Source organism: Bombina bombina, chromosome 2 (assembly GCF_027579735.1).
Source record: "Bombina bombina isolate aBomBom1 chromosome 2, aBomBom1.pri, whole genome shotgun sequence".
In the NCBI taxonomy this organism is placed as follows: Eukaryota; Metazoa; Chordata; class Amphibia; order Anura; family Bombinatoridae; genus Bombina; species Bombina bombina.
The window spans coordinates 802695267-802839445 of record NC_069500.1 but is presented as its reverse complement, the minus strand read 5'-3'; positions in this window follow the sequence as shown (position 1 = coordinate 802839445).

Genomic DNA, 144179 nt, shown 5'->3' with positions numbered 1-144179 from the left:
AAATTTAAAAATAAGAATAAACAAACAAATTTTGGATTACATTGTAATACTAATCTGAAATTTGGACGATTTTAAGATATCCCATCTATTCTTGATATCTTCATTTTACTGTAAGATTCTTTGAATGGCCAATTTATATTCTTCCCCTGTGTATTGCTTGATATTATTGGGATACATTTTGACCACATTCACACAGTTTTGCATATGTTTTGAATTTTAAAATATACATTTCATATTTTTAATTTATCGAGTCATTTAAGGGACATGACAACTAAATTTTACATTGAATGATTTTGACACGTGATTTTCTTGTTTTGTATAAACATTTGATTAGCTAAATTGGTTCAGTCTATTGTTTTCGTTATTCTAAAAACATATCGAGTTCAGTTTAGGTTAAGCAATGCATTACTGGGATTAACCGGCTGTTTTTTTATGCAGAAATTGGCCTATTTTCATATGTTCAAATCATGTGTTCAGATAACAGTAGTACATAGTTGCAAAAAGTATCCAATTACACATTTCGAGCTTCATGTCCCTTTAAGAGAGGATAATTAAAGATTCTTGAGGATATCCTTAACTAACATATTAGATTAAAATTGCATGCTCCATCCCATTCATTACATCAACATATGGACTAGAGAATTAATTAACAGCGACATTGTCAAATCAATATATTTTTCAATAAAGGGACACTGAGCAAAAATTATTACTGTTGTCATTCAGATAGAGCATGCAATATTAATCAAATTTTAAATTTAATACTATAATCATATTTACAATATTCTCTTGATAAATGTATTTTAAAATCAAGAATGTAAGTTTATCTGCAGCTCCATTTTTGTTGACCAACCTGGGTTGTTATTGATGATTGGTGGATACCTTCAACAAAAAATATTTCTTGATTAAAAAATTGATTATCTGCCTTTAAGATTAAAATGTTGCAAAATAAATATTATAATAGGAGTCAATGTAAAATAATTTGTAACAGTTTGAACAGTGAAATCACTGATTGAAAAAAATCATGTCAGTGTCCCTTTAATAAACAATAGATTAATTAATCCTTACATTCTTTGGATTAAACAATATTGATATATAATTCACATATTCACTGTTGGAGTTACTTTATAGATAAAAGCATACTCTAACAGCACCATGATTACATATTTGTACAAATCAATTTGGTTTGGTATTGTGATCAATATGTGTTGTGTCCTAAACAAGATTACTGTACATTGCACAAATGGCTCGATGTGCCACATGTCTTTGTTTATATTTGTCAACAGCTGTTATTCCAAATGTGGTTTGTGTGTATTCTTTGAAGAACATTGATCAATGGGTATATTTAGATATGCAATAGCATCATATGAGATGAATTTGATGTCTAATATAGTCAGAAATTAAACATATGTTAAATACATCATTTTATTCATAATCCCCTTGATTCAATCAAGCATTTTTTCTTCTAATGACTGCTCTATTCTTCACATTTCGAAGTTGATTATTCTTATAAATCGATACAGATGTGATTTAGTGATATCCAAACTGTTTTCACTAATATATATCTATATCATTCATAGAGAGAGTTCTTGTGGGGATCTAGAGGGATCCAGCACTGACACTGAGCTGCCTTTGCAGTCTTCTGGTAAGTCCATTGACTCATTTATATGTCATTGAAGGTGTATTGGTAATCAAAATTATGAGCATGATTCTGATGAAGCATTACATTTGAATCAAACATATAATTTACTCCTCTGATTATATATCAATTTTATTTTAATATTGAAAGATTAAGATCTCAAAGTTTCTTAGTCTACATCTTTGTTATTCTGAAGATGGATAGCATATGTTTGTTTATATTTTCAATTTTGACAACAATCATCAAGTGAGACACACATGAGAAATCTTAAATGTTCAATGTACTCTGCTTTTATTATTTGTAAAATAATACAGACAATAAATAGAAAATCGGAATCATTGAGAATAACAAATCTAATGTCATTTGTATGCTCCATCAAAATGATGTAAATCATAACTTTGCGTGTGTATTTGATGTGTGTCTTTGAGCAACAGTAACATATGTTATAATATCTGATCTTAACGTGTACACAACATGTTATGTTTTACAGAGATTGATTTAACATGTGGGACGGAGGAGGAAGAGGCTCCCTTGGAGTCTGATGGTATGTGAAATATATCTAACATGTATCCAACATGTTTTTTTATTGTAAAACATTTTATTGAAGACATTCAAAGTCTACAGCTTTTGCACTTTAAAAAGGAATATTCTTTTTCTTTTCGAATACACTACTGCCCCCTTTCTATATCAGGCAGCATGAACATATGCTTTGATTATTCTTTCATTTTTGTCTGATTTGTAATTCATGCCATCATGATGTCACATGCATATTCCAGGCCAAACCACAATAATCATTTTCGAATTGTACAGACAGTCATTGCTATTCATCTGAGTGCCTATATGCATACCATATCCTTATGTCATCATTGTTTAGAAATTCAAACACACTTCTAAGTATATTGAAAACACAATCAAGTTGAAATGCCTTGATTTGATTTCATGATGTATGAGATATTAATATAATTTTATTATTTATTTCAGATGGATCCTCCACTTCTGGGCATCATTTTTCCGCCCCTGCCCAGTCCGCTGCCCCTTCACAGGCCCCTGCCCAGTCCCCTGCCCCTTCACAGGCCCCTGCCTTGTCCCAGGCCCCTGCCCCTTCCCAGGCCCCTCCACAGACCCAAGACCCTCCCGGCCCTTCACATTTTGCCTGTCCTGTCCCTCCCAAAAAACGCCCCTTAGCCCCCCTTCGCCACTCTCCATGTATTTTGGCCCGTACAGCTACCCCACCTGCCCAGCCCCCAACTCACCACTCCCCAGCTGTACGGGCTACCCCAGAGCGGCAGCCCATCCCTCCCCAACCCAGTCCCATCCCTCCCCAACACAATCCCATCCCTTCCCCCTGTCTCAACCTTCATTGTCCTGGGTGTCAGATTGTCCTTCCCAGGCACAGCTGTAAGTATCATTCCAAATCAACATTATAAGATATTTAAAGGTACACTGAAGGCAAATTGTTTCTATTGTGATTCAAATAGAGCATGCAATGTTAATCAAATTTATAATTTACTACTCTTATCAATTCTTCTTCGTTCTCTTGCTATCTTTATTTAAACAAAGAAATGCATATAATTTTTTTTTTAAAAAAAAAAGAAGTCTGGATATAATTTCTTTATTGTTGGATGAATGTATCCATCAATCAGCAGGGACAATCAAGGTTGATCACCAAAAATGGCCTGCCCTATAAACTTACATTCTTGCATTTAAAATATAGCTATAGAATTATAACATTTCAAGAATAGGAGTAAATTAAAAAGTTGATTTAAATGTCATGCTCTATCTGAATCACAAAATAAAATATTTTGGTTCAGTGTCCCTTTAATTTGATATCACTACATATACCAATCCCCAATACTTGGATCCAAAAAATTCTGTAAAAATGTTCATACATTATCTCTTGTATAACCCAGTGGGAATGTAATTTCTTCTGGTTGCTATGTTTACACAGCTTGGCATCAATGCCAAAATGTTTAAGGATAGGTGTGGATACCACAGTATAACTAAAATCTTAAAATTGCCAATGTAAGTACAATGGAAATCCTTTTACAAGATTTTATACACTCAAGCTGTAAAATTGGATCATAGAAAACCAATTAAAGGGGACAACATGTTTGAGTAAACTGTCCCTTTAATGGTTTATGTCTGTCTGAATAACATATTTAATGTGTAAATAATCAATTTCAACAAATTAATTTAAAGAATGATTTGTCTTTATGATGACTGTATCTTTGCTTATTTTTTATTATGTTGTGTAATTATCATTAATATTTTATTTATTCTTTATTTTAGGCTGTGACTCAACATGGCTCACGCTAGAAGCTCTAGCACGTGTAGAGCAGGCCGTGTTGAGGAACGCAGTTGGCCTGAGAGGGATTAACGACACCATGCATGCCCAGCTACAGGTTCAGCGTTTGACTCTACAACGTATGATGCGTTTTGAGTCAATGCTTGAATCTGTAGCTGGACAGGCACAGGACGATGAAGGGGATGCCCAATAAGTGGAGGATCTGGAGATGCTCCAAGGGTGCAGATAAGAATCTTCCGTCCACATGTTGATGTTCTGTTTTTTATTGTTGCCATTTGGCCTTTTTTTAATTGTTGTGCCTTTTGCACTCTTTTACCTTGTCAAATGGCTCCAATGGGGCTGTGCTGGCCCTTGCCAACTCTCTTCATGGACTGTGATGCACTCTTTTACCTTGTCAAATGGCTCCAATGGGGCTGTGCTGGCCCTTGCCAACTCTCTTCATGGACTGTGATGCACTCTTTTACCTTGTCAAATGGCTCCAATTTTCCTGATCTTTAAAAAATTATTTAGAAACATTGTTGATGTTTTCTGATATACTAATAAAAGACATGTCATTCCACGATTCTTTGTCCTCTTTATTCATGTCATTGATTGAAATCTCTAGTTTATGTGGTTAATCCTTAAAGGGACCTTAAACAAAATAATGGTCTTTCCTGAATCATATATGTAATACAATTGTAAATGACTTTAATATTTACATCTCCAATTTAATTTGATTCATTTTCTTTATATAGTTTTCGTAAAGCTTTATCATTGCATGATTATGATTAGCATAGTAATTATTTTATGTATATATATATATATATATATATATATATATATATATCTCTTTATGTTTGTATATATATGTATATTTTAAATTTCACATCCATGTGTTCATTTGTAAACTCTGCGTGAATTGATGCACCTTTAACAAATGATCCCAGGATTGATACAATGAGATAATCTCTGTAAAGTGTTATTTTTATGGAAATAGTATTCTCTCTGTTGATCCTCTTTTTTTATTTGGTATTTCATGTCCCTTTAAGTGATGCTGACCACAATTGTTAATGAATGGATTTCCATTTCTAAAGCGTTTTGGTCCTTTTTACATGAACAAGGACATATAATCTTATTAACAAATAATCTTATTGTAATGTTGACAGCACATGTATTTCAATTTCAATTCTATCTTATTGCAGTAGTGTAACCAAATCAATCACTGTGTGTAATGCGCATATTTTAGATGAGGAATATCTTTATATAAATATTTTAAAAAAATACTTCTCCTCCCATATATGGCTATAGGTAGGCTGACCATATTTCAACTTGAATAAGTGACACGTTTGATCAATACATGTGTCATTATTGTTATTCCAAAACAATCTTAACATATATGAAAACATCAATGCCATATGTATTTCTCATGTGTATCTTTTAAATGTTAAAGATGTACACCATAGCTATAGTTAAAGGGACAGTCAAGTCCAAAAAGATGATTCATGATTTAAATAGGGCATGCGAGTTTAACCAACTTCCTAATTTGCTTTTATTCACCATTTAGCTTTGTTCTCTTGTTATTCTTATTTGAAAGGTAAACAGAGGAGGTTCATATGCTAAGTTCTTCGACCTTGAAGACTGCCTCTAATGTTAAAAAAAATATTGATTACTATAAGGCATTAGTTCACATGTTTCATATAGATAACATTGAGCTCATGCACGTAAAGTGACCTAGGAGTGAGCATTGATTGGCTAAACTGCATGTCTGTCAAAATAACAGAAATAATGGGGCAGTCAGCAGAAGCTTAGATACAAGATAATAACAGAAGTAAAAAAGTATATTAATATATAACTGTGTTTGTTGTTCAAAAATGAGTAATGTGTAATAAAGGGATTAGCTATATTTTCGAAAATAAGATTTCTGGGGTTGACTGTCCCTTTAACATATAATATCTAACACATCCCTATTTTACTAATGCATCTCCTAGCATTAATTTTAAGTTAAAGGGACATGAAACACAATAATCCAAAGAGTTTCATGTATTGTTACAATGTATTTCAAATTGCAATGTCGTACATAATCGTGTAACCTTAAAATATTGATTTCATGTCTACTTAAAACATGCTGCTTGCTAAATAGTTTAGTTATACATCCTCTGCTTCTAATGAAATATCTCGTTATTTTCTATAATGTATTCTATTTTATAGATCACAGTATTTTGTTATCTATCGTGACATTCCTAGATAGCAATATAGACACATACTAGTTACTAAAATCTAAATACGTTTCTTATTGATATGCCAAGCTATCAACTGAGTCCTTGTATTGGCTGAGGTTTTTCATCGATCTTGGATGCGCCATTTTGCTTAAGACATCACCTGCAAGGCTGTCCAATGATTCCTTGTATTGGCTGACGTTTTTACGTGATCAAGGATGCGCCTTTTATTGGATGGCATATTTACGTGATCAAGGATGCGCCATGTTAATTAAGATGTCACATGCAAAGGTGTAAAAAACGTCTGATTGTATTACGTAGTCCCGCAATATTTGATTTTGCACGTAACACACGTTTGTGAATGAGAAGATAAGTTTAAAACCATGGCGAGTATGGATTGTGTGCATCATGTAACATTGTTGACCCATAGCTGATAAAGAACACAACATTCTCTTTTGCTGGCTGTCAGATTGAATAAATGAATGAAAGCAAAATGTTTTCATGCATAAGATATTTCGAGGCAAGTGCAAATCCCTAAATATAGTCCATCTTGTTTAATATGTTTGTCAACAATATGTTCCTTTTTATGAAAAATTACTGTGTTGTGTTTAATTTTCAAGATATCGAATTCATAAATATGCGCTATTGTATTAGAATCAAGTAATCAATATGCATGTATCTTTATCATATGCTAAATATATGAGATGCCAAACTTCTTCTAAATGTTATTTTGTCGTATATTTTATTAAAGGTTCATTATACACTCACATTAAAAACCAAATATGTGTTTTTTTTCTCTAGTTATATAGTCCATTGTTTACCAAATACATGTCTACTTTTGCTTATGTTAAAATAACATTTAAGTAATTTTCAGACTCCTCGCCAAGCCTCAAAGTTTGATGTGAGTACCATCTCCAGCTTGCTCCTGTTTGTGTAAAGGGTCTTTTCATATGTTAATGAAGGGGTATTGTCTTGTTTTACACTTGGAATGGGGTTTACATCTATCTTTTCAATAGAGATAACCCGATTTTCTTTGAAAGTGTTTAAAGCTTTTTCATATTGATTTTGATATCAGTATATGTTAATCTTGTTGTTTCTAGTAGTATCTATTACATGCAGTTCTGTTAAAAAGATTGTATACTGTCCCTTTAATGCAAATGTTGATTGTTGTATCATGTATGAGTTCCACATTGGTTAATCTCCAAATATATTATTGTGAGCATATATTTGTTTATTCACTCCTAAAAGGACTTTAAACCATATTCCTTGTTAAAACAAATGTCTTTCTAAAATAAATCAAACACAATAATGTCTCTTTAAGAAAATAGACTTTATTTAACACGTCAATAGAAATCTTTTTCCAATATTTCTTGTTTGAACAAGTACATGTAGATATACCAACAATCACCAAATATTAGTATATGTTAGCATGTGTAATTTTTTTAAGGGACAGTCTAGAAAACAAATAATGATTTGCATTATTAAAAAAGCAATTTTTGAAATAAAAATGATATCAAAGGTTTCTCACCAATTAATCATTTTTCTCTGGTTATTTTTATTTGCTAGCTAAACCTATGAGGTTTGTGTGCTCATTTCTTAGAGCTTGAAGAGTGCATGTAATCAGAATGCAATTTGATCACTAGAGGGCATTTTGATAGCATTTGTATCTTGAAAACCTTGAGCTCATACAGCATATTTACCATGTATTGATCATTGATTGTCTAAAATGTTGTTATGTCAGAACAACAAATAAGTGGTCATTTTTCATAGGCATAGATACAAGGGTAAGCACATAAGTCACACGTATTTCTCTATGTTTTTGTTTCCAACTTGATAATGCGTAATACAGTGTTTTCTTTGTATACAATAATGTTCTGACTGTCCCTTTAAGCTGTGTTATTGTCATTCAAACAGTAATATGCCATCATGTATAATTGTAATGGTCATTTTGTTTGAGATTAGGGAAACAGTTTGGACATCACATCACAGAAACCAATCAATATCATGAACAAGGATAGGTATGTGATGATGTGGTGTCCACACACTTATAAACCACACTCTGCAAACAATCTGCCTCCATGGACCCGGACCCATAGAAGCAGATTATATACAGAGTGTGGTCCACAAGTGTATGAAAACCACATCATCACATACCTATCCATTACACATTAAATAAATACGAAATAAACATCTCAAAAAATACTTACTTCCTCTTCCTTCCCCTCTTCCCACGAGGCTGAGGCTCTGGGAGGGGCAACTGCCCCCTCCGACGAGTTCTCATCGGAGACGTTGTGGGAAGTGTGGAAGGAGGAGTACTGGGATGACCAAGGTGAGGAGATGGAGGAGATGGCCCAGGAGGAGATGGCCCAGGAGGAGATGGCCCAGGAGGAGATGGCCCAGGAGGAGATGACCCAGCAGATGGCTTTGCAGATGGCCCAGCAGATGGCCCAGCAGGAGGTCCAGCAGATGGCCCAGTAGGAGGCCCAGCAGGAGGCCCAGCAGCAGATAGACCAGCAGCAGATAGACCAGCAGCAGATAGACCAGCATGCGCCTCCCGGAAGAAATTTAACATATCTTGTTGTAGCTGTAAACTCCTGTTTTGTCCTTGTTCTATTCTTGTAAGGATCTCTATGATTTGTGTTTGTCCTTCTCGAATGCCACTAAGCTCTTCGATAATATGACTTCTGCCTTGTATATTTTCCGTCCGTGAGGTACGCATCTGCTCAATGTAGTCGAGTAACACCCGCACCTCAGCTATCTCCTCCTGTTGTGCACGGCGGGCTGCCCGTGCACGGCGGCCTGCTGGTGCACGGCGGCCTGCTGGTGCTTGAGGGGCCTCTTCCTCTGCTTCCGGGGCCTCTTCCTCTGCTTCAAGGGGGGCCTCTTCCTCTGCTTCAGGGGGGGCCTCTTCCTCTGCTTCAGGGGGGGCTCTTCCTCTGCTTCAGGGGGGGCCTCTGCTTCAGGGGGGGCCTCTGCTCTCCGAGGTGGCGATTCATCCCCACCACTCTCATACCTGGTAAAAGGAGGAGCCTGTAGTTGCTGTGCTGCCTCCTCCCCAGACTCTGTATATTGCAAAAAGAAAGAAATGTATATATTAGCATATTTCAAAATAAAGATGTAAATTATTTTGCTTATGATACAATTACAAATGCAGCCTCATTAATCCACTTTGAAATCTAACAATCAATACGATTTCCGCATTTTCCAAACCGTGTTTGTGATATCTCTCTGGTCAATCTGAATGTTTTCGCGTTTGTTTTCAGTCTGTTTAAATGCACACCTAACCTATAGCCTAGATTCTAATGTAATCGCAAAGTAATTGTGAATGCGTTTACGTAATAATGTGTTAAACAGCGTAATAGCATTAATCTTATCCTTAAATACATTCGGATGTTAATTTATTCTTAAATGAGCTTACCGTCAGATGAGAGTGGCAGGTTCCCAGATGCTGGGACGCAACATTTCCTCCCATCGGGAGTACTCAACTATCAGTGCAGGCCCGCCACCGGTTCCTGTGGCATGTTGGTACTCCCTGCTTATTTTCTTTTTAAGCTCCATCATGCAGTAGCGATGTTTAATAGAGTCCATATCTCTTTTTCGGCCCCCCACTGCATTAACTGCATCCCTTATCTCCTGCCAGAGCTTCCTCTTCTCACTCGGGGTGGTCTTCTGAGCCTGCAGCCTCCTATACCTGCCCATATAGGCTTCTACGAGGGCCTCCTTCTCCTCCATAGTAAACCTCGCCTCCCTAGTCGCCTTGGCCTTCCCCTGTGATGATGCCCTCTGTTTCCCAGACTGTGAAGCCCTACTCTGTCCGCCACTGGGCCCAGCCACTTGGTTATCTTGAACAAAGTGGCTGGGTCCACCCACCGCTTCCACCCCCGCTTCCTGTCCTGTTCCTCTCCTCCCCCCTCTACCTCTCCCCTGACTAATCTCCTGACTAATATCCTGCCTGCCCTCCTCCTCCTCCATCTCTTCCCTAAAAAAAAACCCCAACTAAGCAAACAAAAAGTGAGTGTGATCAAATGAAAGGGGGTCAAAATAAAGAACTAAAAAGACCAAAAAAAGTGCTGAAAGTGTGAAAGGGATATAAATAAAAGAGGGTAAGGAGTATTTAAGCAAACAAAATGTATAAGAAGACTAAAAGGAGGATATGCAAACTAAATGTAACTAGGGGATGGGGATGGGATGGGGTATGGGATAAGAGTAAATGGGATGAAAGGGAATGGGACTACAGGGAATGGGGTATGGAGTGTAGTATGAGAGGGTATGGGGTATATGTAGTGTTATTGATAAGTGTATGTATGTATTGAATGTGTTTGCGTGTAAATGTGTTAAGTATACAGAAAAAGCACTCGCACACTCACCCAAACCAACTGTCGCTCACTAACGCTCCCACTAACTCACACTACCACTAACTCACACTACCACTAACTCACGCTCCCACTAACTCACGCTCCCACTAACTCACGCTCCCACTAGCTCACTCACAATAACACTAACTGACTCTCTCACACTACCACTAACTCGCAATAACTCACACTACCACTAACTCCCACTAACTCACTCACGATAACACTAACTGACTCTCTCACACTAACACGAACTAACTCACAATAAGGCACTAAATCTCTCTGTAATCTCCAAAAACCCACCAGCAACACAGTCAAAGCAGCCATGCTTGTGTGGTGCTTATATACCTTGTGTAAATGTTTAATGATATACCGGTTTGCGTTGTAAATTGTGTTCAGGTGTGCTTTGTTAGTAATTAGTATTTGTTCAATGTGTATTAGTAGTGTGAATTTGCGCATGCTCATTTCGAGTTAGTATTTGTGGAATGTGTAGAATGCGATGATGTCATAGTGCTCGTTTTCTATAACATTGTCCCAAAGTATTATGTGTAAATGTTAATTTGCAATGGTGTCGTATTAGTGAAGTGTTGTATATGTATGTTTGTCCTAATATATAGTAATATTGAATGCGAGTATTTTGCTTGTGTATGAGTGTGCATTTATTTTTCCTTTTTGTTATTTTCCGTATTTCCGCATCTTAAAGTATATGCGTATTCCCTTTATTTTATTTTATTAATTTCCCCCCGCTTCTGAATGTGTAATGCTTATGTGCTTTGTTTTGTGATTGTTGTTCTGAAATTTGCGGTGTGTTATTGTTGTGCATTATGTGGTATACGTCATATGACCGAGCAGTGCGTATTTCTCGCGAGATTGAGTGTTAGGTGAAAAAAGCGTCTTTGTTTGCTTTTCCATTGATCTCTATGGGAGACTGTCTAACGCGGGCGTGATTCCGCGTCTGAAATACACGCGTTAGGAGTAGCGTTAGAAGGTTGTTTAAAAACTCTAAATACCCGCGTTTAAAAACTCTGTGCGTTAGAAATAAACCACGCGTAGCTAACGCACCCCCTCTAACGCCAAACTCTAAATCTAGGCGTTTGTTTCTAATTATATAATCATATTGTTAATACCACCTGTGGTAATTTTATAAATTGCATTGTCCAATAAATTTGATATTGAATTTTAACAGAAGTGTTTTTAATATTTATACCACTTTTAGTTATTCATATCTTTTGTATATATTTGAATAACTTTATAAAGAGTGAATTGCATTGTTATTTCAGCATAGCAATTTAGTCTGTTTAAATATCTTCATTTTATAGCAGACCTTTTTTAACATTTATAAGGTCCAGGGAAGCACTGCATGGGACATGGTCCAGCCTGTGAGGAAAAGTTTGGGGTACTCTCTTCCACTGTTCAGGAGGAATCATCAATGTCTGTATCGATTAGGTGCCAGAGCTATCTTCAGAGGGCTACAGATCCTTGGTTAAGAAGGAACGGTGTTGGTGGTGACCCTCATTCTAGAGCACAGCAGATTAATACATGGAGAACTAGACACATTGACATAAGAACAGATAGCTTGTAGGAATGAGCAGAGGGCAGCAGCATTGTCAATGGCAGTGGTTTCAAGAGCTGGCTCCAGAAGCAAAGGTGACTGGGGAGTGCCTGTGGAGTTTTAGCATGGGAGACTTGCTTATTTTTAAGGGCCTCCTTAGTCCCAGGTAATCCAAGATGGCGTCCCTTAGATTCCGATTGGCTGATAGAATTATATTAGCCAATCGGAATTAAGGTAGAAAAAATCCTATTGGCTGATGCAATCAGCCAATAGGATTTAACTTCAATCCTATTGGCTGATCCAATCAGCCAATATGATTGAGCTTGCATTCTATTGGCTGTTTCAATCCAGCCAATAGATCCAATCAGCCAATAGGATTTTTTCAACCTTAATTACGATTGGCTGATAGAATTCTATCAGCCAATCAGAATCTAGGGACATCATCTTGGATGACGTCACTTAAAGGTACCTTCATTCAGCAAAAAGACGTCATTGGAAGAGGATGCTCCGCGCTGGATGTCTTGAATATGGAGCTGTTCTGCATCAGAAGGCTGAAGATAGAAGATTCCGTTTGGGTGAAGACTTCTGCCCATCTGGAGGACCATTTCTGCCCGTCTGGAGGACCACTTCTGCCGGCTTCGTTGAAGACATCTTGCCGCTTGGATGAAGACTTCTCCCGGTAAGTAAATCTTCTGGGGTTAATGTTAGGATTTTTTAAGGGTGTATTGGGTGGGTTTTATTTTTAGGTTAGGGCTTTGGGCAGCAATAGAGCTAAATGCCCTTTTAAGGGCAATGCCCATCCAAATGCCCTTTTCAGGGCAATGGGGAGCTTAGGTTTTTTTAGTTAGGGTTTTATTTGGGGGGTTGGTTGTGTGGGTGGTGGGTTTTACTGTTGGGGGGTTGTTTGTATTTTTTTTTCAGGTAAAAGTGCTGATTTCTTTTGGGCAATGCCCCGCAAATGGCCCTTTTAAGTGCTATTGATAGTTTAGTTTAGGCTAGGGTTTTTTTTTATTTTGGGGGGGGGGTTATTTTGATAGGGCTCTTAGATTAGGTGTAATTATTTTAAATATCTTGAAATTTGTTTTTTATTTTCTGTAATTTAGTGTTTGTTTATTGTGTAATTAAGCTAATTGTATTTAATTTATTTAATTGTATTTAATTTATATAAGTTATTTAATTGTAGTGTACTGTTAGGTGTTAGTGTAACTAAGGTTAGGTTTTATTTTACAGGTAAATTTGTATTTATTTTAGCTAGGTAGCTATTAAATAGTTAATAACTATTTAGTAACTATTCTACCTAGTTAAAATAAATACAAACTTGCCTGTAAAATAAAAATAAACCCTAAGCTAGATACAATGTAACTATTAGTTATATTGTAGCTAGCTTAGGGTTTATTTTATAGGTAAGTATTTAGTTTTAAATAGGAATAATTTAGGTAATGAATTTTATTTAGTAATATCACGGATGGCAGCACCTTCCAACAGATATAAAGTCTTTATTTTGTCATACCAGGGTTACAAAAATTGTGACGTTTCGGGTACAAAACACTTAATCATACATTTATTTAGATTTATTTTAATTATATTTAAGTTAGGGGGTGTTAGGATTCGGGTTACGTTTCGGGTACAAAACACTTAATCATACATTTTTTTAGATTTATTTTAATTATATTTAAGTTAGGGGGTGTTAGGGTTAGACTTAGGTTTAAAGGGTTAATAAATTTAGAATAGTGGCGGCGACATTTGGGGACGGCAGATTAGGGGTTAATAAGTATAATGTAGGTGGTGGCGATGTTAGGGGCCGCAGATTAGGGGTTAATAATATTTAACTAGTGTTTGCGAGGCGGGAGTGCGGCGGTTTAGTGGTTAATATATTTATTCTAGAGTGGCAGATTAGGGGTAAATAATTGTATTTTAGTGTTTGCGATGCGGGAGGGCCTCGTTTAGGGGTTAATAGGTAGTTTATGGGTGTTAGTGTACTTTTTAGCACTTTAGTTATGAGTTTTATGCTACAGCTTTGTAGCGTAAAACTCATAACTACTGACTTTAAAATGTGTTAGGAATCTTGGCGATAGAGGGTGTACCGCTCACTTTTTGGCCTCCCAGGCAGACTTGTAATACCGGCGCTATGGAAGTCCAATAGGAAAAAGCCTTTACAAAATTTATGCAAGTTGGTTTGTGGTAAGGCCAAAAAAGTGTGCGGTACACCTATACCTGCAAGACTCGTAATAGCAGTGGGCGTAAAAAAGCAGAGTTAGTACCTGTTAACACAGCTTTTTCACCTTACCTTAAAACTCGTAATCTAGGCCAGTGTTTTTGATGGCGGTGAATTAGTCCAGTCAAAGCTGCTAGCAATGACTTGGGGATTTCTTACCACAAAAAGAATTGGCCAGAATAAAAAAGAGGATTTTGAGTAGGTTGGTAGTCCTGTTTCCTTCATTTGTTATTGTATGGTCTGACGTGGTTCCACAGATGGTCTGGCATGTAGCATAGGATCATGCTAGCTAAGACAGAAGTAGAAAGAAGGTAAATATATTAGGGGGATCTTTTAAAATAAGGATTAAATGTGTTGTGATTCATGACCCTAATTTGGAGGATGTAGGTGAAGGGGAGTTTTATTAATAGGCGGGGTGCATTTAAATGATTTTGGGTTGAAGATTTTATTCCAGAGATCTAAGAAGGGTTGTCAAGTGTGGCAGGTTTGGTGAGACTGGACTGATGGGGTCAATCCAGTCTTTGGCACGGGTGCTAATCAGTTATAGTAATTCCTTTATAAAAGGGTTCCTTGCAGTGGTACTGTTTAACATGAAGGATAATAGGCATATTTCGTTATTGCTATGTCCAGGTGATTATGCTAGCACTACTGGGTTGTCTAAAGATTTACAATTATGCTGTTTTAAAGTTTTATTATATTTATTTTTGTTTGTAAAAAAATGATATATTCAGTAACATGTTGTGGCCAGACTTCTCTTACCAATAAAGGTTTCTTTGTATTTCTTTACTTAGGGGGGAATGGTTTATGGTGACACGGGCTGGGGAACTTGTAGACTTGGGCGGTCCTGTGTACCTTATAGCAGCTCACTTTCAGGTAATGTTTAATTATATATTTTGCCGCAAGATGAGATAACGTACTAAAAGCATAGAAACTTATCACTTTCTCTCTCTTTTCCCCCCAATATGTAAATAAAGGAAATAACAGCTATATTTCAATAGTATGTGAAAAAATAAAACACTTTTCAAGTGAACTAATGCCAAAGTACATTTATGAACACTCTTTGCGTTCAGTGGTTCCTTAATGCCTTTTATTTTGTTGTTCAAGGTAGAAAAAAAAATTCTGCATAATTTGCTATTTTTTATGATTTGTTTTTTACTTCTGCTTCCTGTTTTAATTTAATTTACTTGAGGGTTTTTGTCAGTCTCTGTATCACTGTGGTAGCCATTAATGCTGGCATACCATTTTACACAGTAATAGAGAGCTGTGTCTGCAATCTGTGTATCTTTAATAATCAGCTGATATTCAGTTCCAGCACTGTTTATTGTGCCAGTGAAATGAGCTGATGACATCCCAGGTCCATAGCTGGGAGATGTGTATGAGTGATGGTTTCTAAATATAAGTTTAGGAGGCTCCCCAGGTGAATATTTAAGAAAAGCCACCCAGCCACCATCCTTAACTCCTACATTGCAGTTAAATGTAAAACTTTGTCCAGGATTAACTGACCCACCCTGAGGTGTCAGCACCGGTGTCTGTGATTGAGCATCTGGAAAAATAAAATAGAAAGTTAATCTGCATCTAAAACCAAATGCCCAGAATATGAAACAAGTTCCCTTGGTAACTTACATGAAATCCCACAGTGAGATGCAGCATAACAGTGTATGTAACATTCTTATTTTAAAATGAATGTTTGCTCTGATCAGAGTTTAGAGATATGATTAGGTATATGCTGATGGTATAAATAGAGACAGCTGCAGCAAACGGAACCACCTATTATTGTATGCAAATATAAGACTGGAAAATATACATAAATCAAGAGCAGCTGCTTGTGTTTAAAATGATTTTAAAAAATATGGAGAAAAAAAATTAAGCAAAAACACTGTTTACATTAAAGGGACAGTCGAGTCCAAAAAAACCTTTCATGATTCAAATAGGGCATGTAATTTTAAACAACTTTCCAATTTTCTTTTTATCACTAATTTTGCTTTGTTCTCTTGGTATTCTTAGAAGCTCAACCTAGGAGGTTAAACATGCTTATTTCTTAGACCTTAAAGGGACACTGAACCCAAATTTTTTCTTTCAATGATTCAGATAGAGCATGCAATTTTAAGCCACTTTCTAATTTTATTCCTATTATCATTTTTTTTCTTCGTTCTCTTGCTATCTTTATTTTAAAAAGAAGACATCTAAGCTTTTTTTTTTTAATTCAGAACTATGGACAGCACTTTTTTATTGGTGGATGAGTGTATCCACCAATCAGCAAGAACAACCCAGGTTGATCACCAAAAGGGGCCCGCTTCTAACTTACTTTCTTGCATTTCAAATAAAGATACCAAGAGAATGAAGAAAATTTGATAATAGGAGTAAATTAGAAAGTTGCTTAAAATGTCATGCTCTATCTGAATCATGAAAGAAAAAATTTGGGTACAGTGTCCCTTTAAATGCCACCTCTAATCAAAAAGCATTTTGACAGTTTTTCACCACTAGAGGGCATTACTTTATGTGTTTCATATAGATAATATTGAGCTCATGCACTTTGTATTTACGAGGAGTTAGCACTGATTGGCTAAAATGGATGTCTGTCAAAAAGAAATAAATAAGGGGGCAGTCTGCAGAGGCTTAGATACAAGGTAATTACAGAGGTAAAACGTGTATTATTATAACTGTGTTGGTTATGCAAAACTGAGGAATGGGTAATTAAAGGACAGTCAACACCAGAATTGTTGTTGTTTTAAAAGATAGATAATCCCCTTTATTACCCATTCCCCCAGTTTTGCATAACAACACAGTTATAATAATACACGTTTTACCTCTGTAATGACCTTGGGGTCAAATTATCAAGCTCCAATAGACCGCTGCTATATTACTTGTCTGCCTGCTCTGAGGCGGCGGACAGAAATCAACCCAATCGATTACAATCAGGTTGATTGACACCCCCTGCTAGCGGTCTGTCAAACTGCATTTAGATTAGAGGCGGCCTTCAAGGTCTAAGAAATTAGCATATGAACCTCCTAGGTTTAGCTTTCAACTAAGAATACCAAAAGAACAAAGCAAAATTGGTGAAAAAAGTAAAATGGAAAGTTGTTTAGAATTACATGCCCTATTTGAATTATGAAAGGTTTTTTACTTTGGTATTGACTGTCCCTTTAAGGATTATCTATCTTTTAACACGACAAAAATTCTGGTGTTGACTATCCCTTTAAATTTCTATAGATCACAGCATGAGTTTTACTGTTTTTTTATTTAAATAGATATGAAACCCAACATGTTTTGTTCATGATTCAGATAGTGCATGCTATTTTTAATAACTTTCTAATTTACTTTTATTATTAATTTGTCTTTGTTCTCTTGGTATCTTTTGTTGGAAATTAAAGATGTTTATTTAGGAGCCAGTCCATATCTGGAGCATAAATAGCAGCCTTAGTTTTGCAAGAATGTTATTCAATTTATAAGAGCACTAGATGGGCAGCACTATATCTTGTCAATGTAGTGCTCCAGATATCTACCTAGGTATCTCTTCAACAACAGAATATCATGCGTAACGAAGCAAATTAGATAATATAAGTAAACTGGAAATGTTTTTTAAAATGGTATGCACTGTCTGAATCACAAAATAATTTTTCTTGCTGTCATATCCCTTTAATGTCTCATCTTTAGTTTATTGATAATTAAATAACAGCTAGATTACAAGTTAAAAAAAAATATAACGGATAAAAAATACGAGATCTCGGGTTATTAGAAAGAAATTGCACAAAAAACCCATTTTACATTGACTTACATAGACATACGTGAAGGGGAGTTTTTATTAATAGGCGGGGTGCATTTTAAATGATTTTGGGTAGAAGATTTTATTCCAGAGATCTAAGAAGGGTTGTCAAGTGTGGCAGGTTTGGTGTGACTGGACTGATGGGGTCAATCCAGTCTTTGGCAACGGGTGCTAATCAGTTATAGTAATTCCTTTTTTAAAAGGGTTCCTTGCACTGGTACTGTTTAAACCCCTTAACGACCGGAGGACGTGCAGGGTACGTCCTCTAAAAAACGTACCCTACACGTCCTTGGTTTGGAAAGCAGCTGGAAGCGATCCTGCTCGCTTCCAACTGCTTTCCGGTTTATTGCAGTGATGCCTCGATATAGAGGCATCCTGCAATAACCTTTTTAAGCCATCCGGTGCAGAGAGGGCCACTCTGTGGCCCCTCTTTGCACCGGAGATTGTTTGGCTTACCGCGTTGGTGGGTGGGAGCCGGTGTGGGAGGCGGGTGGTGGCCATCGATGGCCCTTGGTGACGTGCAGGGGGGGGGCGGGATCGTGGGCAGTGGATGACGGGGGCATGCACTGACGCGCACGCTGTGCACGGGAGGGGCGGGCGCTGTGCACAGGGAGGGAGCGGGTGGGAACCGCTACACTACAGAAAAAGTTAAACAAAAAATACATAAAAAACGGGAATAAAAGTTTTTTATATAAATCAATTAATGTGTTGGGGTTTGTCTGTGGGGGGGGGGGAAGCTACACTAAAGAATTTTTATATTTTTTTTAAAAAACGTTTTTTTTCTTGAAACTGGGTACTGGCAGACAGCTGCCAGTACCCAAGATGGCCCCCCAATAATGAAGAGGGGGAGGGTTAGAGAGCTGTTTTGGGGGATCAGGAGGTTGGGGGCTAAGGGGGGGATTCTACAAAGCAGCATATGTAAATATGCTGGAAAAATGAAAAAAAAAACTTATTTTAATACTGGCAGACTTTCAGCCAGTACTTAAGATGGCTGAGGGACAATTTGTGCAGTGGGGGAGGGAAGGAGCTGTTTTGGGAGGGATCAAGGGGTGGGATGTGTCAGGTGGGAGGCTGATCTCTACACTAAAGCTAAAATTAACCCTGTAAGCTCCCTACAAACTACCAAATTAACCCCTTCACTGCTAGCCATAATACACGTGTGATGCGCATCAGCATTTAGAGCCTTCTAATTACCAAAAAGCAACGCCGAAGTCATATATGTCTGCTATTTCTGAACAAAGGGATCCCAGAGAAGCATTTAAAACCATTTGTGCCATAAATTGCACAAGCTGTTTGTAAATAATTTCAGTGAGAAACCTAAAATTGTGAAAAATTTAACGTTTTTTTTTTTTTTTAAATTTGATCGCCTATGGCGGTGAAATGGTGGCATGAAATATACCAAAATGGGCCTAGATCAATACTTGGGGTTGTCTACTACACTACACTAAAGCTAAAATTAACCATACAAGCTCCCCTACATGCTCCCTAATTAACCCCTTCACTGCTGGGCATAAAACAGTTGTGGTGCACAGTGGCATTTAGCAGCCTTTTAATTACTAAAAATGGAATGCCAAAGCCATATATGTCTGGTATTTATGAACAAAGGGGATCCCAGAGAAGAATTTACAACCATTTATGCTATAATTGCACTAACTGTTTGTAAATGATTTCAGTGAGAAACCTAAAGTTTGTGAAAAAAATTGTGAAAAAGTGAACAATTTTTTTTATTTGATCGCATTTGGCAGTGAAATGGTGGCATGAAATATACCAAAATGGGCCTAGATCAATACTTTGGGATGTCTTCTAAAAAAAAATATATAGAAATGTAGGAAGAAGAAATGGATATACCTGAGCACTCAAAATAAGCTAATAGAAATTAATTCACAATGTGAGTAGATGTGTAGGACTGGGTTATTTATGATAAAACATAACTTTTATTTATTGTCAGGTAAAAAAATAATAAATGAAAGTGATAAACATTCACTCCGTGTAGTGTGTATTAAAATCAATTAAAAAGATGAATGCTGCGAGTGCCAAACATTGGCCATACTAAGTATGTCAAGTGGGTGATTAACAATCTCATAGCACTATAGAGTGCTTAGCAATAGCAACAATACCAATTCAATACAAAAAAAGGGAAGATACACTTCCACAAATTCAGATGCTGAGTACAGTGCTCAGCCAATGTTAGCTTAAATTCACACACTCTATGTGTAGTTACAAAACAGGGTTGAACTATCAATGAGTATACCTGTGTAATGAGTCAAGAAGAGACCCAATTAGCAAGTGAGAGGTGTGAGTGCAAGAGGCTATACCGCTAGCTGTTATATGTTGCTATAACCAATTATACCCACAAGAAGTTGTGTGCGTTGGAGGGTAAGTCTGGCAGGGGTGTACCACAATATGCTCACGGATTGCAGAAAAGACTAATCTAAAAAGAGGATTGACCTCGCACAAATTATCTAGCTAGTGCAATACTGGAGCGGTACTACGCCTTGTCAGACTCCCATATTATATATCATATTGCTAAGAAGTACTAGTGACCTGAGTCAAGTCAGATACACTAAGCCAAGGAAATGGCTAATGAATGAAGGGATACTTCGTAGTAAGTAAATGACAATGCGTCTAAGTATTTCACAGATAAACACACACACACACTATATCACTGTCAGCATTCAAAAGGAGCGCCTGATGTGCATTTCGCCACCTCCGTGGCTTTCCTCAAAGGCTAACCTGTCCTGCCTCAACTCGAGCGGTTAAATATCGCTCAAAGCCAATCACCGGGTGAGCAATACATACACACCCATTACCGGCTGGCCAATCACTTGTCATCTACCGATTGGGTAGAAGTCTGTCACATGACTTATAATGCTGATGCAGATGGGCGTGATTCATCACGCAACTATACACCAGCAATAGCGGATAATATTTAGAGATATAGAATTGTTAGATATTTACTCAGATTCATTTATATGTATTAGTCACATGTTACCAGAGCAATCAGGCATTATAACTTGGCTCCAAATCACGCCATCAATATTTGTTAACCTATGGTGGACAAAGAGGATACTAAATCATAGATCAGAGTATCACCACGGGTATCACGTTACATCTATTGCTATGATAGTAACGAAACTAGAATAATGACATAAGACAGTAGATTTCTTATAAGTTATAATACCAAAAGTAGAGTAGTTGCGTTTATGGAAAACACTATCTATATACATTTAAGGCAATTAGTTTCTGATGTTATGCCCCCAGATATAATTTGATAGAGTCTGTTACAATCATATCCAGATAAAGAGTTATACATTGAGTTAGTTTAATATTTAATCGCAGCACGAGCTCATAATACATGGACTTATAACGGTGTGTAGATACAAAGTATATAGTTAACCACTAAATCAAAAGTACAACCATTACCAAAGCAGTACTAAGTTGACTAAGGAATACATGACATATACTAATAAAAGCTTTCTTATGTGAATCCTATATACTAGTAGTAATGGTGTATATAGGGCTAACGATTCAGCCTACACCACTTCAATTTGAAGGTGTTGCATAGTGTTCGACCTGATTATGGAGCCTGAATAAGGATGATAACACACATGTCTGTTACTATATGCAATCATTGTATATTTTATGATTTCACTCAATTTGTATATTCAAAAATTCTTTAGTATTATGTTCACATTTTATTAAATTAGGGGGGGGATAGATATCGTACAAAACTTATCGCTAGCCTTAATTCTAAAGCATAGTACTCTTATGGATATCATAATATACAATTTACAGGAAAGAATTATAACCATCTTGTTCATTGATACCCAATGGGGCTAAAGTGTTTAGCCAGAATATATAATATCTGCTTCAGTATTGAACTAGCTAGATAATTTTTCGAGGTCAATCCTCTTTTTAGATTAGTCTTTTGTGCAATCCGTGAGCATATTGTGGTACACCCCTGCCAGACTTACCCTCCACGCACACACTTCTTGTGGGTATAATTGGTTATAGCAACATATACACGCTAGCGGTATAGCCTCTGCACTCACACCTCTCACTTGCTTATTGGGTCTCTTCTTGACTCATTATCACAGGTATATCACTGATAGTTCAACCCTGTTTTGTAACTACACATAGAGTGTGTGAATTTAAGCTAACATTGGCTGAGCACTGTACTCAGCATACTGAATTTGTGGAAGTGTATCTTCCTTTTTTGTATTGAATTGGTATTGTTGCTATTGCTAAGCACTCTATAGTGCTTGAGATTGTTAATCACCCACTTGAATACTTAGTATGGCCAATGTTTGGCACTGCAGCATTCATCTTTTTAATTGATTTTAATACACACTAACGGAGTGAATGTTTATCACTTTCATTTATTATTTTTTTACCCGACAATAATAAAAAGTTATGTTTTATTCATAAATAACCCAGGTCCTACACATCTACTCACATTGTGAATTAATTTCTATTAGCTTATTTTGAGTGCTCAGGTATATCCATTTCTTCTTCCTACATTTCTATGTTAATACAGGATATTGAGCACCCCCCCTTCTTTATTATTTTGACGAAGGAAATACTATTTTCCTCCCTAAAGATAGGGTTTAATTATGTTGGGAACTTATAAGTATTATAATACAGTAATATTCCTCTCCCTTAATTTCTTAAACTATTCATATCTATCTGCTGTTTAGGACAGCATTCTGAGGAACAACTTAACTAACATAAGTATTTACCCAGGGAGGTAATTGACTGGCCAAGTCACTAAGATACATACCAAAAATGACACACAGTCTGTCACAAGACTTTAAAAATAGACAAGATCAGAGACTGAGAGATATAGACAAAACTTTTTCTCTGGCATGTGACACTGAAACTACCCCTGACACAATAATAGACAAATTGGGAAGATGGTCTAAAATCCTTGAATTACTTGATTAAAAAACATACGCGCTCTTTTTGAATAAGAGCGCGTATGATAAATACCTGGCGAAACATATCATACCCAGAGGCCTTAGAGTACGCCTTTTTTTCCCACTTTCTCCTTTCATATTGATAGTTATAAGGACAGATGGGGAGCAGGCACTGATCAACTGCTCGAATTTTGGTTCCCGATTTATCCGACTATGAAACTGAAGTCATGTCAGAGTTGGACAAAGAAATCAGTGAATATAATGTAAAATTACAAAAATTTGAAACATTAGATAAATTTAAGCAATCATACAAAGAAATGAGAGAGGAGCTAGATAAGAGAGAGAAAGAGATATACAGACTAAGTGCTCTAAGATGAAGAGAGACATGATAGATTTTGAAAAAGGAAGGATATTCACATGGGATGATAAGCAACCCAGACGAAGACCACTCAATAGTCTGCCCCCCACCTAAGACGACACACCAATCAGATTGTGAGTCGTCGGCGGTGGAGGACAGTGATTCTGAAAGTAACACTAACAGACTCAGTACGAGTAGTTTTTTAGGAAGGGATACGACACACCTAGACAAAGATACGAGAGACCAACCAGAAGGGGCAAAAAAAGAAAACAGGACCCTACGAGATCGAGCACGGTGGGGGTACAGATCAGACAACGGGTACAGGAGAAGGGAAGATTGGGGGAAGCGCCTGAGGTGGTAAATGGGGATGTTCTATCTAGAGGCTTATCATTCTCCCCATCCCCACCTTTGGACAAATTTGATTTAATTAAGGATCTACATCTTTACTGTAGAAAACTAGTATTAAAGAAAATGTACAGTACCCGTGATGATAGCACGACTTCTGATCTCCAAACATTAGACATTCTGATTGAATTGTTAAATGAGAATGAAGGAACTGAAATGAGTATAAATGATAAGTTTCTTGACAAACAAATTAGACTTAAATCTCAATATATGCCACCAACCTCTAAAGTGCCACAAATTGAGGTTTTTTTGAGAATGGTCATGAATGACTTCCTAGAATTACAGACAGAAAAGTAAGAAACATCACTAAAAAAGAAGAGGAGGCATTAAAAGAAATTAGTTCATGGGATGATGTAATCATCAAACCCTCGGACAAAGGAGGCAACATTGTAATTTGGGGGAAGGATAAATACATTGTCGAAGCCAATAGACAACTAAAAGATCGTAAATGCTATAAGCACCTATTTTCCAATCCGACATCCCAATTCTTGAATGACTATCTTAAATTGATTAATGAGGCAAAGGCGGATAATCTAATTAGTACTAAGGAACACTCGTTCCTACAAGTTAAAAATCCAAGGATTGCTACTATCTACTTTTTACCTAAAATTCACAAAAATAAGGAATCCACCCGCCAGGTAGATCCTATTGTTTTCTAGCATAAACAGCTTATGCGAACAAGGGAGCAAATTCTTGGAATTTATATTTGAGAGAGATAGTATGGGCACTACCATCTTATACAAGGGACACTATGGATGTATTGAGTAAAATAAATGACTTAATACTTGACCAAGATTCATTCTTAGTCACCTGTGATGTTGAATCGCTCTATACTTCTATCAAACATGAATTGGGTTGGAAAGCGGTTGAATTCTTCCTAAGCATGCAATCAAATGATAGATCTGAGAGAAATAAGTTTATGATCAAACTATTGCAATTTGTACTCACACACAACTACTTTGTGTTTAATGATAATTTCTACTTACAAATCCAGGGCACCGCCATGGGGTCATCTTGCGCCCCCACCTATGCCAACATCTATCTAGGGTGGGTGGGAGAGTGAATATGTTTTCACTGACAGCATGTCTGAATACACTGACCATATAAATATGTGGTGTCGATACATAGATGATCTCTTCATAATATGGACGGCTAGTGAAGAGATGTTTAAAAGAATTTATTACCAACCTTAATCAGAATGACATCAACCTGAAACTGACATACTGCATAAACAGAAACAAAGTACAATTTCTGGACATCAATATTTACAGAGATGAGAATAATTACATAAAAACCGATCTCTTTAGGAAGGAAACAGCAACTAATTCAATTCTCCAATACGATAGTTGCCACACTAGAGGAACTAAAAATGCTATCCCTACGGGAGAATTCCTCAGAATAAGGAGAAATTGTACGGACCTTGAAGTGTTTAATGAGAGAGCAAGAGAACTGAAACTACGACTTAAGGATAGAGGATATAGTCGCAAAATAATACGCAAAGCTTACCAGAGAGCGAAAAGAACACCAAGGAAACACTTTTGATTCCTAAGAAGAAGATACAAACTGCTGAAAAGGAAGTCAGATTTGTAACTACCTATAACAACAATCATGACAAAATTACAAATATTTTGAACAGACATAGTGGAATCCTTAAATCTGATAAAGATTTATCACCATATGTAGGTGAGAGAATAAAGACAAGCTGGAGAAGAGCTCCAACGATAGGTAACCTGTTGGTCAAAAGCCACTTTACAAAAAGGAGAACGAGCAAATATATATGCGGAACATACGCATGTGGCACATGCAGTTTTTGTCAATATCTCTAATGAAAGAGAATATAAGACACGAACAGGAAACATAAAACGGATGCTGGGATTCCAAATTGCAAAACCAAAAATGTTGTCTACTGCCTGCTATGCAAATGTGGCAAAAGATATATTGGAATTACTACTAGGGAGCTACGCACACGATTGGGTGAGCACATCAGTAGTATAAAAAACTGCCTTAAAGACCAAGAGAAAGGCAAGAACCTAACCCCAGTAGCGAAACACTACTTAAGAAATCATAGTACAAAACCAGAACTGAAGATATCAGTATTACAAGTAATTAAACCTGGGATTAGAGCAGGAAAATGTAGAAACTATTGCTGCTACAAGCAGAGTGCCGCTGGATATTCTGGCTAAACACTTTAGCCCCATTGGGTATCAATGAACAAGATGGTTATAATTCTTTCTGTAAATTGTATATTATGATATCCATAAGAGTACTATGCTTTAGAATTAAGGCTAGCGATACGTTTTGTACGATATCTATCCCCCCCCTAATTTAATAAAATGTGAACATAATACTAAAGAATTTTTGAATATACAAATTGAGTGAAATCATAAAATATACAATGATTGCATATAGTAACAGACATGTGTGTTATCATCCTTATTCAGGCTCCATAATAAGGTTCGAACACTATGCAAACACCTTCAAATTGAAGTGGTGTAGGCTGAATCGTTGGCCCTATATACACCATTACTACTAGTATATAGGATTCACATAAGAAAGCTTTTATTAGTATATGTCCATGTATCCTTAGTCAACTTAGTACTGCTTTGGTAATGGTTGTACTTTTGATTTAGTGTTAACTATATACTTTGTATCTACACCGTTATAAGTCCATGTATATGAGTCGTGCTGCGATTAAATATTAAATATGAGCTATCTTGGGCTTTTTCACTACAGCTAAAATTTGGATAGCTAACTCAATGTATAACTCTTTATCTGGATATGATTGTAACAGACTCTATCAAATTATATCTGGGGGCATAACATCAGAAACAAATTGCCTAAATGTATATAGATAGTGTTTTCCATAAACGCAACTACTCTACTTTTGGTATTATAACTTATAAGAAATCTACTGTCTTATGTCATTATTCTAGTTTCGTTACTATCATAGCAATAGATGTAACGTGATACCCGTGGTGATACTCTGATCTATGATTTAGTATCCTCTTTGTCCACCATAGGTTAACAAAATATTGATGGCGTGATTTGGAGCCAAGTTATAATGCCGGATTGCTATGGTAACATAGTGACTAATACATATAAATGAATCTGAGTAATATCTATCCATTCTATATCTCTAAATATTATCCGCTATTGCTGGTGTATAGTTGCGTGATGAATCATGCCCATCTGCACCAGCATTATAAGTCATGTGACAGACTTCTACCCAATCGGGTAGATGACAAGTGATTGGCCAGCCGGTAATGGGTGTGTATGATTGCTCACCCGTGATTGGCTTTGAGCGATATTTAACCGCTCGAGTTGAGGCAGGACAGGTTAGCCTTTGAGAAAGCCACGGAGGTGGCGAAATGCGCATCAGGCGCTCCTTTTGAATGCTGACAGTGATATAGTGTGTGTGTGTGTGTTTATCTGTGAAATACTTAGACGCATTGTCATTTACTTACTATGAAGTATCCCTTTCATTTCATTAGCCATTTCCTTGGCTTATGTATCTGACTTGACTCAGGTCACTAGTACTTCTTAGCAATATGATATATAATATGGGAGTCTGACAAGGCGTAGTACCGCTCCAGTATTGCACTAGCTAGATAATTTGTGCGAGGTCAATCCTCTTTTTAGATTAGTCTTTTGTGCAATCCGTGAGCATATTGTGGTACACCCCTGCCAGACTTACCCTCCACGCACACACTTCTTGTGGGTATAATTGGTTATAGCAACATATACACGCTAGCGGTATAGCCTCTGCACTCACACCTCTCACTTGCTAATTGGGTCTCTTCTTGACTCATTACACAGGTATACTCATTGATAGTTCAACCCTGTTTTGTAACTACACATAGAGTGTGTGAATTTAAGCTAACATTGGCTGAGCACTGTACTCAGCATCTGAATTTGTGGAAGTGTATCTTCCTTTTTTTGTATTGAATTGGTATTGTTGCTATTGCTAAGCACTCTATAGTGCTTGAGATTGTTAATCACCCACTTGACATACTTAGTATGGCCAATGTTTGGCACTGCAGCATTCATCTTTTTAATTGATTTTAATACACACTACACGGAGTGAATATTTATCACTTTCATTTATTATTTTTTTACCTGACAATAATAAAAGTTATGTTTTATTCATAAATAACCCAGTCCTACACATCTACTCACATTGTGAATTAATTTCTATTAGCTTATTTTGAGTGCTCAGGTATATCCATTTTCTTCTTCCTACATTTCTATGTTAATACAGGATATTGAGCACCCCCCCCTTCTTTATTATTTTGACGAAGGAAATACTATTTTCCTCCCTAAAGATAGGGTTTAATTATGTTGGGGAACTTATAAGTATTATAAATACAGTAATATTCCTCTCCCTTAATTTCTTAAAAAAAAATATATACATGTAAATGGATATTCTGGGATTCCTGAAAGATATTAGTGTTCCAATGTAACTAGCGCTAATTTTGAAAAAAAGTGGTTTGGAAATAGTAAAGTGCTACTTGTATTTATGGACCTATAACTTGCAAAAAAAGCAAAGAACATGTAAACATTGGGTATTTCTAAACTCAGGACAAAATTAGAAACTATTTAGCATGGGATTTTTTTGGTGGTTGTAGATGTGTAACAGATTTTGGGGGTCCCAAGTTAGAAAAAAGTGTGGTTTTTTCCATTTTTTCCTCATATTTTATAAAAAAATTAGAGTAAATTATAAGATATGATAAAAATAATGGTATCTTTAGAAAGTCCATTTAATGGCGAGAAAAACGGTATATAATATGTGTGGGTACAGTAAATGAGTAAGAGGAAAATTACAGCTAAACACAAACACTGCAAAAATGTAAAAATAGCCTTGGTCCCAAACGGACAGAAAATGGAAAAGTGCTGCGGTCATTAAGGGGTTAACCTGCGGTCACTAAGGGGTTAACATGAGATAATAGGGATATTTCATTATTGCTATGTCCAGGTGATTATGCTAGCACTACTGGGTTGTCTAAAGATTTACATTATGCTTGTTTTAAAGTTTTATTATATATATTTTTGTTTGTAAAAAATTATATATTCAGTAAACATGTTGTGGCCAGACTTCTCTTACCAATAAAAGGTTTCTTTGTATTTCTTTACTTAGGGGGGGAATGTTTATGGTTACACGGGCTGGGGAACTTGTAGACTTGGGCGGTCCCTGTGTACCTTATAGCAGCTCATTTTCAGGTAATGTTTAATATATATTTTGCCGCAAGATGAGATAACGTACTAAAAGCATAGAAACATAGCACTTTCTCTCTCTTTTTTTCCTAATATTTCAATAAGGGAATGACAGCTATATTTTTAATAGTATGTAAAACACTTTGCTCTTTGGGGGAAGGATAAATACATTGTCGAAGCCAATAGACAACTAAAAGATCGTAACTGCTATAAGCACCTATTTTCCAATCCGACATCCCAATTCTTGAATGACTATCTTAAATTGATTAATGAGGCAAAGGCGGATAATCTAATTAGTACTAAGGAACACTCGTTCCTACAAGTTAAAAATCCAAGGATTGCTACTATCTACTTTTTACCTAAAATTCACAAAAATAAGGAATCACCGCCAGGTAGACCTATTGTTTCTAGCATAAACAGCTTATGCGAACAAGGGAGCAAATTCTTGGATTTATATTTGAGAGAGATAGTATGGGCACTACCATCTTATACAAGGGACACTATGGATGTATTGAGTAAAATAAATGACTTAATACTTGACCAAGATTCATTCTTAGTCACCTGTGATGTTGAATCGCTCTATACTTCTATCAAACATGAATTTGGGTTGAAAGCGGTTGAATTCTTCCTAAGCATGCAATCAAATGATAGATCTGAGAGAAATAAGTTTATGATCAAACTATTGCAATTTGTACTCACACACAACTACTTTGTGTTTAATGATAATTTCTACTTACAAATCCAGGGCACCGCCATGGGGTCATCTTGCGCCCCCACCTATGCCAACATCTATCTAGGGTGGTGGTAGAGTGAATATGTTTTCACTGACAGCATGTCTGAATACACTGACCATATAAATATGTGGTGTCGATACATAGATGATCTCTTCATAATATGGACGGCTAGTGAAGAGATGTTTAAAGAATTTATTACCAACCTTAATCAGAATGACATCAACCTGAAACTGACATACTGCATAAACAGAAACAAAGTACAATTTCTGGACATCAATATTTACAGAGATGAGAATAATTACATAAAAACCGATCTCTTTAGGAAGGAAACAGCAACTAATTCAATTCTCCAATACGATAGTTGCCACACTAGAGGAACTAAAAATGCTATCCCTACGGGAGAATTCCTCAGAATAAGGAGAAATTGTACGGACCTTGAAGTGTTTAATGAGAGAGCAAGAGAACTGAAACTACGACTTAAGGATAGAGGATATAGTCGCAAAATAATACGCAAAGCTTACCAGAGAGCGAAAAGAACACCAAGGGAAACACTTTTGATTCCTAAGAAGAAGATACAAACTGCTGAAAAGGAAGTCAGATTTGTAACTACCTATAACAACAATCATGACAAAATTACAAATATTTTGAACAGACATAGTGGAATCCTTAAATCTGATAAAGATCTATCACCATATGTAGGTGAGAGAATAAAGACAAGCTGGAGAAGAGCTCCAACGATAGGTAACCTGTTGGTCAAAAGCCACTTTACAAAAAGGAGAACGAGCAAATATATATGCGGAACATACGCATGTGGCACATGCAGTTTTTGTCAATATATCTCTAATGAAAGAGAATATAAGACATGAACAGGAAACATAAAACGGATGCTGGGATTTCCAAATTGCAAAACCAAAAATGTTGTCTACTGCCTGCTATGCAAATGTGGCAAAAGATATATTGGAATTACTACTAGGGAGCTACGCACACGATTGGGTGAGCACATCAGTAGTATAAAAAACTGCCTTAAAGACCAAGAGAAAGGCAAGAACCTAACCCCAGTAGCGAAACACTACTTAAGAAATCATAGTACAAAACCAGAACTGAAGATATCAGTATTACAAGTAATTAAACCTGGGATTAGAGCAGGAAATGTAGAAACTATGCTGCTACAAGCAGAGTGCCGCTTGATATTCTGGCTAAACACTTTAGCCCCATTGGGTATCAATGAACAAGATGGTTATAATTCTTTCCTGTAAATTGTATATTATGATATCCATAAGAGTACTATGCTTTAGAATTAAGGCTAGCGATACGTTTTGTACGATATCTATCCCCCCCCTAATTTAATAAAATGTGAACATAATACTAAAGAATTTTTGAATATACAAATTGAGTGAAATCATAAAATATACAATGATTGCATATAGTAACAGACATGTGTGTTATCATCCTTATTCAGGCTCCATAATAAGGTCGAACACTATGCAACACCTTCAAATTGAAGTGGTATAGGCTGAATCGTTGGCCCTATATACACCATTACTACTAGTATATAGGATTCACAAAAGAAAGCTTTTATTAGTATATGTCATGTATCCTTAGTCAACTTAGTACTGCTTTGGTAATGGTTGTACTTTTGATTTAGTGTTAACTATATACTTTGTATCTACACCGTTATAAGTCCATGTATATGAGTCGTGCTGCGATTAAATATTAAATATGAGCTATCTTGGGCTTTTTCACTACAGCTAAAATTTGGATAGCTAACTCAATGTATAACTCTTTATCTGGATATGATTGTAACAGACTCTATCAAATTATATCTGGGGGGCATAACATCAGAAACAAATTGCCTAAATGTATATAGATAGTGTTTTCCATAAACGCAACTACTTTACTTTTGGTATTATAACTTATAAGAAATCTACTGTCTTATGTCATTATTCTAGTTTCGTTACTATCATAGCAATAGATGTAACGTGATACCCGTGGTGATACTCTGATCTATGATTTAGTATCCTCTTTGTCCACCATAGGTTAACAAAATATTGATGGCGTGATTTGGAGCCAAGTTATAATGCCGGATTGCTATGGTAACATAGTGACTAATACATATAAATGAATCTGAGTAATATCTATCCATTCTATATCTCTAAATATTATCCGCTATTGCTGGTGTATAGTTGCGTGATGAATCACGCCCATCTGCATCAGCATTATAAGTCATGTGACAGACTTCTACCCAATCGGGTAGATGACAAGTGATTGGCCAGCCGGTAATGGGTGTGTATGATTGCTCACCCGTGATTGGCTTTGAGCGATATTTAAACCGCTCGAGTTGAGGCAGGACAGGTTAGCCTTTTGAGAAAGCCACGGAGGTGGCGAAATGCGCATCAGGCGCTCCTTTTGAATGCTGACAGTGATATAGTGTGTGTGTGTGTGTTTATCTGTGAAATACTTAGACGCATTGTCATTTACTTACTATGAAGTATCCATTTCATTTCATTAGCCATATCATTGGCTTATGTATCTGACTTGACTCAGGTCACTAGTACTTCTTAGCAATATGATATATAATATGGGAGTCTGACAAGGCGTAGTACCGCTCCAGTATTGCACTAGCTAGATAATTTGTGCGAAGTCAATCCTCTTTTTAGATTAGTCTTTTGTGCAATCCTTGAGCATATTGTGGTACACCCCTGCCAGACTTACCCTCCACGCACACACTTCTTGTGGGTATAATTGGTTATAGCAACATATACACGCTAGCGGTATAGCCTCTGCAACTCACACCTCTCACTTGCTAATTGGGTCTCTTCTTGACTCATTACACAGGTATACTCATTGATAGTTTCAACCCTGTTTTGTAACTACACATAGAGTGTGTGAATTTAAGCTAACATTGGCTGAGCACTGTACTCAGCATCTGAATTTGTGGGAAGTGTATCTCTCCCTTTTTTGTATTGAATTGGTATTGTTGCTATTGCTAAGCACTCTATAGTGCTTGAGAATGTTAATCACCCACTTGACATACTTAGTATGGCCAATGTTTGGCACTGCAGCATTCATCTTTTTAATTGATTTTAATACACACTACACGGAGTGAATATTTATCACTTTCATTTATTATTTTTTACCTGACAATAATAAAAGTTATGTTTTATTCATAAATAACCCAGTCCTACACATCTACTCACATTGTGAATTAATTCTATTAGCTTATTTTGAGTGCCTCAGGTATATCCATTTCTTCTTCCTACATTTCTATGTTAATACAGGATATTGAGCACCCCCCCTTCTTTATTATTTTGACGAAGGAAATACTATTTTCCTCCCTAAAGATAGGGTTTAATTATGTTGGGGAACTTATAAGTATTATAAATACAGTAATATTCCTCTCCCTTAATTTCTTAAAAAAAATATATACATGTCAATGGATATTCTGGGATTCCTGAAAGATATTAGTGTTCCAATGTAACTAGCGCTAATTTTGAAAAAAAGTGTTTGGAAATAGTAAAGTGCTACTTGTATTTATGGATCTATAACTTGCAAAAAAAAGCAAAGAACATGTAAACATTGGGTAATTTCTAAACTCAGGACAAAATTTAGAAACTATTTAGCATGGGATTTTTTTGGTGGTTGTAGATGTGTAACAGATTTTGGGGGTCCAAGTTAGAAAAAGTGTGGTTTTTTCCATTTTTTTCCTCATATTTTATAAAAAAATTAGAGTAAATTATAAGATATGATAAAAATAATGGTATCTTTAGAAAGTCCATTTAATGGCGAGAAAAACGGTATATAATATGTGTGGGTACAGTAAATGAGTAAGAGGAAAATTACAGCTAAACACAAACACCGCAAAATGTAAAAATAGCCTTGGTCCCCAAACGGACAGGAAAATGGAAAAGTGCTGCGGTCATTAAGGGGTTAACCTGCGGTCACTAAGGGGTTAACATGAGATAATAGGGATATTTCATTATTGCTATGTCCAGGTGATTATGCTAGCACTACTGGGTTGTCTAAAGATTTACATTATGCTTGTTTTAAAGTTTTATTATATATATTTTTGTTTGTAAAAAATTATATATTCAGTAAACATGTTGTGGCCAGACTTCTCTTACCAATAAAAGGTTTCTTTGTATTTCTTTACTTAGGGGGGAATGTTTATGGTTACACGGGCTGGGGAACTTGTAGACTTGGGCGCGGTCCTGTGTACCTTATAGCAGCTCACTTTCAGGTAATGTTTAATATATATTTTGCCGCAAGATGAGATAACGTACTAAAAGCATAGAAACATAGCACTTTCTCTCTCTTTTTTTCCCAATATTTCAATAAGGAAATGACAGCTATATTTTTAATAGTATGTAAAACACTTTGCTCTTTTGTTTTAAAAAAAAAAAGAAGAAATAAAAAACACTTTTCAAGTGAACTAATGCCAAAGTACATTTATGAACACTCTTTGGCCTAGATTTAGAGTTCGGCGTTAGCCGTGAAAACCAGCGTTAGAGGCTCCTAACGCTGGTTTTAGGCTACCGCCGGTAATTTGGAGTCACTCAAAATAGGGTCTAAACGCTCACTTTTCACGCCGCGACTTTTCCATACCGCAGATCCCCTTACGTCAATTGCATATCCTACTCTTTTTCAATGGGATCTTCCTAACGCCGGTATTTAGAGTCGTTTCTGAAGTGAGCGTTAGAGCTCTAACGACAAAACTCCAGCCGCAGGTAAAATAGCAGGAGTTTAAGAGCTTTCTGGGCTAACGCACGGTTCATAAAGCTCTTAACTACTGTACCCTAAAGTACACTAACACCCATAAACTACCTATGCACCCCTAAACCGAGGTCCCCCCACATCGCTGCAACTCGATTAATTTTTTTTAAACCCCTAATCTGCCGACCGCACACCTACGTTATACTTATGTACCCCTAATCTGCTGCCCCTAACCCCGCCGACCCCTGTATTATATTTATTAACCCCTAACCTGCCCCCCACAACGTCCGCCGCAAGCTACTTACAATAATTAACCCCTAATCTGCCCTCCCTAACATCGCCGACACCTAACTTCAATTATTAACCCCTAATCTGACGACCGGAGATCATCGCTACTATAATAAATGGATTAACCCCTAAAGCTAAGTCTAACCCCTAACACTAACATAATTTAAATCTAACGAAATTAATTAACTCTTATTAAATAAATTATTCCTATTTAAAGCTAAATACTTACCTGTAAAATACATTCCTAATATAGCTACAATATAAAATTATAATTATATTGTAGCTATTTAGGATTAATATTTATTTTACAGGTAACTTTGTATTTATTTTAACCAGGTACAATAGCTATTAAATAGTTAATAACTATTTAATAGTTACCTAGTTAAAATAATAACAAAATTACCTGTAAAATAAATCCTAACCTAACTTATAATTAAACCTAACACTACCCTATCAATAAATTAATTAAATAAAATACCTACAATTACCTACAATTAACCTAACACTACACTATCAATAAATAAATTAAATACATTTGCTACAAATAACTACAATTACATAAACTAACTAAAGTACAAAAAATAAAAAAGAACTAAGTTACAAAAAATAAAAAAATATTTACAAACATAAGAAAAATATTACAAACAATTTTAAACTAATTACACCTACTCTAAGCCCCCTAATAAAATAACAAAGACCCCCAAAATAAAAAAATGCCCTACCCTATTCTAAATTAATATAGTTAAAAGCTCTTTTACCTTACCAGCCCTGAACAGGGCCCCTTTTGCGGGGCATGCCCCAAGAAGTTCAGCTCTTTTGCCTGTAAAAAAAAAAACATACAATACCCCCCTTAAATAAACCTAACACTAAGCCCCTGAAGATCTTCCTACCTTGTCTTCACCATCCAGGTATCACCGATCCGTCCTGGCATCCGGTGCTGAAGAGGTCCAGAAGAGGCTCCAAAGTCTTCCTCCTATCCGGCAAGAAGAGGACATCCGGACCGGCAAACATCTTCTCCAAGCGGCATCTTCAATCTTCTTCCATCTGGTGCGGAGCGGGTCCATCTTGAAGCAGCCGACGCGGATCCATCCTCTTCTTCCGGCGTCTCCCGACGAATGACGGTTCCTTTAAGGGACGTCATCCAAGATGGCGTCCCTCGAATTCCAATTGGCTGATAGGATTCTATCAGCCAATCGGAATTAAGGTAGGAATATTCTGATTGGCTGATGGAATCAGCCAATCAGAATCATGTTCAATCCGATTGGCTGATCCAATCAGCCAATCAGATTGAGCTCGCATTCTATTGGCTGTTCCGATCAGTCAATAGAATGCGAGCTCAATCTGATTGGCTGATTGGATCAGCCAATAGGATTGAACTTGATTCTGATTGGCTGATTCCATCAGCCAATCAGAATATTCCTACCTTAATTCCGATTGGCTGATAGGATTCTATCAGCCAATCGGAATTCGAGGGACGCCATCTTGGATGACGTACCTTAAAGGAACCGTCATCGTCGGGAGACGCCGGAAGAAGAGGATGGATCCGCGTCGGCTGCTTCAAGATGGACCTGCTCCGCACCGGATGGAAGAAGATCGAAAGATGCCACTTGGAGAAGATGTTTGCCGGTCCGGATGTCCTCTTCTTGCCGGATAGGAGGAAGACTTTGGAGCCTCTTCTGGACCTCTTCAGCACCGGATGCCAGGACGGATCGGTGCTACCTGGATGGTGAAGACAAGGTAGGAAGATCTTCAGGGGGCGTAGTGTTAGGTTTATTTAAGGGGGGTTTGGGTTAGATTAGGGGTATGTGGGTGGTGGGTTGTAATGTTGGGGGGGGGTATTGTATGTTTTTTTTTACAGGCAAAAGAGCTGATTTTCTTGGGGCATGCCCTGCAAAGGGCCCTGTTCAGGGCTGGTAAAGTAAAAGAGCTTTTAACTCTATTAATTTAGAATAGGGTAGGGCATATTTTTATTTTGGGGTCTTTGTTATTTTATTAGGGGGCTTAGAGTAGGTGTAATTAGATTAAAATTGTTGTAATATTTTTCTTATGTTTGTAAATATTTTTTTATTTTTTGTAACTTAGTTCTTTTTTATTTTTTGTACTTTAGTTAGTTTATGTAATTGTAGTTATTTGTAGCAATTGTATTTAATTTATTTATTGATAGTGTAGTGTTAGGTTAATTGTAGGTAATTGTAGGTATTTTATTTAATTAATTTATTGATAGGGTAGTGTTAGGTTAATTATAACTTAGGTTAGGATTTATTTACAGGTAATTTTGTTATTATTTTAACTAGGTAACTATTAAATAGTTATTAACTATTTAATAGCTATTGTACCTGGTTAAAATAAATACAAAGTTACCTGTAAAATAAATATTAATCCTAAAATAGCTACAATATAATAATAATTTATATTTGTAGCTATATTAGGATGTATTTTACAGGTAAGTATTTAGCTTTAAATTGGAATCATTTATTTAATAAGAGTTAATTAATTTCCGTTAGATTTAAATTATATTTAAGTTAGGGGGTGTTAGTGTTAGGGTTAGACTTAGCTTTAGGGGTTAATCCATTTATTATAGTAGCGATGTCTCCGGTCGTCAGATTAGGGGTTAATAATTGAAGTTAGGTGTCGGCGATGTTAGGGAGGGCAGATTAGGGGTTAATACTATTTATGATAGGGTTAGTGAGGCGGATTAGGGGTTAATAACTTTATTATAGTAGCGCTCAGGTCCGCTCGGCAGATTAGGGGTTAATTATTGTAAGTAGCTGGCGGCGACGTTGTGGGGGGCAGGTTAGGGGTTAATAAATATAATATAGGGGTCGGCGGTGTTAGGGGCAGCAGATTAGGGGTACATAGGGATAATTGTAAATTGCGGCGGTTTACGGAGCGGAAGATTAGGGGGTTAATAATATAATGCAGGGGTCAGCGATAGTGGGGGCGGCAGATTAGGGGTTAATAAGTGTAAGGTTAGGGGTGTTTAGACTCGGGGTACATGTTAGAGTGTTAGGTGCAGACGTAGGAAGTGTTTCCCCCATAGGAAACAATGGGGCTGCGTTAGGAGCTGAACGCTGCTTTTTGCAGGTGTTAGGTTTTTTTTCAGCTCAAACAGCCCCATTGTTTCCTATGGGAGAATCGTGCACGAGCACGTTTTTGAGGCTGGCCGCGTCCGTAAGCAACTCTGGTATCGAGAGTTGCATTTGCTAATAAAAATGCTCTATGCTCTTTTTTTGGAGCCTAACGCAAGCATTTTTTTGAACTCTCAATACCAGAGTTAATTTTATGGTGCGGCCAGAAAAAAGCCTGCGGAGCGTTAACAGCACATCTACCGCCAAACTCCAAATCTAGGCCTTTGTGTTCAGTGGTTCCTTAATGCCTTTTATTTTATTGTTCAAGGTAGAAAAAAAATTCTGTATAATCTGCTATTTTTTATGATTTGTTTTTTACTTCTGCTTCCTGTTTTAATTTTATTTACTGGAGGGTTTTTGTCAGTCTCTGTATCACTGTGGTAGCCATTAATGCTGGCATACCATTTTACACAGTAATAGAGAGCTGTGTCTGCAATCTGTGTATCTTTAATAATCAGCCTGATATTCAGTTCAGCGCTTGTTTATTGTGCCAGTGAAATGAGCTGATGACATCCCAGGTCCATAGCCGGGAGATGAGAATGAGGGATGGTTGCTAAATATAAGTTTAGGAGTCTCCCCAGGTGACTGTTTAATAAAACACATGCCACCATCCTTAACTCCTACATTGCAGTTAAATGTAAAACTTTGTCCAGGATTAACTGACCCACCCTGAGGTGTCAGCACCGACCGGTGTCTGTGATTGAGCATCTGTAAAAATAAAATAGAAAGTTAATCTGCATCTAAACCAAATGCCCAGAATATGAAACAAGTTCCCTTGATAACTTACGTGAAATCCATAGTGAGATGCAGCATAACAGTGTATGTAACATTCTTATTTTAAAATGAATGTTTGCTCTGATCAGAGTTTTAGAGATATGATTAGGTATATGCTGATGGTATAAATAGAGACAGCTGCAGCAAACGGAACCACCTATTATTGTATGCAAATATAATGACTGGAAAATATACAGACTGTAAATCAAGAGCAACTTGCTTGTGAGCTAGGAAGTGTTTAAATTATTTTTTAAAATAATGGATAAAAAAATTAAGCAAAAACACTGTTTACATTAAAGGGACAGTCAAGTAAAAAAAAAAAAAAAACGTTCATGGTTTAAATAGGGTATGTAATTTTAAACATCTTTCCAATTACTTTTATCACTAATTTTGCTTTGTTTCTCTTGGTATTCTTAGTTGAATGCCACCTCTAATCTAATGCATTTTGACAGTTTTTCACCACTAGAGGGAATTAGTTCATGTGTTTCATATAGATAACATTGAGCTCATGGGCCTCCATTTAACAAGCTCCGTACGGAGCTTGAAGGCCTCTGTTTCTGGCGAGTCCTTCAGACTCGCCAGGACAGCAGTTATGAAGCAGCGGTCACAAAGACAGCTGCTCCATAACGCTGTCCGCCTGCTCTGAGCAGGGTGGACAGACATCGCCGGAAATCAACTCGATACGATCGGGTTGATTGACACCTCCCTGCTGGCGGCCGATTGGCCGCGAGTCTGCAGGGGGCGGCGTTGCACCAGCAGCTCTTGGAAGCTGCTGGTGCAATGGTAAATGTGGGAGAGCGTATTGCTCTCCGCATTCAGCGAGGTCTGGCGGACCTGATCCGCACTGTCGGATCAGGTCCGCCAGACCTTGTTAAATATGGGCCATGCACTTGAATTTATCCGAGGAGTTAGAATTGATTGGTTAAATGCAAGTCTGTCAAAAGAACTTAAATAAGGGGGAAGTCTATTAAAAAAAAGGTAAAACTTGTATTATTATAACTGTGTTGGTTATGCAAAACTGGGGAATGGGTACTTAAAGGGACAGTCAACACCAGAATTGTTGTTGTTTTAAAAGATAGATAATCCCTTTATTACCCATTCCCCAGTTTTGCATAAGCAACACAGTTATAATAATACACTTTTTACCTCTGTAATGACCTTGGGGCCGAATTATCAAGTTCTGAAAGACCGCTGCTCCATAACCTGTCCTCCTGCTCTGAGGTGGCAGACAGAAATCCACAGAAATCAACCAGATCGAATACGATCGGGGTTGATTGCCCCCCCCTGCTAGTGGCAGATTGGCCGCAAATCTGCAGGGGGGCCGTATTGCACAAGCAGTTCTGGTGAACTGCTTGTGCAGAGTATGCTGTCGGTATTTACACACTCCAGATGTGTCGAACGCAAGTGCGGCACAATCTGACTACTTTTGCTAGTTATCAAAAAACTAGCAGGTACGCTCGGCACTTTTCCGGCCCAGCGTACCAGGTTTTCAATCCGCCGCCCTGGAGGTGGCGGATCCCATAGGAATCAATGGGAGTCAGACCATAGCGAAAGTTCATGTTCGCTGCTGCCTGACATCCCATTGATTCCTATGGGAAGAGTCTGCACCTAACACCCTAACATGTACCCCGAGTCTAAGCACCCTAATCTGCCCCCCTACACCGGGCGCCACCTATATTAAAAATGTTAACCCCTAAACCATGTGGTTGGTGGGTTGTAATGTTGGGGGGGTGTTGTATTTTTTTTTTACAGGCAAAAGAGCTGTTTACTTGGGGGCAATGCCCTGCAAAAAGCCCTTTTAAGGGCTGGTAAAAGAGCTAATTCCTTTTTAATTTAGAATAGGGTAGGGCTTTTTTATTTTGGGGGCTTTGTTATTTTATTAAGGGGCTTAGATTAGGTGTAAGTAGCTTAAAATTGTTGTAATATTTTTTTAATGTTTGTAACTTATTTTTTTATTTTTTGTAACTTAGTTTTTTTTTATTTTTTGTAACTTAGTTTATTTAATTGTATTTAATTGTAGGTATTTGTAAGTAATTTATTTAATTTATTTAATGATAGTGTAGTGTTAGGTTTAATTGTAACTTAGGTTAGGATTTATTTTACAGGTCAATTTGTATTTCTTTTAGCTAGGTAGTTATTAAATAGTTAATAACTATTTAATAACTATTGTACTTAGTTAAAATAAATACAAAGTTACCTGTAAAATAAATATAAATCCTAAAAAAGCTACAATGTAATTATTAATTACATTGTAGCTATCTTAGGGTTTATTTTACAGGTAAGTATTTAGTTTTAATTAGGAATAATTAATTTATTGATAGTGTAGTGTTAGGTGTAATTGTAACTTAGGTTAGTTTTTATTTTACAGGTATATTTCTCTTTATTTTAGCTAGGTAGCTATTAAATAGTTAATAACTATTTAATAGCTATTGTACCTAGTTAAAATAAATTGATATTTGCCTGTAAAATAAAAATAAATCCTAAAATAGCTACAATATAATTATTATTTATATAGCAGCTATATTAGGGTTTATTTTAAAAGTAAGTATTTAGTTTTAAATAGGATTAATATAGTTAATAAGAGTTAGATTTATTTAATTAATATTTAAGTTAGTTTGGTTCTTAGGGTTAGGGTTAGACAGGGGGTTAATAAGTTTATTATAGTGGCGGTGGTGTAGGGGGGGCAGGATAGGGGTTAATACATTTATTATAGGTGGTGACGGTGTATGGGGGCAGATTAGCGTTAATAAATGTAATGTAGGTGGCGGCGGGGGTCCGGGAGCGGCGGTTTAGGGGTTAAAACTATTTATTTAGTTGCGTTGGGGTCCGGGATTGGCAGGATAGGGGTTAATAACTTTATTATAGGTGGCGGCGGTGTAGGGGGGCAGGATAGGGGTTACTAGGTATATGTAGGTGGCGGCGGGATCCGGGAGGCGGCGGTTAGGGGTTAATACATTTCTTATAGTTGCGGCGGGGTCCGGGAGCGGTGGATTAGGGGTTAACATTTTTAATATAGGTGGCGCCGGTGTAGGGGGGCAGATTAGGGGTGCTTAGACTCGGGTACATGTTAGGGTGTTAGGTGCAGACACTTCCTATAGGAATCAATGGGATGTCAGGCAGCAGCGAACATGAACTTTCACTATGGTCTGACTCCCATTGATTCCTATGGGATCCGCCACCTCCAGGGCGGAGGATTGAAAACCAGGTACGCTGGGTTTGAAAAGTGCAGAGCGTACCTGCTAGTTTTTTGATAACTAGCAAAAAGTAGTGAGATTGTGCCGAACTTGCGTTCGACACATCTGGAGTGGCGTAAGAATCGATCTATGTCGGATTGAGTACGGCGGATCGATGCTTACGTCACTAGATTCTACTTTTGCTGGTGTGTAGGGCTTCATAACTAAGGCCAATCAGCCTTGCCACAAATACGCTGCGGAATTCCAGCGTTTTTGAGGTTGACGGCTTGATAACTAGAGGCCAAAGGCTGGTGCTGTGTGATCAGAGGGAGGACTAAAGCAGTTATTAGCGAGATCTGTCAAACAGGTCCTAGGAACCTGTATTTGTAAAATATAAATTAATAAAAAATGGACATTGCAGTGTCTGTGACTTCTGTAGAATTTTAACAAACTATTTTGAATACCCGACAGCCCAATTCAGTATCATCTGGCAACCCTATGGCTTTGGGTAATAGATGATTTTGCTTCTGGTTTATATCCTGTTGCCATTGCACCAGCTATTCTGCCTATTATTCCACCCCTGATAATGTAGCATGGTGTTTCTATATATCTGAAAAGAGAAATTTAACACAGGAAAACACATTGGGCTCCATTTATTAAGCAGCGGATACTGCTTCAAAGCCCCATCATTTCAGGTTTGCCTGAAACGGAAGTTAAGACCACTGCTCCTTACCTTCACCGCCACCTTTTAAATCAATCATCCCGATCTTATCAGATCAGGATGATTGATGGCCCCTACTAGTGGCTGATTGGCCACGAGTGAGCAGGGGACGGCATTGCACAAGCATTTTACCAGATAATGATAAATGCAGAAAGCATATGCTGTTGGCATTTAGTGAGATCGAGCGAACATGATTCGCTACAGCGAATCATGTCCCCTCACCCTTTAATAAATCTACCCCATAGAGTCTTGTAGAATATAGACAGCATTACAGCAACCTTTTGATATTGACTGCCAATGTATTCTGATAGGCCAAGTTACTAGATAGAACAGATTGAGCAGTAACCCTTTGGACCAACCCCAGTAATATGGTGAAAAATATGGTGGACCAACCTATGGACTGGTTTTCTAGTGTTTTTTATTTTTATTTTTATTGTTATTACACTAACTTTTGAACATGAACTTTGGAAACTTTACATGCAGGTGTCTTCTTTAAAGGATTAAAACAATTTGGAACTCAATATTAAACTTTGATGGTTCAGATACATTGTGCAATAAAAAAATAAATAAAAAATAAAATAATTATTTATGTTGTCAAATTTACTTTCTTCACATATTTTGTTGTTATTTAGACATTTTCCACAAGAGCATACTGAAGTAGGCTCAGAGGTGTGCATGTGTTTTCAGGACTCTGACAGCAATGTTTGCCAAGAGAATAAAGTATATTTGGTAGTACAAGACATTTTTAAGATTTTTTTTTCTTAAATTCTGAAACATAAAAGTTTAAGATTAACTTACATGTCCCTCTAAATGAAAACATATATTTACTTTTATATATATATATATATATATATATATATATATATATATATATATATATATATATATATATATATATATATATATATATATATATATATATATATATATATATATATAATATGAGCCAAGGTAAAACCTCACCCCACAGTGCAGTCGGCTTTATTCTGAAACAAAATCAAACAAGATTTTCTGCTACTTTGCAGTCAAACCTAAAGACATCAATATTTTTTTTCAAGTGAAACCTTGAACAGTTTATCACTGTGTGTACATTTTTTTACGTTTAGTAAAATAACCATATGTATACATTTATTATACCGATATCTATTAAAACTATTAAATAAGCAATATGTTAGACAATGCCAGTTTAACACTAGAATGAAATTGTTGATAAATAGTAAGAAACTTGTAAACAAAATTGTTTAAAATTTGGACAAATCCACATACAAATGTATGGGGCGCGATCCGATATAGATCGCAGTTTGCGGCGCAAGCGAGGGAACCGGCGCCGCCCGCAGTTTCAGCTCGCAACTCGAGCTATCCCATATAAGTCGCCGTCAGATGCTAACGTGCCGTAAGTCTGACAAACCAGCGATGTCCAGAAATCTGCGCAAGTACACATTTCTGGCGTCGCCAGTGACTTGCGGCACGTTAGAAACTGCCGGCGCCTATAAAACCTGACTAAAGTCTAAAACACCCGCACTGTCTAACACGCCTCCCTAACATAGCCCGACAAGTCTAACACGCCTCCCTAACATAGCCCGACAAGTCTAACATGCCTCCCTAACAAAGCCCGACACGTCTAACCCTCTATCCGCTATCCCCCCTCACTATCCTAACAATAAAAAAGCTATTAACCCCTAAACCGTCGCTCCCGTACCCCGCCGCCAGCTATATTATATCTATAACCCCCTAAAGTGAGCCCCTAACACCGCCGCCATCTATATTAAAATTATTAACCCCTAATGTAAGCCCCTTACACCGCCGCCATCTCTATTAAAATGATTAACCCCTTATTTAATCTACCTACCCCGCCGCCAGCTATATTATCTATATTAACCCTAAGTATATTATAGTTAATATAGGTATTACATTATATATATATTAACTATATTAACCCTAATTATATTAGGGTTAATATAGTTAATATAGTTACTATAGTATTTATATTAACTATATTAACTCTATCTAACCCTAACACCCCTAACTAAATTTATATTAAATTAATCTAATTCATTTATAAACTAAAATATTCCTATTTAAATCTAAATACTTACCTATAAAATAAACCTTAAGATAGCTACAATATAATTAATAATTACATTGTAGCTATGTTAGGGTTAATATTTATTTTACAGGTAAATTGTTAATTATTTTAAGTAGGTATAATAGCTATTAAATAGTTATTAACTATTTAATATCTACCTAGTTAAAATAATTACCCAATTACCTGTAAAATAAATCCTAACCTAAGTTACAAATACACCTACACTATCAATAAATTAAATAAACTACAAACATCTATCTAAAAATACAATTAAATTAACTAAACTAAATTACAAAAAAAAACAAACACTAAATTACAAAAAATAAAAAAAGATTACAAGATTTTTAAGCTAATTACACCTATTCTAAGCCCCCTAATAAAATAATAAACCCCCAAAATAAAAAAATTCCCTGCCCTATTCTAAATTAAACAAATTTCAAAGCTCTTTACCTTACCAGCCCTTAAAAGGGCCTTTTGTGGGGCATGCCCCAAAGAATTCAGCTCTTTTGCATACAAATACAATACCCCCCCCCCATTACAACCCACCACCCACATACCCCTATTCTAAAACCACCCAAACCCCCCTTAAAAAAGCCTAACACTACCCCCCTGAAGATCTCCCTACCTTGTCTTCACCACACCGGGCCCGAACTCCTGATCCGATCCGAGCGATGTCTTCCTCCAAGCGGCAAAGAAGAATTCTTCCTCCGGCGACGTCTTCCTCCAAGCGGCAGCAAAGTCTTCATTCTTCCGGCGGCATCTTCAATCTTCTTTCTTCGCTCCACCGCCGCGGAGCATCCATTCCGGACGACTACTGAACTTGGAATGAGGTACCTTTAAATGACGTCATCCAAGATGGCGTCCGCCGAATTCCGATTGGCTGATAGGATTCTATCAGCCAATCGGAATTAAGCTAGAAAAATCTGATTGGCTGATTGAATCAGCCAATCAGATTCAAGTTCAATCCGATTGGCTGATCCAATCAGCCAATCAGATTGAGCTCCGCATTCTATTGGCTGATCGGAACAGCCAATAGAATGCGAGCTCAATCTGATTGGCTGATTGGATCAGCCAATCGGATTGAACTTTAATCTGATTGGCTGATTCAATCAGCCAATCAGATTTTTCTAACTTAATTCCGATTGGCTGATAGAATCCTATCAGCCAATCGGAATTCGGCGGACGCCATCTTGGATGACATCATTTAAAGGTACCTCATTCCAAGTTCAGTAGTCGCCCGGGATGGATGCTCCGCGGCGGCGGAGCGAAGAAAGAAGATTGAAGATGCCGCCGGAAGAATGAAGACTTTGCTGCCGCTTGGAGGAAGACGTCGCCGGAGGAAGAATTCTTCTTTGCCGCTTGGAGGAAGACATCGCCCGGATCGGATCAGGAGTTCGGCCCGGTGTGGTGAAGACAAGGTAGGGAGATCTTCAGGGGGGTAGTGTTAGGCTTTTTTAAGGGGGGTTTGGGTGGTTTTAGAATAGGGGTATGTGGGTGGTGGGTTGTAATGGGGGGGGTATTGTATTTGTATGCAAAGAGCTGAATTCTTTGGGGCATGCCCCACAAAAGGCCCTTTTAAGGGCTGGTAAGGTAAAGAGCTTTGAAATTTGTTTAATTTAGAATAGGGCAGGGAATTTTTTTATTTTGGGGGTTTATTATTTTATTAGGGGCTTAGAATAGGTGTAATTAGCTTAAAAATCTTGTAATCTTTTTTTATTTTTGTAATTTAGTGTTTGTTTTTTTTTGTAATTTAGTTTAGTTAATTTAATTGTATTTTTAGATAGATGTTTGTAGTTTATTTAATTTATTGATAGTGTAGGTGTATTTGTAACTTAGGTTAGGATTTATTTTACAGGTAATTGGGTAATTATTTTAACTAGGTAGATATTAAATAGTTAATAACTATTTTAATAGCTATTATACCTACTTAAAATAATTAACAATTTACCTGTTAAAATAAATATTAACCCTAACATAGCTACAATGTAATTATTAATTATATTGTAGCTATCTTAAGGTTTATTTTATAGGTAAGTATTTAGATTTAAATAGGAATATTTTAGTTTATAAATGAATTAGATTAATTTAATATAAATTTAGTTAGGGGTGTTAGGGTTAGATAGAGTTAATATAGTTAATATAAATACTATAGTAACTATATTAACTATATTAACCCTAATATAATTAGGGTTAATATAGTTAATATATATAATGTAATACCTATATTAACTATAATATACTTAGGGTTAATATAGATAATATAGCTGGCGGCGGGGTAGGTAGATTAAATAAGGGGTTAATCATTTTAATAGAGATGGCGGCGGTGTAAGGGGCTTACATTAGGGGTTAATAATGTTAATATAGCTGGCGGCGGTATAGGGGGATTAGATTAGGGGTTAATAATTTTTATATAGGTGGCGGCGGTGTAAGGGGTCAGATTAGGGCATAGATAAGGTAGATGACAGCGGTGTAAGGGGTTCTAATTAGGGGATAGATAAGGTAGATGGCGGCGGTTTTAGGGGCTCACAGTAGGGGGTTAGTTTATGTAGATGGCGGCGGGGTCCGGGAGCGGCGGTTTAGGGGTTAATAACTTTATTAGGGATTTCGGGGGGGGGGATCGCGGTTGACAGGTAGATAGACATTGCGCATACGCGTTAGGTGTTAGGTTTATTTTTAGTAGCCAGTTTAGGGAGTTACGGGGCTCCAATAGTCAGCGTAAGGCTTCTTACGGCTGCTTTTTGTGGCGAGGTGAAAATGGAGTAAGTTTTCTCCATTTTCGCCACATAAGTCCTTACGCTGCATATTGGATACCAAACTGCGCGGGTTTGGTATACCTGCCTATAGCCCAAAAAACTACGGGCGACGGCAGAAATATACGCCGTATATGTGATACCAAACCCGCGCAAATATTGGCGTCGCCGGCTTTTGCGGGCGACGATTTTTATCGGATGGACCCCATGAAGTCTGTTTGAGGAAAGGCCCATTTCAAACATTTGATTGACACATCTTTTTGTCATTTAGATAATCTACAAGGGGTCACATAGTACCTATGAATCATTCTTTTGTAAGATTCTCTTCTAATGGATTTATACTGTGTTTGTTTTTGTAAAGTTTTAGACCAAACTTTTTTAAGACTTTTTCTGACTGGAATTTTAAAATGTAACCTTGATAGCAACAAATGATATAAAGGAGCAATTTTATGATTCCCATAATTAATACATTGAATTATCGAATTTAAGGGGTAGTTTTCTCCAGTCAGATGTTGTATGTTATTAATACTTAAAATATGATGTTTAAAATATTTATATGCAAAATCATTTGTGTATTTTAATCCAAAACTACCAGGATTTAAACCAGTGTAATTTTGTTAAAATTAATGTTTTGGGGGTTTACCATTGGCATTAATGCAGTTGAATGAATTTCAATTTGAACTAATTTTGTATCAGAATATTGACAAACTGAATGCAACAATGTCTAAAATTCTGATGACCCAAATGGACTAAAAAATCAGAACTGAAGCATTCAGACTAAACACATATTTTGCCCTTGCACATGTCTAGTAAAAATTTAAATTTAATAATACTCAGTAAAAAAAAGTAAAACTCATAATTTTGTAATTCAATTTGAGAAATCTTTTTAGAAGTAGAAAATAGAAAGAAGAAATCATAATTTGTATTTGTTTCAGTGTGAAATGAGCCTTGAATTCTCAGTGAATAGGCCTGAAAGAGGTGTTCCTTAGGTTTGTCTGAAGTTCTTTCATAGTTGTCACTGTATTCTTTTAGTCACTGGTCTTCAAACCTGTCCTCAGACCTCCCTAACAGGCCACATTTTGAGGATATCTGAACTGGAGCACAGGTGAAATAATTAGCTGATTAATTAAAATGATTATTTTACCTGCTCCTCATCCAATGTAATCCTGAAAATGTGGTCTGTTGGGAAATCCTGAGGACAGGTTTGGAAAACCAGTGCTCCCAGTCACACCCTATCTCCCCAGTGAGATTCTGCACTTTAGAGATCTTTATTATTTTCTATAGGTGGCTTTTTTTAGAGAATTGAATGAGATCTGCCCCTGGTGAATTGTATAGAATCTGCCCCTCAAATGAGTAGTAGATTTCTTTTCTGACAAAAAAAGGTTACTCCCATTTCACTCCCACTGTATTATGTGACAGCTATCAGCGAATCAGAAATGCATATATCTATATAGTGTAAACTCTTGCACATGCTATTTATGAGCTGGTGCCCCTGAGCGTGTGCATATAAGAAGAGTATGCACATTTTGATAATATAAGTAAATTGGGAAGTTCTTTAAAATTGCATATTCTTGCAATTACCCTGAGCGAGCATGTTTGGGGTAATATATCTCTCCGCCAACTCAGAGGTGTGAGAGAGTGTAAGAAGCAGCACTCTTCGAACCTGCCCCGCAAGGGCTCAAAAGCAGCTTATGCTGTTTCGTACATTGAGACCTCTATCTTTATCATGAAAGATTAATTTTTGGCTTTAGTTAAAGCTGCCCTGTAAATTTAGAGATATACATTTCAGAATCCTGGTCAACTGTGAATTCCTAGATATTGGGTGGGAGAAATCTAATCTATACTTGAATGGCTTAATTTAGTAATTTACACTTTAAAGTTGGGGCAAATGTATTATAATTTGTAAGGAAAAACTATCACCTAGATTACGAGTTTTGCGGTAACAGGGGTGCGGGGCTAACGTGCAGTTTATTGCCACCGCTCACTTACATACAGCGCTGGTATTACAGGTTTTTATAAACCCGGCGTTAACAGACAAAAAGTGAGTGTAGAGCAAAATTTTTCTCCACACTTCACTCCAATACCAGCGCTGCTTAAGTCAGCGGTGAGCTGGTTGTACGTGCTCGTGCAGGATTTCCCCATAGGAATCATCGGGGAGAGCCGGCTGAGAAAAAGTCTAACACCTGCAAAAAAGCAGCGTATAACTTATTAACGCAGCCCCATTGATTCCTATGGGGAAATAAAATTTATGTTTACACCTAACACCCTAACATGAACCCCGAGTCTAAACACCCCTAATCTTACACTTATAAACCCCTAATCTTCTGCCCCCGACATTGTTGCCACCTACGTTATATTTTTTAACCCCTAATCTACCGCTCCGGACATCGCTACCACTATAATAAACATATTAACCCCTAAACCGCTGCACTCCCACTTAGCAAACATTAGTTAAATATTATTAACCCCTAATCTGCCGTCCCCAACGTCGCCCGCCACTATACTAAATATATTAACCCCTAAACCTGTCTAACCCTAACACCCCCTAACTTAAATATAATTACAATATAATTAGAATAAATCTAAATAAAAATTAATATTCTTACCTAAATAATTCCTATTTAAAAATAAATACTTACCTGTAAAATAAACCCTGTTAGCTACAATATAACTAATAGTTACATTGTAGCTAGCTTAGGGTTTATTTTTATTTTACAGGAAAGTTTGTATTTATTTTAACTAGGTAGAATAGTTACTAAACAGTTATTAACTACCTAGCTAAAATAAATACAAAAGTACCTGTAAAATAAAACCTAACCTAAGTTACACTAACATCTAACACTACAATTAAATAAATTACCTAAATCAAATACAATTAAATAAATTAAATACAATTAGCTAAAGTACAAAAAACCCCCACTAAATTACAGAAAATAATAAACAAATTACAAGATATTTAAACTAATTACACCCAATCTAATAGCCCTATCAAAATAAAAAAGCCCACCCAAAATAAAAAAAAACCCTAGCCTAAACTAAACTACCAATAGCCCTTAAAAGGGCTTTTTGTGGCGCATTGCCCCAAAGAAATCAGCTCTTTTATGTGTAAAAAAAAATACAAACACCCCCCAACAGTAAAACCCACCACCCACACAACAAACCCCCCAAATAAAAACCTAACTAAAAAAACCTATGCTCCCCATTGCCCTGAAAAGGGCATTTGGATGGGCATTGCCCTTAAAAGGACAGTCAGCTCTTTTGCAGCCCAAAGACCTAACCTCAAAATAAAACCCACCCAATACACCCTTAAAAAACCTAAAACTAACCTCCTGAAGATCGACTTACTGTTCTGAAGACCGGACATCAATCCTCAAGGAAGCGGCAGAAGTTTTCATCCAAGCCGGCCGAAGTGGTCCTCCAGACAGGCAGAAGTCTTCATCCAGACTGCATCTTCTATCTTCATCTATCCGACATGGAGCGGCTCCATCTTCAAGACATCCGACGCGGAGCATTCTCTTCATCCGGAGTCTTCTTACTGAATGAAGGTTCCTTTAAATGATGTCATCCAAGATGGTGTCCCTTAGATTCCGATTGGCTGATAGAATTCTATCAGCCAATTGGAATTAAGGTAGAAAAAATCCTATTGGCTGATTGCATCAGCCAATAGGATTGAAGTTCAATCCTATTGGCTGATCCAATCAGCCAATAGGATTGAACTTCAATCCTATTGGCTGATTGCATCAGCCAATAGGATTTTTTCTACCTTAATTCCGATTGGCTGATAGAATTCTATCAGCCAATCGGAATCTAAGGGACGCCATCTTGGATGACGTCATTTAAAGGAACCTTCATTCAGTAAGAAGACTCCGAATGAAGAGGATGCTCTACATCGGATGTCTTGAAGATGGAGCCGCTCCGCGTCGGATAGATGAAGATAGAAGATGCTATCTGGATGAAGACTTCTGCCCTTTTGGAGGACCACTTCGCCCGGCTTGGATGAAGACTTCTCCCGGCTTTGTTGAGGATTTCGGCCCGGTTGGATGAAGACTTCTGCTGCTTCCTTGAGGATGGATGTCCGGTCTTCAGAACAGTAAGTTGATCTTCAGGGGTTAGTGTTAGTTTTTTTTTTAAGGGTGTATTGGGTGGGTTTTATTTTTAAGTTAGGGCTTTGGGCCACAAAAGAGCTAACTGCCCTTTTAAGGGCAATGCCCATCAAAATGCCCTTTTCAGGGCAATGGGGAGCTTAGGTTTTTTAGTTAGATTTTTATTTGGGGGGTTTGTTGTGTGGGTGGTGGATTTTACTGTTGGGGGGTGTTTGTATTTTTTTTTACAGGTTAAAGAGCTGATTTCTTTGGGGCAATGCCCCGCAAAAGGCCCTTTTAAGGGCTATTGGTAGTTTATTGTAGGCTAGGGGTTTTTATTATTTTGGGTGGGTTTTTTATTTTGATAGGGCTCTTAGATTAGGTGTAATTAGTTTAACTATCTTGTAATTTGTTTTTTATTTTCTGTAATTTAGTGTTTTTTTTGTGATTTAGCTAATTTAATTTATTTAATTGTATTTAATGTAGGGAATTTATTTAATTGTAGTGTTAGGTGTTAGTGTAACTTAGGTTAGGTTTTATTTTACAGGTCAATCTTTATTTATTTTAGCTAGGTAGTTATTAAATTAAGTTAATAACTATTTAATAACTATTCTACCTAGTTAAAATAAATACAAACTTTCCTGTAAAAAAATAAATAAACCCTAAGCTAGATACAATGTAACTATTAGTTATATTGTAGCTAGCTTAGGGTTTATTTTATAGGTAAGTATTTAGTTTTAAATAGGAATAATTTAGTTAATGATAGTAATTTTATTTTGATTTTTTGAAATTATATTTAAGTTAGGGGGTGTTAGGGTTAGGGTTAGACTTAGGTTTAAAGGTTTAATACATCTAGTATAGTGGTGGCGACGTTGGGGGCAGCAGATTAGGGGTTAATAAATATAATGTAGGTGGCGGCGATGTTAGGGTCAGCAGATTAGGGGTTAATAATATTTAACTAATGTTTGCAAGGCGGGAGTGCAGCTGATTAGGGGTTAATATGTTTATTCTAGTGGAGGCAATGTCCGGAGCGGGAGATTAGGAATTAAAAAATGTATTTTAGTGTTTGTGATGCGGGAGGGCCTCGGTTTAGGGGTTAATAGGTAGTTTATGGGTGTTTAGTGTACTTTTTAGCACTTTAGTTATGAGTTTTATGCTACTGCATTGGAGTGTAAAACTCATAACTACTGACTTTAAAATGCGGTACCAATCTTGACAGGAGAGGGTTTTATAATACCGGCGCTATGCAAGTCCCATTGAAAAAAGACTATACGCAATTTATGTAAGTGGATTTTACGGGAAGCCAAAAAAAGTGTGTGGTGACCCTAAACCTGCAAGACTTGTAATACCAGCGTTAGTGAAAAAGCAGCGTTAGGACTGGCTAACGCTGCTTTTTCAGTTTACCGCAAAACTCGTAATCTAGGTGATTGTTTGTGACAGTGGAACCTTTTTGAGAACCGCACATGGTGGTAAAAACATTCCTGGGCGTTGGTGAGTCCTCACCCCTTAGTGTTTGTCCTAACATTTGTTTATAACAGTCTTATGAATCACTATATATATATATATATATATATATATATATATATATATATATACACAGTATATACATATCAGTATAATTGGTTTTCATGTTATGTCACATTTCCTTGTAATTGCAAGTTGCCAAAACATTTAACAAATCAGCCATATAATCTAGATGCTGTTATTTGCTGCTGGAGCCTAGTCTAGTTTATTATTACCTAAATTATCATCTGTTCAAATGTCCACAGTTACCATTATTTCAAATCTAGTTATGGTTCTCTTATCCCATACTTTAATTGACTTTTTATCCCCAATTTTGTGGTAAAAACTATCCCCCACTTCTATTGTGTTTTATAGTACACTAGTTGATAAGCCTGCCCAGAGGGCAGTCTATTTGTTAAAAATTTAACACCCCAAGCTACAAAAGATAAAAGAGTAAAAATACAGAAAAAAATAAACAAACCTATCCAAAATAATAAAATTAAACCTAAAATGATACTCCTATAAAAATAAAAAATCCCCCCAAAATAAAAACATTCCCTAATCTAATACTAAACTACCAATAGCCCTTAAAAGGGCTTTTTGTAGGGCATTTCCCTAAAGAAATCAGCTCTTTACATTCAAAATAAACAAAGTCCCCCCTAATAGTAAAACCCCCCACCCACCAACCCCCACCAAAAAAAACTAGCACTAATAAATCTAAACTACTCATTGTCCCTAAAGGGGCATTTGTATTAAAAGGGCAATCTGCTATTTTTCACTGCCCTTAAAAGGGAATTCAGCTCTTTTTTTAAATTGCCCAAAAAAACCCTAATCTAAAAAAAAAAAAAAAAAAAAAAAAGCTAATATTAAATCCCCAAATAGGTACTCACAGTTTCAGAAGTCCGGCGGAGAAGGTCTTCTTCAAGGCGGGTCCATCATCTTCATCCACAGCGAAGGAGGTGGGGAGCGGAGGACCGAAACGGTCTTACCAGATGTGGCGATTCTCAGCAGTAGTCATCTGTGGCGAAGTCAGTACCAAATTAATTAATAATAAATAATAACTAATAGAGGCGAAACTAATCACTGTCCAAACAGATATGGGAAAAATGGCTTGTGCCAAGATTTAATAAAAAACAAAACATCAAATTAATCACTCGGAAAATGTATTAGAAATATATTAAAAATCTGTGAAAATGGAGCCAGCGGTTATTTGACTTAGTCTGTTCAATATCTCAATGATAATGCAAGGAGAAATTCCCAAAAGTATATTTGTTTGCTACCAAACACAGGCTTACCCCCGACTGTCTACACTCTGTATCCTCTGTGAGTAGCCGTAGCGGGATGACGTCACCTTTATGGGCGATGTCCTGGATAAGCCGTCTGATTGATCCTAATTGCGGTTCAGCTCGAGATGGTTACTGTTGATTTCCACAGCATAAAGTATCTGCTCTTAAGTGCCTGACAGCACGCAAGATACTTATAGAGATGATGTGTAGAAAAAACACTTTGTTAGGCGTTCTCCAAAATTTTTCAAAGGATCAGTGAGTTCCAAAGTATGCCAACAAAATGTGCTTACTTGTATGGAGAGGGTCCGAATTAAAACTACAGAATCTGTTCTCTGATATGAATGCCAATGATAGGGGTTTAAAATTTACTTTCAATTATAGTAAAGAAAGAGTGGTCTTTTTGGATCTAGAAATGATGGCTGTCAACAACAATTTGGAAACAAAAACACACTTTAAGGAGGTTGACTCCAACAGTTTTATCCACGCCAATAGCTGTCACCTCCAACAATGGAAAGATAACATCCCTGTGGTCCAAAGTCTGAGAGTAAGGAAAGACTGTTCCAGACTCTCAGACTTTGAGAACCAAATAGTGACTTTAATTGAAAAATTCAAAGATATGGGCTATAGTGATGAGGTTGTCAATAAGGCTGTGATGAGGGCAAGAGATACTGACAGGAAAACTCTCCTCTCATACAAACAAAAAACTCCTAAGAATTCAGAGGTAATTGATGTACCCTTTGTAATGGAATATAATGTAGACCATGCTATCATGAGAAGAATTTTAAACAAACATTGGGCGATCCTTAAAGCAGACCCCATATTGGGGGAATCACTCCCAGTTAAACCTAGATTGATTTTTAGAAAAACAAAAAAATTTAAATCAATTCTGGCACCTAGTGCTTGTGATGTGAATAATAAAAAACAAGGTCCCACACAAAAGAATCTTCATGGAGGGAAGATATCAGGCTTTTTTCCCTGTTACTCCTGCAAGGCCTGTAAACTTAGGCCTAGATTTGGAGTTTGGCGGTAGCCGTGAAAACCAGCGTTAGAGGCTCCTAACGCTGGTTTTAGGCTACCGCCGGTATTTGGAGTCATTCAAAAAAAGGTCTAACGCTCACTTTTCAGCCGTGACTTTTCCATACCGCAGATCCCCTTACGTCAATTGCGTATCCTATCTTTTCAATGGGATCTTTCTAACTCCGGTATTTAGAGTTGTGTCTGAAGTGAGCGTTAGAATTCTAACGAAAAAACTCCAGCCGCAGAAAAAAGTCAGTAGTTAAGAGCTTTCTGGGCTAACGCCGGTTCATAAAGCTCTTAACTACTGTACTCTAAAGTACACTAACACCCATAAACTACCTATATACCCCTAAACCGAGCCCCCCCCCACATCGCCGCCACACGATTAAATTTTTTTAACCCCTAATCTGCCGACCGCCACCTACGTTATACTTATGTACCCCTAATCTGCTGCCCCTAACACCGCCGACCTCTATATTATATTTATTAACCCCTAACCTGCCCCCCACAACGTCGCCGCCAGCTACCTACAATAATTAACCCCTAATCCGCCTCACTAACCCTATAATAAATAGTATTAACCCCTAATCTGCCCTCCCTAACATCGCCGACACCTAACTTCAATTATTTACCCCTAATCTGCCGACTGGAGCTCACCGCTATTCTAATAAATGTATTAACCCCTAAAGCTAAGTCTAACCCTAACACTAACACCCCCCTAAATTAAATTTAATTTTAATCTAACGAAATTAATTAACTCTTATTAAATAAATTATTCCTATTTAAAGCTAAATACTTACCTGTAAAATAAATCCTAATATAGCTACAATATAAATTATAATGATATTATAGATATTTTAGGATTAATATTTATTTTACAGGTAACTTTGTATTTATTTTAACCAGGTACAATAGCTATTAAATAGTTAAGAACTATTTAATAGCTAAAATAGTTAAAATAATTACAAATTTACCTGTAAAATAAATCCTAACCTAAGTTACAATTAAACCTAACACTACACTATCAATAAATTAATTAAATACAATTCCTACAAATAAATACAATGAAATAAACTAACTAAAGTACGAAAAAAAAAATAACTAAGTTACAAAAAATAAAAAAATATTTACAAACATTAGAAATATATTACAACAATTTTAAACTAATTACACCTACTCTAAGCCCCCTAATAAAATAACAAAGCCCCCCAAAATAAAAAAATGCCCTACCCTATTCTAAATTACTAAAGTTCAAAGCTCTTTTACCTTACCAGCCCTGAACAGGGCCCTTTGCGGGGCATGCCCCAAGAAGTTCATCTCTTTTGCCTGTAAAAAAAAACATACAATACCCCCCCCCCAACATTACAACCCACCACCCACATACCCCTAATCTAACCCAAACCCCCCTTAAATAAACCTAACACTAAGCCCCTGAAGATCTCCCTACCTTGAGTCGTCTTCACCCAGCCGAGCCAAATTCTTCATCCAAGCGGAGCAAGAAAAGGTCCTTCATTCGGTAGAAGTCTTCATCCAAGCGGGGCAGAAGAGGTCTTCCATCCGATTGAAGTCTTCATCCAAGCAGCATCTTCTATCGTCATCCATCTGGAGCGGAGCGGCAGCATCCTGAAGACCTCCGACGCGGAACATCCATCCTGGCCGACGACTGAACGACGAATGACGGTTCCTTTAAATGACGTCATCCAAGATGGCGTCCCTCGAATTCCGATTGGCTGATAGGATTCTATCAGCCAATCGGAATTAAGGTAGGGATATTCTGATTGGCTGATGGAATCAGCCAATCAGAATCAAGTTCAATCCGATTGGCTGATTGAATCAGACGATAGAAGATGCCGCTTGGATGAAGACTTCAATCGGATGGAAGACCTCTTCTGCCCCGCTTGGATGAAGACTTCTACCGGATGGAGGACCTCTTCTTGCTCCACTTGGATGAAGAATTTGGCTCGGCTGGGTGAAGACGACTCAAGGTAGGGAGATCTTCAGGGGCTTAGTATTAGGTTTATTTAAGGGGGTTTGGGTTAGATTAGGGATGTTCAGGGCTGGTAAGGTAAAAGAGCTTTGAACTTTAGTAATTTAGAATAGGGTAGGGCATTTTTTTATTTTGGTGGTATTTGTTATTTTATTAGGGGGCTTAGAGTAGGTGTAATTAGTTTAAAATTGTTGTAATATATTTCTAATGTTTGTAAATATTTTTTTATTTTTTGTAACTTAGTTATTTTTTATTTTTTGTACTTTAGTTAGTTTATTTCATTGTATTTATTTGTAGGAATTGTATTTAATTAATTTATTGATAGTGTAGTGTTAGGTTTAATTGTAACTTAGGTTAGGATTTATTTTACAGGTAAATTTGTAATTATTTTAACTATTTTAGCTATTAAATAGTTCTTAACTATTTAATAGCTATTGTACCTGGTTAAAATAAATACAAAGTTACCTGTAAAATAAATATTAATCCTAAAATAGCTATAATATCATTATAATTTATATTGTAGCTATATTAGGATTTATTTTACAGGTAAGTATTTAGCTTTAAATAGGAATAATTTATTTGATAAGAGTTAATTAATTTCGTTAGATTAAAATTATATTTAACTTAGGGGGGTGTTAGTGTTAGGGTTAGACTTAGCTTTAGGGGTTAATACATTTATTAGAATAGCGGTGAGCTCCAGTCGGCAGATTAGGGGTTAATAATTAAAGTTAGGTGTCGGCGATGTTAGGGAGGGCAGATTAGGGGTTAATACTATTTATTATAGGGTTAGTGAGGCGAATTAGGGGTTAATAACTTTATAATAATAGTGGTGCGGTCCGCTCGGCAGATTAGGGGTTAATAAGTGTAGGCAGGTGGAGGCGACGTTGTGGGGGGCAGCTTAGGGGTTAATAAATATAATATAGGGGTCGGCGGTGTTAGGGGCAGCAGATTAGGGGTACATAGGGATAATGTAAGTAGCGGCGGTTTACGGAGCGGCAGATTAGGGGTTAAAAATAATATGCAGGTGTCAGCGATAGATTATGGGTTAATAAGTGTAAGGTTAGGGGTGTTTAGACTCGGGGTACATGTTAGAGTGTTAGGTGCAGACGTAGGAAGTGTTTCCCCATAGCAAACAATGGGGCTGCGTTAGGAGCTGAACGCGGCTTTTTTGCAGGTGTTAGTTTTTTTTCCAGCTCAAACACCCCCATTGTTTTCTATGGGGGAATCGTGCATGAGCACGTTTTTGAGGCTGGTCGCGTCCGTAAGCAACTCTGGTATCGAGAGTTGAAGTTGCGTTAAATATGCTGTACGCTCCTTTTTTGGAGCCTAACGCAGCCATTCTGTGGACTCTCAATACCAGAGTTATTTTAAAGGTGCGGCCAGAAAAAAGCCAGCGTTAGCTACGCGGGTCGTTACCGACAAAACTCTAAATCTAGCCGCTAGTGATAAAAGAAATGTAGTAAGTGTCCATAAGTCAGGAGAAGAAATTATCATTAAAGATTGCATTAGATGCACTACGAAGTGTCAGCCGTAAAGGATCAGCCCAGGATTCAACCCAACTGCTAGCGTGAAAAGTAAAACAGGTTAGAAAGCAAACAGCTGTTTTCCTACCTTCACATCCTACTGAACAATCAGCTGCTGCCAGCATTATCGGAGCACTCTTCATTTACCACAAGTTGCTGTTTTTGTTTTACGATTTTTTTTGAGTGCTTTTATAACAGCGTTATTGGTGAAATAAACGCTGATCTACACATCCACTGGTGCTCCTGTCCTTCTTTATCTATCTGATAGTATAATTTCTTGCCACGAAGTTTGGAATCCAGAATGTGAGCAACCTCAAACTCAGGCTGTCCCTGTACCAAGAGAGGTTGAGGCTTGGGCAGAGACTTAGAATATCTATTAGATATCACCGGTTTCAGGAGAGAAACATGGAAGACAGGGTGAGCTTTGAGAGTCTTAGGAAGAGCAACTCGGTATGCAGTAGAACAAACTTGACCCAGTATTCGGAAAGGACACACATATTATGGACCCAATTAAGTAGAAGGTTGTTTGAGATGGAGATAACGCGTAGAAATCCAAACCTTGTCCCCAGGACGATATTTGGGAGCTTTCTTCCGTCGGCGATCCGCAAAGAGCTTATGTCGATTAGAGGCTTTGGATAGAAGGCGACGTATCAACCGCCAATGGCGAGTTAATCTCTGAGCAGTTTGATCAGAAGCAGGATTTTCAGTGGAAGTAGTATGCATAGGAAATGTTCTGGGTTGAAATCCATAAGCTGCATAAAAGGGAGAAGATTGAAGAGACGAATTGTATCGGGCATTATGAGCCAACTCTGCCAAAGGAAGATAACGAGTCCAATTAGAGTGATGATGGTCCACATAATGTCTGAGATAAGTCTCCAGACACTGGTTAACTCTTTCAGTCTGGCCATTAGACTGCGGATGATGTGAGGTAGACAAAGAGACAATAGTACCAAAATGTTTGCAGAGCCATTTCCAGAACCGAGAAACAAATTGTACTCCGCTATCAGAGACGATATCCAGAGGAAACCCATGTAATCTCACAATATGCAAAAGAAAAAGCTCAGAAAGTCTTTTGGCAGAGGGTAGGCCAGGCAAAGGAATGAAATGAGCTGTCTTAGTGAACCTGTCGACAACCACCCAAATAGTGTTGTTTCCAGCAGAAAGAGGAAGGTCAGTAATAAAGTCCATAGATAAATGGGTCCAAGGCAGGTGAGGAATTGGCAAAGGTTGAAGTAAACCAGAAGGGAGTTGACGAGGAGTCTTATTGGTAGCACATTGTGTGCAAACAGATACATAGTCTTTAACATCTTGAGTGAGAGTAGGCCACCAGACATACTGTTTGAGATTCCGAGCAGTGTTACTGATGCCAGGATGTCTGGAGAGAGGACTATCGTGGGCCCAATGTAGGATCTTGGAGCGAAGGCGTTCAGGGACAAACAGTAAACCATCAGGAGGTTTGCAGGATGAAGGAAGGTCCTTTTGAGCAGTCTGTAAATCCAGTAAGCAAGAAGTTGATAACTGAGCTATGACTTTATGTGGTTGAAGGATGGTACCAGATTCAGGAGTAGAGGTAGATTGAAATTGTCTGGAAAGAGCATCAGCTTTTATATTCTTAGAACCAGGTATATAAGAAAGATTGTAATGAAAACGTGAGAAGAATAGAGACCAACGAGCCTGCCTGGAATTCAATCGTTTGGCAGTTTGGAGATAAAGAAGATTTTTATGATCTGTGAGTATGGAAAATGGTAAAGTAGTACCCTCCAGCCAATGCCTCCATTCGTCCAGAGCCATCTTGATGGCAAGTAACTCTTTATTGCCTACGTCGTAGTTTAATTCAGAAGGGGTACATTTCCTGGAAAAGAAACCTACAGGATGAATCTTTCCTGTGTCCGATATTCATTGAGAGAGAACAGCCCCAGCAGCCACAGAAAAAGCATCCACTTCTAGGATGAATTGAAAATTTGGCGGAGTATGGGCGCAGAGGAGAAGGCTTCTTTGAGAGACTCAAAAGCTTTAATAGCCTCTGGAGGCCATTCTTTACAGTTTTGCCCCTTTTTAGTGGGTGAAGTAAGAGGAGTGGTAATAGTTGCAAATCCTTTAATAAATTTCCTGTAAAAACTGTCGAAGCCAAGAAAACGTTGTAAAGACTTAAGAGAATCAGGTCTAGGCCAATCCAAGATGGAAGAGAGTTTAGTTGGATCCATCTCAAATCCAGATTCAGATATCACATAACCCAAGAAGGGTATGGATTTTTGATGAAATGAACATTTCTCCAATTTGGCAAACAATTGATTGTCTCTTAGCCGTTGCAAAACTTTCCTGACGTGGTGCACATGATCTAGTTAATTTTGAGAAAAAAATAGAATATCGTCAAGATATATAATGACAAAAGTGTTCAAAAAATCCCGAAAGATCTCGTTCACAAAGTGTTGAAACACAGCTGGGGCATTACATAGCCCAAAAGGCATGACCAGATACTCATAATGCCCAAAACGAGTGTTAAAGGCAGTTTTCCATTCATCACCCTTGCGCATACGGATAAGATTGTATGCACCACGAAGATCCAGTTTGGTAAATATTGTAGCTCCTTGAAGATAGGTGAACAGTTCAGGAATAAGGGGTAAGGGGTAACTGTTCTTGACTGTGATTTGATTCAAACCCTGGTAATCAATACAAGGTCGCAAACCTCCATCCTTTTTTCCCACAAAAAAGAAACCTGCTCCTAGAGGAGAAGAGGAAGGTCGAATAAAACCTCTAGCCAAACTATCTTGGATATATTCCTCCAAGGCTACATTCTCAGGCCTTGAGAGCGGATACGTCTTGCCTCGAGGGTAGGTAGCACCAGGAAGTAGATTAATGGGACAATTAAAAGGACGGTGAGGGGGAAGACGTTCTGCTTCTTTCTTGGAAAAAACATCAACAAAATCTTGATAAGGTGCGGGTAACAACCCGGAGGTGTCAGTAGTGAGTGCAATAGTGAGAGGCACTTTAGTGGGTATTTGAAGACAACTATTTTGACATGCAGATCCCCAGGAGGTGAGTTCGCCTTGAATCCAAGAGAAGACAGGATTATGTAACTGGAGCCAGGGAAGACCCAAAATTATGGGAAATTGAGGAGTCGAGATAACGTCAAAACATATTGTCTCAGAATGAAGAATTCCTACAGAAAAGAGAATGGGTCTAGTAGCAAACTGGATAAGTCTGGGACCCAAAGGATCTCCACTAATGGTGGAGACAGGAATAGAATACTCCTTTCTATTTAAGGGAATAGAGTGAGAAGTTGCAAATGTGGAATCGATGAAGACTCCTCCAGCACCAGAGTCAATAAGGGCTTGGGCATGAATCTTGTCTCCTCCAATTTGAAGAGAAATCGGAACAAAAAGTTTATTATTGAGGGAATGAAATCCTATTTGGCTTAACTCAGCTCCCTGGACAGAAGTTAAGCCCTGGCTTTTACCGGTCTGGTAGGACAATCCTTTAATAAATGTCCTTTAAGGCCACAGTACAAACAAAGTCCAAGAGAGCGTCTCCTCAGACATTCAGTTTCGGTTAATCTAATGGTGCCTATTTCCATTGGTTCAGCCTGGTCGGAAGGTGGAGAAGCGGGAGTTACAGTGTTAGAGAGGCGAGGAACCAGACGAAAAGGTCGATTAGAAGATTTCTGACTTATTTCTCTTTCTTGTTGGCATTCGCGGTATCTGGAATCGAGGCAAATACAAAGATTAATCAAAGCTTCTAAAGATTCTGGAAGTTCACGATAGACCAACTCATCTTTGAGACGTTCAGAGAGTCCTTTACGAAAATCTGCTCTAAGAGCTTCCTGATTCCAAGTAGTCTCAGAAGCTAGGGTGCGAAACTCAATGGCATATTGAGATACAGATTGACCACCTTGTCGTAAGTCTAGGAGGGAAACTTCAGCAGCGGACCTCCCCGGTTTATCGAAGACATTTGAAAAGACAGAGCGGAATGTATCCACATCCTGGAGTATTGGATCATTCTTTTCAAGCAAAGGTGATACACAGGCTAAGGCTCTACCTTTGGATAATTCAGTGGGGTCCATTTTTGGCCTGTTTGTAATGTCAGCCGTAAAGGATCAGCCCAGGATTCAACCCAACTGCTAGCGTGAAAAGTAAAACACACGCTAGCACACTGAGAAATATCCAGGACGTGACCCACTCAGGAATGATTAAAGCAAATGTCCCTTTAAGCAGGTTAGAAAGCAAACAGAGAGGATTCCTTTTAGCAGGTTTGATAAAGCAAATGTCCCTTTAAGCAGGTTAGCAAACAAACAGAGAGGTAATCCTTTTAGCAGGTTTGATAAAGCAAATGTCCCTTTAAGCAGGTTAGCAAACAAACAGAGAGGTAATCCTTTTAGCAGGTTTGATAAAGCAAATGTCCCTTTAAGCAGGTTAGCAAACAAACAGAGAGGTAATCCTTTTAGCAGGTTTGATAAAGCAAATGTCCATTTAAGCAGGTTAGCAAACAAACAGAGAGGTAATCCTTTTAGCGGGTTTGATAAAGCAAATGTCCCTTTAAGCAGGTTAGCAAGCAAACAGAGAGGTAATCCTTTTAGCAGGTTTGACAAAGCATATATCCCTTTAAGCAGGTCAGCAAACAAACAGATAGATAATCCTTTCAGCAGGTTTGATAAAGCAAATGTATAGTCAGGCAGACAAGGATTAATAACTCCAGTAGACAGTTTGAGGGATTAGGTACACCCTCTCCTGTCAAGACTCCTACCGCATTTAAAAGTCAGTAGTTAAGAGTTTTGTGGGCTAACGCCGTAACATAAAACTCTTAACTAAAGTGCTAAAAAGTACACTAACACCCATAAACCACCTATTAACCCCTAAACCGAGCCCCCCCCCACCACATCGCAAACACTTAAATACATTTGTTAGCCCCTAATCTGCCGACCGGACATCGCCGCCACTATAGTAAATATATTAACCCCTAAACCGCCGCACTCCCGCCTTGCAAAATTTAGTTAAATTTTATTAACCCCTAACCTGCCATCCCTAACATCGCCGCCACATACCTACATTTATTAACCCCTAATCTGCCGCCCCAACGTAGCCGCAACTATATTAAATGTATTAACCCTTAAACCTAAGTCTAACCCTAACCCGAACACCCCCTAACTTAAATATAATTTAAAATAATCTAAATAAATATTACTATTAACTAAATTATTCCTATTTAAAACTAAATACTTATCGATAAAATAAACCCTAAAATAGCTACAATATAACTAATAGTTACATTGTATCTAGCTTAGGGTTTATTTTTATTTTACAGGCAACTTTGTATTTATTTTTTTTTTTATTTTATTTTTTGATTTTCAAAGCTTTATTGAAGAATAAACAGGAAGTAAACAAAATGCATACATCAAAAGTCATGAGATACAGAAATACATGTACAAGTGACTCTATGGAGTCCAATAAGCTACATAAAGATGCAGTATCCGTGAATGGGTAAAGTTGAGTAGAGTCCAGTTAAAATCTGATAGCCCATTCATGCTCGTCTCGATGTACAATAACAACATTATAATTATGTAACAATTTTAGTCAGAAAAGATAATAGAATTTTGGTCATGGGGTAACTTTCAGGCCCATGGCCGAGGAAAGAAGAGAAGGAAGAGAATAATGTAGAGAAGGGAGGAAGGAGAAGGAGAAAAAAAAAAAAAAAAAAAAAGGGGGGGGGGGGGGAGAGGGAGGAAGGGGGAGGAAAGGAGGGAAGAGGGATGAATGAGAGGAAGGGGAGGGCAGGAGGTGAGGAAGGGAAACCAGACTCGTCTCCCAGAAGGAGGAGGAGGTTCTGTACAGGACCACACCGCAGGCAACAGGGTTATTAATCCGCCCCAATCTGTAAGGGTTTAGGCCGTCAGACTGCCTTCCGGCCTTCCCTGTTTCCACATTTCCAACATATATTCGTGGATTTCTATCCTTTCATCTCTCATATATCTAAATCTCTCTAGTTGAAGGTATCTATTTACTTGGTCAGCCCAATCTCTAAGTGTAGGCACATTCGTACTTTTCCAATTTTTGGGGATAAGGGATTTTGCACTATTGAGCATTAAGTAGAAAAGGTATTTTGTGGCCTTGTCTTTAAATTTGGGAAGGTCGTGGTACAAAAGGAGACTAGGTGACCTAGGCAGGGAGGTCCCAACGACCTTTTCCATAGCAGCCAGCACTAAGTGCCAATATGATCTTATGGCGTCACAACCCCACCAGATATGTAAAAGGGTACCTGATTCACCACACCCCCGCCAACACCTCCCATCCGTCTGCCTGTAGATTTTCTGTAATCTGGCAGGGGTAAGATACCATCCAGATAAATATTTGAAGTTGGACTCTAGCACTTTTGCTGAGACCGATGTCTTTGCATGCGCTCTGAATATCTTCCCCCAGTCTTTGTCTGTCAGGGGTATGTTAAGTTCCCTGTTCCATTGTCGTGTGTAAGTAGGCAGAGGAGTGTCAGTATGTGAGGAGAGCAAGCGATAGGTAATGGAGATCATATGTTTAGGAGTATGCGGGAGCAGGCACAGGGATTCGAAGGTAGTAGGGTTCCTAGTGATATTGTGTGGTTTTTTATGTGTCGTCAGATAATGCTGAAGTTGAGTGTAAAAGTACCAGGAAAGAGCAAGACCGGAATTCTCCAATTCAGTCCTACTTCTAAGTTTACCATCTGTAATGAGTCGATGGAAGGATACCTGCGACACCTGTGATTTATCTACCCCCACTCTTTGCATGCAAGTAAAGGGTATGTCCGGGTTGCCTAAGAAAGATGTAAGAGGCGAAGGGTATGTAGAGATGTGTGGGTGTTCTACTAGCAATCTGTCCCAGCTTGCAAAAAATTCCCTGAGGAAGGGGTAGTTACTGATAAGTTTCGGTCTGGTCTTAGGTGACAACCACCCCAACAACCCAGTATTCTGCTTGCCCAAGATTACTCCGCAGATTTGGACCCAGGTTTTATCTTGAGCATTATGACACCACTCCACCTGATGTTGCAAGAGGATGGCGCTTTTGTAATAAGCCAGATGAGGAACACCCAGGCCCCCTCTGTCCTTTGGCAGATATAGGGTCTTCCGAGCTATTCTCGGTCTTCCCCCCCTCCATATAAATTCCTCCAGCACATTTTGTAGTTTGTATAAGAAATGGGACGGTAAGGGGATTGGAAGAGTTTGGAGATAGTACAGTATTCTGGGCAAAATATTCATTTTGATGATACCTATTCTCCCAAGCCAAGAGATGGGCTTGTTTCTCCATGAGGAGAGATCACCCGCAATCGCAGTGAGCAGGTTTGTGTAGTTTGCCTCAAAAAGTCCCTCTGCAGAGGGGGTGAGGTTAATCCCCAAGTACTTTAGTTTGCGTGTCTGGATGCGTAAGGGGCATAAGGAAGATAGTTGGCTAAGTTCTTTTGGGGGAAGGTTAATATTTAGAATTTCAGATTTGGTTTTGTTTAAATGGAAATTCGAATGTCTACCATATTCCTCAAATTCTCGCAAAGCCTCAGGCAATGACCTGCAAGGGTCCGATAATGATAGCAGGACGTCGTCCGCATACATGGACAACTTGTGTTCTTGGTCCCCAATTTTAATTCCCCCAATCTTAGTATTGTTTCTAATTCTTTGGGCCAAAACCTCCATCACCAGCACAAATAGCAATGGCGACAGAGGGCACCCCTGCCTAGTGCCATTTGTTATACTGAATGGGTCAGAGAGGATATTGTTAACCCTGACCTGTGCTGAGGGGGCTGTATAAAGGGAAAAGATTCTGCGTGTGAAGGTTTGGCCAAACCCCATCTTCAACAGGACTGCCGCCAGAAACTGCCAGCTGATCCTGTCGAAGGCTTTCTCGGCGTCGGTTGACACCAAGATCGCCGGAATCCTATTTAGTTGGGCATAGTTTCCAAGTAGGGTTGCTTTTATAGTATTATCCCTGGCCTCGCGGCCCGGGACAAAACCCACTTGGTCAGGTGATATTAAATTGGGTAGGAATTTATTTAATCTAGTTGAGAGGATTTTCGCGAATATCTTAAGATCCACATTAAGGAGAGAAATTGGGCGGAAGTTTTCTGGTTTATTAGTTGGTTTGCCCGGCTTGGGAATAGTTGTTATATGGGCTAAAAGCATGGAAGGGGGGAAGCCCCGAGAGGTGTCGATAGAATTGAATAGGCAGGCCAAGTGGGGGGCCAGTACGGTTTTGTAGATTTTATAGTACTTAACACCAAAGCCGTCTGGGCCTGGGCTTTTGCCAGAGGGCAAGCCCTCAATGCTATGCAATACTTCCTCAGTGGAAATAGGAGCATCCAAAACTGCTGCCTCTGTCTGTGACAGAGTGGGTAATGTAACCGAGTTCAGATATAGGTTCATGTCAGGGGGAGGCTGTCCATAGCCGCCCTCTGAAGGGAGGCAAGGGGAATCCTTCAAATTATATAGGCCGGAATAATATGTCCTTAGGGTTTCAGCTATACCAGGACTGCTTGTATGTGTATTGTTTAGCTTGTCGACTAGGGAATGAATGTGTGATTTCAGGGTCTTCCTCCTGATGGCTCGTGCCAGCAGTTTCCCGGGTTTGTCACCAAACTCATAGTATTTTTGTTGGGTCCTCAATGCCATTTTCTGGTGTTCTATCGTGTGAATGTCTTGGATGTCTTTTCTAGCTTGTGTCAGTGCGGAGAGGGTAGAGTTGTCTTTTGGATCTTTTTTGTGTTTGATTTCTAATTCTCTAATATTAGATAGAAGGGAAGTGTACTTAACCCTGGTCTGTTTTGCCAGAATGGCTTTTTGTTTGATCAGTTCCCCTCTCAGGACGCATTTATGGGCCTCCCATATTGTATGTTTAGGGATTTCAGGTGTGTCGTTCAGAGTGAAATAGTCAGAGTATTTTCAATCTTACTTCTGATTAAATGGTTGTTGAGCATAAAATCGTCGAATCTCCAAATAAAGGGCCGGTCAGGTATTGTAGGCCATCTCAATCTACAGAGAACCGGGGCATGATCTGACCAGGTCATGGGCAAAATCTGGGTATTCAACACTGATGCTAGTGTGGACTGGTCTGTAAATATATAATCTATTCTGGTGTACATGTCGTGGGGATGTGAAAAGAATGTGTAGTCTCGTCTTGTAGGGTACTGGATGCGCCATGTGTCATGAACTGCAAGTTCCTCTAATCTGCTGTTGCACTGCTTAATGATTCTCTGTGGGACGGAGGCTACTCCCCTGGAGGTATCCAGTTGAGGGTCCAATGGCAAATTGAAGTCTCCCGCAAGGAGCAACGCTCCCTTCAGCAGGTCCAATATTTTGTTAGTGAGTATTGACATAAATTTGTGTTGGTTTTGATTGGGAAAGTAGGCGTTAGCAAGGGTGACTGGGCGGCCATATAGGGTGCCCACTACTATTAAATAGCGGCCTTCTGGGTCTTTGTCTACCTGATGAGCAATAAATGGTGTCGAGTGACGGATAAGTATCCCCACTCCGTTCATTTTAGAGGGGCCAGATGCAAAAAAGGTCTGAGGGAATTTGGAGTGCAGCAAATTCGACTCCCTACCTCTCTTGAAGTGCATCTCTTGCAAGAATAAAATGTCGCAGTGTAGCCTAGCTGCGTCTCTTAGAAGATGAGACCTTTTCTCCGGAATATTAATACCTTTGACGTTTAGGGACAAGATGGACAGATTATGGGCTGTTTGGGAAACCATTTTGTACCTTAAGTGTCTGTTGGCAATGAGGGTCCAAGGAACAAGGGATAGGTGAGATAGTGGGAGAAAAAAATAAAAAAAAGGGGGAGATGAGGAGGGAGGTGGGGAAAGGGGAGAGGTAAAGAGATAAGTGTAAAGTAAGAGGTTAGTTTAGTGAAGAAACAGATTATTAATAGTGTGAAAAGAACTATAGAAAGAAAGACTTATACAATTCCTCCCACCTATAAGAGGAGAGGGTAGGAGGATAAAGCAAAGTAAGTGTGGGGTCAGTATCTCCACACCCAGTCAATAAGTAAATATGACATATAATTTGAGAATCAACTTAAAATGATTGAAAAACAAATGCAATTATAGAAACAGGTACAACATTTTTCGCAAATAGAAAGCCTGAAAGACAGTTATATTTACTAGAACAGGTACAACACCTTTTATTTACGGGGCCGTGGGAAATGAAAGCTAGACTAGTGAGGTAGTTCCTCTGATAGGGGATTCCAATGCCCATGCCTATGTCCCGGGTATATAGGGTTTCTCCAGAGGAATCAGGTATAAGGCCTGTCCCCAAATATCCCCTCTTTACTTGGGTAAATGCTCGTACAGATTTGGAGGGAGCTAGATGTGGCCCCTCCTTGGGTGATTAGGGGATGGGAGTGTATTAGAACCCAGCAGTTTAGTTGCCTAGGGCACCAGGCAAGTTATAATATATAAATAAAGTTTTAATGTTGTATGGGCACCAGTCATAAGGTCATACTGGGCAAGTCGCAGAGGAATTGAGGGTTCCATAAGTTAGTGTTAAGCACAAATCAAGTTGCTGGGCATATGTGAGGTGTCCATCTGATGGATCAGGAGAACTGGGAGGGTTGTGTTCATAGACATCTACGTCTAATTGGTATTATACTAAAGATAATCAACATACTTGTGGGATTGAGAAGAACATCTTACTGGGCCTCCAGCCCTCACATAAGCATGATAGACTCCGCATACAAAGGACATCATTAGGCTACTAAACATGTTAAGTCCCAACCTAGGTAACTGTAAGGGAAAAAAAAACAGTTAACAAACAACCAGTAACATTTAAACCCAAGGCATCTCAATTTGTAGCGTCTCCCGTGGCATAGTCAGTGTAATGGGGAAGAAATGACAACCATTGCCCCTAGAGTAATGAAATGAGACATTAAAGTCTCAAAAGACTAGATTTTTCAGGTGTCCCTTGTGCGAGAGGAGCCCCCAGAGCTTTGGGATGGAAAGTCTTGAGAAGGAGCCCCTGAAGGCTACGGATGCTGGATGTTTACATCAAGTGTCCTGCAAAACTCGGATAGATCGGATGGGGACCTGTATATGGCCTGAGCACCATTTTTGGAAGCCATTAAGCAGACAGGAAAACCCCACTTGTATTGTATCCCGTTGGCCTGGAGTTCTGAGGTGATGAATTTGAGGTCCCTTCTTTTCTGTAATGTGATTAGACTAAGGTCAGAAAAGATCTGTAAGGGGATTCCTGCATGGGTGATATTTTTGATGTTTCTCGCCTTTGATGTGATTGTTTCCTTGTCCTTATAACTAAGGAATTTTACAATAATGTCCCTTGGTGGGGCCTTAGGTGGGGGCCTAGGTCTAAGGGCCCTGTGAGCTCTTTCAATAGGTATGTTTGGCGATTCTGGCGTACCTTTCAGCGTACGGAACAGATCCTGCAGGTAGCCTTCCAAGGCCTTTGGAGAGCCAGACTCAGGGACCCCTCTTATCCTTATGTTATTGCGACGCCCTCTATTGTCTAAGTCCTCAACTTTTGAGAGTAAAAACTGAATGTGCTCCTCATGATCACTAAGTAGTTGGGAGTTGGTGGTGACTGTAGCTTGAAGGGTTTCATGTTTGGCCTCTAAGGTCTGTACTTGCTGGTTAACCTGGGTTATGTCCTTTTTTATGTCTCCAAATAGAGTCCTCATTTCAGAGAGAACTTTATCAATATCCTCCTTAGAGGAAATGGTATTGAGGTTGTGTCTTGTGAGGTATATATGCTATTGTGGGGTCTCTGTGAAGGGCAGCCCAGCAGCCATGTGGGTGGGAGAGGGGGGCCCAGAGTCTGATGGTTCTAGATTAGGTGGGGTAATCTTAAGGAAATTAGTGAGGCTGGTAGAATTCCCTTTTCAGGTTTGTTATTGTTCTTTCTGCTGGCCATATTTGTCTATGTGTGCCAGACCAGTAGGCAGCCGATGCTCTATGTGAGTGGCAGGGAGAGCACAGTGAAATTCTGCAGCAGGCCTGTTAATTTAGTTCAGGCAGTTAAGCTGATATGGGCCCCACTTAGCTCTGTGTAATGAGGATAGGTTTTAGTGATCTGTACTCAATGGCCTGGGGCAAAACGTAAAGGAAAGCCCCCGGTGTGCCAGTTAACCCCTTTAATGTGAGGCTCTGCACTGGACTATGTATTACAGACGTAGGCCATCTTAACCATGGTAGCTCTGTGTAATGAGCGTGTGGGACTTAGTAGTGTGAGGTTATTTCATGAAGGAGGTCTCTTACCGGCTTCTATAGGTATGCAACCGGTCTCCGGTAGTAATCTCCTATCCTCTGTGTTAACCACCGTGTGTCTTCTTCTTCCGTAGTGCGGTGTAAGTGGGCCAGTAGCCAAAACCGTTATAAATATGGTCCGATGAGGAGCGGCTCGCTGTTACCCCCACAGGGCCTCTGTGTGAGTATCTATAGTCACGATGGCCCCCGTGTGTGTTCAGATGCGCAGGTTAGATTCGCCGGTCAGTTCAGCTCCATGTCGCACTAGAATGCCGATGCAGGCCAGGCCTCAGAGTAGAAGCCTCGTTAGGGCGGTAAAAAAAAACACAGCTCCAGAGTGTTTCAGCCCTCAGTCAAGTGCAGGACGTTGTTGTAGTGAGATCAATTACAAAAGTTAACAGTTTTTATAGTGTTGATGATAGTTCATGGATATTAACCGGGTGTGGAGCATCAGAGCCAATTTTTATGCTGCCATCACCCTGCGTGGCCAGGCTCCGCCCCCCAACTTTGTATTTATTTTAACTACGTACAATAATTATTAAATAGTTATTAACTATTTAATAACTTCCTAGTTAAAATAAGTACAAATTTACCTGTAAAATAAATCCTAACCTAAGTTACAATTACACCTAACACTACACTATCATTAAATACATGACCTAAATTAACTACAATTAATTACAATTAAATTCAATAAACTAAATTATGAAAAAAAAAAAACACTAAATTACAGAAAATAATAAAATAATTACAAGAATTTTAAACTAATTACACTTAATCTAATCCCTCTAATAACATAAAAAAGCCCCCCAAAATAATAAAAATCCCTACCCTATACTAAATTACAAATAGCCCTTAAAAGGGCCTTTTGCGGGTCATTGCCCCAAAGTAATCAGCTCTTTTACCTGTAAAAAAAACAACAATACCCCCCCAACATTAAAACCCACCACCCACACACCCAACCCTACTCTAAAACCCACCCAATCCCCCCTTAATAAAACCTAACACTACCCCCTTGAAGATCACCCTATCTTGAGAAGTCTTCATCCGATCCGAGCAGAAGAGGACCTCTAGATGGGTAGAAGTCTTCATCCGATCCGGGCAGAAGAGGACCTCCAGACAGGCAGAAGTCTTCATCCAGGTGGCATCTTCTATCTTCATCCATCCAGAGCGGAGCGGGTCCATCTTCAAGCCATCCGACGCGGAGCATCCTCTTTCATCCGACGACTAACACTAAATGACGGTACCTTTAAGTGACGTCATCCAAGATGGCGTCCCTTCAATTCTGATTGGCTGATAGAATTCTATCAGCCAATCGGAATTAGGGTAGAAAAAATCCTTTTGGCTGATCCAATCAGCCAATAGGATTGAAGTTCACTCCTATTGGCTGATCCAATCAGCTAATAGGATTGAGCTTGCATTCTATTGGCTGATTGGAACAGCCAATAGAATGTGAGCTCAATCCTATTGGCTGATTGGATCAGCCAATAGGATTTTTTCTACCTTAATTTCGATTGGCTGATAGAATTCTATCAGCCAATCGGAATTGAGGGGACGCCACCTTGGATGACGTCACTTAAATGTACCGTCATTTAGTGTTAGTCGTCGGATGGAAGAGGATGCTCCGCGTTGGATGGCCTGAAGATGGACCCGCTCCGCTCAGGATGGATGAAGATAGAAGATGCCATCTGGATGAAGACTTCTGCCCGTCTGGAGGTCCTCTTCTGCCCGGATCGGATGAAGACTTCTGCCCGTCTGGAGCACCACTTCTGCCCCGTTGGGTGAAGACGTCTCAAGGTAGGGTGATCTTCAAGGGGGTAGTGTTAGGTTTTATTAAGGGGGGATTGGGTGGGTTTTAGAGTAGGGTTGGGTATGTGGGTGGTAGGTTTTAATGTTGGGGGGTATTGTATTTTTATTTACAGGTAAAAGAGCTGATTACTTTGGGGCAATGTCCCGCTAAAGGCCCTTTTAAGGGCTATTTGTATTTTAGTATAGGGTAGGGATTTTTATTATTTTGGGGGGCTTTTTTATTTTATTAGGGGGATTAGATTAGGTGTAATTAGTTAAAAAAAATATTGTAATTTAGTGTTTGTTTTTTTCCTTAATTTAGTTTATTGAATTTAATTGTAATTAATTGTAGTTAATTAAGGTAATGTATTTAATGATAGTGTAGTGTTAGGTGTAATTGTAACTTAGGTTAGGATTTATTTTACAGGTAAATTTGTACTTATTTTAACTAGGAAGTTATTAAATAGTTAATAACTATTTAATAACTATTGTACCTAGTTAAAATAAAAACAAAGTTGCCTGTAAAATAAAAATAAACCCTAAGCCAGCTACAATGTAATTATTAGTTATATTGTAGCTAGTTTAGGGTTTATTTTATAGGTAAGTATTTAGTTTTAAATAGGAATAATTTATTTAATAATATTAATTTTATTTAGATGTATTTAAATTATATTTAAGTTAGGGTTAGGGTTAGATTTAGGGGTTAATAACTTTAATATAGTGGCGGCGACAGATTAGGGGTTAATAAGTGTAGTTAGGTGGTGGCGGCGACATTGGGGGCGGCAGAGTAGGGGTTAATAAATAAAAAGTAGGTGTCAGCGATGTTGAGGGCAGCAGATTAGGGGTTCATAGGGATAATGTAGGTGACAGCGGTGGTGTCCAGAGCGGCAGATTAGGGGTTAATCATATAATGTAGGTGTCGGCGATGTCGGGGGCGGCAGATTAGGGGTTAATAAGTGTAAGATTAGGAGTGTTTAGACTCAGGGTTCATGTTAGGGTGTTAGGTGTAGACATAAAAAGTATTTCCCCATAGGAATCAATGGGGCTGCGTTAGAAGCTGAATGCTGCTTTTTTGCAGGTGTGAGGTTTTTTTTCAGCCGAATCAGCCCCATTGATTCCTATGGGGAAATCGTGCACCAGCACGTTTAGCCAGCTCACCGCTACTGTAAGCAGCGCTGGTATTGAGGTGAGATGTGGAGCTAAATTTTGCTCTCCACTTACTTTTTTTGCGGCTAACGCCGGGTTTAAAAAAAAAATGTAATACCAGCGCTGTCTGTAGGTGAGCGGTGAGCATAAACTGCTCATTAGCACCGCACACCTGTTAACGCAAAACTCGTAATCTAGGTGTGTGTTTCCCGGACATGCTACAACACTGCTTTAGGGCTAAACTGCACTCACAGGGCCAGTACATACTGTGCAACCTGATTTCAGCCCCACATAAGGAACAAGAATTGCTTCTAAAAAGAACCTTAAACTTCAAAAATACTAACAACCAAGGGGCATTCCGTTAGCTCATACTTTAATACTGCAGAACAACCTATGCAACGTCCCACTGGCTCCAATTCAGATGGCAGCTGGTAATATACTATGGGACCGCGCACATCCCGCACTCAGACCTAAACCTCCAGAAAGCACTCCTCTCAGAGACATTATTATCACGATCAAAAATTTCACAGAAAAAGAAGAACTAATGTCTGCAGCTAGGAAAAATCAACCTGTCAGATTCCGAGGCACAGTTCTGCAATTCTATGCTGAGCTATCTCAACGCACACTTTAGAGAAGAAAGGAACTAGCTCCACTGATGCTATTACTAAGACACAAAAGGATCTCTTACAGATGGGGATTCCCTTTCCATTTAGCAGTAATACATGAAAACAGGCGCATTATCTGCTCAGATACCTCAGAAAATCTAGCCTTCTGCGATTCTCTGGACCTAGAAGCCCCAGACCTATCTCCTATACCAAAACCTACATCTTCCCGTCCTGCTAAATTGACTACGGAAAAGTAAAAAAAGAGCTGGAAATCAATACCCCCGAGAAAGAAAGGGAAATCAACCTCCTCTGCTTCACCCAATAGAATAGACTCCCCAACTTATCTCAACCAAGGTTCACCTTCTTCTCAATCGAATAGAGTAGGGTCCCCTCAGCAAGGACACTAACCGGTATCCTTTTTGTAACGTTTTCTGCTAAACTAAATTAAAATTGGTCAGACACTTGGTCTACCAACCATGAGACATGGTACCTGCTGGTCACATATAAGGTTTACACAGTTAATGTAGATTACCTATTGCTATACCAGTCTATACATTATTTTTCAATAACAGGTAAAAAATGTGTTATAAGATCATAATGTTTAATTTTGGATCCCTTTCCCCTCCCCTATGCTATGTTGGTTGTTCCACACACTTACTGCCACCCCCAAATGGTTAAAATTATGTTTCTATTGTTCAGTTTTATGTGTGGAAATGATAGACATGGCAGAATATATTTAATGATGTTTACAAGTTTATATCTATGTTTTGGTTTGATTTTTTTTTCTTTTGACATCTCATATATCTTAGCCAATACTTAATCAATATATACGCAACACTATGGATACATCAAATAAACAGTCAGTCACATTTATTTCCCAAAATGTCAAAGGGTTTTATTCCCCTCAAAAGAGAAGAGCAGCTCTTATAGACCTACAAAATAGAAACACAGATATACTGCTACTCAAAGAAACTCATTTTAGGCCCCATAATGAACCTAGATATTTCAGTTCCACATATCCTACACACTATCATAATTCCTATAACTTTAGACAAAATGGAGTAAGTATCCTAATTAAAAGAGGTGTTTCTTTTCAAGAACAATAGGTTGATAGAGATAAAGAGGGCAGATATCTGACAGCTCAGGGTGTACTATACGGCAGCCTGGTCAGGATTATTAATATTTATGCCCCAACACAGACTCAGGCTAAATTTTTTGAAACATTACATAACAAAATGCTAGATTTTACTAGAGGTATCATTATCATGGGTGGATTTTTCAATCCATTAATAAAAATCCATATGGCAATCTTTTGCTACCTCATTGTTATATGATACTTGGAGATATCTACACCCCTTATAAAGGGATTATCCTTTTTATTGCATCCAAACAAAATGTATTCTTGATTAGACTATTTTTTTACAGATCAAACAGAACTGCAATATGTCTCAAAAGCTTGCATCAGTCACACAGCTTGGTCAGACCACTCAGCGGTAATTTTAACTATGGCATGGCCTACTAAGCCAAACTCCCCCTTTTTATGGCATCTGGATGACTCACTAACATCAAGGCAATAGCTGACTCCCTGACAGAATTTTTTGCCATCAACAATACACCAGACATCAACCCACACATTATTTGGGAAACACATAAATGCTACATTAGAAGTCTCTTAATAAATTTGAAATCACAACTGACTAAACAAAAAAAAAAAAAAAAAAAGAGTACAAGGCTCCTCTCTACACTAGAACATCAACATAAACTCCATCCCACTGACCTAGCCCAATTAACAAGTACAACCACTAGATCCTCCTTACAGGACCTCCTTAACCAACAAGCTCAATAACACAACGTAAGTTTGAACAGGAAATTTTTTATGGAAAGCAATAAAGCGGGTAAACTCTTAGCACAAGCTATTAGAAAGAGAACACTGACAACCTATATACAAAAATTGAAACACCCAAATGGGAAAATTGATAATATGACTTCTGAAATAGCCCAGTTTCTTATAGATTACTACACTACACTATACAACCTACCCAATAAGCACTCAGAACCCCTTTTTTTTAGATAAATGTCAGAATTACATTCAAAAGGTGGACCTCCCATCCCTGACAGATGACATGGTAAACCAACTAGACCAACTAATGACAAGAGAAGAGCTTCTAGAGGTTATCAAAAGCCTAAAGATAGGGAAAAGTCCGGGCCCCTGACGGCTTCTCAGCAAAATATTTTAAAACATTTAGCAATATCCTATGCCCTCAATTGCCATCCTTTTTTGATCAAATAGATGATGGAGTCTCATTTCTCCCAGCCATGTTAGAAGCTAAAATCGTAGTCCTCCCCAAACCTGGGAAAGCACCAGACAACCCTGCTAATTCCGTCCAATTTCCCTTCTGAACTTAGACATCAAAATATATGCCAAAATCATAGCCACAGGAATAAAAAAATTCCTACCACAACTTATACATTTAAACCAAGTGGGCTGTATCCAAGACAGAGAGGCTCATGACAATACTAATAAAATTGTACAAGTTACAGAATATGCAACAAAAGATAAAATACAGGCAGTTATCATTGCCATGGATGCAGAGAAGGATTTTGACAGGCTTTGACTGGCTTTTTCTGTGTACCACTCTAGCCTAATTCGGTTTTAGCCCCTTGTTTATCAACCACATTTTCGCACTTTATACTGATCCTTCAGCATCAATTAAATTCAATAACACGTTATCCCCAAGTTTCCCAATAAGAAATGGCACCAGACAGGGCTGTTCCTTGTCCCCACTACTTTTTTCCTCTAGCAATGGAAGTATTAGCCTCCCATATATGACATCAACATTAAAGATATCCCAGTAGGACCCCTACATTATAAAATCTCATTATATGCAGACAACGTCCATTTCTCCATAACATTGCCACTAATGTCAATCCCTGCAATTATTAATTCCCTACCATAATACGGCCAATATTCTAACTTTTCCATGAATCACTCCAAATCGGAACTAATGTGGATAGGGGTGGAAAATAAGGTACTCCAGTCTATACACCGAACCTATTCCTTAATTATCAAAAATGACTCCATAAAATACCTAGGTATTTTCCTTTCAGCAGATTGTTCAACCTTCTACAAACACAATTATGATAGACTTATGTCAGAAACAAAACTCAAATTAAATAAATGGTGCCACAAATCCCTATGACGCATTTCTGCAGTAAAAATACTACCACAAATCTAATATATATTACAAACACTGCCAATTCTCCTTCCCAAATCATACATTCCCAAACTACAAAATACTTTGAACAAATACATATGGAAAGGGACACACCCCAGAGTAGCTAAAACCACATTATATCATCCCAAGCTGAGTGGAGGCCTGGGGGTGCCATGTATATCTTATTACAGAATGGCAGTAGTCCTCCAAAGAGTGATGGATTGGTGCCAAAATACTCAAATGAAGGAATGGGTACAGATGGAACATAATTTCCTTCAATAAAAACAATTAGGAGGACTATGCTGGTTACCTAGAACTGCCTGGCCAAAAGTAACTGACTCCTTTCCTATTATAGATGAAGTATTCCATAGTTGGAATCTCACTCTTAAATCTACAAATCCGATATCCAAAATCCCCTCTTCACTAACACCTATCCTGACAGATACCGCTTTACCTTTTAAAGAACGGGTTGAATTTACTGACTCACCTTCCCTTAGAGACATAATGTCATATTTTCTGATACTACATGGCAACTCACTAAAAGATAGAAAAATCCTGACAGAATATGGTCAAGGACTTTTTTCCCAATTATTCCAATATTTCAAACTCTGTCATGTTATTTCCTCTATTTCAGACAAATCAAAGATAACTAGGCAAAGATTACCATTTGAATCCCTCTGCTCAGGAGAGGCTTTTGTGGGTGGGTTTGTCTCCCTGATTTACAAAATCTTAAACACACCACTTCCAAACCAATTACCTTCCTATACTAACAAATGGAATCAAGACCTTTTAACACCCCCCCACAAACTGGGAATGGAATGTTAATTTCCTCCATACAGCCAAAGCATCAATATCAGCAAATATATTAGAAACCAACTATAAAATGTGTTGTTATTTAACCACATACAAATTAAAAACTATATTTCCAACCTCATCAGACAGATGCTGGAGAGGATGTGGTGAAGCAGGTACCCTATTGCATATTTGGTGGTCTTGCCCGTTAATTGTACCATTCTGGACACAGGTATTGATTGAAATCAATAACCTGCTTTCTTCCAATTTAAAATATGACACAGCTTGCATCTTGTTCTACAAACCCATTGCCAAAATATCAAAGACTCACAATAGTGCCTTATTGATTCTCCTAAACAGTGCAAAACAAGTAATTCCTAGACACTGGAAAACACCTGTAATACCATCCATTAAGGAATGGCAGAGACAAGTACACTCTACAGTCTCCCTAGAAAGATTACACTACTCAATGACAGACCTCTTGGACATGTATTTTGGGATTGCTGAACTATTATATATACAGCTATAAAGTGACAAAGACATAAGACCACCCTTTCCCCTCACTGTATGCTATTGTATCCAACCAAAATTGGCTTAGTTCTTATTTAATACTAAGATAGAAATTTAAACTCAATGATATACTGAATAATCAGAGATGTCTATTTTTATTTTTATTCTTGTTCAATGTGTTATTTTGTTGTAAAAGTTTACGTTTTAGTTTTTCTTTGTGGGCTCCTCTCACACAATATTTTATTACACAGTATAATACTAATATTATAAAGCTGATTTTACTTTCAGACATCAAGATGGGCTAAGTTGTGGACATTCCCTTCAATAATATACCGTTTATCAAACTCAATGTTATGATGGAAATACTACTACAATGTATTTGATGCTATGAGACTGTAATTCTTTATGATGTTGATGCTATGTATCAGCTTTTTCTCCCAATAAAATAAAAAAATAAAAAAAAATAAAAAATTGTATATGTATCGGGTAAGTTTCCTCTTTGACGTTTCTCTTTAATATCACTTATCCCTTTTTGATGGGGTATGCTGGTATAACATGCGGTCACATCACATGTTAACCATGTGAAATCCTGTTGCCACAAGAAATCCTCCAGTTTGTTAATTACAGCTATTGTATCTCTAAGGTAGGCTCTTGTATGAACAACTAAAGGTTGTAGATAATAATCAATATATTTCGCTAGTACTGGACATGGTGAAAACACTCTTGGGTGATTGTGAGTACTCAACCCCATAGTGTTAGCCCTAATATCTGTTTATAACAGCCTTATGTATCTCTAGTATAATTGGTTTTAATACTGCATCCCATTCCCTCTTAATTTCAATTTACCAAAACATTTAATAAATGTGTCATATCAACTAGATACACTTATGTGCTGCTGGAGCTAGTCTGACTTACAATTAGCTAAAATTATCCTCTGTTTAAATGTCCACAGTTAATATTATTGCGAACCTTGTTATTAAATCTCTTATCCCACATTTTTATTGATTTTACTATTGTGTTTTATAGTATACACCAGTATGTGCAGTGCTTTTTTTGTTTAATTTTCAATATCATTATGCATTTTACTGTAATTAAATTGACAGTAAGCACATTGAGATTTGTATATATAATTTTTAGCTATGTATAATGAAAAAAACTTTGCAATATATATATATATATATATATATATATATATATATATATATATATATATACATTATTTTTCCCATTTCATGTAATTCAGCTCTGAAAAGAAAGTAATTTCTAATTCCTAGAACTTAAATCCATCCTGCTGACCTCTCAAGGCTATCTCTGCTGTGCAGTAAATTTTCCCTGAATTGGTTGATGAGATAACAACAGCTAAAAATGTACTCTATACTAACATTCACCTAGATTACAAGTTTTGCGCTACAGAAGGTGCGAAATGAACGCAACAAAAGTTGGGTTATTTCCCCCCCCCCCATAGCGCTGTTGTAAAATCCAAGGGCTGAGAATACGTGCTTGTGCACGCTTTCCCCATAGACATCAATGGGGAGAAGGTGTTAGAAAAACAAACACTTGAAGCGCAGAATTAAAAGCTCCGTAACGCAACCCCATTGATGTCTATGGGGAAAATAAAATTATATTTAAACCTGACATAAACCCAATGTCTAAACACCCCTAATCTGCTGCCCCTGACATTCCTGACACTGAAATAAAGTTATTAACCCCTAATCTGCCTCTCCCAACAACGCCGCCACTATTAAAAGTTATTAACCCCTATTCCGCCTCTCCAGACATCGCCGCTACTATAATAAAGCTATTAACCCCTATTTCGCCCCTCCCCGACATCGCCGCCACTAAATAAAGTTTTTTTTTATAAACTTTCTTTATTTCGGCTTTTCAGAACAATACAATACATTGATAAGTATGACAAATGATCCAAGATACATATTGCAGAGTTCACTATTATGAGGGTACCATACTCGATTCAAAGTCCAATCAGTTCTGCTAGTAATGTTAGTGAAATTATGTGATTCAATAGAGTTCGTTCTTTCCAGCCATTTTATAATAAACATAAACAAATTATACTAAGATAGACTGACCCCTAAAGGAACCTCTCAAGGGGATCAGTTAACAATTAACATTCAACAATGAACAGTGAGCATGCTGTAGCTTGGCATTACAATCTTGGTATTCATCTGTACAGTTCTGGTTTTTCCTGGCACAACCTGTTTTGTGACATAGTTCATATGTGATAGCGTGAGTATAAACGTTCCCTCCCTCACAACACTGTCAGTCGAAAGTCCACTGTCCTGTGAGCTGTTTTTCTAAGATGTAAATAGTGTCTCTAAATGGATAGATAATTTGTTTCTGTGTCTCTCTGGCTAGTGTGTGCATAAAGGGTTCCCACTTTTCAAAAAATTTCGCTGTTCTTTTATTTGGGTCTTCCAATGTGTCCCACTTTTCCTTAGTGAGCTGTGTGAGGATGAGGTTTTTCAACTCATTAAGTTTCGGGATTTTGCCAGAAGGCCAATGTTTCAGAATAAGTTTCTTGGCCAAAATAATCACATTAATAATAAAGGGTCTGGCAGCAACCGGGGTATTATCTAGTTTCAGGAACAAGATTTGTTCCTCTCTGAGAGGGGTGTCAGTTGAAGTGAGAACCTTAATCCAATAAGCTATCTGAGCCCAGTACTTCCTAATATGTGGACAGTTGAGTATAAAGTGGAGTATGCTTGGATCCATGAACTGACACTTCGGACATATGTTAGGTATTGTTGTATTCCATTTCTTAAGGACTTTCGGGATCATGTAGGCCTGATGGAGCATCTTTGTATGGGCTTCCCTGAGGTCTGTGGCCAAAGTGGCCTTTCTAATGTGTTGAAAGCTATCAATGATCACCTGGTGTGTCACCTCAATGTCCAGAGCGTCAGACCACCTCAAAACTATGTTATTTATAGTGTGCTTTTCAATGTCGTGTAGTAATGTTCTGTAAAGCAATGAGATGGAATGTTTGCCATGTTTGAAGACTGATATAGTAGCCTCCAACCCTGAGTGTCCCACTAGGGACGGTGAGCCTCTAATTATCTGGTTAACATAGTGCTTGGTTTGCAGATATGCATAGTGATGTATATTCGGTATTTCAAACTCTCTTTGCAACTCCTGAAAAGTCTTGACCTCACTTGTTCCCATTTTGAACAATTGACTAACCTTCTTTAGGCCCCTCTCGTACCATATCAAAAAGGGCTTGGTAGAGTAGCCTGCTATAAAATTAGGGTTTCCCCTCAAGGGAAGATGTTTAGAATATGTATTGTCTATTTTCAACCATTTACATACTTTTTGCCATGCTCTCAGTGGTTCAATAAGGGGCAGATGTGAACCCATCGCCTTCTCAGCTTGTGTTCTAGTTAGGTGTGGTAACATTTCTAATGACATGGGGGCAATCAGCTCCTGCTCTAGCTGTGTGTGTGCAAAACAGCCCTCCCCTGTCAGCCAGTCTAACACTATTTTCCCAGATGTGACCCAATTATATAGCTTGATATTAGGTAGGCCAAAACCTCCCATTCCTCTTGTAGCTGTAAGTTTTTGTAGGCTGACTCTATGTTTTTTGTTGTTCCAGACAAAGGCCAGAATCGTTTTATTAAGGGTATTGAGGTCAGATTTTCTAAGCGTGAGAGGCAGCATCTGCATTGTATACAATATCCTGGGAAAAATGGACATCTTTATCAGGCTGATCCTACCCGTCAGGGACAAAGGCAGGCCCCCCCAAGCTTTTAGTTGAGACACTATGGATCCTATCAATTGTCTGTAGTTGAGGTCATACCATTTATGTGGATTAGCACTCAGCTGGATTCCCAAATATTTGAAGCTACTCTTTACTATCTTAAATTGAAAATCTGGCAGCCTCACTCCTCCCTCAGGATGCAGCCACAGAAGTTCTGATTTGCTGTTATTTATCTGATACCCCGAAATTTCCCCGAACATTTTAATTATGGAGATCAGGGGTGGTAGATTGGTAGGCGGGTTGGGAATAGCTAAAATCATGTCATCTGCGTACAGAGACAGATGAATCGTCTCCTTCCCTATCTTAAGGCCCTGTAGTGTATTCCTAATTTTCACTGCCAGCGGTTCCAATGCCAAGTCGAACAATAGTGGGGAGAGGGGGCATCCCTGCCTGGTCCCCCTTCCTAGTTTGAAGGATTCGGAGAGTCCTCCATTAATAATGCCCTAGGGTCAGAATAAAGCCGCCGGACCATTTGCAGAAATTCCCCTCGGATCCCAAATTTCTCCAAAGAATAGAATAAGTGTCCCCATAAGACTTTATCAAAAGCCTTCTCCGCGTCCACGGCCAGAAGGCACGCTTCCGGGAGCGGGGACGGTATGTCCGATTTGTTATAGTTAACCCAGTAGTGGGAGAGAATTAACTGAAGCTTTCTAATATTCGAGACAGAGGAGCGGCCCTTAACAAATCCTGTCTGATCTTTATGAAGGAGGGATTGCAGAATTTTCATTAATCTATTTGCTAGGATTTTAGTTAGGATTTTATAATCGCTGTTTAGGAGCGAGATAGGTCTGTACGACTCCCTCAAAGTTGGGTCTTTTCCTGGTTTGGCTATCAGCGTAATATTAGCTTCTACAAATCTATTTGAGATATCAATTTGTCCAGCCAGTAGGCCGTTATATAGTGTTTCTAGGTCCTCCACAACATTTGGGAGCAAGATCTTATAAAATTCGCCTGGTAGTCCATCAGGACCTGGCGTTTTCCCTTGTGGGGACCCCCTGATAACACAGGTTATTTCCTGTTTGGTTATGGGTAAATTCAAGGCATCCGACTCTGAGTCAGACAGGCGAGGCAGTTGCAGATGTGACCAAAATTGGTCTCTAAGCTCAGTGTCAATGTCTGCGGGACAGTAAAGGTTTTGGTAGTACTCCCTAAAGGCCTGCGCTATCCTATCATTGTCTTTCTCCATGGAGTCCCCCACTTTTATGCTAGTTATTAAATTGTTTGGCCTTATAATCTTTGTCAGTGCTGCCAGATATTTGCCTGTCTTGTTACCATGCCTGTAGAAGAGGCCTGAAGCCCTATTTAATGTTCTCAAGGAGCTATCCAATAGGTATGTGTCCCTTTGTTGTTTGACCGCATAGTAATGTTCTCTGTTTTGTGTGGTGGGGTATCTTAAGTATTTATTGTATGCATTTTTAAGTTGTCGGAGGAGGAGCTCTGCTCTTGCTTTATATTGTTTTTTCAGTTTTATCGTGTAGGTTGTGATTGCTCCTCTCAAGACCGCTTTAGCGGCCTCCCAGAATAACATCGGTTTATCTCTATGGGCAGAGTTGGCCTCGCTATAGTACTGCCACTCTTTGTTAAGGAAGGTGTGAAAGTTAACATCATTATATAGGTATGCTGGGAATCTCCATGTGTGTCCCCTCCGTTCTGGTGCTCCCAGACTTAATCGCAACTGAATGGGTGTGTGGTCTGAGAGGGTTATATCTAGTATTTTTGCGTTTTCCACCTTTGGGGTCAGTGACATGGAGAGTAAGAAGTAGTCTATGCGGGACATGGTGTGTTTTGCGGTGGAAATGCAAGTGTAATTTTTCCCTTCCGGGTTCCTATCTCTCCAAATATCTCTGAGTCCCAGTGTGTTTTGAAATTTAGTCATGATGCGGGTCTCTATTTTAGCGTTCCTGTTGATTCCAGGGGTGGTACCCCTCCAGGCCGGGTCTCTAAATCTATCTACGGGCGTGTGCGGAGCAATGTTAAAATCCCCTCCTATCACCAATGGTAGGTGAATAAATGGTAATAGTTTATTGTGCAACCCGGTCCAAAATTCATGCTTCTGGTTGGGTGGCCCATATACTCCACATAGCACCAGAGCGAGCTCCTGTATTTTAAGGTGTAGGATAATGTAACGCCCTTCCGTGTCTATTGTCTTGTTAATTATGGTGTATGGGAGTCCTTTTTTAAAGAGGACCGCTATTCCCCTCGCTCTGCGTGATTCGTATGGGGTGTACACTACTTCTGCCACCCAGCCCTGTTTCAGTTTCTGGTGTTCTACTTGAGTTAGATGAGTTTCCTCCAATATTGCTATGTCAGTTTTAAGGGATCTAAGGTGTTTTAGAATGGCTTTGCGTTTGATGGGAGACGTAATGCCTCCCACATTCCACGCAATGATGTTTAGTTGTGCCATGGCTCCGCACTGCTTGTATAAGGAAGTATCTTACCGTGTTTACGTGTCTTATGCCGGCTCATGGTGTCATAAGCAGTCTCAGTCAAGCCTGTCATATGGCAAAGTAACACACTGCTGTCTGTAAGATTGAGTATTTGGTTAGGGTCAACATCACAATACATACCTAAGAAATTATCAGTTTTAAGCTCCTCACCCCTGCTCAGGTGTGAGTAAACGTTACACAAGGTTATCCGCACAACATGCTCAACAGGTGAAATATAACATACATAATTACTGTGTACAACATGATGAAACAACAAAACAAACATAGCTAATAATATCAGCATTTAAATCTCTTTTATAAGTTCCTATGAGTAGGGACTATTTAACCTTTATCTCCCTCACCTATGATATGATTGTTTAAGTGATTCTTATAGACAATTATGACAAGATTCTTTACCTTCAAGTTAATTTACTGTATGTAGATCTTCCTGATTCTGTATTTAGAATGTGCATCAAGGGCTCTCATCATGACTCTAAGGGCGATTAGGCCCCATCCCTTAGAACAACAATAAATTCAATTTCACCCCCTAAATGGCATCCCGAGAATGGATCTTAGACTCTCTCAATGTCAGTCTGGGACATTTCTTCCTGCAGCAGTGTCTTTTTCTTCTTCCTCTAGAAACTTTTGCAGCTGTCTAGTGGAGTCAAAGAGTTTATGTCCCGTTGGTGTGTGGATCCTTAACTTTGCAGGGTACAGTAGTGAAACTTGTCGTCCTTTTTCTATGAGTGTTTTACAGTATGGTGCAAATTCTCGTCTTCTCCTGGTTACTTCGATTGAATAATCTTGAAAGATCAGTAACCTTCTCCCTTCAAACTGTATCGGGCCGTTTTGTCTGTATGCTCTTAGGATGGTCACCTTATGTTGGAAGTTTAGATACTTGACCATTACTTGTCTCGGGAATTTTGACTGGTCTCTGTTCCCTCCTGGGGTCCCCACCCTATGTGCTCTCTCTACACAAAAGGGCGTCAAGGAGTTTGGTATTTTCAGGATCTCTGGCAGTGTTTGTTCAGCAAAGTTGATGAGGGTGGTGCTGGCCACAGTTTCTGGCAGCCCCACTATACGAAGGTTATTTCTTCGTGATCTATTTTCTAGATCATCTAGTTTCTCTGATAGTATTGTATTTTGCTTTTGTAGTGCTGTTATAGTTGTGGCTTGGGACCTTTGCAGATCTTCTACCCCTGACACCCGATGTTCCGCTCTGGTGATTCTGTTGGCCATCTGTTTCAGGTCAGCCGCCATGGCGTCTTGGCCAGTTTGTAGGTGCTCCAATTTGGGGAGAAATAAGGCCGAGAGCTGTGCGACTATAGGGTGTGGGTCTGGATTCATGGCGTCGTATTCAATCTCCCCTCCTCCTGCCGCCATCTGTGTCTCAGCCTGATGTTTGGCTTTCCTGTCTGTTTGTTTATTTCTTGCCGCCATTGTGCTCGTAGCTTTCTGAAAGCTGCTGTAATATTTCTGCATACAGTGATTTTTATAAGAATAAAGGCCACCGAGCCTGAGCCAAACCGCAAGGTCTAAGTGTAGTTCCTAGTATGTCTGGGTGTTGTGACCTTGACCTAGGATCAGATCCCTCTTTTATTCCCTGTTTGTGTTGGAAGTATACGCCACTTTTTATTTGCCTTTCCTTATAGGGGGTGCTTGCAGCTTTAATTATGAGTATGTAATGTCCTGATAATGATATAAAAGCACCCACCTAGCTTCTCAATGTTACATTAGTGTGGCCTTCTGCCCTCACATCCGGGGCCTTGTAGCTGTTTAAGTCCGGAGAGGGAGATATCCGGTCATTTATAATTCGGTCATTTAATGTCCCTTTTCTGCATCCCCGTATTGTGTGCTATAGGCAGATTTGAAAAGCCTATTAACTGTGTTGCAAGTGCTGGATGCCATAACATCGGTAATTGTCTCTTTTTGTTTTCAGTGTTGCTTTGTGTGGCCTGAGACAGAAATACCTTGTGGTCGCGGTAAGCTAGATGATATACAGCCTTGTGTCTCTGTACTATTCTCCTGTCAACTCCGATTGTCAAGGCACTCCGTTCAGTGTGTCTGTGCCATTAATCAACTTGTAATGTCAGTTACTTTTCGTCCACGTGAGTGGATCGTACTGCGCCTATCGCGCTACTAAATACTTTACCCTCCGGTGGTGGAGCAGATCTCTCGCTCCCTCCTTTTATTTACCGGGCTAGCTTCTCTCCCTACAGCCCAAGGTAGTTGTCTGGTCGGGTTTAGGTAACAGATTTTACTGTTATTACAGGAGCGGTCGCGGAGCTCCTTCTTCATGCGACCGTTCCTATGGCCCGCCCACCGGAAGTGTCTCCGCCACTAAATAAAGTTATTAACCCATAAACCTCTGGCTTCCCACATCACCACCACTAAATAAACCTATTAACCCCTAAACCGCCAGCCCCCCACATTGAAAAAACTAAATTAAACTATTAACCTAAACCTAACAACCCCCTTACTTTAAATTAAAATTACAATATCCCTATCTTAAAATAAATAAACCTTACCTGTGAAATTTATAGAAACTAACACCTAGATTTAGAGTTCTGCGTTAGCCATCAAAAGCAGCGTTAAGGGGTCCTAACGCTGCTTTTGACCGCCCGCTGGTATTTAGAGTCGGACAGGTAAAGGTGTACCGCTCACTTTCAAGCCGTGAGTTTTCCATACCACAGATCCCCTTGCGCCAATTGCGTATCCTATCTTTTCAATGGGATCTTCCTAACGTCGGTATTTAGAGTCTTGGCTGAAGTGAGCGGTACAGCCCCTACCGACAAGACTCCTAACGCTCATGGAAAGGCTGTAGTTATGAGCTTTATGGGCTAACGCCGGTATATAAAGCTCTTAACTACAGTGCTCTAAAGTACACTAACACCCATAAACTACCTATGTACCCCTAAACCGAGGTCCCCCCACATCCCCGCCACTATAAATATTTTTAACCCCTAATCTGCCGACCACACATCGCCGCCACCTACATTATCCCTATGAACCCCTAATCTGCTGCCCCTAACATCGCCGACACCTACATAATAATTATTAACCCCTTAATTCCCCCCCCCAACGTTGCCGCCACCTAACTTCAAGTATTAACCCCTAATCTGCTGACTGGACCTCGCCACTACTATAATAAATGTATTAACCCCTAAAGCTAAGTCTAACCCTAACCCTAACACCACCCTAAATTAAATATAATTTTAATCTTACAAAATAAATTAACTCTTATTAACTAAAGTATTCCTATTTTAAACTAAATACTTACCTGTAAAATAAACCCTAATATAGCTACAATATAATGAATAATTATATTGTAGCTATTTTAGGATTTATATTTATTTTACAGGCAACTTTGTATTTATTTTAACTAGGTACAATAGCTATTAAATAGTTATTAACTATTTAATAGCTAACTAGTTAAAATAAGTACAAAAATACCTGTAAAATAAATCCTAACCTAAGTTAAAATTAAACCTAACACTACACTATCATTAAATTAATTAAATAAATTAGTTACCAATAACTACAATTAAATACAATTAAATAAACTAAACTACAAAAAAAACCCCACTAAATTACAAAAAATATTACAAGAATTTTAAACTAATTACACCTAATCTGAGCCCCCTAATAAAATAAAAAAAAAAACTAAATAATAAAAGTCCCTATCCTATTCTACATTACAAAGTAATCAGCTCTTTTACCAGCCCTTAAAAGGGCTTTTTGCGGGGCATGCCCCAAAGTAATCAGCCCTAACGCAGCCTGTAAAAAAAATATACAACCCCCCCAACATTAAAACCCACCACCCTCTTACCCCTACTCTAACCCACCCAAACCCCCCTGAAATAAACCTAACACTAACCCCCTGAATATCTCCCTACCTTGAGTTGTCTTCACCCAGCCTGGCCGAAGTCTTTATCCGATGGGGCAGAAGAGGACATCCAGACCGGCAGAAGTCTTCATCCTATCCGGGCAGAAGAGGACATCGGGCCCAGCAGACATCTTCATCCAAGCGGCATTTTCTATCTTCATCCATCCGGAGCGGAGCCATCTAATTCCCAGCCGATGCGGATCCATCCTCTTCAACCGACGCCTACTCGCCGAATGAAGGTTCCTTTAAATGATGTCATCCAAGATGGCGTCCTTCAAATTCCGATTGGCTGATAGGATTATATCAGCCAATCGGAATTAAGGTAGGAAAAATCTGATTGGCTGATTCAATCAGATTTAAGTTCAATCCGATTAGCTGATCCAATCAGCCAATCAGATTGAGCTTGCATTCTATTGGCTGATCGGAACAGCCAACAGAATGCGAGCTCAATCTGACTGGCTGATTGAATCAGCCAATCAGATTTTTCCTACCTTAATTCCGATTGTAACTTAGGTTAGGATTTATTTTACAGGTAATTTTGTACTTATTTTATCTAGGTAGCTATTAAATAGTTAATAACTATTTAATAGCTATTGTACCTAGTTAAAATAAATACAAAGTTGCCTGTAAAATAAATATAAATCCTAAAATAGCTACAATATAATTATTTGTTATATTGTAGCTATATTAGGGTTTATTTACAGGTAAGTATTTAGTTTTAAATATGAATTCTTTAGTTACTAAGAGTTAATTTATTTCATTAGATTAAAATTATATTTAATTTAGGAGGGTGTTAGGGTTAGGGTTAGACTTAGCTTTAGGGGTTAATACATTTATTATAGTAGCGGCGAGGTCCGGTCGGCAGATTAGGGGTTAATACTTGAAGTTAGGTGGCGGCGACATTGGGGGCAGATGAGGGGTTAATAAATATAATATAGGTGTCGGCAATGTTGGGGGCAGCAGATTAGGGGTTCATAGGGATAATGTAGGTGGCGGCGGTGTCCGGAGCGGCAGATTAGGGGTTAATTGTGTAATGCAGGTGTCAGCGATAGCGGGGGAGGCAGATTAGAGGTTAATAAGTGTAAGGTTAGGGGTGTTTATACTCGGAGTTCATGTTAGGGTGTTAGGTGCAGACATAGAAAGTGTTTCCCCATAGGAAACAATGGGGCTGCGTTGGGAGCTTAGCACTACTTTTTTGCAGGTGTTTTTTTCAGCCCAAACTGCCCCATTGTTTCCTATGGGGGAATCGTGCACGAGCACGTTTTTACAGCTTACCGCTACCGTAGGTAACGCTGGTATTGAGGGTTGAAGGGAAGGTAAATTCTGCTCAACGCTCCCTTTTTGGAGCCTAATGCAGCCCTTCAGACAACTCTAAATACCAGCGTTGTTTGGAAGCAGCGGTAGGAAAAAAAGCTGCGTTAGCTACGCGGGTCTTTACCGACAAAACTCTAAATCTAGCCGTAAGTTTAAACTATAAATTAACCTAACATAACTATTATACTAAATTTAAAATAAATACCAATTAAATAAACTAAATTACACATTAAAAAAAACCTAACACTACTAAAAATGTTTAAAGGGACACTGAACCCAAATTTTTTATTTTGTGATTCAGATAAAGCATAAAATTTTAAGCAACTTTCTAATTTACTCCTATAATCAATTTTTCTTTGTTCTCTTGCTATCTTTAATTGATAAAGAAGGCATCTATGCTAAGTAGCCAGCCAATTTTTGGTTCAGCCCTGGACAGCACATGTTTATTGGTGGGTAAATTTATCCAGCAATCAGCAAGAACAACCCAGGTTGTTCACCAAAAATGGCCCGGCATCTAAACTTAAATTCTTGCTTTTCAAATAAAGACACCAAGAGAATAAAGACATTTTTAAAATTGCATGCTCTATCTGAATCACAAAAGAAAAAAATTTGGGTTCAGTGTTCCTTTAAGTCTAAAATTTCAAAAAATAAAAATACTAAATTACAAAACATAACAAACACTAAATTACGAAAAATAAACAAAATTATCCAAAATAAAAACAATTACACCTAATCTAATAGCCCTATCAAAATAAAAAATAAATAAAAAAACTAGCCTACAATAAACTATCAATAGCCCTTAAAAGAGCCCTTTGTAGGGCATTGCTCTAAAGAAATCAGCTTTTACCTGTAAAAAAATACAAATAGCCCCCTACAGTAAAACCTACCACCCAACCAACCTCCCAAAATAAAAAACCTAACTCTAACAAAAACCTAAGCTACCCATTGCCCTGAAAAGGGCATTTGTATGGGCATTGCCCTTAAAAGGGCATTTAGCTCTTTTAAAAAAGCCCAAACCCTAATCTAAAAAAAAACACCCCAAAAAAGTTAAAAAAAAACCTAACACTAACCCCGATGATCCACTTACAGTTTCTGAATTCTGACATCCAGGCAGTGAAGTCTTCATCCAGGCAGCGAGGACTTCATCCATCCAGGCGGCGTCTTCTATATTCATCTAGGCGGCATCTTCTACCTTAATCCTGGCGGCATGGAGCGCGTCTATCCTTGAAGACCTCCGCGTGGAGCGTCCTCTTCATACGGTCACCGCCGTACACTGAATCTTCAATGCAAGGAAACCTTTTCAAAATGGCGTCCCTTGCATTCCTATTGGCTGATTTGATTTTTGAAATTCAAATCAGCCAATAGGATGAGAGCTACTGTAATCCTAATGGCTGTTTAAATCAGCCAATAGGATGAGAGCTACTGAAATTCTATTGGCTGATTTATTAGTGGTGGCCATGTCGAGAGCAGCAGATTAGGGGTTAAAAAGTTTAACTTAGTGGCGGCAATGTGGGAGTGTCAGGGTTTTTTCCCTGTTGTGTTTGCCATGTGCTGCTGGCAGCCATTTTACTCACCTCTCTTCCTGACTATGGTGCATTGTGGGGGATGCTGCTCATTTCCTGTACTTCCTTTTATGGCCAGACTGGTGTACATCATCCATGTGAGAAAGGATGCAGTCTCAGAATTGTGATGTCATCACTTATTATGTTGTTCAGTATGCTTTGCCTTTGCGTTGTCTCAGACCTGTTTGTGAGAGTTCCTGTATATTACCTGGCTGCCTGACGTCCTTCCTGGTTGCTGATCCCTGGCTTGTTCCTGACTCTGCTGTTTTCCTTGTTCCTGATTCCGGCTCGTCTGACTACTCCCTTTGGCTCCTGACTCAGCTCATCTGACTAATCGATTTGGCTCCAGACTCGGCTCATCTAACTACCAGCTCTGATTTTGACTCCTGGCTTGTTATTTGACTTGTGGACTTTTTATTATTTTTTGCTATTAATAAAGGTGTGATTATTTTTGCACTTTTCATCTCAGTCTGATTCCTGCACCCTGACATTACGCAAAGGCCATGAATCCTGATGGTGTTAATAATTCACCTTTACCTGCCATCATTTCCAGGATGGATGAAAAGGATCACCACTTGGATCAATTTGCACTAGCCCTGCAAACCCTGCTGACTCGCACTGCACATTTGGACCAAAGTGTCCCGCAAGTTATGGCTGCTCCTGTTTCTGCTGCTGCACCTACGCCTACCAGGAGCATATCCGGTTCTGCACCTCTACCTCAGTGATATGGAGACGATCCTATTCAGTGCAGAGGGTTTTTGAACCAGATGGGCATTTACTTTGAGATGTTACTTCAGGTGTTTCCCTCTGACAGAGCTATGGTGGGATTTCTCATCTCGTTACTCTCTGACACAGCTCTTGTCTGGGCTAATCCCTTGTGGGAGACTAATAAACCTGTGATTTCAAATTACCCTAACTTTGTGGCCTCCTTTCGAAGGGTATTTGATGTTCTGGCTTGCTCCTCCTCTGCTGCTAAACGACTCATGTCCATTCAGCAAGGTACAAGATCTGTTGCTCAGTATGCTATTGAGTTCTATACACTTGCCGCAGAGGTAGGTTGGAACAATGAAGCCCTTGTTGCCCGATTCATTCATGTCTCAGGGTATTCCGGCTTTGGAGGAGCATCTCCGGCAACTCCGTTCCACGTGGGTGCAGATTCAGGATTGCCTTCATCGTTCTATGCAGCACCCAAAGTTCCAGGCTGATTGTAGGCATCTGCCCGCACCTTCCTACCAGGTTGGTGAGAGAGTTTGGCTGTCCTCTCACAACTTGAACCTTCGTGTGCCTTCCAATAAATTGGCTCCCCGTTATGTTGGTCCTTTTCGAATACTCCGACGGGTTAATCCTGTGGCCTACGCTATTGACCTTCCTCCTGCTATGCGCATCTCCAATGTTTTTCATGTCTCCCTCTTGAAACCATTGGTTTGTAATCAGTTTACCACTGTGTTGCCTCGTCCCCATCCTATCTTTGTTGACAACCATGAGGAGTATGAGGTCAGCAGCATTATTGACTCTCGCATGTCCAGGGGCCGTGTACAGTATTTGGTTCACTGGAGGGGCTATGGTCCGGAGGAGCGTTCTTGGGTTCCCTCCTCTGATGTTCATGCTCCCCCCCTCCTCCGTGCCTTCCGTGCCCGTTTCCCCAATAAGCCTTTTGTCCTCCCACGGGGGAAGGGTCGTTGAGGGGTGGGTACTGTCAGGGTTTTTTCCCTGTTGTGTTTGCCATGTGCTGCTGGCAGCCATTTTACTCACCTCTCTTCCTGACTATGGTGCATTGTGGGGGATGCGGCTCATTTCCTGCACTTCCTTTTATGGCCAGACTGGTGTGCATCATCCATGTGAGACAGGATGCAGTCTCAGAATTGTGATGTCATCACTTATTATTTAAAGGGCCTCTGTTCAGTATGCTTTGCCTTTGCGTTGTCTCAGACCTGTTTGTGAGAGTTCCTGTGTATTACCTGGCTGCCTGACGTCCTTCCTGGTTCCTGATCCCTAGCTTGTTCCTGACTCTGCTGTCTTCCTTGTTCCTGATTCCGGCTCGTGTGACTACTCCCTTTGGCTCCTGACTCGTCTCGTCTGACTAATCACTTTGGCTCCAGACTCGGCTCGTCTGACTACCAGATCTGGTTTTGACTCCTGGCTTGTTATTTAACTTGTGGACTTTTTATTATTTTTTGCTATTAATAAAGGTGTGATTATTTTTGCACTTTTCATCTCAGTCTGATTCCTGGCACCATGACAGGGAGGACCTTGGTTTTGGGGTTAATATGTAGTTTATGGGTGTTAGTGTACTTTGTAGCAGTTTAGTTATGAGTCTTATGTTACAGATTTGTAGCGTAAAACTCATAACTACTGCTTTTAGATTGCGAAATGGATCTTGTCGGTATAGCCTGGAATGCAGGTTTTTTAGCCTCACCACAAAATTTGTAATGGCAGCACTATGGAAATTCCATGAAAAAACGTCATTTTTACGAGTGCGGGACTGATGTTGCGTTACAGGCTTAAAGACTTGCGGTACAGCTATACCGACAAGACTTGTAATGGCTGCGGTGTTGTTTTAACACTGAAATGGCCATTTTTTCAGCGTTAAAACACGAACACACAACTCATAATTTAGGTGTATATGTAACAATATTTACTCACATATGTAATAAAAGATAGACCAATCAGTTCAATATCATCATAATGTGATTAGTACATTCGATAAGGAGTACTCTAAGAATACCTAAAATATGCAACACTAGCAGTTTCTATATGTTAGTTGATTCAGTTTTTCAAAGAATATCATTTGTTCTCAATATGTCATCCGATAGACTGAAGTAAGTGTTTATTCACTAACGTCTCTTACCAGGCATATGAGGGTGAGTGTGTTGTTAATGAAGTGTGGTTGGACTAATATACGGATAGATTTAGAGTTATGTCGGTAAAGACCCGCGTAGCTAACGCAGCTTTTTTTCCCAACGCACCCTTAAGACAATGCTGGTATTTAGAGTTGTCTGAGGGGCTGCGTTAGGCTCTAAAAAGGGTGCGTTGAGCCGAATTTACCGCCACTTCAACCCTAAATACCAGCGTTGCTTACGGTAGCGGTAAGCTGGCAAAACGTGCTTGTGCACGATTCCCCCATAGGAAACAATGGGGCAGTTTGGGATGAAAAAAACCTAACACCTGCAAAAAAGCAGCGTTAAGCTCCCAACGCAGCCCCATTGTTTCCTATGGGGAAACACTTTCTAAGTCTGCACCTAACACCCTAACATGAACCCCGAGTCTAAACACCCCTAACCTTACACTTATTAACCACTAATCTGCCGCCCCCGCTATCGCTGACACCTGCATTATATTATTAATCCCTAATCTGCCGCTCCGGACACCGCCGCAACCTACATTATACCTATGTACCCCTAAACTGCCGCCCCTAACATCGCCGACCCCTATATTATATTTATTAACCACTAATCTGCCCCCCAAAGTCGCCGCTACCTTACCTACACTTATTAACCCCTAATCTGCCGACCGGACCTCGCCGCTACTCTAATAAAGTTATTAACCCCTAAACCTAATCTGCCGACCGGACCTCGCCGCTACTCTAATAAAGTTATTAACCCCTAAACCGCCGCACTCCCGCCTCGCAAACCCTATAATAAATAGTATTAACCCCTAATCTGCCCCCCCAACATCGCCGCCACCTAACTTCAAGTATTAACCCCTAATCTGCTGACCGGACCTCGCCACTACTCTAGTAAATGTATTAACCCCTAAAGCTAAGTCTAACCCTAACACGCCCCTAAATTAAATATAATTTTAATCTAACAAAATAAATTAACTCTTATTAACTAAAGTATTCCTATTTAAAACTAAATACTTACCTGTAAAATAAACCCTAATATAGCTACAATATAACAAATAATTATATTGTAGCTATTTTAGGATTTATATTTATTTTACAGGCAACTTTGTATTTATTAAAACTAGGTACAATAGCTATTAAATAGTTATTAACTATTTAATAGCTACCTAGTTAAAATAATTACAAAATTACCTGTAAAATAAATCCTAACCTAAGTTACAATTAAACCTAACACTACACTATCAATAAATAAATTAAATAAATTACCTACAATTACATACAATTAAATAAACTAAACTAAATTACAAAAACAAACACTAAATTACAAAAAATAAAAAAAAAATACAAGAATATTAGGCTAATTACACCTACTCTAAGCCCCCTAATAAAATAAAAAAGCCCACCAAAATAATAAAGGTCCCTACCCTATTCTAAATTAAAAAGTAACCAGCTCTTTTACCTCCTAGCTTTTTGCGGGGCATGCCCCAAAGTAATCAGCTCTTTTGCCTGTAAAAAAAAATACAACCCCCCCAACATTAAAATCCACCACCCACATACCCCTACTCTAACCCAAACCCCCCTTAAATAAACCTAACACTACCCCCCTGAAGATCTCCCTACCTTGAGTCGTCTTCAGCCAGCTGGGCCGAATTCTTCATCCGATGGGGCAGAAAAGGACATCCAGACCGGCAGAAGTCTTCATCCTATCCAGGCAGAAGAGGACATCCGGACCGGCAAACTTCTTCATCCAAGCGGCATCTTCTATCTTCATCCATCCGGAGCAGAGTGGAGCCATCTTCTTCCAGCCGACGCGGATCCATCCTCTTCAACCGACGCCTACTCGCCGAATGAAGGTTCCTTTAAATGACGTCATCCAAGATGGCGTCCCTTGAATTCCGATTGGCTGATAGGAAAAATCTGATTTGCTGATTAAATCAGCCAATCAGATTGAGCTTGCATTCTATTGGCTGATCGGAACAGCTAATAGAATGCAAGCTCAATCTGTTTGGCTGATTGGATCAGCCAATCGGATTGAACTAGAATCTGATTGGCTGATTTAATCAGCCAATCAGATTTTTCCTACCTTATTTCCGATTGGCTGATAGAATCCTATAAGCCAATCGGAATTTGAGGGACGCCATCTTGAGGGCCGCTCCTCGTCGGATGGATGAAGATAGAAGATGCCGTTTGGATGAAGATGTTTGCCGGTCCGGATGTCCTCTTCTGCCCGGATAGGATGAAGACTTCTGCCGCTGCGGATGTCTTCTTTTGGTCCATCGCTACTCGGCTGTGTGAAGACGACTCAAGGTAGGGAGATCTTCAGGGGGGTGGTGTTAGGTTTATTTAAGGGGAGTTTGGGTTAGAGTAGGTTTATGTGGGTGGTGGGTTGTAATGTTGAGGGGTGGTATTGTGTTTTTTTTACAGGCAAAAGAGCTGATTTCTTTGCGGCATGCCCCGCAAAAACCCCTTTTAAGGGCTGCTAAGGTAATAGAGCTGTTAACTATTTTAATTTAGATTAGGGTAGGGAATTTTTTTATTTTGGGGGCTTTTTTATTTTATTAGGGGGCTTAGAGTAGGTGTAATTAGGTTAAAATTCTTGTAATCTTTTTTTATTTTTTGTAATTTAGTGGGGGTTTTTTTTTAAATTTAGTTTAGTTTATTTAATTGTAGGTACTTGTAGTTAATTTATTTAATTTATTTATTGATAGTGTAGTTTTAGGTTTAATTGTAACTTCGGTTAGGATTTATTTTACAGGTAATTTTGTAATTATTTTAACTAGGTAGCTATTAAATAGTAAATAACTATTTAATAGCTATTGTACCTAGTTAAAATAAATACAAAGTTGCCTGTAAAATAAATATAAATCCTAAAATAGCTACAATATAATTATTCGTTATATTGTAGCTATATTAGGGTTTATTTTACAGGTATTTAGTTTTAAATAGTAATACTTTAGTTAATAAGATTTAATTTATTTCGTTAGATTAAAATTATATTTAATTTAGGGGGGTGTTAAGGTTAGACTTAGCTTTAGGGGTTAATACATTTATTAGAGTAGCGGCGAGGTCCGGTCGGCAGATTAGGGGTTAATACTTGAAGTAAGGTGGCGGCGACGTTGGGGGGGGGGCAGATTAGGGGTTAATACTATTTATTATAGGGTTTGCAAGGCGGGAATGCGGCGGTTTAGGGGTTAATAACTTTATTAGAGTAGCGGCGACGTTGGGAGATTAATAAATATTATGTAGGTGTCGACGATGTTACGGGCAGCAGATTAGGGGTTCATAGGAATAATGTAGGTGGCGGCGGTGTCCGGTTGGCAGATTAGGGGTTAAAAATATTTATTATAGTGGCGGCGATGTGGGAGGACCTCGGTTTTTGGGTACATTGGTAGTTTATGGGTGTTCGTGTACTTTAGAGCACTGTAGTTAAGAGCTTTATAAACTGGCGTTAGCCCATAAAGCTCTTAACTACAGTCTTTCCATGGGCGGTAGGAGTCTTGCCGGTAGAGGTGTAACACTCACTTCAGCCAAGACTCTAAATACCGGCGTTAGGAAGATCCCATTGAAAAAATAGGATACGCAATTGGCGTAAGGGGATCTGCGGTAGGGAAAAGTCGCGGCTTGAAAGTGAGAGTTAGACCCCTTCCTGCCTGACTCTAAATACCAGCGGGCAGCCAAAAGCAGCGTTAGGACCCCTTAACGCTGCTTTTGACGGCTAACGCCGAACTCTAAATCTAGATGATAGTCTATGTAGTGACCAATCCGATATAGCCTGAAGATCATCTGACTATATTAGTAGACATGGAGGCATGACTGTGATGTGTTTGCTTGTGATTTATAAGGGCCAATCGTTGTCCTAGAAAAACGGAGCTCAAAAAAATACAGATACCAATACAAAACCACAATAAAAATCTTGGGGGGTGGAGCCAACAGCCGAGGCAAGCAGAAGCATATCTATTGAGCTCCTAGGCCTTGCTTCATAAACTCTTAATAAACTGCTTCTTTTCAGCATCATTTTACGCTATACGTGTGGGTGAGATACTATAGTCCATCCTGTAACTACAAGATTCCTGCTCTGAGGAGAATTTTGCAGTGACAACAGTGTTTAATAACCTCTCCAGAAGTGAGCTGTCGCACTGACATGGAAGCGCTGCAAGTGTGGGAGCAGAATACTCAGCGACTTTTAGAGAGACATTATCGTAGCCTTGCTGAGGATATATTGTCACTACTAGATTGTATATCTGAGCCACAAGAAAAGAAGACTTGGAATGCTGACCTACAATTAATTACAACTAGAGCCCCATGTGCTCAAGTAGACGATGCTACAAGCAAGATGGCGGAGAGAAGAGACGTTTTACTGCAAGCCCCGACTACACAAGTCGCTCACCTCAAGTCTGCCAAAAAGAAGAATCACGGGATACAGCGTGAGAGAGATACTCGCGCTGAAGAGGCAAGTGTCCGGAAGCAAGGTTCACCTCCTATAACTCCTTTGGTGCAACAGCCATTAACTAATGCAGCTCGCAACACACAGCAAATAAAGACAGACCACAGAGTGATGCCTAAGCCACGCCATGCATATGAAGGGGACATGGAAGACATGGTTACCGAGACGTGCGCTTCATCGAGTGGGGTAAAATTGAGATATTTACAGAAGATTTGCCCACCTCAGCTCGGTCAAGTAACTACTTGGTCCCAGCACTATTTGATGAGCCCCTCTTTAACATTTGGAGCGCCTAGATTCTCTCCGGCTCTTTGCACAAGGAAAGATAAGTTTATATTTACTGTGCACTCCTTGAGATTATCTGTGTTCTGGAGATGTTCTGAGCTGAACTCTGTTATCCTCTACAACCTCAGAAGGGGTATTGGCTAAAGTGAGGTAACTTTTTGTGCCTGCTCCCTGTGCCTACTAAAAAAGACCCTGTTATCGCCCACGGAGTACTCCTGAACTTAGATTAGTTGCGCTGCAACTTGCCCAGCGTTGCTATCTTCTACTGATCCTATGATCTACTTCATTAACCTTTAAGAGTTGATAAGACTTGCAGTACTTACTTTTCTAGTTATGACTCTATAAATTCTGGCAAACTCTTCCTATATAAGATGTTATTTACGAATGCTGACCTAAGCTTTGGGATATATAATTCCACCCCCACATATTTCTTATAATCTTTATAGTCCATGACATTTATGGTTATTGTGCATTACCTATAGGTTTATCATTACTTATAACATAAATACTTCAAACAGCCTTTTATGTGCCTTGACTTTATGCCAGGTTTATACAAATATGTCCTACTAGGGGAAAATTCCAACTTTTGCTAAATCACTTATATGATATGAGATATCTGTAAATTTATTTTAAGTACCATCTTGCTAATAACACGTGCATGTCTTTCAGAGTCTATCTCTTTTGTGTTATATTCATCTGCATCAAATCTAAGCATGATATTAGCTTTTAGCTGTGGTATGGACACATGTAATTATCTCTCCTTAACACGTGTTATGCGCATGCCTGTATACATATATTGTCTGTGTTTTTATAAGTTTACCTGAATCTATCCTCAGAGAGGTTGTATAGTTCTCATGAATTTGCAATGAGGATTTTTCCTACCACCTACCTTAACTCAAGCTGTATATACTATACCCAAGCCAGAGTTTTTTTTGTATAGGTGTTTCTGGGTTATACCTTGCTCTATCTATGACTCTACCTTCTCCCTACATGCGGGGAGACTCTCCTATTGTTCTATTAATGTATATTTAAGCTTACTAGACCTGGTTTAAATGCTCAGTCCCCAATACTCAATAGTTGAGCAGCCTAAGACCTACTAATAAAATTCCATTATACTCCTTATTAGATAGGCCCTTTACTTCATATGACAAAATCCCTGATTCACAGTTCAGTTATCTTACACACTGCAACTTATTTTCCCTTACAGAAGTAGGAGGAAAAGAGAATAAGTTAATAGCCTAAATATATATCTGTCCGGCTAGGTATCTTGTATTTATGGGTTTTAAAATTAATCCTTTTCAGTATCTACTAGTTAAGTTACCCTCGATAACCTGTTAATTTATATGTTTTGATTAAGTGCTTTGCTTATGTCAGTTCTCATTACTTATTCTCTGGGTGTCATAGCAATCTTTAGCTGTTGACTACTATTAAGATATACCTAAAGGCATCTCCTCTTTTAGCCCTAGGCACATCACCCTGATTATAGAGCTTGAGAGTAAATAGCACATTATATCCTTCAGTTCTTTTCCTCCATGCTGGGTTTTAATGTTGGGATCCTGGCTGCTAGAATGCTATATAACCCCCAACTCATATTATACATAATACTTAGACTAGCCGATATTATGCTATGCAAGAGTTTATGGAGGTAGTAGGTATTACTTTTCTATTGTGGTGATATTCCTATATATGACCCCCATCTTGTACATGTCGGGATTACATGTAAAGGTGACACTGTCAGCCTTATTATGACTAAGGGTGCTTCCTATGTTGATTTCATTACTCTCCTCCCTTTCCCTCTGGTACTTTTTGCCTGCGGGTCATATCCCTACTCCTTTTTCCCACATCGCCTATAGCTGGCATTCCCCTAGGAGAGGAGCCCATCCAGAAGCCTTTTATATCTTTTATTCCATATTTCATATTATCTATATACTAACATCCCTCCCTGAGTATAACTGTATTGGGAGTTAATCTCATTCATTACACACACAAAAGCCTAGAGACCTTTATTAGGTCCCTACTCAAGGATATTCACAAAATATAACTGGTAGCAGCCTGGGAAGTATGTTAGCCTCAATATATCTTATGGCTCTGCCCTCCACTCCCCCCATATTTAGAGCGGTGCTTACCCGCTGAATATCCCCCCCCTACTATATATATATTCCTTCACTTCTGGAAGCTCCTAAAGAGCTGTTTACCTGACCAGTAGCTATTTCTTTTTTTTTTACAATGCTGGTCCATTAGGCCTAAACTTGTGTCCCCATCTGGTGAGTTATGTATGCTATTTTATTGAAAAATCGAGGTTTCATTAGCTTATCATTAATGCTTTTTATAATTGTCAAAGTATTTTGTTCAAGTTTGTATCTTTTTCTTTTCTTCATAAGAGATGTGTTATGTTCTATGTTTGACATGCAAAACCTCAATAAAAAATATTTCAAAAAAAAAAAAAAAACCACAATAAAAATCTTGGTCTGCGAACCTAGAAAATGAAGAGCAAACTGCAAAATGCATGTGACTTTCAAATGGAATTTCTATATCTAAAGTGTTATTAACATAATTAAATTAACATGTATAAAAACAATATTAATGTGACTGGTGGTTGTGAGTTCTAGGTGGTAATTGTGGGTGGGTATTATATGAAATTGAATTAATCTGCAATCAACCTGTCACAGCAGTTAATATAGAAAGTGTGCTGAATGGATGCAAAAGTGTGAAATAAAGTCTAATCTAAAAGTTAGGATCCTGCAAGTATAGCTTATTTGGAAGATAATATGAAACAAAAATAATAATAATAATGAACTTTAAGTGTGTGAGTATAGATAGTAGAGTGTAAATGCTAATATTGGTAAACGAGTATAAGAGTGAATGTGATCCAAATGTTAGGATCTCGGGTATGCAACATATTGGGTGAATATTTATAAAATAAAGTAGAGATATAATTTAATATAAAAATAGTGGAAGAATAGTGATTGGAGATTTGTAATGTCGATGTGATGGTAGATAAGTGTATGATATGATATATAGACGTGAGGTATTGTGTGTAAGGGTGCGGTAAGGACTAGTGTTTCTGGGATAAAACTCGGTATATGGTCGGACTGTGGAAAAAAGTTTAATGTGTGTGGAAAATGGGATGTAAAATAAAAAAAAGTCACTTTCTAATTCTGAAAAGTATAAATAAGACTATAAGAACAACAAAACGGGGAATAAAAAATTATGTATTAAAAGCAGCTAGATCAATATTTTTCATTAAGACCACAGGGAGATAGAGTTTGGAGCTTAAATATCCAATAGGTCTCTCTTTGTCTGAGACGTGTCATATGGTTGTATGATGAATGTGGATGAATATATACTACTAGAATTATTTTCATAGATGTTACCTATGAATGGTGGTTCAAGAAACAGTTCCAAGAGACACTTTGCTTGAGAAAACCATTTTTTATATTTCTACAGTGCTCAACCCATCTAGTATGGAGTTTGCGGCTCGTGCCAATGTATTGAGCACCACACAAACACTCAATGAGGTAGATCACAAAATAGGTATTCCTATTATTTTTTTTATATAATTATTTTTTGTTAAAGCAGTAAGTGAATCACCTCCATTCCATTATCACATTATACATGATATACATTATTTGGCATATAATGGTAAATCACTAAGAGATGAGATTCTATATGTAAAATAATTATAAAGGGAACACTTACAAGTGACCTTCATTAACCGTTGCCAGATGAACTCCTCACATTTCAGATTATGGACTCTAGTCAATATTAAATTATAAAATATGCCAGACAAGTGTTATGTCAAACAGCTTAATACAGCATGATATATAACTTTACAAAAATACATTACAATTTTATGTCTAAATCCCTATTATGGTACTATGAATCCAATTGCCCATAGTGGCTGGTGCTCATATTTACCACTACAGGGTATTTGGTTGAATACACTACTTAGTAGAATAAAGAATAGTGCAAGTGCGTATTAAGTCCATTTGGTGTCAAGGTGTAAAACCTGTAGATCACAGTGCTTCACACTTGAGTAGATCTCTTTCCCTATCACCCCCTCTACTGAGTGGCGTGATTATATCTATCAGCATTGCTTGCAGGGATGCAACAGGGTGATTACAGTGGAGAAAGTGTTTAACTACCGGTTGTTCTGAGTGGCCATCTTTAAATGTTGTCTGTATGGCACTCTTATGGTTGGCCAGTCTCTCCCTAAACTAAGAAAAAAACCTAACATTACATTAAAAAAAACTATCATTACAAAAAAAATTGCTAAGATTACAAAAATAAAAGAACCAAAAATTATTGACAATAACAAACGAATTTAAACAAAATAAAAAAGTTATTCCTTATCTAATATCCCCTTATAAAAAAGCCAACCCAAAATAAAAATAAAACCCTAATCTAACAATGAACTACCAATAGCCCTTAAAAGGACCTTTGGTAGGGCATTGCCCTAAGATATCAGCTCTTTAAAAAAAAATGCTCTTTAAAAAAAAAACGTCTCACCTAAAATTACAACCCCTCGCCCACCCAACCCCACAAAATAAAAAACACCTAACTAAAAAAAAAACTAATCTACCCATTGCCCCTTTTTGGGTAATTTGTATGGGCATTGCCCTTAAAAGGGTAATCAGCTCTTTTACTGCCCATAAAAATAAAACAAGCCGTAATCTAAAAAAAGAAAAAAAAAAAAAAAACCATAACACTAACCCCAAAATAGGTACACACCACTACTGAAGTCCAGCGATCCATCTTCTGCCAGGCGGCAAAAAGTCTTCATCCAGGTGGATCCATCTTCTTCCATTGTGGGACAATCTTCGTTCTTCTTGCTGGAGGTGTGGATCGGTCTTCTGATGTGCGAATCTGGAGCAGTGGTCCTCATCAGCGGCGGCAGTCATCAGCAACATGGAGGGTCCTCTTCATGTGATCTTCCACTGCACACTGAAGATTGAATGCCAGGTACCCCTTTTAAATTGGGGTAGCCTTGCATTCCTATTGACTAAAAAAATCAAATCAGCCAATAGGATGGGAGCTGCTTACATCCTATTGGCTGATTAGACTTTAATCAAAAACCACCCCATGGTTGCCCTTTTAAGGGCAATTCCAATACAAATGGGTAGATTATTATTTTTTTTATTTAGGTGTTTGGGGGGTTGGGTGGGTGGCGGTTGTAATTTTAGGGGGGACTAATTTTTTTTTATTTTTTTTTAAAGGAGCTGATATCTTTAGGGAAATGCCCTACAAAAGGCCCTTTTAAGGGCTATTGGTCATTTATTGTTAGATTAGGGGGGTATTTTGGGGTGTCTTTTTTAAGGGGGTATAAGAGTAGAAATAACTTTTATTTTGGATAATTTCTGTAATGTTAGGTTATTTTATTTTTTATAATCTTAGCTTTTTTTTTGTAATATTAGATTTTTATTTGTGTAATTTTATATTTTTTATATTTTTTGTAATGTTAGTTTTTTTTTGTAGCTTAAGCTTAAGTTTAATTTTTTTCACAGGTAAGTTTTTATTTATTTTAAGGTAGTTAGTATATTGTAACTTTAATTTAAGGTTAGGGGGTTTAAGGTTTAGGGGTTAATAGGATTACTTTAGTAGTAGCAATGTTGGGAGACAGCGGTTTAAGGGTTAATATGTTTATTTTAGTAGTTGCGATGTGGGGGGATGGTGGTTTAGGGGTTAATAGTTTAGTTTATGGGTGTTAGTGTACTTTTGTAACATATTTTTATGGGTTTTGTGAAACTTTTTTTGTCTTGCAAAATCCATAACTACAGGTCTTTGAATGCGGAAAGGATTGTTGCGGTATAGGTCATAACGATCGCGGTAAAGCCATACCGCGTGACTTGTAATATTGAGTAGCTGACCATTCCACACTCAAAAGATCATTTTTTAAGCAGTAAAGCTATAACGCACAACTTGTAATCTTGGTGATAATGAATATTTGGTATCCTGTTACTTTATGTATGTGTAGTTTTACAGGACTTATGAGTCCATGTGATTGTTTTAAAATAATCATATAAACTAGTAGACATTCTGAATCTACTGATTGTAAACAACGTAATAATTAGCACAATAACAGATAAGTTCAAACTGCAGGTGTGACATATATGCTGGTAAATGAATGTAATGAGGCAAAACATTTATAGAGCAAACACAGCTATGCAACTTGTAATACAAATACACAGATGCTTGCAGTATGCTCATGATATCAATTTCACTCAAGTACAATTAGTGTTACCTTTCTCACAAACAGTGATGCTCTGTCTATTATCTGTGCTTTAATTAGTTAAAGGAACAGTGTACTGTAAAATATATTCCCCTTAATCTATTTCCAGTTTTTGTTATACCAGCTGCAGTTTAAAATACATGTAAAATTAATTCCTTCTTTTTGAATCATCAACCCAGTCAAATGGGCTGAGCTTGCAAGGACCTCATTGTCTTATCTCACAAACCCCTCGTTATATTATCACCCACTGTATACACAAAGGCTAATACTTAACAAGAGCAACTGAAAATGAACATTTTACTTCCTGCCTCTCCCCACACTGGAGGTGTGACTTCTTGTTTACACAGATTTACTATAGACAATACTACAGTATTAAAATATTCAGTAAGGGTGGCTGTTTCAACATGCAAAAACAACTATTTCAAATGACAAAATAAAGGAAAAGGAGCAATTTGTAAACAATTTACTAATTCCTGCAGGTAAATGGACCATTAAGAACACATTAAAGTGGAGAAAATGTAGTCTATACTGTCTCTTTAAACTAATGCTATGTTTGCCTTTTGGTCTAATTAGAGACTATTATATCAATTGTAACCTTTCTGTTTTTTTCTAAACTTACATTTTTCTTAGAGCTAAAACTGCATACATCGGGCAAGATCCGATATACGGTGCAGGTTTCGGAGCAAGCGCGGGAACTAAGGCAGCCCGTAATTTCACCTTGCACATCGGGGTATTACATATATCCCGCCGGCAGTTCCTAAAGTGCCGTAAGTCTGATAAAATAGCGATGTCCAGAAATAAGCGTAAATACAAATTTCTGGAGTTGCTAGTGACTTACGACTCTTTAGAAACTGCCGGCGCCTAAGAAAAGTAAAGGAAATATCAAATTTCCCGTAAAAGTCTAACCTGCTTCCCAAAAATAGCCTGACATGTAAAACCCCTATATCCGCAATCCCCCCCTCTCACTACTACTAATAAATATATTAACCCCTAGACTGACAATCCCCCACAACGCAATAAGCCTAATTATTAACCCCTAAACCGCCATAGCCCACATCGCAATAAACCTATTCTAGTATTAACCCCTAATCTGCCGCTGCCAACGTCGCCACCACTATAATAAAGTTATTAACCCCTAAACCTAAGTCTAACCCTAACCCTAACACCTCCCTAACTTAAATATTATTTAAATAAATCTAAATAATATTACTATTATTAACTAAATTATTCCTATTTAAAAATAAATACTTACCTATAAAATAAACCCTAAGATAGCTACAATATAATTAATAATTACATTGTAGCTATTTTAGGATTTATTTTTATTTTACAGGCAACTTTGTATTTATTTTAACTAGGTACAATAGCTATTAAATAGTTAATAACTATTTAATAGCTACCTAGTTAAAATAATTACAAATTTACCTGTAAAATAAAACCTTATCTAAGTTACAAATACACCTAACACTACATTATCATTAAATTAATTAAATAAATTAACTACAATTACCTAAAATTAAATACAATTAAATAAAATAAACTATAGTACAAACCCCCCCCCCACTAAATTACAGAAAATAAAAAAAAAATACAAGAAGTTTAAACTAATTACACCTAATCTAAGCCCCCTGATAAAATAAAAAAGCCCCCCAAAATAATAAAATGCCCTACCCTATACTAAATTACAAATAGCCCTTAATAGGGCTTTTTGCGGGGCATCGCCCCAAAGTAATCAGCTCCTTTACCTGTAAAAAAGAAATACCCCCCAACATTAAAACCCACCACCCACACCCAACCTTACTCTATAAACCACCCAATCCCCCTTTAAAAAAACCTAACACTACCCCCTTGAAGATCACCCTACCTTGAGCCGTCTTGACCCAGCCGGGCAGAAGTCTTCATCCGATCTGGGCACAAGTGGTCCTCCAGCCGGGAAGAAGTCTTCATCCGATCCAGGCAGAAGAGGTCCTCCATCCAAGCAGCATCTTCTATCTTCTTCCATCCGACGAGGAGCGGCACCATCTTAAAGACATCCGATGCGGAGCATCCTTCCTGGCCGATGGACTAACGACGAATGAAGGTTCTTTTAAATGACGTCATCCAAGATGGCGTCCCTTGAATTCCGATTGGCTGATAGGATTCTATCAGCCAATTGGAATTAAGGTAGGAAAAATCCGATTGGCTGATGCAATCAGCCAATCGGATTGACCTCACATTCTATTGGCTGTTCCAAACAGCCAATTGAATGCAAGCTCAGTCCTATTGGCTGATTGGATCAGCCAATCGGATTGAACTTCAATCCGATTGGCTGATTGCATCAACCAATCAGATTTTTCCTACCTTAATTCTGATTGGCTGATAGAACCCTATCAGCCAATCGGAATTCAAGGGACACCATCTTGGATTATCTCATTTAAAGGAACCTTCATTTGTCGTTAGTCCGTCGGCCAGGAAGGATGCTCCGCATCGGATGTCTTCAAGATGGTGCCGCTCCTTGTCGCATGGAAGAAGATAGAAGATGCCGCTTGGATGAAGACTTCTGCCCGGATGGAGGACCTCTTCTGCCCAGATTGGATGAAGACTTCTTCCCGGCTGGAGCACCACTTGTGCCTGGATCGGATGAAGACTTCTGCCCGGCTGGGTTAAGACTGCTCAAGGTAGGGTGATCTTAAATGAGATAACAAACAGAGAGGGGGTGCCCTAAAACAGTCTAGGATAATAGCTGGAGTCCAACAGGACAAGGGAATATGTGGAGATCAATAACCTAGTATACTCTACTAGGGAAAATTGATAGCAATGTAGGTACAATGTGTAAGGTAAAACTGAGTAGTTGTTACTACTAAGGTGGTCTCGTGAGTAAATGGTAGCAGCAAATGAGTGTATAATACCCCCAATATTATAGATAGCAATATATACGTTGACTTGTTAATCTAACAATTGGAGATAAATAAAATACACAAAAGTGACCCCAAATGCAATAGTAAAACTGATATTACAATAGTGTCATTTGAAGCTAAATAGCACCATGATACATCAAATGAGATGGTATGTATATAAATAAGGAGAAAGTCTCTGATAGAGGGATGGAGGCAGCTATCTGTAGAGATCCAGGCCGGGATCCAAAAGCAGCAATCTACAAAAAAAAAAAAAGAGGAGACAGATGCGCCACATGGCCCAATATTGTTTGATCCAAAGCAGATTGATATGCATATAAGGAGTAAACTCACATTTGTGAAAGCACCTCAGTCAGTGCTGTAGAGACAGTCTGAGATCTATTACAGTCACCCAGAAGACCAACCTCCCGCAAAGATGTAGTATCTGTATCAAAACGATAAGAAAAACACAGGTGCCTATATAGCCTAGTATAGCTGGGACAATGGTGAGTCAATACCAAAGAAAAGAGTGGTACTCACAATAGTTGTAGCATCTCCCTTGATGCTATAGGAGCAGGATGGGTCAATACAGTCACCCACCAGACTTGGTAAAAGGCACTAAGGACAATATGGAGATCCAGAAGTCAGCAGTAATCAGGAAAATCCCAAAAAACTCTCAGCAGAAGGGACAAGTCCCAAAAAGGAGGTAGCAAGTGTTCAAAGTAAAAAGTTACTTTATTAAAATATTAAAAACAAAGACTACGCATTTCTCAGCCAAGGGCTGTTTCATCAGGCTTCATAAAACATTTTTGGAACACTTGCTATATATACACAATACATCTAATTAAAAATAATCAATATCACATGGTAACAGGAGGGGCCAAGTGAATAGGAGGTACCCTATTGGCCAATCAAATTACTAATGACAAAATTGATCAACAACCATATGTTAAAACAAATAAATAAACATAATCTCATTTATATCTACACTTGATTGTCAGTATAATCGATCCACATAAAATTCAATGTTTTTTATTCCTAAAATACATTGTCCTCAGTGCGTCTGGATTTGGCCACTAGGGGTTGTCGACCTTATTTACAATTTACCAAATATGCTATCAGCATTAGAGAGATCCAACAGGAGGAAAAACAATGGTGGTTTTGATATTTCCATTAATGAGACTAATAACTGATCCCTCCATGCAAACATTGTTCAACAGATTAGAGAATCTGTTGAAAGCTGAACATAGACATTGGTGGGATTCTGAAACGCTTAAAAAATATAAAAATAAGAACCAAATCCCCAGAGGTCTTAGAGTGTTAAAGAATTGCTCTTTTAAAGATGACTCTGTGGTTCAAAAAGAATGGGAAGATGCCCTCAATGTCTGTGGTCAAACTTTCTTGGATATTCTCATTAAACATAGACAGAAATTGTCCACTGAAGTAGGTATGGAGATTGATCAAACCCAAAAAGATCTAGAGAAATTTATGGTTCATAATGATTTTGAAAAAGAAAGGAAATTAGCTTATGATCGTGTTTATTATCAAACAGACATACACATCGGTTATTGTTTATCAGTCATTTCCACACAATTACTGCTAAATAAGATATTCTAATCATTATATATTTTAATATAGAGACATACATTGATCTATATAAGATCGTCACTATCTCCTGAAGAAAATTTTGTCAGAAACTCATTTAGGAGGTTTATCTGAATCCTCTCTGTTTTGTTACACTTATATAGTTATACGAGTTTATTGTTTGGGCCATATGAATCGGGATAATAATATCACTAAGAATGTCTGACATACGATGAAAATATCCCTTTATTCATTTATTTATTCTCGAGAAGTTTTCTAACACGCCCCTGTTTGTGACATCAGACACTACTATCCAATCATCTAGTCAAATGTTCTAACTAATGAACAAACACTACAAACTGTCAGCTTTTACTGATGACGAATGCTTGTTTCTCCATGGGACATGTTTTGGTGGATGGATCAGAGCTGTGTTATGTTGGCACACGAATTATAGGATTGTAATGTGAATCAGTCATCACAGGTTCAGACAACAACTGGATATGAGCGCCAAGTTTGTTAAGTACATCCACCACTGACATGCTACATAATCACACACCCCTTTCACAAGTTATACTGTTTACTATACATCATCACGCATCCTCTATTGACCAATCATAGAATAGACTTATGTTTGAATGACAAGTCTTGGTTAGACATGCGCAATGGGGTCTGTAACACGCCAACTACGATGTTGCCATTATTTGTTACATTAAATAAGTTCACTATCGCCACTTTTGTATATATTCTTGCCGCAATACACTCTAAGACAACTTAGGAATCACTAGATCTACAAAAAAAGTTTTCTGGGTATGTCTTTTTATACGGCTAATTCCAACGTTATATTAATTACCTTGTGTTTTTAATAATTCTGTAATCTGATATGTCTCTGCACAAACAATGAATGGTGGGTCATGTTGTTTATGTTTTCATTTATCATGAATTTTATGTGGATCGATTATACTGACAATCAAGTGCAGATATAAATGAGATGTATGTTTATTTATTTATTTATTTATTTGTTTTAACATATGGTTGTTGATCAATTTTGTCATTAGTAATTTGATTGGCCAATAGGGTACCTCCTCTTCACTTGGCCCCTCCTGTTACCATGTGATATTGATTATTTTTAATTAGATGTATGGTATATATAGCAAGTGTTCCAAAAATGTTTTATGAAGCCTGATGAAACAGCCCTTGGCTGAGAAACGCGTCGCCTTTGTTTTTAATATTTTAATAAAGTAACTTTTTACTTTGAACACTTGCTACCTCCTTTTTGGGACTTGACCCTTCTGCTGAGAGTTTTTTGGGATTTTCCTGATTACTGCTAACTTCTGGATCTCCATATTGTCCTGAGTGCCTTTTACCAAGTCTGGTGGGTGACTGTATTGACCCCATCCTGCTCCTATAGCATCAAGGGAGATGCTACAACTATTGTGAGTACCACTCTTTTCTTTGGTATTGACTCACCATTGTCCCAGCTATACTAGGCCATATAGGCACCTGTGTTTTTCTTATTGTTTTGATACAGATACTACATCTTTGCGGGAGGTTGGTCTTCTGGGTGACTGTAATAGATCCCAGATTGTCTCTACAGCACTGACTGAGGTGCTTTCACAAATGTGAGTTTACTCCTTATATGCATATCAATCTGCTTTGGATCAAACAATATTGGGCCATGTGGTGCATCTGTCTCCTCTTGTTTTTGTGATCTTCAATGGGGTAGTGTTAGGTTTTTTTTAAGGGGGGATTGGGTGGGTTTTAGAGTAAGGTTGGGTGTGGGTGGTGGGTTTTAATGTTGGGGGGGTGTATTTCTTTTTTTCCAGGTAAAAGAGCTGATTACTTTGGGGCAATGCCCAGCAAAAAGCCCTTTTAAGGGCTATTTGTAATTTAGTATAGGGTAGGGCATTTTATTATTTTGTGGGGCTTTTTTATTTTATTAGGGGGCTTAGATTAGGTGTAATTAGTTTAAACTTCTTGTAATTTTTTTTTAATTTTCTGTAATTTAGTGGGTTTTTTGTACTATAGTTTATTTTGTTTAATTGTATTTAATTTTAGGTACTTGTAGTTAATTTATTTAATTAATTTAATGATAGTGTAGTGTTAGGTGTAATTGTAACTTAGGTTAGGTTTTATTTTACAGGTAAATTTGTAATTATTTTAACTAGGTAGCTATTAAATAGTTATTAACTATGTAATAGCTATTGTACCTAGTTAAAATAAATACAAAGTTGCCTGTAAAATAGAAATAAATCCTAAAATAGCTACAATGTAATTATTAATTATATTGTAGCTATCTTAGGGTTTATTTTATAGGTAAGTATTTAGTTTTAAATAGGAATAATTTAGTTAAGATTAGTAATATTATTTAGATTTATTTAAATAATATTTAAGTTAGGGTTAGACTTAGGTTTAGGGGTTAATAACTTTATTATAGTGGCGGCGACATTGGTAGCGGCAAATTAGGGGTTAATACATTTAATAGGCAATGGCTGTTTAGGGGTTAATACTAGAATAGGTTAATTGTGGTGTGGGCTATGGCGGTTTAGGGGTTAATACAGTTTATTAGTTATTGCAGTGGGGGATTGTGGTTGACAGGTAGCTAGACATTGAGCATGCGTTAGGTGTTAGTTTATTTTTGCAGGCATTTTAGGAAGTTACGGTGCTCCCATACTCAGCGCAAGGCCTGCTACGGCTGCTTTTTTTGGTGAGGTAAAAATAGAGTAAGATTTCTCCATTTTCGCCACGTAAGGCCTTGCGCTGGATATTGGATACCGATTTACGACGCGGTCCCATGTTAGCTTATGGGAGTAAAAATTGCGAGCGACGGGTGAAATATAAGGGCGGAACTTGTATGCTACGCCGTATATGTAATACCAAAAACGTGCAAAAAACTGCGTCACCGGCTTTTGCGGGCGACGCTGCATATGTAATGGGGCCCATCATCCTTAATTTCAGCTCTTTTCGATGTAGAAAAAAAATTGTCTCAGAAAATATTTTGTTTTATAATTAAAGGGATACTGAACCCAATTTTTTTTCTTTCATGATTCAGATAGAGCATGCAATTTTAAGCAACTTTCTAATTTATTTCTATTAGCAATTTGTCTTTGTTCTCTTGCTATCTTTATTTGAAAAGGCAGGAATGAAAGCTTTGGAGCTGGCCTATTTTTTTGTTCAGTACCCTGGATAGGGCTTGCTGATTGGTGCCTGCACTTAGCCATCCAATCAGCAAGTGCAACCCAAGTTCTCAACCTAAAATGGGCCGGTTCCTAAGCTTTTATTCCTGCTTTTTCAAATAAAGATAGCAAGAGAACAAAGAACAAATTATAATAGAAGTAAATTAGAAAGCTGCTTAAAAGTGCATGCTCCATCCGAATCATGAAAGAAAAACTTTGGGTTTAGTGTCCCTTTAAACACTGACAATAGTATTTTGGATTTGTTGTGTGTCTAACTTTTCATTGTTTTTGTTATTATATTCAAACCAAATGCATCATTTTATACATAGGTAGTTTTAAAGGTTTCTTAAGAGTATTAAGTAATTTGAGTAGTAGAACATTTCCCAACTTCATTCTTTATATACACAAAGAGGAAGGTTTTTGTTGAACTCCATATCACTGTGATATGCACTAATAGTTGTGTACCATTTGCCACAATAATAAAGAGCTGTGTCTGCTGTCTCTGTATTTTTTATTATTAATTGATACTCAGTTCCAGCGCTGTTAAATGTAGAAGAAAAATGGTTTGAAGCTATTCCAGTTCCGTAGTTTGGAGATGTGTACGAGTGATGATGATACAAAATGAGCTGGGGAGGTTCTCCTAAAATCTGTTTATAAAATGCTACAACATAACCCTCTTTCAATCCAACATTGCAATTAATATTAGCATTTTGTCCTTGTTGAACAGAATTCAAAGAAGGTGTCAACACTGGTGTCTGTGACTGTGCATCTAAATATAAAAAAAAATGACTGAGTTTATGAATGCATGTCTAAAACTTATATATCATTAAAATATGTATAAAGTAATACTCACATGAGATCCACGCTAAAAGCCAAGATAATAACACATATGCTGGGTTCATTCTGTGAAGATATAAAGAGGCTGCTTTTCATACAAACAAAGAATGATCACTGAGGTTTCTGTAAAACAAGCTAATTAACTATTTATAACAGCTGCTCTCTGAGCATACTGACACATATGCAAATTGGAAACTGTATTAAACTCATCCAGAATGCAGCACTTTGTGTGACTATAATGCACTCATCTGCTCATACCCAGATGCATATGCTCAAGTTATGCATTATTTCAAAAGTGAGAATGTAAACTGATGCATTAATTTGCCCCATGTAAACATATTAGATTCTGAAATTACCCTTTTATTTCAAGTCACTGTCTCCCATTCCAATGCATCACAATTTTGTGTGTGAATTGTCTTGATTAGAATTTCATGGAAATTAGAGGGAATTACAATTCAACAGAAAATATTTTATCAGAAAAGAACCAGTCTGGGCTTGAGTCTGCAGACAAGGCTCACCTCAGTCATAATATAAGCATAAAATGCATTGTCCTTAGTGCAGGTCCTGGGTGCTGAACAACATAAGCCTCCAGTTATTGTGGGCCGGACCTGTCAATAAAAGGATTGGAGCTTGTTAAGAAGATAAGTATTTTACTCTTTCAAAGTAATTTGAAGAAAACAAACAAATACTAATGAATTTCATCAGTTTTTTTTTCATTTTCTTTAAAATTCGTTGGTACATTGATTCAGATATTCGTTTTCACTTACAATTTTCAGTACAAATGTACATTCATCTGAAAACTAATGAACATCCCTAATGCAAACATGTTTTATATTTTATTTGTATTAATATTTTGAGGTAAAATACAATAAAGGAAACACATCATACAGTGGTTACAATTTGTCAGTTAAAGTCAGAAGATCTAAGTCAACAGCATAACATAGTAATTGTGAAGTATACAAGTCACTTTAGAGACTTAAAGGGACAGTTTACTCAAAAATGTTCTCCCCTTTAATTTGTTCCCAATGATCCACTTTACCTGCTGGAGTGTATTAAATTGTTTACAAGTAGCTCCTTTACCCTTACATAGGCATTTGAAATAGTTGATTTAGCATGTGATATCCCCACCTATTCTGAAAGTTTGTGGCTGCATGTCCAAGCTATAGATAAGCTTTGTAATTAAACTCCCAGTGGGATATAGCAGAGATAAGGTAATAAAATGTATATTTTCCATTGTTACTGGTACTGTTGATTGTTTTATGGACAGATATAAGACAAAGAAACATGTACATGTACACAATGTGATACAGTAATGAGGTCTGATTATACCTACAAGCTCAACCCATTTTATTAGGTTGTGACTTCAAAACACAAAATCAGAGCTTTAATACACACAAATAAACCTTAAAAAGCTAATTTTCATATTTTTTTTACTCTGCAGTTGGTAAAAAAAGCAATTGTAAACACATTAAGGGAAAAACTATTTTACAATATACTGTCCCTTTAACTAGTGCATGTGAAATTATAACAATGGTACAACTGTGATCTAGAACAATAAGGGAACCACAGCTTTAAATAAGTATAAAGGAGAGTGTGAGATTGTTGGAGAGTGTAATAGATGGGAAGACTGTGATAGAGATGGGGAGGAGTGTGAGAAAGAGTGAAGGAGAGTGTTAGAGACTCAGAAGGAGTAGTGAGAGAGAGAGAGAGAGAGAGAGAGAGAGAGAGAGAGAGAGAGAGAGAGAGAGAGAGAGAGAGAGGAAGTGTGTGTGTGTGTGTGTGTGTGTGTGTGTGTGTGTGTGTGTGAGAGAGAGAGAGAGAGAGAGAGAGAGAGAGAGAGAGAGAGAGAGAGAGAGAGAGAGAGAGAGAGAGAGAGAGAGAGAGAGAGAGAGAGAGAGGGAGAGAGAGAGGTAGTAAGAAAAAGGAAGTTTGAGTGTGACAAAGTGGGGGGAAGTGTGAGAGATAAAGGGGAAGGAGTGTAAGAGAGAAAGAGGGAATAGTGTAGGAGAGGGAGCATGGGGGAAGTGTGAGACAGAGTGGGGGAGAGTGTTGTGAGAGAGTGGGAAAGTGTGTGATAAAAGAGACAGGGAGATTGTGTGTGGGTGTGATAGAGATAAGGAGATTGTGTGTGATAATGAAAAGAGAGTGCGTGTGTGTGATAGAGAGAAAGGGAAAGTGTGTAAGAGAATGCAAGAGTGTGTGTGTGTATGAGAGAGAGACAGAGAAAATGGGAGAGTGTGTTTTGTGAAAGAGAGCGAGAGAGAGAGAGTAGGAGATTGGGGAGAGTGTGAAAGAGTGTAAAAGAGAATGGAGAGAGTTTGAGAGAGTGTAAAAGAGATTTGGGAGAGTGTGAGAGAGAAAGTGGGTGTGTGTGGATGACAGAGGATGACAGAGTGTGTATGAGAGGGGTGAGGGTAAAGAGAGAGGGGGAGATTGTGAGGGAGAGTGTGAGTTTGAGAGAGGGAGGTTGATAGTGTGAGAGAGGGAGAACAAGGGGAGAATGTAAAATAGAGGAGGAGAGCATGAGGAAGAGTGTGAGAGAGAGACAGAAAGTGTACCTGAAAAAGAGATGCATGAGAGTGTGAGAGAAAGAAGGAGTGTGTGTGTGAGAGAGGGAGGGAGATAATGTATCAGCGACAGGAGGAGAGAGGGAGAAAGAAGAGGAGGAGAGAGAGAGAAGGATGTGTGAAAGAGAGGGGAGAGTGTAAGAGATAGAGGGGGAGTGTGTGTGTGTGTGAGAGAGAGGAGAGTGTATGAGAAAGAGAGAGAGAGAGTATGTGTGAGAGAGTGGGGGAGTGTGTGTGAGAAAGGGGGGGAGTGTGAGAGAGAGAAGAGGGAGTGTAAGAGAGGGGAGAGTGTGAGATATAGTCAGTGTGTGGGAGGGAGACTGAGTGACTGTGGGTGTGTGAGAGGGGGAAGTTGTAATGCTCATGGGATACTCCTCTATCAGACCAAACTCGGCCAGTAGTCTTGTTATCCCAGCGTCGAGCCGGAATGATAGGGAATATCCCAGAGCAGAGAAAGTTAGAAAGATGAGGAGAGAGGCACTCACCACAGGCAGGACAGTCCCCAGTGGCAACGACAGAACAGGACAAGGCAAATCACTGGAATGGTCAGACAGGCAGGATTTGGCAACAGTAAAGCAGTCCAAGGACAAACCACTAGAAAGGTCAGGCAGACAGGGTTTGGCAATGGTAAAGCAGTCCAAGGGCACACCACTAGAATGGTCAGACAGGCAGTGTTTTGCAACAGTTAAGCAGTCCAAGGGCACACCACTAGAATTGTCAGGCAGGCAGGGTTTGACAACGGAAAAGCAGTCCAAGGGCACACCACTAGAATGGTCAGGCAGGCAGGGTTCGGCAACAAATAGGCAATCCATTATAAAAGGGGTTACTAAGCAGAGTAGTCAGACAGGCAGGTTTCAGTAGCAATATATCAGTCTAGCAATTTAGGGGTTAAACAGGTAGAGTAGTCAGACAGGCAGAGATTAGCAGCAGTGTATTGATCCAGCAATTCAGGGGTATAGCAGGCAGAGTAGTCAGACAGGCAGGGTTCAAACACAGCAAGTCAATAAGAAAAAACAATCTATCAATCCCAGGAGTACACAAAGTAACACCTATACTTGGGCAGTGATAGATCATTAGATAGAAGCTTACATAGGCGTAGGATTCGCGCCACAGACGTCCAGACTGGCATCAGGCGAAGGGACCGTGCAGCAATGACGACAGCGCTACACGCATCCGACCCGACAAAGCCCCTGGCAACGAGCAGGGAAGGAGACTCTGCGCCCCTAGCAATGGCTAAAGCGATGCGGCATGACAGAAGTGTGAGAGAGAGGGGGATATTTAGAGAGAGACAGAGGGGCCAATTTATTACGGCCCAAATGGTGCCTAATGCACCTGTCTAGGCGTAAGCCTTTAGACTTGCCAGAAGCAGGAGTTAAGAAGCACTAGTCCACAAATCTGCAGGGGGCGGCATTGCACAAGCAGTTCACCAGAACTGCTTGTTTTATGTTAAATGCCAGCAGCGATCGCTGTCAGCATTCAGCGATTTCTGGCAGACATGATCCGCTACAGAGGATCATATCCGCAAGACATTGATAAATCGGACCCAGAGAGTGAAAGGGGGAGAGAGGGAAAAGAGAGAGTGTGAGAGAGAGAGGAGAGAGTGTGTGTATGAGAGAGGAAGAGACTATGGGGCCGATTTATCAATTCTTCAACTGATAATAAGCTGGAATTCCACATCAAATTAGATGCAAAGTTGATCCCCGTAGTTAACAAAGCGTCAAGATCGTCAAATGTTGAAATGTGTAACGTAATGTACACTCCCGCGAGATCAATCCGACACAGATTAATGCTTGTGTTATTTAAGTGGAATACTGATCATCCACCGTCACATTCTACTCTATTTGACCCTCTTGCCAATTTATCAAACATTCAACAGGTACGCTCATGTCTATTCAGACACAGAGTACCTATCATTCAAACTGCCACCCTTGAGGCCGCGAATGCCATAGAAGTCAATGGGAGTCTGAAAACACAGAAACGTTATTGTTCAATGCTGCAAGACAATGAAGCATATTAGATAATAAAAGTAAATTAGAAACATTATTAAAATTGTATACTCTTTCTAAATCATGACAAATGTGGGTTTTATGTCCTTTTAATTTGATTTTATTTAGCCTGTATTACTAAATAAAATCAAGTAGTGAGATGTTACCCTACTTATGTATTATTTTACATCTTTGTCTCTCATTACAAAGTAAGGGGACAATATTATTGCTTCAAATTTGGTGTGACGTATTGCTTCAAATTTGGTCCAAAGTATTGCTTCAAATTTAGTGCACTAGTAGATAGATATTGGGATAAAAATGAAAAAATACATTACATAATATTGCTAACTTCCTCTTTTGTATAAATCTATTTGCACCATGTTTAACACGTCATACAAGTCCCACTCACCACTTCGCACCAAATTTGACGCAACACTTTTCACACAAAATTTGACGCAATACTCAAACTTCTAAACAACCCACAACCTAGTAAAGTTTTCCACAACTTCTTATTGGTAAATGCATAATCACGTGATTAATTAAATCAGCCAATCTGATTGAAATATACATTTTAAACTATCACTAACAAATCAAATTGCTCTATACTTGAGTCATTGATCACTCATCAGAACTTGTAAGTGCCATTTGTTACAATGTGTATTATACTTTGAAAGTATGTATATGTGAAATTAGTACTAAAGATAAACATTGATGATGACATTAGGGCACACAGTGTAATCATTTTGACAATGATTTTAATAATCGAATTATGTTGGATTTAATATAGTCTTAAGCTGATAGCTCAAAGGGAAAGTATACCTAACATTAAACTGTCATGATTCAGATACAGCAGAAATTAAAATGACCTCTTTACTGTCATGCTATTTTCAGTGTTTTTCTTCCTTCTCTTATATGCCAGCCCATTTTTTAACACCTGTTTGGGGTGGTGTTTAAAACTAGACTGCAATCAGGAAAGGTTACACAGATGCAAAGAGAAAACTGACCCAGCTCTTAAAATATCCATTGATTGCATATAAATACATATGATACCCTGATTACATGTTATATTCACAATTATTCTTGCTCAGAATAATAATATAGTTACACTATATACACTATATACACAGAGATATGAAAGACAACATTGTTTAGAACAAAAAAAGAAATTTAGGGACATGTAAATATGTTTGCAAAAGATTTCTGACATAACATATATATTTATATACAAGTATTTGCAAAGATGTACAAATTCTAGCATTAATAATTATTTAAAAAAAAGAAAAAAACATCTGATAGGCATATCATGATTTATAGAAATACAAACACACATTAATTTATGTGAAAATATCATATATCAGTTTTTTTGTATAACAAATTAATAGAAAAATAACTTTCTATGAGATATTATTGTTTGTTCACATATAAATATAGCTATTTCTTGGACATTAACAGATGAAAAATAAAAGATTAGCTTTAGAGAAATATATTTGTTCATGGACAGTAATGAAATGGTATAAATAAAGTTGGAAAAACAAAATATCCGCAACATCGATGACTCTTTTTTATCAACAGTCTGATGCTCATTGTGCAGTACTTGACGCGTGTGTTTTTGACAGACTTTTTAATAAATAAGGCCGTTGTCTGGTGATGTCTGGCGAGAGTATTGACTCCAGCAAATGCGCCGCGATTGAAGCTTTGATATATCGGCCCCTATGAGTGTGTGTGTGTGTGTGTGTGAGAGAGAGAGACATACAGAGAGAGAGAGAGAGAAAGAGAGAGGGGAGAGAGGGGAGAGAGTGTGCACATTTAGCGTTACATATCTTACAAACAATAACATTCATTTTGTTATCTATTCTTTAATCCATTAAAGGGACAGCATACTGTAAAACAGGTTTCCCTTAATCTGTTATTGTTATACCAGCTGCAGTTTAAAATGTATGTACTTAGTGTCAGATGGATGAGAATGTGACGTATTTTGTGGGGAAAAACAAACTCTAGTTGGGATCTACGTTCTATGTCCCCTGTATTTGGGTAGAGTAATAGTTCCATTAAGATCATTAACCCCTTCCCATCCTTCCCACCGTTCTAAAGCAACAATAGTTTTAAAATTTTAAATTATTTAAAACAACAGAGTGCTAGTTAAAAATTTTAGAAACATTTTTTTCTTGGCTAATAGAAACATTGTTATAAAATAACTAACAAAGTGAAACAAGTCTCTAACAACAGAGTTGTGTTTTTAATGTTTTTTTTCTGGCAAGCCTATATAATTTATTTTTCACATAATAATTATAGCTGTCTTTTTATTTAAGTTCTTATTAAAAGTTGAGTTTTAACTTGAGTTTACTATTGAGTTGCTAAAAGAGCATTCCTATCCCTATTCCTAAAATAGGGTTATTTTGTGTATATTATTTAAATTGATGATTCAAGGCACACTTAAGACTGCTTACCTCTAAACATTAATTGTAACAAGGTCAGTCTGAAGATAACAATACTTTTTTGCCTTTCCAGGACTATATTTTTTTTTTCTAGTAATAACAGTAACATTATTGACAGGCATTTATATTTCTCCATTTATATTTTCAAGCTAACTGGGGCACTACTAATATAAGCTGTATAAAAACAAAAGATATCATACAATGGCCCCTATTTCTCAAGCCGTCAACCGCAAATATGCTGGAATTCCGCAGCATAATTGTTGCGAGATTGATTTCCCTTATTTATCAAAGCCTACAGACTGGCAAAAGTAGAATTTTGTGACGTAACATACGATCCGCTGGTCTCAGTCCGACACAGATCGATGCTTACATCACTACATATGTTCTGAATGCAAATTCGGCACTATCTGACTACTTTTGCTAGTTATCAAATTTCTACCAGGTATGCTCGTCACTATTCCGGCCCAGCGTACCTGGTTTTCAATCCACCGCCCTGGAGGCGGCGGATGCCATAGGAATCAATGGGAATCTGAAAGCAGCAAAGCACATGTTTGCTGCTGCCCGATAGCCCATTGATTCCTATGGGAAAATAAAAGCTATGTTTACACCTAACACCCTAACATGTACCCCGAGTCTAAACACCCCTAATCTGCTGCCCCCTACACCGCCGCCACATACATTATACTTATTAACCCCTAATATGCCACCCGACACTGCAGCCACCTACATTATACTTATTAACCCCTAATCTGCTGTCCCCAATGTCGCCACCACTATATTAAATTTATTAACCCCTAAACCTAAGTCTATTCCTAACCCTAACACCCCCTAATTGAAATATAGTTTAAATAAATCTAAATAGAATTACTATCATTACCTAAATTATTCCTATTTAAAACTAAATGCTTACCTGTGAAATAAACCCTAAGCTAGCTATAATATAACTAATAGTTACATTGTATCTATCTTAGGGTTATTTTTATTTTACAGGCAAGTTTGTATTTATTTTAACCTTGTAGAATAGTTACTAAATAGTTATTAACTATTTAATAACTACCTAGTTAAAATAAATACAAATGTACATGTAAAATAAAACCTAACCTAAGTTACAATAACACCTAACACTAAACTATAATTAAATAAATTACCTAAATCAAATACAATTAACTAAATTATATACAATTATCTAAAGCACAACCCCCCCCACTAAATTACAGAAAATAAATAACAAATTACAAGATATTTAAACTAATTACACCTAATCTAATAGCCCTATCAAAATAAAAAAGCCCCCCCAAAATAAAAAAAAACCCTAGCCTAAACTAAACTACCAATAGCCCTTAAAAGGGCCTTTTGCAGGGCATTGCCCCAAAGTAATCAGCTCTTTTACCTGTAAAAAAAAATACAAACAACCCCGCCAACAGTAAAACCCACCACCCACACAACCAACCCCCCAAATAAAATACTAACTAAAAAAAACTAAGCTCCCCATTGCCCTGAAAAGGGCATTTGGATGGACATTGCCCTTAAAAGGGCATTTAGCTCTATTGCAGGCCCAAATCCTAACCTAAAAATAAAAAACTCACCCAATACACCCTTAAAAAAACCTAACACTAACCCCCTGAAGATCGACTTACTGTTCTGAAGACCGGACATCCATCCTTAAGGAAGCGGCAGAAGTCTTCATCCAACTGGGCCGAAGTCCTCAACAAGGTCGGGAGAAGTCTTCATCCAAGCAGGGTGAAGTGGTCCTCCAGATGGGCAGAAGTCTTCATCCAGACGGCATCTTCTATCTTCATCCATCCGACGCGGAGCGGCTCCATCTTCAAGACATCCGGCGCGGAGCATCCTCTTCATCCGGAGTCTTCTTACTGAATGACGGTTCCTTTAAATGATGTCATCCAAGATGGCGTCCCTTAGATTCCGATTGGCTGATAGAATTCTATCAGCCAATCAGAATTAAGGTAAAAAAATCCTATTGGCTGATGCAATCAGCCAATAGGATTGAGCTCACATTCTATTGGCTGATTGGAACAGCCAATAGAATGCAAGCTCAATCCTATTGGCTGATTGGATCAGCCAAAAGGATTGAACTTTAATCCTATTGGCTGATTGCATCAGCCAATAGGATTTTTTCTACCTTAATTCCGATTGGCTGATAGAATTCTATCAGCCAATCGGAATCTAAGGGACGTCATCTTGGTTGACGTCATTTAAAGGAACCGTCATTCAGTTAGAAGACTCCGGATGAAGAGGATGCTCCGCGTCGGATGTCTTGAAGATGGAGCCGCTCCGCATCAGATGGATGAACATAGAAGATCCCATCTCGATGAAGACTTCTGCCCGTCTGGAGGACCACTTCGCCCGGCTTGAATGAAGACTTCTCCCGACCTTGTTGAGGACTTCGGCCCGGTTGGATGAAGACTTCTGCCACTTCCTTAAGGATGTATGTCCAGTCTTCAGAACAGTAAGTCGAATTTCAGGGGGTTAGTGTTAGGATTTTTTAAGGGTGTATTGGGTGGGTTTTTTATTTTTAGGTTAGGGTTTGGGCCTGCAATAGAGCTAAATGCCCTTTTCAGGGCAATGGGGAGCTTTGGTTTTTTTTTTTAGTTAGTATTTTATTTGGGGGGTTAGTTGTGTGGGTGGTGGGTTTTACTGTTGGTGGGGTTGCTTGTATTTTTTTTACAGGTAAAAGAGCTGATTACTTTGGGGCAATGCCCCGCAAAATGCCCTTTTAAGGGCTATTGGTAGTTTAGTTTTGGCTAGGGCTTTTTTTTTTATTTTGGGAGGGCTTTTTTCATTCTGATAGGGTTATTAGATTAGGTGTAATTAGTTTAAATGTCTTGTAATTTGTTATTTATTTTCTGTAATTTAGTGTTGTTTTTTGTGCTTTAGATAATTGTATATAATTTAGTTAATTGTTGCTAATTTATTTAATTGTAGTGTAGTGTTAGGTGTTGTTGTAACTTAGGTTAGGTTTTATTTTACAGGTGCTTTTGTATTTATTTTAGATAGGTAGTTATTAAAAAGTTAATAAGTATTTAGTAACTATTCTACCTAGTGAAAATAAATACAAACTTGCCTGTAAAATAAAAATAAACCCTAAACTAGATACAATCGGCTAGATTACGAGTTTTGCGTTAGGCTTAAAAAGCAGCGTTGTCCGGTCTCAATGCTGCTTTTTAACGCCCGCTGGTATTACGAGTCCTACAGGTACAGGTGTACCGCTCACTTTTTTGGCCACACTTGGAAATACCGCAAATCCACTTGCGTAAATTGTGTATCCTCTTTTTCAATGGGTATTACGGGTCTGACAAAAAGTGAGCGGTAGACCCTCTCCTGTCAAGACTGGTACCGCATTTGAAAGTCAGTAGTTAAGAGTTTTACACTACAATGGCGTAGCATAAAACTCTTAACTAAAGTGCTTAAAAGTAGACTAACACCCATAAACAACCTATTAACCCCTAAACCGAGCTCCTCCCGCATCGCAAACACTATAAAAAAAAAATTTAACCCATAATCTGCCAAACCGGATATCGCCACCACTATAATAAACATATTAACCCCTAAACCGACGCACTCCCGCCTCCCAAACACTATTTAAATTTTATTAACCCCTGATCTGCCGCCCCCAACGTTGCTGCCACTATATTACATTTATTAACCCCTAAATCTAAGTCTAACCCTAACACACCCTAACTTAAATATAATTTAAATAAATCTAAATAAAATTACTATTATTATATAAATAATTATTATTTAAAACTAAATACTTACCTATAAAATAAACCCTAAGCTAGCTACAATATAACTAATAGTTACATTGTAGCTATCTTAGGGTTTATTTTTATTTTACAGGCAAGTTTGTATTTATTTTAACTAGGTATAATAGTTACTAAATAGTTATTAACTATTTAATAACTTCCTAGTTAAAATAAATACAAAAGTACCTGTAAAATAAAATCTAACCTAAGTTACAATTACACCTAACACTACACTATAATTAAATAAATTAAATACAATTAAATAAAAATATCTAAAGTACAAAAAAACAAACACTAAATTACTGAAAATAATAAACAAATTACAAGATTTGTAAACTAATTACACCTAATCTAATCCCCCTAACAAAATAAAAAAAGCCCCCCCAAAATAAAAAAGCCCTACCCTACACTAAATTACAGATAGCCCTTAAAAGGGCCTTTTGTGGGGTATTGCCCCAAGTAATCAGCTCTTTAACCTGTAAAAAAAAGTACAAATCCCCCCCAACATTAAAACCCACCACCCACACAACCAACCCTACTCTAAAACCCAGCCAATACCCCCTTAACACTAACCCCTTGAAGATCACCTTACCGGGAGGAGTCTTCACCCAACCGGGCCGAAGTCCTCAACAAAGCCGAGAGAAGTCTTTATCCAAGCCGGGCGAAGTGGTCCTCCAGACAGGCAGAAGTCTTCATCCAGACGGCATCTTCTATCTTCATCCATCTTCAAGACATCTGGCGCGGAGCATCCTCTTCCATCGAAGTCTTCTTCTGATTGGAACAGCCAATAGAATGCCAGCTCAATCCTATTTGCTGTTTGGATCAGCCAATAGGATTGAACTTCAATCCTATTGGCTGATTGCATCAGCCAATAGGATTTTTTCTACCTTAATTCCAATTGGCTGATAGAATTCTGGACTTTGGCCTGGTTGGATGAAGACTCCTCCCGATAAGGTGATCTTTAAGTGCTTAGGTTTTTTTAAGGGGTTATTGGGTGGGTTTTAGAGTGGGTGGTGGGTTTTAATGTTGGGGGGGGATTTGTACTTTTTTTACAGGTAAAAGAGCTGATTACTTTGGGGCAATGCCCAGCAAAAGACCCTTTTAAGGGCTATTTGTAATTTAGTGTAGGGTAGGGCTTTTTATTTTGGGGGGGCTTTTTTATTTTGTTAGGGGGATTAGATTAGGTGTAATTAGTTTAAAAATCTTGTAATTTGTTTATTATTTTCTGTAATTTAGTGTTTGTTTGTTTTTTGTACTTTAGATAATTTTATTTAATTGTATTTAATTATATTTATTTTATTTAATTATAGTGTAGGGTTAGTTGTAATTGTAACTTAGGTTAAGTTTTATTTTACAGGTACTTTTGTATTTATTTTAACTAGGAAGTTATTAAATAGTTAATAACTATTTAGTAACTATTCTACCTAGTTAAAATAAATACAAACTTGCCTGTAAAATAAAAATAAACCGGGACTTCCGGTGGGCGGCTTTCTAAGATGGTGGCAGGTTTCTTTTGCTCTGCAGAAGAACTTGGATTACTCCGAATATTTGCCACTATTTTTGCCATTCGTGCCTCCGTTTGACAGAGCAAGCTGTCCGGGAACCTACAGCGAACAGAAGACAGTACATCTCTTCTACCCCGGAAGGCACATTAAAGAGATATTAAAGATTTTGCCGGACCGACGGTAACCACCACGCACACTATTAAGATGCAGTGCGCAACTGAAACGCTGCTGACCGAACTATCAAGCATATTCACACCCCTTTTCGATTCACTTATTGTCCAGTGCTCAAACCTAAGTGAATCAATTCGGCGGCAATTGGTCCGGTCCCTTGATAAGGGAGCCCGACAACGCACTGTGAGAAAGTTGGCGCCAATTTTAAATCAAGAAGCACTGAACCCTGCCTTGAAAGCTAGCGGAACAAGTAGCATCCGCGTGTCCTCTAGTCTCATGAAAGACCTGCCGGAGCTCAGAATTCCTTACAGGCCCCCTGTCGGCACTACTCAAGAAAAGAGTGGACTCTACCCCCTAATGCTTGGCCCGGCTGACTCGCTACAGGACCAGCACTTCGGATCATACGCTGGGTCGACAGGGGGGTTGACCTTCTCATGCCGCCCGGTGTGTTATACTGGTTGGTGGTCAGACCCATGTCACCGTTTGTTGGCTCAGAGCAAAACGGGTATCGGCTAGATCGGGAGGTTTGTATGCAAGCTGACCTACGTGTTCTCTAGTTTAATCCTCTCCAGATTCAGACAGGATCCATCACATTGCATAAATTATATCAATCAGACGGGATCCATCACACTGGATAATTGATATTGCTAGGAAGGGGGTTAGCTGAGTTGCTGTGTCGCCAGCAAAACAGAGCTTACCGCTCACCTTACCCCTGCAGACACCATGAAACACTAAGGCACATTGACTAGTTATAAGCTGAGGATAACCGGCAGCCAGATATGATGACTGTATTACTATGCACGTCGACTAGCAGATCTCCCGGCTTGTTATACCCGACCTTGTTATGTAATATTCTGCCAAAAGCTGCTTATGTATATTGTTGTTGATTTACTGTCATGTGTTTCTTTGACTTTAAGATATTCACCAGATAGCTTATAAGTAAATTTGCCATGTCAATGTATTTGAGCATGGATGACTGCTGGATCTGATATCGACACTGGCTTGTTTCCTTATTCTTTTACATTCTACTTATTATTAATAGCATATATTTATCAGCTAGCATTCTGTAATTTCCTATCAACTTTTCAGGAATCTGGTTGGAGAAATACGGTGGTAATCTAGTTAGATCTCATAATTCAACTCAGCATATCGTGTAATCTCTGTAATTATATGACCGTTTTACATGTGTTAATATTTGAGGGGGTTTGCTCTGCTAGTACTTTTATTGATGCGAGAGTAATTATTTTCTTAGGCCTAGATTTGGAGTTCGGCGTTAGCCGTGAAAACCAGCGTTAGAGGCTCCTAACGCTGGTTTCTTACGCACTCCGGTATTTAGAGTTTATTTACCGCCACTCAAAATACACCTAACGCTCACCTTTCTACCGCCACCTCAGACCCAGTAGTAAACATATACCGACAAAAACAACATCCACGAATCACAAAAAAAATATTACACAAAGTACACTTACACTCATACAAACACTACACTATCTTTATTTTTCATATTTATTTTGTTTTCGGTAAAATACAAAGGATTAAAGTTGCGAGATCTCGGGTGTTTGAAAAAAATCCACAAAAATCCATTTTCCCATTGACTTACATGGACATACGGGAAAAGACCCTCATATACCTACATCTAACTAATAACATTATCACAAACATACACTCATCGATGCATACAAACAATATACACCACATGACATACACAAAATATTTATTTATTACAAAAAGAACACGATTTAGTTACTTTTTCACACAAGCTCATGACGTCACTCACTTTACGAGGAAAACCAGTCTTAGAAAAAAAAATTATAAATCTTTAGAGCCTCCATTGACTTCTATTGGGAAGACGTGCTCGTGCACGCGAAACCCTCATTTCCCTAACGCACGCAAATAGCGTAGACTGAAAAACTCCAAATACCAGCGCTAGAAAAGACATGATTTCATGCGTTAGACACAGCTATGATAAATAGATCAAGAAATGACTATTTCCCTATGGTGGACATGGTTTTTAATTATTAAATATTCACAACACCATAAATTTGTTTCACACTTTTAGATTACATCAACTACAAATCCACATCACTAGTAACACATTATTATTTCAATAAAATTACATTTAAAATTAAAATAAAATTCAATACACATTTCTGGATTCACAAACACTACACAATGGGAAACACCTCTCATTTACCTGTATTATTGCATTTCAGTTATTCAACTCATATGCTTGCAGCAACTGCATATTTACATAGGCTTAACACATAATCACTCATGGATGCACATATATTACTTTTAACATTCACTCATACATGTGCATTCAAATGATGGTGGACAAACACATTACATTCTCTACAGGAATCACAAAACACAACATATGGATTTGACGGTACTTGTAACATCATTATTCCATCACAATAAACCATTAGGAATTACCTACAAAAAATACATCATTACACCAGATTACAGATGTCACTTTATGGGAAGGAACAACAATGCCAGACCGCTATATAGAAGTCAGCATATGTGGGACACAATCACAATATATACGTACATGTACATAACACGTATCACCCATCACGCAACCACAAAGCACACATTTAGATTTTATTCAGCACACAATAACAATGTAGCACAATACAACAACACAATGAGGATTTCACAACTACATAGGCAGGTTAATAATATCATGACGTCATTAGAAGATTCAACCATACACATCACAGATTCACCACTGTACCGCCCCTTTAGGAACTTTAACACTCAATACTACAATACAACATATACGTAAACCACACTTTTGAACAGCATTATTATGGAGATTTCAATGGGACAATTAAGAAATATTGTCAGATCGCAAATCACTTATATATACAATACTACAGATGGCAGCCGGAAGTTATTCAGTATTAGTGCCATTTTTATGGCACGCATACAATATTGTCAGATCTAAAATCACTTATATATACAATACTACAGATGGCAGACGGGAAGTTCTGAATTATTATTGCGATTTGAAAGGGACGCATACAATATTGACAGCTCGGCAATCACTTATATACACAATACTACAGATGGCAGACGGGAAGTTCGGAATTATTATTGCGATTTGAATGGGACGCATACAATATTGACAGCTCGGCAATCACTTATATACACAATACTACAGATGGCAGATGGGAAGTTCGGAATTATTATTGCGATTTGAATGGGACGCATACAATATTGACAGCTCGGCAATCACTTATATATACAATACTACAGATGACAGCCGGAAGTTATTCAGTATTAGTGCCATTTTAATGGGACGCATACAATATTGACAGCTCGGCAATCACTTATATACACAATACTACAGATGGCAGATGGGAAGTTCGGAATTATTATTGCGATTTGAATGGGACGCATACAATATTGACAGCTCGGCAATCACTTATATATACAATACTACAGATGACAGCCGGAAGTTATTCAGTATTAGTGCCATTTTAATGGGACGCATACAATATTGACAGCTCGGCAATCACTTATATACACAATACTACAGATGGCAGATGGGAAGTTCGGAATTATTATTGCGATTTGAATGGGACGCATACAATATTGACAGCTCGGCAATCACTTATATATACAATACTACAGATGACAGCCGGAAGTTATTTAGTATTAGTGCCATTTGAATGGGACGCATACAATATTGACAGCTCGGCAATCACTTATATATACAATACTACAGATGGCAGATGGGAAGTTCAGAATTATTATTGCGATTTGAATGGGACGCATACAATATTGACAGCTCGGCAATCACTTATATATACAATACTACAGATGACAGCCGGAAGTTATTCAGTATTAGTGCCATTTTAATGGGACGCATACAATATTGACAGCTCGGCAATCACTTATATACACAATACTACAGATGGCAGATGGGAAGTTCGGAATTATTATTGCGATTTGAATGGGACGCATACAATATTGACAGCTCAGCAATCACTTATATATACAATACTACAGATGACAGCCGGAAGTTATTCAGTATTAGTGCCATTTTAATGGGACGCATACAATATTGACAGCTCGGCAATCACTTATATACACAATACTACAGATGGCAGATGGGAAGTTCGGAATTATTATTGTGATTTGAATGGGACGCATACAATATTGACAGCTCGGCAATCACTTATATATACAATACTACAGATGACAGCCGTAAGTTATTCAGTATTATTGCGATTTTAAAGGGACGCGATTTTAAAGGGACGCATACAATATTGACAGCTCGGCAATCACTTATATACAATACTACAGATGGCAGACGGGAAGTTCTGAATTATTATTGCGATTTTAAAGGGACGCATACAATATTGACAGCTCGGCAATCACTTATATATACAATACTACAGATGGCAGACGGGAAGTTCTGAATTATTATTGCGATTTTAAAGGGACGCATACAATATTGACAGCTCGGCAATCACTTATATATACAATACTACAGATGGCAGATGTTACTTTATCGTTTACAAACAATGTTGCAGCAACATTGATCGATCGCATTCGATGCACATTATACACAACTATGCACTTTCATTCATGTTAGCCTGGACGTGTGCTTGTTACTATAAGATCGCGTTTAATAAATATTGATTACGCATATGAACAAACATTACAAACATGCACTGTATGTGTGATATTTGACACTTTCACATTGAGATTTATTGGCGGAAAACAACATTTCAGCCAAAAAAATACAACGCCCACTTTGAAAGCATTCGCGCCGCTCACATACAAACAAGTGAATACAATCAGCAATCATTACAAACTCAATACCATTGGACTAATCGTACTATAAATCCCACAAACAACATGGCCAATGCATCACTTGTGATCCACATCAGATCAAGTGCTTACCTTGTTACGCTGTTTTGAAAGATGGATGACGATGACATGGTAGACGCTGCTGGTGCTGCTATTGGCGAACTAGCTGTTGGTCGAATCAGGCAGCCTCGGCGGCTCAGACCGAGACGAAGGGGTCGTCTGGTTCGAGGTCCTCGTGTCTACAGGGTGAGACCCACCTTGGAAAACATGAGCGACTTTGAGGTTTTTGATAAGTATCGGCTCGATCGCGAACAGCTCATTGGCCTTTACGATCTTCTTAAACCTCATTTGGAGCCACGTATACAAATAAGGACTGCTGTTCCCCCCATGAGTAAGATGCTAAGCTGTCTATACGTCCTGGCCTCCGGGAGTTTTCAATCCGGAGAACTGTACATGCATGGCCTGGCTCAAGGTACATTCTCTGTGGTGTTTGATAACTTTCTGGACGCCATGGTACGTATCAGTAAGCAATACATAGGATTCCCACAGAATGATGGTGATTGGAGGCGCCTGAAGTGGGAATTCTTTGATATTGCTCAATTGCCCAATGTCTTGGGAGCCATAGATTGTACCCACATTGCGCTGCGTGCTCCAATTGATGACTTGCCCTTCAGAAATCGCAAACATTTTCATAGCCTCAACGTGCAGTATGTTTGTGACGCACGGATGAGGATTATGCATGTGTATGCGAATTTTGGAGGGGCTTGTCATGATGCCCGCATCCTCTCTCTGTCGTCCCTGTGGAGCCAGTTTGAGGAAAGACAAATGCCCCCTGGTTATCTCGTTGGTGAGTATTTGTGCTCAACATGGTTAATAATTTTGACAGTTGGCCCTGTATTTTTTAACTGTTAGCGTCATGTTCAGCTATAGGATTAAATTTAACCATTTGTTATTTACCGACGCTAATGTCTATTTTTATTTAAATGCAGATATGTAGCATGTCTTACCTTAAGTGTTCAGATTGAGAATGCAATGTAACCATGTAGTTAGCATTTTACACAAGGTTTGTTTTCAGAACAATACGCATATGTAGCATGTCTTAGCTGAAATGGGAAGCTATTATCTCATGCAATTTAACCCTGTCATTGTCTCTTTCTGCTAATGTCAAGTTTTATTTAAATGCAGATATGTAGCATGTCTTACCTTAAGTGTTCAGATTGAGAATGCAATGTAACCATGTAGTTAGCATTTTACACAAGGTTTGTTTTCAGAACAATACGCATATGTAGCATGTCTTAGCTGAAATGGGAAGCTATTATCTCATGCAATTTAACCCTGTCATTGTCTCTTTCTGCTAATGTCTAGTTTTATTTAAATGCAGATATGTAGCATGTCTTACCTTAAGTGTTCAGATTGAGAATGCAATGTAACCATGTAGTTAGCATTTTACACAAGGTTTGTTTTCAGAACAATACGCATATGTAGCATGTCTTAGCTGAAATGGGAAGCTATTATCTCATGCAATTTAACCCTGTCATTGTCTCTTTCTGCTAATGTCTAGTTTTATTTAAATGCAGATATGTAGCATGTCTTACCTTAAGTGTTCAGATTGAGAATGCAATGTAACCATGCAGTTAGCATTTTACACAAGGTTTGTTTTCAGAACAATACGCATATGTAGCATGTCTTAGCTGAAATGGGAAGCTATTATCTCATGCAATTTAACCCTGTCATTGTCTCTTTCTGCTAATGTTTAGTTTTATTTAAATGCAGATATGTAGCATGTCTTACCTTAAGTGTTCAGATTGAGAATGCAATGTAACCATGTAGTTAGCATTTTACACAAGGTTTGTTTTCAGAACAATACGCATATGTAGCATGTCTTAGCTGAAATGGGAAGATACAGAATAATATAGAAATTTTATTTTTTGGATGTTTCTGACAAGTTTTAATATGGATTATCGTTTTTAACAAAAAAAAATTTATACAACAATATACTAGTTTAAGTATTCTGTTTGAATTATGTTCTGTTCAAAATTTATAGGTGATTCTGGGTACATGAGCCGGCCTTGGCTCATTACCCCCTTGCGTAGCCCGACTGATGTGTCTGAGGAGCGCTACAATAGGGCTCATAAGAGAACCAGGGCGGTGGTTGAAAGGATGTTCGGGCTCCTGAAGATGAGATTCAGGTGCCTGGACCGTTCTGGAGGAGCACTCCAGTACAACCCAAAGAAGGTGGCTAAGATCGTTGTAGCCTGTAGCGTCCTGCATAATATTGCACAGCGGGCTGGGATGCTGCAGGCCGTCCCGGTGGACAGAGACCTCCTCAGAGATGAGGAGGATGATCCTGTTCTAGAGGGGGAATTCCAGGACGAGGGACTTGATGTCAGAGCAGACGTCATCAACCGCCACTTTAGACGGTAAAGAATAGAAGTTAGACTGTAGTATTTTCAATAGATGTGAACTCTAGGGAAATGACAAGTAGAGAATTGTGCAAACATGTTAGTATTGATCAAATGTTAGAATAATTTTTAATTTTCATAATATAGGTGATGCTCTGGGCATTGGGTCCTATAGCGAGTCTTTGCCACCTGGTTTTTAAAGAGGACATCAGATGGTAAGTAGAAATGTATGGACTGTTGCTGGCATGATTTGTACACAAATACATCATATGGCATACATTTTAAAAAATAGATTTTTGTTTACACATTACTTAAAATGTACATAATCAGAAAGGGATACTCTAGAATGACTATGGTTCAATGTCACACAGAGGTTTTTTCTGCTCAATATGACTCATCTTCACACTTGATAGAAAATAACACAGGTTCATACACAGGCTTAGTAAGCTAGTGACAGATATTTATTATGAAATGGGGGGTGGGAGAGGGGTACAGAACTGATTCACACACTTGTATGAATTTTTTTGTTAAAATTTATTACATTAGGGAGATGACTTAATCTAAAGACTGAAAGGGAACAATTTGAAGCCTGACAGTCAAGATTGCCCAGACTGACAGTGGGGAAAAAGCCAAGATTGAAATTGAAGTATACCAATGGGATCATGTCTGGCATTATCTTTCAATTCTGCTGACCTTGAAAACCATACAAAGACATGTTCACATGGTAAGTGCAAACTATTTGATAGAATAAGGCTGTGGAGACATCCTATTGGAGACACTTAGATGATTTTCTATTTTGTAGATGGTATTTCCCAGTCCTCTATTTAATGAACTGATGAATAAGACACCTATTGAAGATCAACTGTTTACCCCTGAATTGACTTTCAAAGACCATGCATTATCCAGGTTGGTGCATGCTAGTTAAGAATCACATGAAGAATGTTGATTATTGTTAGCTTACATACATTAGTCATACTTATTTCATCATTAGATATTTAGGGATCACAATCAGAAAAAGGAATACATATTATAGTTGATATAGAGGTATTTGAATGGACATGAAATATTAGATTTATGTTCAGCATACATATATTGTTGAAATGTGATATACATTATTATGTATAATTTGAATTTTGGATATTTAAATAGAATTTTTAATCAACAATATAATGGTGTATGTATTTCATTAATTTTAAATCAATTTAATGATTATCTTTAAAAAATGTTGATCAAAGTTAGAGCATAGACACCATATGATTTTAAATGTATTTTATGAATATTTGACAACGTGTGTATTAACTTTGTTCCATTTTTATTATTTTTCATTTCAGATTGGCATCTGATGACTTCCAGGAATATTTAATTATTTTCTATTAAATATATTTTGACATGTTAATACTAAACATTTTATTATTAAATACATTATTTTGAACAGATTCTACTAAATATCAATATAATCTGTAAATAAATAAAACTTGGACTCCCAAGACTGGTAGTTGGCTATTTGACAAGCACATGCATAAGATAAAATAATGCATTAATATTAGAAAATAAAATGCTTCCGAGAATATTAAAATATATTTTATAACATTAATTGGGGAGTCAGATTCTTCAATGCTTTTATATTGAAAATGTATATATTAAAATTATTTAGGATATGTAGTAAAATTTTAATTTTTTTAACATTTAATAAGGTGAAGTGGTTCAATTACATGAAAGTGACAGTGTTGTTGAATGTAAAAATAATTGTATAAGATCATGTATCTTCCTTAGGTATCTCAAAACATTATTTGAAAAATTATTTAAATTATTACATTTATAAATGGTAGGTCATTTAACTTGATATTTTTCAAAAATTAGTTATTGGATGCCAGGTTAATCTATGTAATTTTCTAGTGGAGTCATTTAACTATACTTAGTAATATTATGTATTTATTACAATCTTACCTCTTGGGTTAGACATCAAATATCTATATAGAATGTAAATTCCCCTTTTGTTTATTTTGTCAATGTTAAATCAAAATACAAAATGTTTGGGTCCTTAAAGGGACATTCACAAAGTATATTTTGTATAGATTTTTAAAAATATCATACAAGAATTTAAACATATTTAGAAAGTACTATAGAATTACATTCAGTCTTTAAATATACTTGTTAAAATAAAAAAAACAATGCACATATCTTAGTCAATGATATAAGGCATCTATATGCAAACAACAATCAGCATCAAAATAGCCTATGTAGAGATGTATTTAATCCAAGAATATATATAATTACAATATAATGATTGAATAACAAAACATATTAAGTTGTTCAAATATAAGAATATTATACAAAATGCATACATAACATATAGCTTAATGTCCCTCTACGCTGAAGGCTAAAAAAGACCTCATTTAATAAATATATTTCAGTCAGTGTGTAAAACAATCTAGAAGTTAATCTAAATTTGCTTTACTCATATGTTAGACTCATTTAGCAAAAGGAAGGTGCCTAGGTTTATGATATTTTAAGCATTATTGTGAAATGTTTATTTAAAGGGACATGAACTCAAAATATACTTAAAGGTAGACAGTTAAAAAATTAATGATTTATACATTCTGAATGAGTATTCTATTTGAATCAACTTTAAAACTTGTCTCATATTATGAATGCTCATTGTGATGTTGCTATCATTACTTTAAAAATAAGGCAGTAAATAGCTAATTTATTTGCTTCAGTACTCTGGACAGAACTTGATTGTTTGGAATAATTGATGCAACAATCGTCAAGGACAACCCAGGTTTTTATTAAACAATTGTCCGTAATATAAAATATCATTATTGATTTGCAAAGAAACATAACAAGATAACTGTTAACATTTGATAATCGGATTAAAGAATAAAGTTGATTAAAATTTCATGCTCAATCACCAATGCTAAATTTGTTTGGACAGTGTCCCTTTAAGAGATTTAAAGAGTGTATTTACTTATCTTGCTATCTTGACATACTTTGCTTGAAAAGCATATCGAGATCGGCTCAGTAGATGAAGATTGGTGGATGCACAGAGATGCCTTATGTGATTGTCTCAACCATGTGCATTTAAATTTCTTCTGTTGAGGATATATAAATACTAATGGAAAATGATTCACATTTTAAAGTCTAAACAATCTTCTATCTCTACAGATCATTTGATACAATTGTTTGTAATGTCTCTTTAAAACTAAAGACGCCATTGCACAATAACATATATGAGCACTTCAGACAAATACAAGCTCGAGGTTTATTTGCGAATAACAAAGCTGTAGTTTAATATTTATAAACAGATTATCCAAGTTACTGACATTCTAACCTGAATTTTAACATTAATAAATATTGCGTGGGAAACGCATCTTGAAACACCAGATTAGCATCTTTAAACATTAGAGTCTAATGTCACGCAATAGCACACAATCAATGTGCATTATAAAGACATTTAATAGAGCAATGTCAATACTTCACAATAAATGTATTTAAAGAACAATAAAGACATACAATATGAAATGTGTATTTGTATTAAAGAAACAGACCGTTATTAAACCGAGAAATGTCTACAACATTAATAATGTGACAGTATTAGATTTTAAAGAGTATTTAATCATTAATATTTAACGGATCACGGATATTAAATCTGCGTCACACATATCCGCATGACAGGCCCATGAGTTACAAATAAGTCTACATGAAAAATGAAGTAACAGCACCACCAAGCGGTATGTGTAAGGAAGTTACTAAGATATGAAACATTAAGGAACGGCCAATCAGAGTTCATCACACAAACACAACTTGAGTCAGGATGGTCTCACAGACATTATAACAATATTTCAAACTTTTATCCAATCAGATGTACAGATAAATTGTCCCATGGTGCATCTCATGTTTACTTCACCATATAAAAGTCCATTACACGTTGCCATCTTTGTCAGTTCTCTAATGCCTGCAGGCAGTGTTATATATTAATATTATTATAATATATTTAGTAGCCAACCGAGCAGGCATGTCAGTTCCCAGGTTCACCAAGGAGGAGAGCGCTGCACTGGTCCACGCCGTCAAGGACTTTTATCCCCAGCTGTTTGGGAACAAGAGGAGGTTGACAGATGCGCCTGTTAAGAAGGCCCTCTGGGAGTCTATCACCAATGCGGTTAGATTGGTGTGTGACGTCCAGAGGACCCAGGATCAGATCATGAGGAGATTCGGAGATATGAGGTTGCGTTTATCGAAAAAAGTAAACCTCATAAGGGACTGGGTACAAGCCCGTAAAAGAGGGGGCCAAAGAAAGGCCCCGCGGAAACTGTACCTACTCCCTTATGAGGTGACTTTATGCGAGCTCCTCAATCTCCGGGTCCCCAAAAGATTTAGATCCTCGCCATCCTCGGCCTCCTCTTCTTCCCTCCCAGCTGCGGGATCTGAAAGTCCTGACACGGGGGACAGGGCAGATGCTTCTCCGTCCGGTGGCCTGGGAGGAGATGATAGAGAATCTGAACCAGGTAATTATCCAACTTCATATAATATTTTTTTTTTTTTTTTTTATAATCAAAATATGTGTATATAGTCAGATACTAAACCTATACAGATCTCACAACATACACTACATATGATGTTTAGATATCTGATTTTAGATTATTGACACATGAAATAGGAATGATGTTTCTTGCGCTCTACAGAATATGCGTCACAGAGCGGAAATGTAATTTCTCATCCACGTTAACATGGGTTTGCGGAAAGTGGCATTGCTTTATACATGTTGTTCAAATGACGGATGCGTAATTCCGCTTGGAATCATTGCGCAATGATCGCGAAAATGGCATTTCTCATCCACGTTAACATGGGTTTGCGGAAAGTGGCATTGCTTTATACATGTTGTTAAAAATTAAATGGGAATTCTTAGATTAGTGAAGAATACAGTATTCTTATTTTAAATATTATAGCTAATAAAAAACGAATAATACAAAAAAATTATAACATATGGCCATCAATTGATGATTATGTAATAACAAGCAGATATTCTTAAAGATACAGTAAACAACACAACTGATTGAAAATAAGAGTCCAGGATATATTTATAATTAATTTAATTGAGGAAACAATTAACTCATGGGACTACCAAAGGATTAATATTTTTCAATTGATTTGTTATTAATGTAAATTTTTTAAACATGGCATGATTAGTATTAATGATATGCAATCCTCATTTAATATATTACAGATATGGATGTGGCTGCTGGATCCTCAAGCCAGGGCTTGTCACAGTATGGTATGTCTCTTTTTAATTGACATTTGTCTTAGAAACATGGACTGAACATTACATACTAAATACACATTGTTCAATATTTATATGTAATGTCTATTTAATAGATGAAAATTAAATAATTATTCGGATATCCTTAAATAACATATTACATTTCAATTGCATGCTCAATACCATTCATGACATCAACATATGGAGTAGATAATTCATTAACAATAACATTGTGGAATCAATTTAATTTTAGATTAAAGGGATACTGAGCTACAATTATTAATATTGTCATTCAGATACAGTATGCAATATTAATAAACATAAAAATATAATACTATCATCATATGTGACATATTCTATTGCTAAATGTATTGTAAAATAAAGAAAGTACGTTTATGTGCATCTAAATTTTGGTTGACCAACCTGGGTTTTTATTGATGATTGGTGGATACCTTCAACAAACAATATTTATTGAATCCAATATTCCTTATCTGCCTTTAAGATTAATATCGAGCAACATTCTAATTATAATAGGAGTCAATGTTAAATCATTTTTTACAGTTTGAACATAGAAATCAATTATTTAAATTAATCATGTCAGTGTCCCTTTAAGACAAAATAGATTCATTCATCTTTACATTCTTTTTATTAAAAACTATTGATATATAAATCACATTCTCTGTTGGAGTTACTTTATAGATATCTGCATACTCTAACAGCACCATGATTACATATTTGTAATAATCAATTTTGTTTTGTATTGTGATAAATATGTGTTGTGTCCTAAACAAGATTACTGTACATTGCAAAAATGGCTCGATGTGACACATGTGTTTGTTTAGATTTGTCAACAGATGCTACTCAATATGTGGTTTGTGTGTATTCTTGTAACTTCTTAAGGACATATGACGGAATTATTCCGTCATAAAACAATTGAGCAAAGTGAAAGCCGTGTCCTTAAAGGGTTAAGAACATTGATCATTGGGTATATTTAGATATGCAATAGCAGCATCTGAGATGAATTTGATGTCTAATGTAGTCTGACATTAAACATATGTTCAATACAGATATTTTTACAGAATCCCCTTGATTCAATCAAGCATTTTCTGGTGTAATGACTGCTCTATTCTTCACATTTTAAAGTTGATTAATGTTAAAATTCTAGACAGATGTGATTTAGTGATATCCCAAATGTGTTTAATAATATATATCTATATCATTCATAGAGAGAGTTGGTGTGGTGAGCCCACAGGAATCCAGCAGTGACATAGAGACGCCTTTGCGGTCTCCTGGTAAGTCCATTGACTCATTTATATGTAATTGAAGGTGTATTGCTAATCAATATTATGATCATGATTCTGATGAAGCATAACATTATAAAAATTCAAAATATTTATCTTCTGATTATATATTAATTTATTTTTCATATTGAACGATTAATAATTTCTACTTTATTAGTCTACACATTTGTTATTCATAAGATGTATAACATATGTTTGTTTCCATTAGATTTTTTTACAACAGTCATCAAGTGATACACACATGAGAAATCTTAAATGTTCTATGTACTATGCTTTTATGAATTTAACATTAATACAAACAATACATTAAAATTAATATTCATTGACAATAACAAATCTATTGTCATTTGTATGCTCCATCAAAATGATGTAAATCATAACTTTGCGTGTGTATATCTTTAATGCAACATTGATGTGCGTATTTGAGCAACAGTAACATATGTTATAATATCTGATCTTAACGTGTACACAACATGTTATGTTTTACAGAGATTGATGTCACATGTGGGACGGAGGAGGAAGAGGCTGCCTTGGAGTCTGATGGTATGTGAAATATATCTATCATGTTTCCAACATGTTTCTTTTTTGGAAATCATTTTATTGAAGACATTAAAAGTCTACAGCTTTTGCCCTTTAAAAAGGAATATTATTTGTCTGTTCAAATACACTACTGCCCCCTTTCTATATCAGGCAGCATGAAATTCTGCTTGTATATTTATTTTTAAAAATTTATAATTCATGCCATCATTATGTCACATGCATATTCCATGCCAAAACACAATAATAAGGTTCAAATTGTACAGACAGTCATTGATATTCATCTGAGTGCCTATATACATACCATATCCTCATTTCATAATTGTTTAAAAATTCAAACACACTTCGAAGTATATTGAAAACATAATCAATTTGAAATGCGTTGATTTGATGTCAGGATGTATGAGATGTTAATATATTTTCTTTACATTTTCAGATGGATCCACCACTTCTGGTCATCTGGTTTCCGCCCCTGCCCAGTCACAGACCCCTCCCCATGCACACACCCATGACCATGGCCACACCCCTGCACAGACCCAGAGCCCTTTCCCATGACCAAACTCATGACCATGCCCAGACCACTGCCAGCCCTTCCCATATTTCAAATCCTGTCCCTCCCACAAAACGCCCATACACCCCCCTTCGCCGCTCTCCCCGTATTCTGGCCCGTACAGCTGCCCAGACCCAAACTCCCCACTCCCCAGCTGTACGGCCTACCCCGGAGCGGCAGCTCACCCCTCCCCAAGCCATTCACATCCCTCCCCAAGCCAATCCCATCCCTCCCCCCTGTCTCAACCTTCATTGTCCTGGGTGTCAGATTGTCCTTCCCAGGCACAGCTGTAAGTATCATTCTAAATACACTTTATAAGATACTTAAAGGTACAGTGAAGTTAAATTGGTTAAATTGTGATTCAAATCCTGCATGCAATGTTAATCAAATTTATAATTTAATACTCTTATTAATTATTCGTCATTCTCTTGATATATTTTTTGAAAAAAAGTAATTCCTATAATTAGTTTAAACAATAAAATAAATCTGGCCATCATTTCTTTATTGTTGGATGAATGTATCCATCAACCAGCATGCACAAACAAAGTTGATAAACAAATATTGGCTTCCATAAAAAGCAACATTCTTGCATTCAAAATATAGCTTGAGAATTAAAACATATAATGAATATGTGTAATTTATAAAGATTTGTCATGTCATGCTCTATCTGAATGAGTCCATTAAATATTTAGGTTCAGTGTCCCTTTAATTGGATATCGCTACATATACCAAACACCACTACTTGGATCCAAAATTTTATGTACAAATGTGGATACATTATCTCTTGTCTAACCCAGTGGGAATGTAATTTCTTCTGGTTGCTATGTTTACACAGCTTGTCCTCAATGCAAAAATGTTTAAGGATAGGTGTGCCTACCACAGTCTAAATTTAATTTTTAAATTGCTGATGTAAGTACAATGTAAATCCTTTAACAAGATTTGATACACTCAAGCTGTATAAGTGGATCATCTAAAACCAATTAAAGGGGACAACATGTTTGAGTAACATGTCCCTTTAATGATTTCTGTCTGTCTGAATAACCTAATTCATGTGTAAAGAATAAATGTAAACTAATTTATGTAAAGAATTATTTGTCTTTATGATGACAATGTATGTATTAAAATTTTTTAGTCTGTTGTGTAATTATCCTTAATATTTAATTTTATTTTATTTTAGGCTGTGACTCAGCATGGCTCATGCTAGAAGGGATAGCAAGAGTAGAGCAGGCCGTGTTGAGGAACGCAGCTGTCCTGAGAGGGATGAACGACACCATGCAGGCCCAGCTCCGGGTTCAGGACTTGACTCTGCGTGAAATTATGCGATTACGTTCAAGGCCTGAATCTGGAGCTGGACATGCACAGGACAATGAAGAGGATGACCAGTAAGTGGAGGATCTGGATATGCTCCATGGTGGCAGATAAGAATCCTCCGTCCACATGTTGAATTTGTATTTTTAGTGTTGCCATTTGGCCTTTTTTTCTGTTTATTGTTGTGCCTGTTGCACTCTTTTACCTTGTCATATGTCTCCAATGGGGCTATGCTGGCCCTTGGCAACTCTCTTCATGGACTGTGATGCACTGTGTTACCTTGCCATGTGTCTCCAATGGGGCTATGCTGGCCCTTGGCAACTCTCTTAATGGACTGTGATGCACTGTGTTACCTTGCCATGTGTCTCCAATGGGGCTATGCTGGCTCTTGGCAACTCTCTTCATGGACTGTGATGCACTGTGTTACCTTGTCATATGTCTCCAATGGGGCTATGCTGGCCCTTGGCAACTCTCTTCATGGACTGTGATGCACTGTGTTACCTTGTCATATGTCTCCAATGGGGCTATGCTGGCCCTTGGCAACTCTCTTCATGGACTGTGATGCACTGTGTTACCTTGTCATATGTCTCCAATGGGGCTATGCGGGCCCTTGGCAACTCTCTTCATGGACTGTGATGCACTGTGTTACCTTGTCATATGTCTCCAATGGGGCTATGCTGGCCCTTGGCAACTCTCTTCATGGACTGTGATGCACTGTGTTACCTTGTCATATGTCTCCAATGGGGCTATGCTGGCCCTTGGCAACTCTCTTCATGGACTGTGATGCATTGTGTTACCTTGTCATATGTCTCCAATGGGGCTATGCTGGCCCTTGGCAACTCTCTTCATGGACTGTGATGCACTGTGTTACCTTGTCATATGTCTCCAATGGGGCTATGCTGGCCCTTGGCAACTCTCTTCATGGACTGTGATGCATTGTGTTACCTTGTCATATGTCTCCAATGGGGCTATGCTGGCCCTTGGCAACTCTCTTCATGGACTGTGATGCATTGTGTTACCTTGTCATATGTCTCCAATGGGGCTATGCTGGCCCTTGGCAACTCTCTTCATGGACTGTGATGCACTGTGTTACCTTGTCATATGTCTCCAATGGGGCTATGCTGGCCCTTGGCAACTCTCTTCATGGACTGTGATGCACTGTGTTACCTTGTCATATGTCTCCAATGGGGCTATGCTGGCCCTTGGCAACTCTCTTCATGGACTGTGATGCACTGTGTTACCTTGTCATATGTCTCCAATGGGGCTATGCTGGCCCTTGGCAACTCTCTTCATGGACTGTGATGCATTGTGTTACCTTGTCATATGTCTCCAATGGGGCTATGCTGGCCCTTGGCAACTCTCTTCATGGACTGTGATGCACTGTGTTACCTTGTCATATGTCTCCAATGGGGCTATGCTGGC